Source organism: Mustela erminea, chromosome 7, assembly GCF_009829155.1.
Source record: "Mustela erminea isolate mMusErm1 chromosome 7, mMusErm1.Pri, whole genome shotgun sequence".
In the NCBI taxonomy this organism is placed as follows: Eukaryota; Metazoa; Chordata; class Mammalia; order Carnivora; family Mustelidae; genus Mustela; species Mustela erminea.
This window is the reverse complement of record NC_045620.1, coordinates 5,312,254-5,454,875: the sequence shown is the minus strand read 5'-3', so window position 1 is coordinate 5,454,875 and position 142,622 is coordinate 5,312,254. Positions and strand designations below refer to the sequence as shown.

Here is a 142,622-nt window from a genome sequence, read left to right as displayed (position 1 = left end):
TGGGGCACACTTATTCACTTGATGGCCGCAAGTTCTGGAGAATCCTTCTGATGTGTGCTATGGTCTCCAGGTGACGAGGGACGAGACAGAGGGAGGGCCATGAGAAAAATGCATCTCAAGTCACACCTATGGTGATGAAGAGCCAGGGCCAAAATGCCGGAATTTTTAATGGTTCCAAAGTCTTGTCACCTCCACCAAACTGAGAAGTCATCTGTCACCCTAAAATGTGATTTTTACAAACTCAGCCCAACACGGTGTTTCTCAACACTCTTCTAGAAGCAGAGGAAAAAATAAAAACCAATAAAGTGGGATGACTGTCGCTTTGTTCCCATTTTTCCTTCTGTAGCAGTATTTCTTAACCAGGGGTGATGCGGCTCCCAGGGAACATTTGGCAACATCCAAAGACATCTGTGGTTGTCACGAACGAGGGCAGGGTGAGGTGAGCCAGCTGCGGGTAGAGACCAGGGAGGCTGCATGACATCCTAACCACGCACAAGACAGTCCTCACATCAAAGGACTCAGCCCCAAAGGTCAATCGTGCCAAGGTTAAGAAGCCCTGGTCCCTAGAAATGGTGCCCCATCTCTCTGCACAAAATCAATTCTCAGACAAAAGGATTAGCAATCTGCTTCTCGGTCCCATTCCTGAAGTTTGCCCAGAAATTAACTTTTTTTTTTTTTTTTTTTGGCTAAAAATGAGAGAAAAATATTATACGAATGGCAATCATATGAAAATGTCCTTAATAAGAGCTAACATTTATAGAGCCTTCATGTTATGCCAGACGCTGGCCCGACGGCTTTGCCCGTCAGCCTCCCGCCCACCTCCTCAGGTAGGTGCAGAGTCTGAAGGAGGAGGCCCACAGACTCGGCCTCCGAGGCCGGATCTGAACCCGGGCAGTTGGCGCTCTCCACTCCACTGTTACCCAAAACAGCATGTAGCCTAAATGGTAATGTTATATATTTTCTATGGGACACACTTTAATGATTTTCATTATTAAACGGGGAAAAAATGCTGCACAAAGTCTTTTACGTTTCCCGAGTGGGTCTTCGTGAAGAAAGGGGACACAGTGCTGTTCCAGGTAATTCCCTTTATTGTGGTGACTTCCCCCGCAATTCCCCTGTTTGGCCTCCATTTCCTTTTAGTCCTCAAGTGCCACGTGAACTAGATCGGAGGGGTTCACGGACAGGGCTTCTGGTCAGCCCAGGACACACGGTCGGCTTCTCTGAGAGAGATTCTCAGTGGGAGGGTGTGAGGAACAGCTCGAAAACCATGCAAGTCATATCGTTCAGGGACTTAAATCCAGCAAGTCCTTAGGACAGGCCCTGCGTAATACAGACACCTCATGTCAGACCTAGCTCTTTGGGGTGCATATTGTTTGTTTTGGGGTTTATTGAGGTGAAATTCATATAATGAAATTCAATGCTTTAACCATTATGAAGTGTATGACTTGGTGACTTTTCACGCATTTATGGTTTTATGAGTCAGCACCATCTCATTCCAGAACATTCTCATCACTCCCCCAAAAGAAGCCTCATGCCCATTAAGCTGTCATTCTCCAGTTCCCCTTCCCCAACCCCTGGCAGTAGTGAATCTACTTATGGTCTCTAGGGATTTGTCAGTTCTAGATATCTCCTCTCGCTGGAATCATACAATCTGTGGCCTTTTGTGTCTTGATTCTATCACTTAGTGTCATGTTTTCAAGGTTTATCCATGTGGTAGAAGGTGTCAATCCTTCCCGCATTTTTATGGCTGAATAACATTCCACTGCCCGGAGAGACCACAGTTTGCTTATCCATTTGTCTATGGATGGGTGTTTCGGTTGTTTTCACTGTTCGGTTATTGTGAATAATGCTTCTATAAACCTTCATGTTCAAGTTTGTGTTTGAAGACTTGCTTTCAGTTCTCTTGGGTGTGTTGTCTAGGAGCAGAATTTCTGGGTCATCGATGACTCTGTTAGGTGTCATGGCCAGCCCGCCCCAGAGAGGACAAATCTGTTGTGGACTACACTTGCCAGAGGTCTCGGTAGTAAGTGTTAGGGCTGGAATTTGAACACAGGCCACGGGGCCCTAACCTTTGGCCTGCTCTGCCTGTCATAAATAAGGCTTGGGAGAAACTACGGACAGATCACGGGACACAAATCCTTATTTAGTTATTTTACCTTTTATATTTTTCAGTGTCGTTTTATTTCATCATGAAAGTCATGTGTGCGCACTTGCAGCATCCCAAGTGATTTTTAAAAGCAAGGACATGAAAAAACACACGTTGGATGGTCCGCAGGCTTTAAGCAGCTCTCACATTTGGGTTTCTATCATTAGTAAACGCTGTATGACCCGCAGTGTGCCAACAGAGTGACCCTCAGGAAAATGACTCTTTTCCCCTCCTATTTTTTAGATGAGGAGACAACCTCAGACAGGTGAGCCGCCTTGCTGAGTGGCCAGGTGGGGGCTGATCTGGGAGTCCGGTCCAGCCCTTCCTGACCTGGAAGACCGCGAGGCGTATTTCGTACATACTCTCTGCCTTTATCGACATTTGCATATTTGAGTCACAACAATCCCGAGGGTAGATATTTTCATTACCCCCATTTTGTAGATGGGGAAACTGAGGCTCAGAGACAAGGATTGACTTGACTGAGCTCATTTGGCTAAAGATAGAGCCGGGCTCGAACTCTGATGATGGATCTGAGTCTCTTTTTATTATGGGAAAGCGTTTCCTCGCAATTCATTTCCTCACAATTATGAAATGCCTCTTTGGCGTTCCCTCTCAGTGTAAAAGTTTCTAGGTTTCCACCTTGATCAGCTGGATGGGGTTTGGAGTCAGACAGGGCTTGGTTTCAAATGCTGGCTCTGGGCAAGTCGCTTAATGAGAAGTCAAACAAAAGGAATTAAGGCATGTCTATTCCACGGAGAAATGATAAAGAAATAACCAACATGTCCAAAGGGATTATCATGTGCCCCAAAATGGGCAAAGCCCTTTCTATGGGTTAATTCATTTTATTCTCACAATAACCCTTTGATCTACGTTCATTTTTATTCCTATTTCATGGCTATAGAAGCTGAGCACAGAGAGGTTAAGTGACTGACCTGAGGTCACCCAGCTCCCAACTGCCAAGGCTGGGATTTGCGATCCAAGCAGCTGGGCTCCGGAGCCTGTGCTCTCAGCCTCCATGGCTTAAAATCTTGCTGGGAAACTCCGTGCACCAGTATGGAAAACTCCATGAGTTCAGCTTAAAAAGTAGGCCACAAATCAGCACGGATGGGCTTGTTTATTTTAAATTTATATGTAACACTCCTTTTTTTGAGTGCTGCCTGTATGTTGGGCGCTGAGGCCAGGACTAGGAGGGTATTGTTTAGCTTAATCTCCAAGCAGCCCTTCAAGGAGGGCACTCCTCTGGATATATTCTGATGTAAACTTGAAGACTCAGAGGGGTTCAGTCACTCAGCAGTGGTCACACAGCCCTGGGAGTAGAAGCCAGGATTCAATCACAGATGCGTGGGGCTCCAGAATGCACCCACAGGGATGCACCCCCTGCCGGCTAGTCATACAGCCCACTGCCAGGGGCTCTGAGCTCCTTCCCCACCAGTCTGTGGCTGATGGCTATGATCTGGGGGAACTCCTTGTGGCCCTGCACTGTCCCTCACTCTGCAAGGTGTTTTTCAAAACATTTAACAGCACACAGTTGGAGGTTGGTACTCTCCGTCCTCGTGTGCAGATGCTGGTTCTTTAGACAACGAACTGGAGGGGGGGGGGCTTGGGGTCATGGGCGGGGCACTCGGGGGGCTCAAAGCAATGCTTTTTGCCAACTTGCAGCTTTTTGCTGTAGCCTTGTTGAACACTGGCTCGTTATTCTCCCCCGAGAGCTGGCTGGGTGCCAGGGCTTCCTGCCTCTTCCCAGGAGCTGCCTCCAAGCCCTGACTCCCCAGCCCCTCCGTAGGCAGAGCCCCAAGCCGGAATCCAGAAACTGGAAGGCGTTGGGCCCGTGAAGGGCTCTGGAGAAATGGCAGAGGGGACACAAAGCAGGGATAGGCCCAGATGCCTGCCCCTCCATGTGCAGGCCAGATGCAGGTCGGGAAGCAGAAACCACATCAAAGTGGCAGGCGCCCAGGCTGGAGTGGGAGGGGACCAAGGAAGTGTACAGCATGGTGATAAAAACCCGAGCCCTCACGGCCACCACCATCTGCAGGCACGGAGCCGGGACTGGTGGGAGAGGCCCGGGCCAGCCCTGATGCACGATGACACTGAGAATCAGGGCTCCTTATGTCTCGGAGCTGAGAACGTGGGGTGGGGCCAGTGAACGGGTGGGGTCCTGCCCTGCAGAATTTCAGACCCCGGGCTGTGGACCCAAAAGGTATGGGTGGGAATCCCAGTTTCACTGATCCCCGGGATTATAGCCTTACAACAGTAAGGCTATATAAGCTAAGGCTAAATAAGGCTAAATAAGCCTCTCTGGGCCTCAGTTTTCCCATCTATAAAATGGGCAGAATATCTTAACTATCTTATGGGGTTGTGGAGAGGACCTGATGCATTTTGCAAAACGCATGGCACGTAGGCAGGGCTCTGGGAGTCAGCGCCCACCCCGGGGGAGCAGCCCTCCGCTATGAAGGATTGAGTTGGTGGATAAATACCTCAGTTTCCTCGTGGCTTTGAAGTGCAACATCCACCCTGTCCCCTGGTGTCCCCAGCAAGACAGAGGCTCAGCGGCCTCCAGCCATAAGCTGTCCCTGTGTTGGCCGCCTCCCCTCCCCTCCTTCCGTGGTTCCACCGCCTCTGCTCTCCTCACGGGGTCACTGCCATCACCGGCTCAGGGTGGATGCTGGGAAGAACCAAGTCTACAACAAGGACCACAGCCAACGTCACTAACTCCCCATGCTGTGACTCAGACCTCAGTTCAAATCCTGGGCTGCCGCCTGCACCCCAAGACCTGGGACAAGCAGTGCAGGGTCTCTGAGCCGCCGCTGCCAATCTTTAAAATGCACAACATGACGGCAGCTGCCCTGTGGGTTAGTTCCAAGACTTGGTATGTTCTACAGGCCGTGTGTCTGGCCTGGACCCTGGCGTATCGTCCCTGCTCAGTGAATGATAAATAAATGACTATAAATATTATAGTCAGGTGACGTGGGGCAGCTTTCTGGGTGAGAGAGCTACGAAAGTCACAAGGTCCTCGTCGGGTTTAAGGCTCTGCTCTCGCCATCTTGAAATCCACAATGATTTTTGAACAAAGCATTCTGTTTTGTGCATTGGATCCTACAAATGAGGTAGCCAGCCATCCCAGGAAGACCTTGTAGGGCCTCGGTTTCCTCATCTGTAAGGTGGCGATGACAGTGTGAGTCTGACTATGCAAGCAGTGATGTGAGGCCAAAGCGTGGGTCTGCAGAAGTGCTTTGCTGATAGCAGACAAATATCCCAATTAGAACAGAGGCAAAGGATCTGAAAAGACATTTCTCCAAAGAAGACGTATAACCAGCCGAAAGCCCCTGAAAAGATGCTCCACATCCCTAGTCGTCAGCAAAATGCAAACCAAAACCACAGGCAGACGACTCACCCCACGGCAAAGGCTAGAATCAGAGACAGACGAAAGCAGGTGTGGACGAGGGTGTGGGGGAACGGGGACCCTTATGTGTGGCCAGTGGGGATGTCTAACGGCGTGGCGGCTCTGGAAACCAGTCCAGCAGCTGCTCAAGCGTTAAAGCAGAGTTATCAGGACCCAGGGATCCCATGCAGGGTACACCCGAGAGGAACGAAAACACGTCCACGTAAAAACTTAGACGTGGATATTTATGGCGGCGTTATTCACAGCAGCCCAGAATGGAAACAACCCAGTGACCCATCGACTGATGGGGGGATGGAGCTGCGGTCCATCCCGCGCTGGAACGTTATTCCCCCGTAAGTGAAGCAAGTGGTGGTACCTTTCTGCAGCGTGAATGAGCCCTGAAAACGTGACGTGTTGGGCGAGAAGCCAGACACAGACCGCATCCTGTGATGTGATTGCACTTGTGAGAAACGTCCAGAAGAGGGGACTCCATAGACCCTGAAACAGATCAGTCATTGCCAGGGGCCGGGCCTGGGGGGCAAGGGGACAGAACTGGGGGGTGGCTGCCGTTGAGTCTGAGGTGTCTCTCTCGGGGGGTGAGGGAAGCACTCTAAGAGCCGCTGTGATGGGCACGCAGCTGCAGATACACTAGAAACACTGCTCTGTGTGTGTCGAGGGGCTGAGCTGCCTGGAACATTGGGATATTTCTGCCAGTTCCAGAGTGCTGGACAAGGGCTGTTACGACGAGCACAGCCTGCACACACGGGCACACCCGCGCCCACGCACGCGCACACACGCCCGCCATCCTGGCTGTGTGTGTGCCAGACCTGCCCACTCCCCTGCTGTGTTCTCCGTGTTTGTTCTTCCTCTTTAGAAAAACACATCCACTGCCAGGTCCTCCGGGGAGAGGCCTCGAATAAATATACCAACCAGGAGAAATCCCTCCTTCCTGCTGCTTACCCCACTCCGCATTTTGAAGCAGAAACAGAGGTCGCAAAGAGTCACTGGTGGGACAACACGTCATGGGAGCCCTCCAGACCCTCCTAAGCCCTTTCTGACTTGGCCAGCAAGGTGAAGAGCCCCCCTCCTTGTTTCAGGCTGCAGATGACAGAAGGTTCGGGCCAGCGGGGCCCAAATGGAGGGCTCCCCAGAACAGTCAGCATTCAAGTGAAGTTGTGGTGACCCATGTGGGATGGTCTCCTCTCTTCCTCTCCCTCTCTCTCTCTTTCCCTCCTTTTGCCTTCTCTCTCATTACAGTGCTTGTGTGTGTGTCCCTCTCTGACCCTCTGATGCTCCTCTGTCTTCTCCATTTCTCCCTTCATCTTCATGTTTATCACCTCATAGCTGCAAGATGGCAGCTGAGCCTCCAGACATCACACCCATGTTCCAGGCAGGAAGAAAAGCAGAAGGAACATTCTTTGATGCCTCAAAATATTTTAACAAATAGTTGTGACAGATATTCAGATTGGTGAATGTTGGAATGCTCCTTCTTTTATCTAAGCACCCCAGAATCACTACCACTAAAAAGAATTTTGTGTTGTGCTTGCTCAATGTTCTCATCTGTTCCATGATCTGAACACAGCCCAGGTTGTTCCTGGACTTCTGTGAAATGGACGTGGAGGACTCACAGAATCAGGGGGACTAGGAGGCAGGAGGCACGGGAGGGAGAAGGAGGGACTTGCTTAGTTTAGGAAGTCTTAGCTGTTATGTGGCTTCTGGTGGCTCAGTCCTGTGGACTCCCAGAACACCCGCTCATACCCTAACCGTACCAAATCGTTTAGTTCATCGTTCATTCTTTCTCCCACCCCTTCATTTCCTTGAGAACTGTGGGCCTGACAGGCAATATCAGTCGCCCCCTGAGGCTGTAAGTTTGAAGTTCCTCTAGGACGGCGGCCAGGGTGGTGGGGAAGGGCGCTCTGTGCTGCATGTTTATCAGACAAAATTAGGGCACTTAGGGATGGTGCCATGGTGCATCCAGAGAAGGCCCCAGGCTGGAAAGAGCTCAAGTGATCAGAAATCTCTGAGCCAGAGGAGATGGAGAGAATGAACATATGTGATCATGTTTCTCCATGATACCTCGATGCTGGGGTCTTGCTGTGATGCTATGATGGTCGGTCTGGCTTTCCTCCGCGGCGACCCACACAGCTTGAGGTGGCCTCCCTTTAGTACCTGTGCCCTGTAGAGTATCACTTTCACGGACAGAGGCAGGTGGAGATGCTTCCAGGAGATTGGCCAGGTTCCACACTCTCCCAGAACCTGCCGGGCAGGTCCTTGCTTGTTCTGCACTGGTCATGGGGTATAGACACGTCAGTGTCGGGGAGAAGCAGGATCTGGCTAAATGGGCAGGCTGCTTCATTGAATTCCAAATAATCGTGGTCTCACTTAGCTGAGGCTGGCCTCAGTTCTGCTCTTTCCTGTGCCCTCTAACTCAGGTGATGGCAACCCACAGCAGGGTGGGAATCATTTCCACTGGCAGAATCAAGGGGTGTCCCTCGGAGAATGGCAAAGGAAGCCTGATCGTGATAATAACACCCATAGTAACACCGGTCATTGTGCGCCTATGATGTCCCATAGTACCAGAACATGCCAAGCACATGGTGGTGTTTTTCTTTTTAATCTTCACAACAGCCCTATGAAGTCCATGCTATAATTATACCCATTTTGCAGATAAGGAAACTGAGCCTCACGGAGGCCAAACAACTCAGCCAGCAAGGGGGTGGAGCTGGGGCTAAACTGCAGGGGTCCCACCATCAAGGCGCGCACCTTCCCCAGCTCCTCCTCCGCTGCCACCTCCCACTTGCCCTCCAGCAACTGCCTTGTCCTGGGCTTCACTTCCCTCTCTGGCAAACTAATTTCCTCTAAGGTGTGAGTGACTGCTAAGCTCAACTCAGCATAGCCGTATTTGCCTTTTTATTTTAAGTGCTTGTTCTTCCAAATGCATGCTTCGTCGGAATGTAGAGAAACCTCAACCAAATAAAAGGGCCCCTCCCATATGCCTATTCCCGTGGAGGGGGGACTGGGGTGCTGAGGGGCACCTGCTGCCCCCTTTCCATCTACAAACCCTATTGCAGCAGCAGCAGTGAAAACATCGCCTCCAGCCCTGCCCTTGGCGGTGAGCAAGTCTTTCCAGGCTCTTCCACGGCAGCCGTTAACCTCCAGCTCTCATGACCAGACTGTTCTCTGTACTTCCAGGTCTTGTTTGGACTGGAACAATTTAAAATGCTTTCTTCTAATTACAGAGGTAGAGCAGGCCGGGGGCTGCACTCCCGGGAGGCCCGTGGACCTGCACGTCTCGGCTGTAGCCAGCAATTTCAGTAATGATGGTCATGCGTGCTGGTTATCTTTGGGGTTTCCAGAAATACAGGGACTTTTCCAGACGCTCGTGAGTGTCTGTGATATGAGTGATTCGGTCTGCTTCATTCTCTGAGGCTGGGAGGCCTCCCTCCCTGGATGAGAAGGGACGCCGTTCACGGCCGTTCGGGGAACGCTGAACTCAGATGGGTGCAGACCGTCGATGGCGTGGAAGACACTCAGAAGCTACAGCTGGAGAAGGATAGTGTCGCGGGATGGAGGCATCTCCTGGGATGTAGGCTTTTGAGTTTTAAAACCAAGAAAGTCCTGGGCAAATCAAGTCAAGTTGGTCACCTCATTCCCAGGGAACTCAGGGAAGTGACCATGTGTGTTTTCCTTTGTTCCACCCAGAGCCCAGACTGAGAAGGTAACACGTTTTTAAATAAAGGTGTAAACCTGAAGAATAACAGAGACAGAAGGGGGAACAACAGAAGATGAAGGATACCCACAAAGGTCTTGGAAATGCAGACCAAATGAGTGAAGATGACCCACTGAGCCCAGCAGCAGAGCTGTCCCTTGAGATGTGCGGGGTGGGTGGCAGGCAATGACAAGAGACCCAGAAAAGGAGCCTCTTGGATCTAGCCCCTCTCTGAAAGGAGATGCGAGGACTACCCTGCAGACATGAAATGTGGCACTCTCCACAACCAGGGGTGCGGGAAGGGAAAAGATGGGGTGACCCTGTGGTGAAAAGAGGGCACGTAAGGGCACAGTGTGGGGAACAGGGAGGCGTCCCCCTTCACCTGCCTCCACGTCAGACTGAGAAACCAAAACACATGCAGAAAACAACCACACATGGAGGAAGCAAAGACAATGCAGAGAGAAGAAACACTCTTGAGAAGAAAACCAAAAAACACGATTGACCTCCTCACAGAGATAAAAGATCGAATTTGTATAAGACATGTGATTTTTTTTTTATTTTAAAAAAAGAACTTTTGGAGAAGCAAGAATGTCCTCTTGTAAAACTGCAACAAGAGAGTCAATACAATAATTGGAGATAAAAGTAAAATATTTACATGTATATTCCAAAACTTGGCATAAAAACCTAGAGATGGAAAAGTAGAAATCGGAGCCTCCGTGGTGGGACCGGGCTCACCACGCGCAAGAGCTCTAGAAAGAGGAGATGGGATGGAGGGAGAAATTATCATCACATTAACAATTCTTGGACAACTGGAGATTAAAAGGACGCTCCAAGTTTTCCCAGACAAAGAGAGGAAAGTTCATATACAAATAAACAGGAATCAGAATAGCCCCAAACTCTTAACAGCAATCCTGGAAATGTTGCAACTCTGAAGGGCTTGAGCCAAGCCTTACTATGCCTTCAAAAGTCTGGAAGAAAATTGTTCTCAAATGAGACATTTTATATCGAGCTACATTATCCACGTGTGAGACAGAATGTTGTTTTCAGATATTAGAAGTTTCAGAAAGTTGCCTCCTATATCTCTCATCCCAGCAACTCCTGAAGGAGGACTTGTTCCAACCATACAACAGCAGCATAAACCATGAACGATGAAGGCCTGGGACCCAGGAACCGGGAACCTACCATCGCGGGGAGCCAAAAGCTCATCCCCAGGTGGGATGAGGGCAAGTTCCAGCCACAAAGTAGGCCCAGAAGCCACAGAGAGGGAACCAGGAATGGCGGAAAGACTAAAACAGAAAGAAAGTCACCCAGTAAATTACCTGATGTGTTTGTGTTGAAAAAATTTTAGATTCTCTTGGAGAGTTGGAGAAAGACGTAGTTAAAGGTGCAAAAAAAACCGAGTCTGTTATTTTCTAGAGGCAATCATAAACTTCAGGAAAAACAAAAGGTTGTGTAGGAAAGGAAACAATGCCGTAATTTGCTACATGGCCTCAAGGTAAACAGTGTTTCCATGGCCGTAGTAACATAAACACTAAACATTCAGTTCACCAAAAATTGGGATCAATGGATCAACAGGATGTGGGAGAGGAGAAATCTATATATGGAGATAGTGTAAGGCATTCCATCCTCATGTTCCGTATGAGAGGTCAGTGAATAATGCTTAAAATAGGAAATCAAGAAAGAACAGCATGAGTCTGTTTCTTAGAAATACATAGGTGTATGAAAAGAAAGAGTCAAAAGAGTAAAAAAAAAAAAAAAGTGGTTCCTTCTAGAAGACACTAGTGCCCACATAGCAAGTGCTCGTCATGTGCCCAGTGCAATAAAGTTCAGAATGATGGCTACCCTTCCGTACCCCTGCTGAGAGCGGGGGCCGGTGCTGGAGTGAGGCTAGACCATAGCTGCTCTTTAGTATAAACTTGCGTTCAGTGTAACTTTTTATTTACCTCTGCATAAATAGAAATTAAATGTCAAAAGTAACAAAAGCGCAGTTCTCTATGGGAAGAACAAATAATTCAAGGAATTCATTGGCGCACACATCTGTGAGACCGGGGTGGTGGCCTGATTACAAGTACAGCTGGATTCAGCCGCTCACGTGATGTCACTGGGGGCTGGGGTGGCGGACTCAAGTCAGTCAGTTCGCCTGGGACTTTCTCGGTTGTAGCACCCAAATTCCCACCCTCGGAGGAAACTGGTCCGTCCCCGGCAAAACCAGGACCGGTCACTCTAGCAAGCGCCCAGTGTGTCTGTTTCTCTGGTCTGCCTTCCAGGGGACCAGCGTCACGCTCACCTCCCATGGGGCGGCCCCTCCAATATTCGTGTGGCCCCAGGCCATTGACTTCACCGCGCCTTTTCACCAACCGCTACTCCAATTTCATTTTTAATCTTCCTATTTTTTGGTATGTTTAAGCTTTTTGTTAAGCCTCCCACGAAACCTTTTTTTGGGAAGCAGTCCATCTATAAATCCTAAATAAATAAACACATCACTCTCCTTCCCACAGCTGTCCTGGCGAGAGCGGCGTTCCCAGCGGACATGCCAGGCTTCCCGTGGGTGGGGGCTACCGCAGCAAAGTGAATACTTTTGCCTGAATTATCAGGTTTGCTCATCGAGCGTGGTCAGTGAGCAGGAGCCCTGCCAAAACCCCTCTTCATGCTGTGCTTGGTAGATGACCAGTGAGGTCATTGTTTTCATTTTAATTCATCCACAGACAGGTTTGGGCAAGAAGCCGTTTCCCTGGATTGTGGTTCAAGTTCTTGGATGCGGGGTTCCCGCATTGGTGACCTTCAAGGCCGGAACAGGACCAGAGGTCAGAGCAGGATTTGAAGCACGACAGACCTGGGTTCAAACCCCGTTCCTGGCTGTGTGACTATAGCAAGTGACTTGCTCTTTCTGGGCCCACAAACTTTTTCCCTGGGGTCAATTCCAAGCCTGTCAAGCACCTCTGTGTGAGTAGGGATGGGGGGGCTCCTTGGTAGATATTGCCCTCCACACATTCTTGGGGGCCAGTCACAGCTTCTCACACGGGGTGGACTGGGACAGTGAGCGGAAAGGCCCAGACCAGCCCCTGGCCACAGCTCACAGGGCAACAATGAGTGGAGAGATGTCCCCCCTCCTGTCTCTGGTCCTACCCCTACCTCTAAAGAGTTTTGTGTCTCACCAGAAAACAGATTCAAAACAGAACATTCAGAACAGAACAGAATAACTCACAAGACTATGCAGACTAAAAATGACGGACAGGTCAACCACTGGCAAGGATGTTACGCCGGTGGGACTCTCGCCTGCTGCTGGGGATGTCTTAGTGTCCACCACCCCGCACAACAGCTGGGCAGAGTCAACTCCAGCAAACAATTCACAGGTCCTTGACCCAGCTCTGCCGGTCCCTTCCGAGCACCAGAGCTGATAGGCAGGGACACAGTTCACCAAAAGGCATAAATGCAAGGAAGTTCGTGGCGGCAGCTCCTCCTGCAGGAACTGTAAGCCGGCACGTGCCCACTAGCAGGGAAGAGTGGGTGAACGAACTTGCTGCATTCCCGTGTTGGGAACAGGGCACGGCAGTGAGAATAGTAGATGACGACCGCGTAATGTTTAGGGAAAGGGGCTGGAACGCAGGAACAGGTATCATTCTATTCTGTTTGTAGAACTTTCTTGGACATGCAAAACCAATATGGGGACAGGGGTTACAATCAGGGCAATGGCGACCCTGGGAGGCGGGGCTCTCTCAGAAGAGGTCTTTTGGGGCCATGATGCTATTTCTTGCTTTATGCCCAGTGCAGAGACCATTGCTTGCGGCTCACTTGGTGACTATTCACTTTTGCAATTTTGTGCCCTCTTCTGCGCGGATGTCGCCTTTCGGTAGGAAATTGAGAATAAGTGCCATGATAGGATCTTGCCGTGTTTCCCTTGTCCAGGGCATGGCAGGGGCCTAGGCTGATGGGAGATCCGCTTGGCATCTTGTCTCAGCTGGAATGTCACTGTCTCTGAAAGCCTGTTTTAACTCGGCCAGAGTACTGCCAATCCCCCTGTGATGGTCCCTTTGTCCCTAGCCGCTGTTTCTCTTGTGAGCCACTTTCCGTGGCTGCTAGGCTGTCCCTTGCCGGTTTGGGGCATCAGCGGAGGGTGTCTTCTGTCCACCTGCCAGCGTGTCTTCCTTTTGCACTGGAAGGTGCATTTTCTGGGACAGTGCTGGGTGCGGAGTCAGAGTGAGGTCCTTGCAGGTGTCCGGTGTGTTGAATGGATCAGACATTTATCAAGAGACCAGAGGAACGGAAATGTGCATAGCATTTTACGTGCAGTGAGAGGAGAAGTTTGGCTTTCTCTGCAACGTTTTACCTCTTCCTGGGAGCTGCTGGCTGTTTCCAGGTCTAAGAGGAGGAATAACTCGGTTTGCTCCAGGAGCGTTCTGATGATCAGCTAGATGCCGCCAGACAGAGGCTTCAGACTGCCGCTGACGGTGAGCACGTGCAGTGGACGGCCGGGACGGGAGGTCACCACGGGGCAGAGGCCAGAAGAAACACCGTCTGGGGCAAGGTCACTGAAGCCCTCCAGCGCCCAGCGGCCCCGCTCCGGCTGAGGACATGTGGTAGAAGCACTGTCAGGTCTCTGTGCAAGCATGACTCCATGGGTGTCAGAGGCCACGTGGTCCAGAGTCTGCCACCCATGTCACACCTGCACAATCAGGCCTCCAGCCCCCTGGGCTATTAATACCCCTGGAATGTCACCAGGCTGGCTGGGAAGCAAAGACCCTTGCTGGCATTTAGCCCACAACCGCTGCCCCATCTCAGGCCAGGACTTCCGAGGAGACCCGCTCTGCGTTATCAGCAGGCCCACTCCAAAGATAAGGAGCCTCCGCTTGGCCCCACTAATGGTATTATTTTAGGGACCACTCAGAAGGACAGGATGGGATGGGGCACAGGCAGCTGTCATCCTGTCCTTCATCAGCACGCTACGCAAGAGTAGAACAAAGACCAGCGCTTGTTGGGAGAAACCATCCTCCCCAAAGGCAGCCGGGGGAGAGCCGCGCTCAGAGCGGTTATTCCCAACCCCTTCCTAGCACCTCTGGGTAACCCACCCGCCCACAGGCAGGCGGGGTGGAAGGTCGAAGCCTCTGCTCTCCAGCTCCGGGCTAGAGGAATGTGTAAGAGGACTTGTGCTAAAGCCTCCTAAAATAGAAAGATCCCAGATCTGGATTCGGTTAGAGGGTCAGAGCTCAAATATGTAATTTTTCTGTTGGCTTTAACAATTGAAACCATTTTTATTCAGCGCATTTCTATAACTTAATTAAGTTGGATATGTACCATTGAGGGTCAAGCAGAAAGGTGCAGGCCTCTGAGCAAACTGTGGTCCCCGCCTCCGCCCTCCCCACCCCCACCCACTTCCACCTTGGTCCCCACCGCTCTCCCCACCCCCATCTGACACACGCACAAACCATTCTGGGAATTATGTCATCTTTTACTCAGAGGCATCATTTAATGCCGCAAGTTTGGGAGAACAAGTTCCGAGGCATTATTCCCAATTTCCCCAGCCACTCTCTGTCACAGAGCAGCAAGAACAGAGAAGACAGCCACGGGTCTCGGATGAAGTCAGCGAGGAGGTTCACCACTCCACTGGTGCGCCTGGGCACACCCGAGAAAACTTCTCGCTGGTGATCCCAACATGTGGCCGAAGCTGCCCATCAGGTGAGGCCGACTAAGAGACCCCAGGCCCTCGCCACTGGGGTCCTTTCCCTCTGAAAGGGAGGGACACAGAGGGTCATGGTTAAGGCCTCCCCAAGTTCATGCAGCTACAAGGGGCAGACCCTGTCTAATTCCAAGCCTGTCAAGGAAGCTCTGCTATGTGCCAAGGGAACAACACAGCCAACGAAACAGACAAAGGTCCTTGCCAGGAGTAGGACTCCTGCACAGGTGACCTAGGGCGAAGAACAGATGAAGCTTAGGGAACAGGCTGAAGCTGTCCTGAGGAACAGCATTCCTGGGAAGGGGCTGGAGCCAGTGCAAAGGTCCTGAGGCAGGGCATGCCTAGGGTGTTGAGAAGGGCAAGGAGGGTATGCAGCAGTAGCAGAGTACACGCAGGGAGAGGAGATGGGTGAGGTACAGGGGGCCGATGAATGTCTCCTTAAAGCTGTCCACATCCTAATCCCTGGAATCTCTGAAGATGGTACCTTGCAGAGATGACATATGCTACTTTGTGTCAACCGCTTTCACCTATAGAGCTTCTGACACCAAACATGGTAGTAAAGTTGGGGAGTCCCCCAGACCAACCAAGTCTTCAAATCTTCGGACACTACCTGGGTGTCCCATGTTGCACTGTATTTCTGGCGCTCATCACCTGGAGCTTGGGCCGACCCCCAGGCTCAGGGCTCACCTGTAGACCACCCCCACACCAGACACCAGGTGTAAACCCAGGAAGTCACCTGCACTTCCGACCACTGGCTATAAATCAGGGCTTTCCACAACCCCTCCTCAGTTTTGATCTTTGGGTAAAACAGCTCGCGGAACTCACAAGTTAATTTTCTTATGACGGTGTGTTCTAAAGGGTATGGGGCAGGAACAGCCGAATGGAGGTGATGCCGAGGGCCAAAGGGAGGCAAAGGGCGAAGCAGAGCTTCCAGTCCCTTTCCAGCACACCACCCTCCCTGCCCTCGCCTGTGATCCCCAGTCAGGAAGCTCCCCAAACCCGGGTTTTCAGGGGTTTTTATGGATGTCCCATCAAGTAGGCAGGATTGGGTAAACCATGGGCCAAAGGAGAGTAACTCAATCTCCAGCCCCTCTCGCCTCCCGGAGGTCAAGGGATTGGGCTGAAAGTTCCAACCCTGTAACCTCAGGGTCTGGCCCTCTGGCTCAGGCAAGAGTCAGCTCATCGGCATAAACTCAGATGTGGCTGGAGGGAGCTGTTTATGGGAATCAGACAACATCTCGAAAATGCCTTCTTCCCATCTCTCCAGACATTCCAAGGGTTTTAGCAGCTCTGTGCCAGGAATCGGGGACAAAGACCATATATATATATATATATTTGGAAGGGGCCGCAAACTCGGGGGTGAGGACTCTAGGGGCTGGAAAATGTGGGTGCGCCCCAGGCTCTGGAAGGAACCAGCCCTCTCCTGAGGGCTGAGAAGCCCCTGCCCCCCAGAACTGTCCGGAGCACGTCTGTGCTGCTGGAATGCAGCGCTGCTGGGCACTTGTTACAGCAGTCCCGGGAAACCGAGGGAGGGGCAGCTGCTGTGGGCCTTTCGGGTGACTTTAGTTGAAGCGGGGCTTGGGGAAGGTTCTGAGCAGAGGTCTCTCTTGCTTAGCAGCTGCGCTGGCTGCAGCTGTAAGCCAAGCCCCAAGGGAAGTGCTCGGCTGACATCCTCTCCTCTAACGTCCCCAGTGTCCCTAAGAGGTTATTATTACTGTGCCCATTTTACAGAAGAGGAAGCTGGGGGTTCGGGGAGCTATGTGGTCCCAATGTGGGGCTTTGAAGCGTGCCAGCTCTCCAGAGGCTCACGTCCTTCCTTTAACGGGGCGCACAGGGTCCTTCGTATAGTGGCCTCACCTGCTAGAGGAGCTCTCCTTCAACTGTCCCCTGGAACAAATGCCCAGCTGTCTACTGTCCCCCACCCTGCCCCCATCACCTCCCGCAGGTGCTCATGGCTCTCCTGATGGGGCAGGCAATGCCAGAAAGTGGACTCCGACACCAATCCAGCAGGCTGGGCATCACGGGGCTTCTCCGGAAGACAGGAGGGGGGTTCCCGTCCCTTAAACTGTCTCCCAAGTTACCAGGCTCCTGTCTCGTTGGGCTTGACTTCAGTTTCTCTCCATCGGTGCCTCTCACCCGGGATCACTGTGTTCCCAGGGGACATCTGGCAATATCTGAGGACATGAGTGGCTCTCACAACTTGGGGTTTGCTACCGGCATCCTGAGGATGGGGGCGAGGGATGCTGCAGAGCATCCTACAGGTTACAGGATGCCCCGCAACAGAGAATGACCCGCGCCAAGTGGCCGTGGTGTCAGGGCTGAGAATCACCCTCCGCCCGTCACAGGCCGGCCTCGCATCTCTCGGTTGGGGTCTGCAGGCAGCCCTGTAGGCAGGCGGCGTCACACGTGGGGTTGCCGTACACTCTGCCCACGCACCCATGTTGCACCCCCTTCCTGACGCCCTCCTCAAGCCACCCTGATGTGAGCGCCTTCTGTGCCCCTCTGGGCCCCATGTCCTACCCAACGCTTTCACTGTTGTCAGCCCCTTTCCTTGGTTGTTTGCTCTCCTGCTCCCACTGCCCGTGGATGTGCTGTCTAAGAGCACGGGCCCCCTGTCTCCCTGTGGGTCATGGTGTGTCCCTGGCGCCCAGAACCCTGACCACAGCGCCTCCAAGCTCAAAACGCACTCGCTGAACAGCAGAGGTGGCGGCGGACCGAACTGGGCGTCAAAGTCTTTCTACTCACCAGGCACAGGAGGGCCGGCGGGGGACCGGGGGGAGGGGGAGGGGCTTGCTTAAAAGGCAGGAAGAGTTGTGGGACAGTAACAACAGCACAACCAAGCCAACAAGGGACCATTTGGAGCACAGAGCCCCAGGCAGCTGCCTTGGGCGCACAGCCCGTGAGGCCTGCCCTGGAGGTCGGAGAGGGGGGAGAGTTCGTACCGTGTTGCAGTGACTGTCCCCAGTGTTTTTGACAAGATCTGTGGCCACGCTTGAGGGCACACAGCACTTCAAGGAGGGCCAGCTCTGGGCTTTGCCCTCCATGGAGTCGGGGTGGGGGGCCGGTGATACTGGAGCCCCTGCCCGCGGGGCAGCTCCTGGGCCTGCTAGCAGCGAGTCTGAGCCTGAGAGAGGGCCGCCCGCCGGGGCAGACGCCGACCCCCCCAGACCAGGTGCACTTTGCCTCCGTCCAACCAGCTGTCACAACCCCAAAGGCTTTGGAGAGCTCTGTGTTTTTCCTCTTCTATTTTTATTTTCTCAAATCTAAGACCAAGAGAGGCCAGGGCCAGAGTTCTGAGGCCGTCTGAGCCAGGGCGAATTGATCCGCAGGCGAAGGGAAACATGTCTGGAAGAGGTCTCAGCGAGAATGCTTGGAAGCGAGGGATGGACTTCAACCTGAGGGTAGGGCCGGGTCCCGGTAAGGAGCGGGTCCCCTGGGAGAGGGTCTGTCCCACTGGCAGAGGCCCCCTGAGTCAGGGCTGGGGCTGAGCTGCCTCTGCTCAGCCCCGCCGTGGTAGCACAGCTTTCACTGATCTCCCCTCTCGATAAAGAGCGCCCCCTGGAGGTGCTCAGAGCCCAGGCCACCAACATCCAGCAAACGTGTCCCACCTCCCTAAGGTTTCCACCTCCCTCAATGGGGGCGGGGCGCCGTCAGCATATGGCTGTCAGGCTTGTCCTGAGAGCTCAGTGAGCTCAAGTGTAAGGTGCTCCATATGCCTTGGGCGGGCCCCGGCCCAGAGGGAACACTCCAGAGTTCACACAGACAGGTCAGTCCTTCGTCCTTCCAGGCACAGATGAGAGCAGGTGAGGTGGTGAGGGGCTTTATAAAGACTTCGGGGATTTCGGCTAACGATTCTGGGTACAACTCAAACTGCACCACTCCTTTGGTGGGGCGGGGGGCTTCTCAGTGAGAAGACCCTACATTTAGCTCTGGTCATCACTCTCTCGTGTGCCTGCTACTTGGCAGAGAGTGTCTGTGTCCGTGGTGCCTCTAACCTCCTCTGTAACCCAAGGTGTGCAGTGGAACTTAGGTGAGATGCAAGGAAAAACACGGACATAACCCCCCAAGAGGTTTGCCCAACATATAATGATTGCTTCCAAAGAAGAAAGGATTTTGCAGGTGCATTTAGGGCCCCTAACCAACTGACTTTAAGGTTAATCAAAGGGTGATTATCCTGGGTGGGTATGACCTAATCAGGTGAATCTCGAAAAGAGAGAGATCCTCCCACTGGCTGTGAGGAATGAAGTGGCAACGTTGTGAGAAGCCCACTTGTAAAGGAGGTGAGAGTGGCCTCTAGGAGTTGAGAGTGACCCATGGCTGACGGCCAGCAAGAAAATGGGGCCCTTTGTCCTAAAAGTGCAAGGAATTGAATTTGGCCCACAACCTGAATGAACTAGGAAGAAGATTCAGCCTCAGGTAAGAATGTAGCCTCCGACACATTGACTGTAGCCTTGTGAGCTCCTGAGCAGAGAACCTAGCTACGCCTTGCCCACACTTCTGATCCACAGAAGGAGTAAGATAAGATGTGGGTGATGACTTAAGCAACAAATTTTGTAATTGGTCTGGAGCAATAGAAAACTAATACAAATAGCTAATTGCTATTTGGGATACTCCTGCATCCCTAAAGTTCTGATAGAGACAGGCCCCTGACTGCCACCTAGAATAAACGACTATCATCTCTAGTCTCCTCTACAGCTAGGTGTGGTCATGTGACTGTATTTTTGTTACTTGGAGGTGAATGGGTATTCTGTGTCTGCTCTTTAGGATAGCTGCTTTGAGGGAGCATTCAGCCTAGAATACAGACATGATGGCTGGTGCTCCAGCAACCATACTAGAACATGAGGTAGATTATGAAGATAGAAACCATGAATTGGGATGACAGAGCAGAAAGGTAGAATGGAAACCAAGGTCACCGAGAGGGTAGAGAGTTGCCCACAGTGAAGGTCCCACAGCTAAGTAACTGATCGCAGGCCCCTCTCCCCCACACCCACAGCGTCTGACTTGGTGGCATGAGAATTCTCCATTCCAGAAAGAGATTTGGAAAAAAGCAGCAGCGGTCTTTCTCTAGAGCAGGTGAGCAAGGGTCTTCTCGGCGGCCTCCAGCAATGAATTTGAGCAGGTGTCACTTGTCACCCCACACAGCGGGTAAGGGCCATCAGTGTTCACCCCAGCTCCAGCCTCTGCAGGTGAGGAGGGGAGAGGTTCAGCTGTGTGCTCTCTCCTTTCTTCAGGGTCTCAGCCTCTGGGGTTTTGTCTTGACTGCTCCATCTGAGGACTTTGGTTGCCAACCCCTCACTTCTTTCCCCCGCTCACTGTTTTCTTCCCAATACATCATTCCCTGCCACTAAATCGCTCACCGTCAGTGTCAGCTTGTCCGTCCAGCACCACCGACACAGCGCCCAGGGCTTGGGGTACCCCCTGGGGCCCACGAAATGGCTTAACGTCTTTTAGAATCGGGAGATAAAAAATAAACGTGACGCAGCCTGATTTATATTCATCTTTGTTCCAACATAGTCGTAAAACAGAATTTGCATGCTTTTGCATGAAGGACGGCTCCGGGCAGCCATGCTCTGGTGCCAGGTACCGTCTGTTTCCCGCGCTCCCCGGATGCAATCTTCCTGCTGCAGATACCTTGCCCTGTCCCCCATCTCCAGAGCGCTGGGATCCAGCGGGCACCGGGAATTAGCACATGAGCAGGGGAGTGAAGAAATGCTTCCAGCCAAAGAGGCAGGTCAGGCTTCCTCCAGGTGATCGCCGCTCCAATGAAGGGCACCGCGGTTCGGCTGCCCTCTACCGCGGTCATCCCCATGTGTGGTCTGCTGGCTCCCCCAGGGCTGACCCGGCCTGGATTCCTGTGCTGCAATGGCCCCACCGGAGTGAGAACAGCCACAAGCCGAGGAAGCCAGCAGCCCGAGAGGCCAGGAGAAACGTGGAAGGATTCTCCAGTGCGCATGGGGCACAGCCCTGCAGATACCTTGATGGGTGACTTTTGGCCTGACTTTTGGTGACAATACATTTCTGCTGTTTTAGGCCCCCACTCTGGAGGAACCAGTCACAGCCACTCCAGAAAACGAAGCCCCAGGAAATGGACACACTCACCTTCTCCAAAAGATCCAAACAAAGAGAAGGACTCAAAATGTACGTATGAGAATTCTCGGAGCAGATAGCCTCCATGACCACCGCTAACCGCCCCCCCCCACCCCGACCCCAGCCTCCCAGGACAGCCCACACAAGCTGTTGCTGGCAGGCAAGGGAGGACCCACAGGGACGGCCTCCAGCCCCAGCCTGGGGACGGAGCTTTGCCTTCAACAGTGTGCTGGCGAGGGAGAGCCTCGGGCAGCTAGGAATCAGGAGAGAGACCCAAGGCCTGCACTGGTGGTTCGGGAAGTCGACACTGGTTCAAGGACTGACACCTGGGATTGGGGGACATTGAGGGGGTTGGGGCTGGGGGCCAGGGATCCCCACAAGCAGCCCCAGATTTCAGGTCCAGCGAGCTCAGGGGAGACCGGGCTCTGGGGCTCAAATCCCAGATCCAGTACTTAGTCACTGGGGACTTTTGAGTAAACACTTTCACCTCTCTGTGCCCACTCAGCATGGCCGGCGGGGACATTAGGCCAAGCAGTGGGAGCAGGGGGACCCCACATAGGAGCTCAGAGAGCAGGGTCGAGAGAGCAGGCGACAAGAAACGGCTCCAAGGTGAAAACGAGCAAGAGAGCTGGAAAGCAGGAAGGGAAATGTGATGGCAAAAGATGAGGCCACGTGTGGTGCCGCAGCCACAGATACACCTGCCTCCAGGGGCCCAGGTAGGTGCCAGACCCGGGGGACGGTGAGCCAGGGATGCAGAATGTGTCCTTTCTGCTTCTTCCTGAAGGTGTGGCCTTCTCTGCCCAGCTTTTACCCTCCTCCTCCTAACAGACACATGGGAACAAATACACAGCTCTCTGCAAGTATTGAAACAGCAACTGACATTCACCGCTCCGTGGGGGAGGCACTTGGGAGTCGTGGTGACTGGGGCAACAACCACACTTCGGCTCCAGCCGAGAGTTTCCGTGCAGAAATGCGGCCCAGGTAGCCAGCTCTGCCATTTCTCCAGGGAAGCCAGAATTGGGGATTTTTTTTTCACCCCCAACCTTCTGGTTCTCAAAAACAGTTGGCCACAGATTCACTTTTTGAAGATGTATAAACACCACGTGGGGTGTGGGGAGAAGACACGTCTGCAGGCCACATCTGGCCCTCTGGGTTGTGGCTCTGGTCCTTGGCCTGGAAACAGAACAAAAGCTAACTCGCGCATCGGGACAGTGACAGGAGGGTTTGGAGATCACAGGGGCTGGAACTTGTTAGGAGCGGCTGCTTCATTGGAGGCAACGGGAGAAGAGCGAAAAGTCTGGCCAAGTAACAGCTGGGGTTCTAACATCCATCAGGTGACCTCAGTGTGCACTTCAAAGGCAGAAGGAACCGGAGCTGTTGTTCCATGCTGCATGGCTGAGTAAGCTCTGTGCATAGTGAGGCGGCAGGCCCGGCCCCCACCAGGCCCCCAGGGGTTCCTCCATGGCTTGAGCTCATAGCAGCCCCCAAACGACTGAAATAATTTGCACTGGACAATGTTGGCTCTGGGGCCTGTGCTGCCTTAGTTTTGGGTGTACACACCCCCCACCCTGCCTTTCTTTTTTTTTTCCTTTCTTTCTTGCGCCTCTATTTTATTGGGATGACTACATCTTTAAACTATGTTAGCAGTAAACACAGCTAATTTACCCCCTGCCTCTTTGAAACAGCTGTTGACAGCTGCACTGTAATTCAATCAAGGATCTTTGTAGTGGAGCCTACCAAATTCCCATTTATTGTTGGGTTCCATCTCTCCTGCCTGGAGCCCCACACAGCTGCAGCAAATGTTGACGAGCGCCCCTTTCTCCCCAGGGCCTGGATGATAAACAGCGTGTTAATGGCGGGGCCAAGGCAGAGAGTTCTGAGCAAACCAACAGAACTCCAAAGTCCAGGAGTTGAGAGAAAAGACAACACACGGACATACATGGCCCCAAGAATCAGAACCAAATGTCTTCTTTTATTGAAAAGTCAAAACCCTTTTTATTTTGTCTATTTATACAGAAAATTCGCTGAAGGCTGCTCTATACAAAAGCTGAAGGTACATTGGTCTGATCGTTAATAAATAGTCTTAAATAAGAAAACAAACAGGCTGGGGAAAGCGAGCTCATCATCCTGAACAAGGGACTGAAGGAGGGTGTAAAATGAGCTTCCAATGGACATAAATAATTTCTTTGTTTTGTAACAACTATTTACATGTTTCAATGTACAAAGGATGCTTGCCAGAAACCAGGTGGGGCGTGGATGGGGAGAAAACTTGCACCGAGAGGGAACCACACAGAAATCCCCAGATCTGCCAACAGATAAAACAAAGCATGGCAAAAAAAGTAACTCTTCCCCATTGACCAGGCAGATTGGAGGCTGCAGCCTAAGCTACTGAGGAAGAAAAATAAAAGAAAATAAAAACGGGACCCCAGTGTTTCTAGGAACCAACTTAATCAAGATGGAGAAATGATTCCCTGCTGGACTGGGTTCCAAGGGCAGAGGCCTCGCCGGGGGAACCCTGCTCTTTGTTTACAGACAGCCCAGAGCTCCACAAGGCCTGCATGGCAGCTGGAGGCTGGGTGCCCAGCATTTAGGGGACCCGCTGGCCAAGGTGAGGGAGGCTCACGCCAAGAGCCACATCAGAGATGGCACCTTTGAATTGGAAGCCTCAATTAGGACGTCACTCTCAAGGCAGTTTCTAGATCCTTCCATTTGAGATTCACGTCCACCGTATCCTGCCCCTAGCAGATCTCCACCGTGCCATCGGCTCCTTACCTCAAGGAGCTGATAGTTTGCAGAGTGCTCAGGAGGGGTCTGCAAATGAGAACAGTGGCTACAGCGGCCCTGGCTGGCACCTGGACTCCAGAATGCTGCTAATCATGACCAACAGGGGAACCCACCCGGGGGAGGGACAGCATGCCTGCCCACCCCACCCCCATCTAGAGTGAGGGTTCATTGACACTTCTTAAAATAGGTCATGTTAACTAGAGTTCAGAGTCAAGGTGTGGGCTCTCCCGCTGGCTGTCCTCTCATTCCATGTTGATTTTCTACCACTAGGAGAGCTAGAAAACCAATTCCAAACATCTGTCGGCGCTTCTCACGCCTATTTTAATTTCCGCCACCATGTACTCAACCGAAGGACGGGACATATTTTTCCTTCAAGGTTAACACACCGCCTCCTCCCAGCAGAAATTTGCCCTCTCCCTTCCCAGCCAAATCTTGGGTTTGGGCAAGTCTATGTAAACAGCAGGCCTCTGCAAGCCTCAGAATGAAACCAGAACGGAACGGAGAGGGGGCCTCCCCTGCCTCCGCCGGCCACGGCTTCTGTTTATGAAATCAGAGTAAACCAAGAAATGGGGATAAATTGTTTAGGAAAATATATCTGTAACATCCTAACCATTTTCATTCATTTGTTTTATTGTGACATTTATTACAGGAACTTCCGTGTCAATTTCCCTTGAGCACAGACACAGACGTGCCCACCCCTGGCCATGCCCCCTTCCTCCTGCTGCTGGGTGGCCTGGCTGAAGGGTGCTCCTAATTACCCCTGGGAACGAGTCAGTGCATGGCTGAGACTTCACAGCCCATGATCAGGGCCGGGCAATTTTTCTTTATATATTTTCTTTCCTTTAGGTTTTGCCTGCAGCAGCGTGTAGGATCTTGTCCATGGGAGGTTGATGAGAACCTGATCAAAAGGCATTTGCCTCTCCAATTCCTTAATCCTCCTACGCCCTTAAGGTTGGGGACGGGGGCAGGGCAGGTCTCGCGAAAGGCGGTTGCGGTGCTGGGTGGTGGGAGGCACTGGCTGGTGGGAGACCAAGGACCCCGGAACAGCGTAGTGCCAGCGGGTCTGACCTCTGTGAGGTGCTAGTGGCAGCCACAGGCTCGGACGACCATGTTTCTGTATTTCTTCAGGATGACATTGGAGCTGTCGTCGAAGTAGAGGACAGAGATGGCGTTGAGCTGAGTGGGGGCACAGCACGGCTTGGGCACCGTTTCGGGGTTGATGAAATGGACCTGGAACACACAAAGAATGGCGGCATCGGTGAGCAGCACTGGGTCCCTACTCCCGTTCTATAAGGAACGCCAGCTGCTTGGACAAAATGACGCACGTGGCACGCCCCCTTGAGAGTGACCACATGTCACACTTCCAGTTCTGGCCCGTGATGCATAACCTCTGGTGCACAGACCAGGGGACCAGAGCACAGAGGTGTCCACAGCTGGGGAGTTAGCGGCCAGGTGGCTCTCCACCACCCCGCGGTCCTACGCACCACACCGCGTTCACCGCGTCTTTCTGCTCCACCACCAGGAGCCAGAGACCCTCAGCCCCCAACCACGACGGCCCAAAACGTCTCCAGACATTGCCAAATGTCTCCTGGGAGGCAGATCTGTCCCTAGTGGAGAACACCTGGGTTAGACAGTAAGGGCCAGCAGGTCAAATCCCGTCCCGAGGCCCGGTTTGGGGAATAAAGTTTTATTAGCACCCGGCCAAGCCCATCGGTTCCAGAGTAGCCAGGGCTGCGTCTGCCCTGTGAAGGCCTGAGCTTAGGAGCTGCAACAGAGGCCTTCTGACTCACGAGGCTAAAAATATTTACCATCTGGCCTTTTTCAGAGAAAGGCGGCTGACCTCTGGGCTAGACCTGTCCTGTCCAAGAAAAATACAATGAAAGTCACACGTGTAATTTAAAACATTCTAGCGGCCACGTTTGGAAAGATGAAAAAGAAATAGGTAAAATTAAATACAGTACTTCATTTAACCTGGTATCTCAAACATATTATCATTTCAACACGCACTTATCACAAAGAATCTTTTTTTTTTTCTGTCTTTAAAACCTAGCATGTTAATTTTACACTGACAAAGCACCTTGATTCAGATGGGCCATATTTCCAGGGCTCAAGAGCCACGTGTAAAAGTGGTTACCGGATCGGATGGTGCAGGTCTAAATTGTCCTAGACGCTTCTGCCTCTTGAGCAGTAAAACTTGGAGGACCAAACTGGGCAAACACTTGGTTGGACGTCCGCGAGAAAGAAGGGCGTCTAGAAGGGAGGGATGAGGGATGAAGCCAGATGCCGCCGGGCTTCCTGCTCCTTCCTGCTCTGGGATTCTGTGCACCTCACAGCAGACAAAGGCGGGGGCGCGGGTGGCAAACAAACTCAAAGGCCCGAAGGGGACACGCAGGCACCACCCGACGAGTGAAGGAGACAAGGAGTAAGACAAGAGGGCATAGTGAGGGTTGGGGCAAACCCAAGGCAGATGCTGCCCGCGGACCTCGGCCAATCAAGGCCAATGCAGCTGCGTGTGCCCAGTGTCCAGGACAGGCCAGCGATTTAGTTCTGCTTTGTTTGCATGTGAAACTTCCAGGTTTCCAACACACTGCGCGTGCCAAGTGAAAGCATTCTGGAAGCCTCCAGCCTGTGACCTCTGACATAAGACAGCACACTTAGAAGCTTTTTTATTATGGACGATTTCAAACTTTACAGATCTACACCTTCCCCCCAGCTCCTCCATCCTTGAATAATTTGAAAGCAAATCCCAGACATCAGCTCATTTCCTGTGTTTTTCACCAGGACCCCCAAAGGCAAGGATCCCCCCCCTTTTTTTTATTTGCTTCAGAGGTAGAATTTCGTGACTCCTCAGTTGCAAATGAGACCCAGTGCTCATTCGGCCAATGCCTCCTTCATGTCCATCCCCCAGCGACCCTCTTGTCCCGCCCACCTCCCCTCAGCAGCCCTCAGTTTCCTAGAGCTCAGCGTCTCTTATGGCTTGCCTCCCTCTCGATTTTCATCTTTCTTTATTTTTCCTTCCCTTCCCCCTTCTTAAGCAGGAGCACAGAACCTCTTTTTAGAATAATCAGCTCGTTCTGATCCCAGAGCTCCTTTGCGACACGTGGACTGAGTGGGTGATCAGGGGAACACCAGGCTCCCCCTGTGTGGGCCATGAAGCAGGTCGGAGGGTAGAGGTGTGCCCTTGGCAGGCGGGAGACCCCCCCCCCGGCACCTCCCAGGGGCATCAGGGCTGGACCCTAGGGCGCACGCGGGCATGGGAGAACGGGCCCAGGCCAAGAGACAGGTTGGGAGCACGATTTGTTTCCAGCTCAAGGCCTTTCAATCCCAAGCAGGACTTCAGAGTTTACCTTTGGGGAAGGAAGGGCCTTGGAAAAGCACAACTAAAAGAGAAGCCAGAGAAGCCTTCCCTCGAAGGGCAGAGAGAGGTCCAAATGAAAGGAATAGGTTTTTTTTTTTTTCCCAAGACATAACATGTGAGGCAGGAACAAGTTTGCCACTGAACAAAAGAAGCCAAAAGCTTCAGAACAAACAGAACTGTAGGACGGAAAGGATGGCCCCGGGCCATGAGCTCTCCATCACCAGGAGCATTCAAGCCAGGGAAAGGACCCCATGATGTTCATGGCAAGGAGTAGATAACCAAGACCCCTGAGCCTCAGATTCTAGGCCAAAGAACCAAGGTCTGAATTTTTATCACTGTTGCTGTTTTCCATAGAGTCGTCAATCACTTCTCCCAAGAGTCAGCAGGGCTGGGTACCCTGTTCAGAGCTTATCTTCTTATCACAGGGAATCCTCCAAGGATCGCAGGAAGTTCAGCCGGAACCGGCCCCCGCCCCGCCCCGTCTCTCTGGCCCGTGGTCCTGTCTACCAGCTTCCTCGTCCTTCCTCCTCTGCTCATCTGTCTACTTCTCCCTGGAAACTGAGCCCCAAGGGCAGGGAACAGGTCTGTGCTGCTCCCTGCGGTGTCCTCAGCTCCCAGTGCGGTGTCTACCTGCAGGAGATGCCCTTGGATGGCTGAACCCCAAAGATCAAGGCTAGGAGGCAAAGACCTGAGCTCAGGGGCGAGACTGTTTATGAGCTGTTTCTAAACAGCCGGCCTGAACCCAGGGAAGCCCGGACTTTGGGAGCCGGGGGGTGGGGACACTCGTGGATGACGAGCAGACGTGCAGCAACCGAGAACAGTCACCCAGAGAGAGGCAGGGCCAGGGCTAACATCACCCTGAGGCACAGGGACATTATCCAAGATACCTTTAGGAGCTCCTGAAACTGCTCTTCTTTCTTTCCGAATCGGGAGAAATCTGTGAACTTTAGGGTCAGAGACTACACACATCTTTACACCAATGCTGTTATAAAGTATGATTTTAATCTTTTTTTTTTTTTTTTTTTAGTGGAGGAAGGGGCCTACGCCAGGAGGAGAGCCCAAGGCCCGTGAAAAGTTAGGGCCCCAGTCGGGAGGAGTGCTAGGCAGGGTCCCGCACGCCCCTGCCCTGGCTGAGCCCGCCCAGAGGCCGTGCAGCCCACACTCACCAGCGTCTGCACGATGGCGTGGTTGGTGGCGTTCATGTAGGAGTTCAGAGGAAAGGCGCACTCGCCCTCACAGTAGTAAGCAGCATAGCCTTCAGGCGCGATGATCCAGTCCTGCGGGAGGGACGGCATGAGCCCCACAGGACCTCTCACGCCCCAGCCCCCTCCTGCAGGCCAGGCTCCGTGCTTCCACGGGACAAAGACACAGCCCACACCGTCCTGAGCAGCTGGGGGTCCCACAGGAGCGGGAGAGGCGGAGGCTGGACAATCACAGTCCCCGCAGAAGACAAGATGAGGCAAAGACCACCCAGGGGCTGGGCTGAGCCCAGAACGGACGCCGGCACGGCCTTGCTGGGAGGTGGCCCAGAGATGTGTGACCGGGGGCTGGGGGAAAGGGGGGGGCGTCAACTCCAGCGCTGTGAGAGGTGGTTACAAGTTGGCAGTTTGCTTTGAGCAACGTGGGAGAGTGACGCCTCGCCTACAACACTGAGAATGAAGTGACTGTGTAGACAAACCGGCCCGCGCCTGGTGCACATGCGTGGCTTGGTCGAGGGTGCTCACAGCCAGGCCTGCCTTTAGGGCTGGGTCAGCCCGGGGATGCCGTTCAGATAGCATGCACACCCCTCACGGACTCAAGTCCGTGGACTCTGTCTGCAGAGGAGCTGGAGCCTGGGTTCGGGCTCCAGCACCAGGACGCAGGCACGGCCAGGCGCCCTGTGGGGCACAGACCCACAGGAGGGCTCCACACCGGCTGTGGGCTGCTGTCCCGCTAGTGCACGGTCCCCAGGGAGGGATCTGGACTCCCCCACCAAACCACAAGCCCGCTGAGGAGTGGACAACAAAACCACTGGTCTCGGGGATCTCAAAGCCCTGTTCCGGATATTTGAGCTCCATGAGGGCAGGCAGAGGGTCACACTCCCTGCTGCGTCTCCTGAGCCTGGAAGAGTGCCCAGAATGTCAGAGACGCTCATAAACAGTCATTAGAGTGTGTGACCCTCATGCCTGTCCTAGGATTCATCCCCTGCCCTTCGTCCCATTCTGTCCGAATCATTCCAGAAGGAGCCGTCACGGTCCTATGACACAAGCTCATCCCCAAACAGGTGACAGGTGCCGGACCAAGCACCCAACCCGAGCTGGGCCAATCCACCCCTGCCCCGGGGAATATGAGTCATGGAAGGGGCAGCGGGGGATGGGAGGACCCTGCAGGTGACGGGCTCTGCCCCATCAGAGAGGAGCAGCCAGCCGCAGGATGGAGTTCAAGTTCCCACAGCAAATGAGGCTCGGAGTCCAGAGTATGGGGGCTCCTGGTTCTCTCCTGAATCCCCCCCAAGTTTCTGCTCTTGCATGCCACGAGGCGACCCTATACCCTCAACCTGACGTCTCCACCTGCTTAGGACTCTTGATTCTGGTGAGAAACGTGACTCACTGCACACACAGGACGCAGGCCCGCTGCTGTGGGGAATAGCGCAGGGACACCCACGCTGGAGCTCTAGCCATCGGGGCCCGTGCGGCCACCCGTCCTTACCTGCCAGCCCAGGTCGCGGAAGCTGACGTATAGCTCGTGCTTCTTGCATGCCTGCCTCTGGTCGCTGCTGCTGTTTTCTGCATTGGCGGGAGACAGGGGTGCGGGTGGGGTAGAGGAAACACACACACATATTAAGGCTCCCTCAGTCTAAGGCAGTGGTGTGAACACGGACAGACTCAGCTAGAAGGAGACCTTTCTAACACAACAGCCGTTTGAGGACCCGCAGCCTTAGAACTCATTTTCACCCCCAGCAAGCAGCCTGGGTGGGCGGTGCCGTCACCCTCATCCCTCTTGCGCCATCTTAGCCCCTAGCACTCTCCGGATCCGTCCGTGGACCTTGGTCTTTCGGTGCACAGGTATTGTCCGGATGCTGACCGCTGCCGGGAGTCCATATAGGAACCCACGTGCCACCACGCTGGCTGCAGGGGCCTGCTCAGAGGGGTCTGCCTCTGGCCAAGCTCACCTGCCGAGGCCAGCCTGCCTTGTGAGGCTCACCCTCTTCAAGGGCAGCAGGGAGGGGCACAGACCGGGCCTGGGACAAAGTCCCCACCACCAGGAAGAAATGAGAGGGTGGAAAGGCCAATCCCACTGACTTCCCAGAGAGACATACCACTACTGAGGTTTCTTTGAGGAGCGAAAACTATGCACTGGGGTTTTCCAGAAGTATGTAATGTTTGCAGGCATCTGGGCTAGGGTTTGAGCACTTGGAAACAGGTAGGAAGCTCTGCCCCCGCCCCCTCTCTCTCACACACGCACACAGACACACACACACATTCTGGTGTTCCTGCACAATTTTTCATTTGCAGCTATGAATATGTTTTCCCCCTATCTATGCCTTGTCTTTCCTCCAGCTAGAACTTTCTAGGAGCTTTCTTTCATGCTCAGAGCAATGTCTCAACACCTGCCCTTGGCCTGTAGGGCCTAATATGGCCCTGATTCCTAAGCCACAGTCTTCTTTCTGTGCTGTGGTTGTACTGCCAAGCCTGTTCCTACCTCAGGACCTTTGCACTTGCTGTCTCATCCACCCGAAATGCTTCTTCTTGTAATCTTTCTAAGTCTGGCTCTACTTGATATTCACATCTCTCCTCGAATGTTGCCTCTTCGACACTGTGAGGTCACCACTGGGTCCCCAGAGCCCAGTGTCAATCAATATTTGTGTCATTAACACACATATAAAGAAGTCAATGCCTCTGTCTATGGCTGTGATCCTTCCAGGCCTCAGTGTCCCAGAAGGTAATACACACCAGTGGGTGAGGGACACAAGGAGAACGGCTCACAGGGTGGAGAGGAAAGTCCAGGAGACGACCCAGGGTTGTCTGCTTGCCTGACCTGCACTTGGGAACCATCCAAACGCACCTATTTCTACCTGCCCTGTCAGTTCTCTCAGATGGCTAGGTGAATGGCCCTTCTGGTGGCCTCAGGGGCTTGTGGCAACCCCAGCCCTTGTCACTGACTGGTTCAGAAGCCAGGACTGAGCTCACCAGCTCTTATCTCATCCTCGGAGTGAGGATTGGTTCAGATAAGAGCAAATGATCCCATTCAAGCCAAAAGGACATGCTGGCAGCATGCTGGAGGCTTCTGGAAAAAGTTTCCTAATTCTTAAGGAAGACCATGAGAAAAGATGCTCATCTGTTGCTCCTGTTGCCTGGGAACAGCAAAGGAGGAGCGCTGATGGTTACCTACAGCCACAGCCTTGAGGAAAAGCCAACACTGAACATGGGGGACAAGGACAGTAAGCCAGGGCTTTCACTCTTGTTGACTTTCTGGATCAACCAACCCTCATGCCCACCCAACCATGCACTGGGAGTCAGTGGCTTTCCTAGTGTTGAAGCCACCTGATCTGTGTTTCTGAGACTTGCAGCCAAACCACCCAAGGGCTCCTGCCTGGAAAGGTGCATCTGGTGTGGGGGTGGTTGCCAGCTAGAGCCCAGGTAAGACCCTGGTGGTGTAGATAGACCCCAGAGCACACCAGCTCCCGAGTGGAGTCTGACCAGTGGGTCAGGACCAGGCAAGGGGGTGTGGCTCCAGCTCTGGAGTCAGACCCTGGCTCTCCTAGACCTTGGGCTCCTCATCTGCAGAGCAACGAGGAGGTGCCCACTGGGGCAGCACAACACTCAGCTCATAGCCACCAGAGGCTGATTATTATCCTTCCAGCCCACCTGCGAGGAAAGGTTAAAACTCTATACACACTTCATTCCCCCCACACACTCTAACCATTTGGAGTTAATGATTGCTTCCTCCAAACCCAACACCAAGCCACATTTGGAAGAAGTGAAATACCCATCAGTTTCCTGCGATCCCCAGGAAGTCTAACTGTATGGCTTCTAGGTCAATGAGAAACAATAAGATAAAAAGGATATCACTGAATTCCCTTCCCTGGACCTCAACTTCCCCATCTGTGAAATGGGTGTGAGACTTGAAATGGGTGTGAGCCACATGTGGCGACCATACACTGTAAGTCAGGAAGATCTCCTTAGACACCTGCTGGGCGTTATGTTGTCCTAGAAGTAATGAATGTACAGGCACCCGGGCTACGCCGAGGCTAGGAACAAATCTGAAATGAAGTGATGGGGGAGGGGGTGAGGGTGGGAAGGAGAACGAAAAGGAAGAACAAGGTCAAGGAGAAGAAGACAGGGCGGGAGGCAGCAGAGGGCACAGCGATCAGAAAATGGTCTCCAAGAAGCCTTCCAGAAATGCGTAGGTCTGAGATGAGCACATATGCACGGCTGGGTGGTTCAATCCCGTGCAATTCCCACCGCCACCAGCCTCTGTGAATATTCCTGATTTTGTACATATCTTTGTATCTATAGTTCAGCAAAGCGATTTTTAAAGATTTGCAAACCAGTGAGAGAAATCACATTGAATTCATTATGACAGAATTGCATGTGTCTTTACAGGAGGGATCCTGGCCCTCAGGGACATTCAGAGCTTCTGAGATGACCTCAGTGAGGGTGGGGTGGGCACAGTCTCACCACCTCAGTACCTAGTGCTCCATCCATGCGTCCATCCATCCATACATCCGTGCATCCATCCATCCATCCATGCTTCTGTCCATATATCCATGCATCCATTCATACAAACCATTACTGAGTGTCTAGTGGTTTATAGATGCTGCTTTAGGCATCAGAGCTACAGCTATGAACAAAACAAAGCCCTGCCCTGGGGGCACTTGTCTTCCAGTGACAGAGGCAGACAGTAAGCCAGTGAGTAAACAGAAACTGCATCCTGTCGAGGTGGAGAACAAGACAGAAGAGGAGAGTGGGCTGCCAGGGAGGCTGTGGGACGGAGGGTCCTCACAGAAGGTTCTTCCGAAGAAGTGATGTTTGTGTAAGAACCAGAAGGAAACGAGCCAGCCAGAGAAGCATCCAAAGGAGGAAAATTCTATGACGAGGATGTAGGGGAATGGAGAGGAGGGTGCCCTCCGTGACCGAGAAGGTCAGCAAGAACCCTAACCGCAGCAGCTGCTGACCAAGGACAGAGACGCAGGCGCTAGAGCCTTCCAGGGAGGAGGAGGCATGAGCAGAGCTCAGCAGCAGGCAGTGCGGGAGGGGCGGACGGTCTTCTTTGCTGGACTGACTTCTGAGGCTGGGCGCCAGGGGAGGACAAAGAAGGAATGGGGGCCTGGGGTTCTAGCTGCAGGCGTAGGAGGGCCTCTGGAGGGCTGGGTGGTAAGTAAGATATGAAGGTCAAGGTCAAGGGAGCCATCAGAGAAGAGCCTCAAGAGATCTATTGGATCATCTGCAATACTGTCTAGAATGCACTGAGTGGAAGTCCAAAGACGGCCTCCGTCGCTGTGGCCACGCCCGCGGCCGCAGGTAGCACCGTCAGCGCGCAGCCTCCTCCTCCCTCTTCACTGGAGGGAGGTGGCAGGTAGAGGGCAAGGAGGGAGAGCGTCCCTCAGCCGGTGACGTGGAACGACCGAACATGTTAGCTCGGGACGGGGCCGTGGCAAAGAAGTTTCACGTCAAGTGCCAACGCTGCTGGCTGCTTGATGTCATGAGTGAACAAGGTCTGGAAGCTTTGGGAGGCTCAGTGAAAAGGTGGTGCGACCATTGATTAGGAATGCCTGCCATGAGCAGAGGCAGGGCAGGTGTAGGCCTGAGAGTCACTTTTCCCAACTCTATCTTCAAGCAAAGCCATGATATTTGGCTGAATGTTGAAACCCAAGACATTGAAATCCAACAGGATTTGGATTTTGTGAGCAGCCTGTGAGCCCAGCTGTGGGTGTCAGTGGGGGATGGGCACTGGTCCTGCCACCAAAGACCCAGCCACCTGCACTACCTCTCTAGGCCTCCTCGGATTGTGGGAGAAAGCGGTCGGAAGTCCTGTTTCCTGACGACCTCATGTTAGCAGAAAGACTAGGACAGGGAAGATGACATGCCCGCACAGGAGACTCCCAGCTCCCCTATCCCTCTGGTCTGGCCCCCCTGAACCCACACAGGTTCCTCATCTGCCTCGACCAGTCCCTGCCCGAGCAGCTCACAAGTTACAACCTCCAGATCATTTGGGGAAGATGCTTAGTTCCTAGGGGGTTGGGTGCAAACGTGGGAGAGGAGAAAAAAGTGGGACCCAGTCTCTCAACCCCAAACCACACCCCCTAAGAGCAGGGGAAGGCTCTGGGGCAGGGTGGGAGGTGATCAGCCTACAGGGACCTCGCAGCGGACCACAGGCAGGGGCACCCACACTTGAAGGGCCAGCCCGTGAGAGGGTTCAGCAGGATACCAGCCATCACGTGAGGTAAAGCCCTTCAAAAGGATGTGTATGTATGCGCGTACACACACATTCAGACATTCGGGTTTACCAAGCCTTGGGGTGGGGGGGAGGGGCAGGCATTGGTATTTTTTAAAAAATTACATTTCCGGGAAGGATTGAGATGAACTGCCAAAAGGACTAGGAAGTAGAAAGTCCCAGGATGCCACCGTACACCAGCTAGAACGGCCAAAATTAGCAAGACAGGAAACAACATGTGTTGGAGAGGATGTGGAGAAAGGGGAACCCTCTTCCACTGCTGGTGGGAATGCAAGTTGGTGCAGCCTCTTTGGAAAACAGTGTGGGCATTCCTCAAGAAATTAAATAGAGCTTCCCTATGACCCTGCCATTGCACTCCTGGGTATTTACCCCAAAGATACAGATGTCGTGAAAAGAAGGGCCATCTGTACCCCAATGTTTATAGCAGCAATGGCCACGGTCGCCAAACTGTGGAAAGAACCAAGATGCCCTTCAACGGACGAATGGATAAGGAAATGTGGTCCATATACACTATGGAGTATTATGTCTCCGTCAGAAAGGACGAATACCCAACTTTTGTAGCAACATGGATGGGACAGGAAGAGATTATGCTGAGTGAAATAAGTCAGGCAGAGAGAGTCAATTATCATATGGTTTCACTTATTTGTGGATCATAACAAATAGCATGGAGGACAAGGGGAGATGGAGAGGAGAAGGGAGTTGGGGGAAATTGGAAGGGGAGGTGAACCATGAGAGACTATGGACTCTGAAAAACAATCTGAGGGTTTTGAAGGGACGGGGGGTGGGAGGTTGGGGGAACCAGGTGGTGGGCATTAAGGAGGGTACGGATTGCATGGAGCACTGGGTGTGGTGCAAAAACAATGAATACTGTTACACTGAAAAGAAATTTAAAGAGAAAGAAAGAAAGAAAGGAAGGAAGGAAGGAAGGAAGGAAGAAAGAAAGAAAGAAGAAAGTCAGTCAGTCCCAGGATGGAGGCAGATTCCAGGCAAGCTAGATAGGTTGCCATGTGAGGGAGTGAGAGCACATCCTGGGGATTATGTAAAGGAGTGTTTGGTGTGGATGCAGGAAGAAGTCAGGTGTTGAATTCAGCGTGAGGCCTGGTCCCTCTGCCTTCATTACACCCAGCAGGCCTGCAAGATGCTGGAGTCCGCAGGATGGATTGTGCCGTCACACGCTGCCTGACTGATATGGAAAGAAATCTGGCAAGTTCCCCTGTCTGACCCTTCCTGAGCACCCCACCCTGCTCCCCGCCATTCTCAGCACAGCCAGGAGGATCATCTGATCATCCCTGCCCCCACACCACAGCTTAAAGCTCTGCAAAGGCTTCCAAATTTGTTTTGGATGAAATTCAAACTCAAGATGTGACTCTTAAAAAAACTCCTGATCTCGCTCACCTTGCCAGCCCCACCCTCCTCCTATTCCATGGCCTCCCTCTCCCCTCAAAGGAGCCCCACTGCTTCCCAGCCTAGGCCTCTCTGCCCGTGGGTCCCACTCCCTGGATTACTCTGGTCCAGCGGACCCATCCCGGCCTCGGGGTACCTGCTGGTCCCCGAGCTCTTGGTGGGGCATCCTTCTCTGCAGCTCCCTCCTCCAGGACGTGTCCATCCCCTAGTCATCATCCCTTGCCTCTCAGGCCTGTTCATAAGGGACAGCCACCTCCAGCCCGGCCCAGACCCCGAGGGTGGTCCATAGCTGGGCTTTCCCCAAGGGACTCCAATGGCTAGAGCCAACACGGAAGAGGTTTCTACTGTAAATTAAGGGATTCGGCAGGATTTTCGACAGGAGGCCTTACAGACCCTTCCGAGAAGCCTAAAAGCAGAGTGGATGCACCGGCCCGTGAAGAAGCCTTCCAGAGTCCCTGCACACCAGCTTCAGAGACACTGAAGCCATCCGGGGCCCGGGGGGTCAGGAAACCCTGCTCTAAAAACTCCACCAAGCATAAGCGACCAGTCCTTTCTTTGCCTTCAAAAAGGAAAATAAAGAGAAATGTAAAAACTGGCTACGTGAACCCAAATTAGCTGATGCTAATATAAGGTTAGTCTGGGAGTGGGGGCTTCTTGGCGACCATGAGCCCCCTAACATGCCCCTCTGGGCCAGCCTCAGGGCCCAGGAGCGGGCAGAGCTGAGAAGCTCGGCTCCGAGTTCCCCACGCGGCCGGCAGCCTGGTTCCCGCTGTGGACCCTGCCTGGCTTTGGAGCCCACGCGGAGCCCGGATACGGCACAGGGACACGCGGCGTAAACCACCCTGTAAAACGTGGTGGCTCCGCTTCCTACGGCTGAGTTAACGAACGACCCCAGACGCGGCGGCTGAAAACAACGCCCGTTCATCACCTTCCGGCTCTGTGGTTCGGAAGTCCAACGCGGGCTCGAGTCTAGGTGTCGGGGGCCGTGTTCCTTCTGGAGGCTCAGGGAGACATGCACGTCCCTGTCTCTCCTTGCCTTCTCGTATGCCACACCCTGTCCCCACCTCCAAAGCAGGTGACGTCACACCTCTCCGCTCTCCTCTGGCCTCACAGCTCCCTGACCACGTGAGGCTGGATTCTCCCTCCGGAAGGACCCCCGTGATTACAGTGGGTGCCGGGCCCGCCTGGACCATCCCAGCTTATCTCCCTATTCCAGAGTCTGCTGATGGGTAACCTGCATCCTAGGGCAGCCTCGGCCCCCTGTGCCTTGTAAGGTAAGACATTCACCCGTCCCAGGGATTAAGACACGGACATCTGGGGAGCGGAGGGAGCACCCCTCAGACAGCCACACAGCTGGCCCCAGTGAGGGGACGGGGCAGGAGTTTTCTTTCAGCCACAAGCTGGGCTCTTGGGATCTGGGTGGTCATTTCCGCAGTCCGTGGGGAAGATGGTTTGGTGGTGAAGTTATCGGCATCGAGGTGCATCTTTTCAGAGGCGGCGCTCAACGTGTTGGAGATTGTGGGGCAGGTCAGGACGTGGGCCTGCAGGCCACAAGCACCCCCAGTGCTGAAGAGGCCAGTCCAGGCCCACCCGGCTCCCAAACTCATCCCAGCAACCCCAGGCCACAGGATGCCAGCAACATCCTCGGGCCTGGTCAGCCTGGAGGAAAGGGACCACGTGGCAGCCAAGCCCCGAGGCTGGCAAAGGCAGGCCCACGTGAGGCTCAGCAAATGCCTGCTAAATCATCAGAAGACACTTAACAGGATCACTGGGGCCACCAGAGCGCATCCTGGCGAAGCCAAGCAGGCTCAAATCCCAGGGCTGCCTCTCACTTGCTTTGTACACGTGGACGAGTTACTTAACCTCTCCGAGCCCCACGTCTGCCCCCGCTATCAGATGGGAGGCCATCCTCCTCAGAGCCTCAAGAGCCACAGAACACCACGCACACCCTACAGCAAGTACCTAAATGTCTCCGGCCCCGAAGTCACGCACTAGCCAGTACTTCCTCCTAATCTTTGAATTGCTAGCTATGAAAATGCTACCTTTATTTTTAATTTGTTTTTACTTACCATAATGCATCGTGGCAATGAACCGAAAAGTACCCCCTAAAATACACTGTAAGATCTAGTGCTCTTTTTTTTTTTTACTTATAAAAACAAAATATTTCCAACAAACCTAAAAATATCCCGAATAATACACAAAAAACTCACTACCACCCATTAGTCAAAGGAGCCATGAGTTTCAAGTATCTTTCGCTTTAAGAACTAAAATCGAAAATACAGCAAACTCCCCCATTTTTCTTCCTTTTCACTCTCAAGCAGCGCCTCCCTGGGAAGGTGGAGTGGGGTCTTCCCGCTTCATGTTTCTAGAGCTTTCTTTCATTTACTTGTAGCTGTCATTTTGACTACTTGGACATTTACACGACTGGCTTCGTTCTACTAATGCTTGGCTACGTGCCTTTCGAAATGAACTTACTACTTATACACAGTTAAGGCGGTGAGCTCCGCGCAGGATGGGATTTTGAGTCACAAGCCTACCGGGGTCCTACTGTGGGTTCCTGGGGTCCGTGCCTTAACCCTCCCAGGCATACCTGCCACGTTGGCCACCCGTAGGGCTTCCTGGTTCTTGGGCGTCTTGGAGCGGTTCTGGCTGCGCTGCTTGCCCCCTGTGGAGCGGGTGCTGCGAAGGTGGACCTCCGTGGCCTTGAAGAAGGCCACCATGAAGGGCTGCTTGTTCTGCGGCCCGTGCCGCCCAATCAGGCCCGCCAGCTTGGGGTTGATGCTCTGCCCTAGATAGGAAGCAGGCAAATGCACAGAAGATTGATTTCAGAGGAGAAGCAGTGCGCAGGGAGGGGCTGCACGCCTCACGGTCCACTCCTGCACCTGCTATTGGTCCATCCACATCCAGCAAGTGCTTATTCAGCATTTACTCTATGCCAGGTTGCTCAGGGGCTTGGAACACAGCAGGGAAGCACACAGAGGGGTCCTCTGGGTGTGCACACAGTGGGGCAGTGGGTCAGGCAGGCAGCACAGACCACGGCAGCCCCTGCTGATACGTGTGCACGCAATGTAGGAACCGGGCTGAGGTCTGCGGGCTCTGGCTAATGGAAGTGCTCCTTACATTTCATTGGCCAAAGCAGGTCATGTGATCCACCCAATTTCAAGAGGTGGGAGAACCCTGTTTGCCCAAGGAGGGTGGGAGCAGTTGCAAACAGGCCCAGTGACCACCACCTTAGGCATGGAGGGGCTGTTTGCGCAGAGGACTGGGTAACAGCGAGGGAGGGGGCCATGTGGGTCCTGGGGACAGGCCTTCTGGGCAGAGTGTACTGCAAAGGTAAATGCTTGGACGTGGGAGGGAGGTGGGGTGTTCAAGCAACAGGGAAGAGACTGCTGCTGGGTTAAAGCGCAGACTGGGGGTGTGGAGCGACGAAGGAGGGATCCGTGGGGTAAATCAGGGGGATAAATCAGGGGGAGGGACGGGGTGGGCCCCAGGCGGCGCGGAGCAGAGCTGGCCAGAGACAGTCAGATCCTCGGTGATTCATTTTTCAAATCGGTCTTTGGAATTTATGTTGAAGGTTTTGTTTTGAAATGATTACAGATTCACAGGAAGTTGCAGAAGAAAATGTACAGGGACGTGCCCTGCACCCTGCCCAGTTCCAGCCCACAGTCCCATAACTAGAGCATATCCAAAGCCGAGAACCACAGAGCCCGGGTCTACTTGGAGAGAAACAACCGACAGCATTTGCCGAGGGACTGGACAGAGAGTGTGAGAAGGTGCAGAGTCATCCCTGACTTCCACGCTCTGGGCCCGAGCACCTGGAAGAAGGGAGGGGCCGTTTACAGAGGTGGGGAAACCGAGGCAGGGCTGGGGTGAGGTGGAGAGAATCGGCCCCGGAAGGGAGGGTGGAAGACAGAATGCAGTGTGGTTCGGCGGCTGCTGTGTGCAATGTCCACCTGTCCCCGGAGGGAAACTGGCGGGTGGGCAGGACAATCCCAGCAGGAGTGTGGCCCCTGATCCAGGGGGGAGAGATGGACCCCGAACCAAACATGCTCTGGCCTGGTGCCAGACTTCCCAGGTTCACGTGTTGCCTCTGCCATTCAACACAGATGCTTCTCAAAACAGAGCTTTGCACGTCGGACACGCTTGAGAAATGCTGGCCCGGGGCGTGGGTCGGGGTGACACAGAGAAGTTCCTCCGGGGACAGGGTGTAGCTGGGCAGCGAAGTGACAGCTGAGCCCAGGCATCCAGTCTCCCCCATCGAGAGGGCAGGGTTCACACCGGGTGCCCAGACAGGGAGGATCTGGAAGGAACTTGGGGAAGAAGAAAGACACCCAGAGGATACAGGACCCGAGAGACAGAGAGGAGAAAGCAGATGGAAAAAGGACCGTGTCCTGTGTGCTGCTGCTGGGCGGGCTGGGGCTGGGAGCGGAGAACAGGCCAGCAGCAAAGGCCACCGCCCAATATGTACCGGATGTCATGCCGCAGGGTGATAAATATGCCAAAGGAAGATAAAGCAAGAGAGAGGGTAAGGAAAGCTGATGTCACTCATGAGAGAACAGCCCGGAGGCCGAACAGCCTGCCCATGGACACCCAGCTTGGAAGGGACCGAGCAGAGTCTGGACCCAGGCTGTGTAAGAGGGACAGAAATACATAAGATCCAGCTAGGTTGGAGGGGTCAGAGGCCAATGAACGCGGATTCTGGGGGGCGCTGGGCCCGTCCACATCTGGAATTAACTTCACCTGGAGTCCCCCGGACGGCCCCACGTCAGGAAACCCAGCCTCCCGGGGCCCAGATCGGCACCAGAGGTTCGCTTTGGTGTTCTCACAGCTCGTGTTTAGAAGAGCAAGCGTCCCCCATACCCCACGGTTGTACCTTCACCCCCTGGAACGTTCGGCTCTCCTGCATTCTTTAGCAAGGGTTTCCTCGAGTTCATGCATTTATAATACGAATGATTCTATAAAAGAAACCATTAAAGTGGAGCCCCTAGGAATTGTATTTTGCCCTACCCCCACCTGGAAGGCTTTTAGGGCAAAATAAAAATGCCTCGCCTGAAAACCTGATGCTGTTCCAGGCACAGTAAATCCGAGGGCTGCAAGCGGGCTGCGCAGCACCGAGGGAGGGTGTCCGGCCGGCTTTCGTGGCGGTCAAGCACAGCCAGGCCCGGGGACCTGCAGCCTCGGGGAAGCAATCGGTAGACACGGGGGAAAGAAGGGACACTTCCGGGGGGTCCGAACTCGCATCTGCCGCTGACTGCCCGGTGTGGGCCAAGAGAGGTAAAGTTGGATGCGGGGGCCTCAGTGGCCTCATCTGTAAAGTGGGGACGAGGCCATTTGTCTCACCCATGCCCCCTCTCCATGGTACCCAACCCAATTTTCATTTCAGCCTTTGTGTCTTAGCGGCCCTGCCCTGGTCATAGGGGTGAGCCTGTGGTCTAACGGACAACTAATCTTCCAGCCACGGTGATTGACTCAAGGATGGGCCTAGGACCCAGTGCAGCCAATGAATGGAAGTTTCTGGAGAAGAAACTTCCCACTTAGCATCCAAAAGCAACCCTCTCTCTCCCCAAGAAAAACAGGGAGGAGGAATGGACGGAGCCCCAGAAATGGCCACCAACTGGAGACCACGAGAGGATCACATTTTCAAATGGGGCTGATCTGGTGGAAGGAAGAGCAGAGAGACAGACACAGGATCTCTGGTGACGTTGCTGAACCACTGGATCAAACCAGTCCTGAAGTTCCCTTCTTGCCCCAACCACCAAGATGACTAAAACCCTGTGATTGTTTAGTCTAAGCCGCATACACGTGTGTCTACAAAAACAGGTGTGTGCAGTTCCTCATAATTGGGATGGTACGGTTACCACTGTTTCCTATAAACCTGGGTTTTATGCAATACACCGTGGACATCTTTCTCCATCAGCAAAACACCCCAACCTCGTCCCCTATGGCCACAGAGGAGCTTCGCATCTGAAAATGCCTTTACCTCATCCTCTCCTACTGACAGACAATGAGGTTAACGTCCCAGGCTTAAAACAACCACCCCATTGTTGGCCCATTGTTCATTCAGCAACTACTAGTGAACACCTACTGTGTGCCCCGCTCTGTGCGAGGTGCAGGCACAGCAGTGAGCCAGAGGAACCCCCAAAGATCCCCCCGCCCCCCCCCCAGGGAGGAAGATAAGCCCAGGGATGTGGAGTATGGTGGCCACAAAGAAACTAGGACTGGGTCGGGGGCAGGGACAAGGGGGGACTGGTCAGGGAGAGAAGGCCTCTTAGCCACGGGGATTCTGGGGGAGGAACGTTCCCCATGGAAAGAACGGCCAATGCCAAGTCCAGGAGGCAGGAACACACGATGTGTGTTTGAAGAACAGGGAGGAGGGCTAGGGTCAGAATGGGGGTGGGGTGATAAGGTTGGGTCCCTGGGGGCCTTTGTGGGGGCTCTGGATCACAGTCTAGGTATTGTAGCAGCCACAGAGGGTCCGGAGAGGGGATGTGGCCAGACTTCGGTGGCGAGAGGCCCAAAGAGGCTGGTGTGGGGGGAAGAGGATGGCCCGGAAATGAGCCCCTCCCTCCAGGCTCTCCTCTAGACTCCCCGCTTTGGCAGCCTCTCTGGGTCCTGCCCACGTGCCCTGCAAGCCAGGGCAGGGTGGTCCCCTCCACCCACTGCCCCAGCACAGGTCAAGGGCTCCAAGACGGGCCACAGCATGTTCACCAAACAGACGGCGGCAACACAGTGGCTGGTCCTGGGCCCCCAGCACTCAGGCCGTTGGGGGGCACTAGAGGAGGTGCACAGGTGTCCTAGGAGCATCCCTCCCCCAGAGTCCTGACAAGCAAAATTGTCTGCACACATCCACAAGTGTCCCCTGGGAGGCCACAGGTCCCGGGTGGCGAGCCACAGCTTGGCACACATCCTCCCTACAAGCTCCACTCTTGGACAGACACACAAAGTTACATCCTTGCCGTCAAGTTTTTAACTGCAGAACTCCAGAGACAATGTGGCGTTTACCCACACAGTTAATGGACCAGGAACCTAAATAATTCATTCATCTTTTTTACACATATTCATGGTGCACAGGCAGGGGCCAGGCACTGCCCTGTACCCTGGAGGTTACACCCACAGTCTGGGGAAGGAAGCGCGGAATCAGATAAGCTGTGACCACATCTGGGAGAGAAGAAATTTAAAGCATACATCAACATACGTAAGTATGTACGTGCATAGGGGTTTTGTTTTCATACCCCCCCCAAAAAGGGCCGAGAAGGGTTTTACTGGAGGAAAGGACATGCGGGTTGTCTGGCAGAAGAATTCTGTTTCACTTTATGATATCACAGGGCATTGGCTTTCCGTAGCATAAGCCAGGGCAAGCATCTGTTTTGATGGTGTGTTTCTGAATGTCCAGGGTGAGTGTCACAACTAGGGAGCCAGGCCACATGCACTGGGCTGATGGCTGCAGGGAGAAGTAACTGATGGAGACAGGGAGGCACGAGAAACCAAATACTTGAACCATAAAGTCTGTGTCTTCAGGGAAGTTGGAAAAGACGTATAGTCCAGCTAAGAATTAATAAGTTAAAAAAAAAAAAAAACCCACCTGAAGATTTGCCCAAGAGCAGGTTTGCCAAATTTTGCAAATTAAAGTACAGGAAGCCTGGCTGAATCTGAATTTCAGAGAAATGAATAATGCTGGCAGTATATGGGACATACTTATGCTACGTAATAACTTATTGTTTATCTGAAATTCAAATGTAATGGGATGTCCTGTATTTTAATCTGCCCAGAGGCCCTCCTCAAGTGAGGAGAAGACGGTCTTCCCAAAGTAGCAGTAGATCTGATCTCCTGTGCTGGCTGCACACGTACACCATGGGCGAGACATCTGGTCTACCCCATAGGCAGGTACGTGGGCTCAGAGCAAAGGCTCACTGCTTTCTTCTTCTTTGGTGGAACGCATTGCTTGACTCTTTGTGGGCTGCTTTACTTCTGTTTTTGTTTTGGGTTTCCTTTTTTTTTTTAATGTTAGTGTTTAAACGAACATCTTGTATACAGATGAGTGAGTCTTCCCAAACATACAGACTGAGGTGGTCACCACTCTGATCAGGATGCACTCTGGCAGGTCACCACTCTGATCATGTGCTGCCTTTTATCTCGTGCGTCGAAGCTGGAGATACTGCTGCTTCCTGGGGACACGGGTCAAGGTCTGGGGACATTTTGGAGCTTTATGACTTGAGGGAGGTGCTTCTCCATCTTGTGGGTAGAGGTCAGGGATGGTACTAAACACCGTACGGTGCTCAGGAGGGCGCCCCCCCATGCCAATATGCTGATGGAGAGGAACTCCACTTTCTAGACCTGCTCTTGCTCCAAGACCCTTCCCCGGCTCCCACACAGCTCCTCCTAGGATGGGCACTGCAGGCTGCTCAGAGATGGTCTCCTCCCTAAAAAGGCAGGCAGAAGGAAAGAAGATCCTCTAGCCTGCCTACTTCCTTCTTCCGTGCTTGGGAATGTGGAGGCTGCCGTCTCGCCAAATGTGATGTGGTGAGTCTTAGGACACAGCATGGAGCCAGGAAGGAGAAGATCTTGACTACTATTGATTCTGTAGCCCAGGGCTTGGCCAACAGCAGCCCGCGGGCCAAATCCAGCCTGCCGCCTGTTTTGCAAATAAAGTTTTATTGGAACACCTCTTTGCACATTAGTGCACATATTTACCGCCTGCGTTCATGCTCTGATGCCACAGTTGAGGAGCTGTGACAGAGTCTATCTGGCCCACAAAGCCTAAAAGTTAATTCAATATGTGGTACTTTATGGGAAAAGTTTGCCGACCTCTGCTCTAACCAACCCTAGATCCGCATCCTTCCGGACTTGTAAAGGAAACCATAACTGCCCAAGATAAGGCACTTTTGTTGTCTATCATTTGCCTGATAGAGTTGCCCGGCAGAGTTGGTTCTCTCTGTTGCTGGCTCACAATATAGACGAGGAACAAGCCTTACCAAGTGTTTGCTCTGCACCAGGCACTGTGCTGGGGCCATTCCACGTGCTGCTGCTCAGGCAGGCCCCCGATCCCACATTTACAGAGGGAGAAGCTGTGTGGAAGCTGTGAACTTGACCACCACACCATCGCTGAGTCCAGGTCGATAGACACACAGGAAGGAAAAGATTGCTTGGGCATGAACGTGGACAACCTACAGAGGCTCAGACGGCAGGAAGGATTCCCCAAGGCATGAGGAGGAAGGTCTTCCAAGGGGGGAGCCAGGTGGGTGGTGGTGTGGGGGCAGGACTCTGGGCTTGGAGGACAGGGACAAACCAGTGTGCATCAGGCTACTGCTGGCAGGTCCTGGAGAGGCAGGAGCAGAATCAGCACGCCCAGCACCGGGGAAGCTGCCCAAGGAAGGGGCATGGAGCCCGAATGGGTTCTCTTGGGAGAAGAGAGAGCACAGCCCCATCACAGAGAAAGCGACATCTTGGTTTTGTAATTTCTTTGTTTTCCAGGCCCAGAGCCCCCGTGGAGGCCCCCTGGTGGAGGCCCGCAGCAGCAGAATGCCCCTTGTGGATCGGGATCCTGCAAAACGTGTTAACTCCAGCCGCTGGTCTCCATGGACCAAGGCCCAGGTGACGGGTGAGAATGTCTGTATGGCTTGTGACATCCGCCGGGCCCCACTAACCCCATGTTGTCCCAGCCACAGCCGCACACCCAACCCGGGAAGGACCCATCCCAGCCTCTGGGTCATCAAGGCCTCCTCCTGTCTCTCACTCGGCTTCTGCACAAACAGGATGTGAAGCAATCGCAGGGCGAAGGCACCTCCGAGCCAGCTGCACGGCGGGCGGGAGCGCTCGCCAACCTCAGCTTTACGCGGCTTAGCCTCCGCGGCTGTCGTGGGCACGTGGCTCACCTCCCGCTCCCGGCGCGGCGGCCGTGGCCGAACGCTGGGACAGCAGACACCCTCAATCCTTTAAATGCCTTGCAATCCCATTCAATCCCCTCGGGGAAAATGGAGAAGAGAGGCACGTGCTCTCGCGCCCGAGGAGAGAAGCCCGAGGCACCCTTTGCGCACAGACGTCCAGAACACAAAGAAGGAGACACGGGGCGGGTGGCAGGAGAAGGGGCCTTCCGTGTCCGAGAGCAGCCGCTGGAGGCAAGGTGGGCAGGAGGGACCGCCAGATTGTCTTCTCAGATTGGAGAGTTGGGCTTTTCAGCACTGCCCTCCTGAGCCTCCAAGTGATTTCTTCTCTGGGCAAGAGAGAGGAAGAACACTATAACCTAGAACAAGAGGCTGAGTCCTTGTCTTGGGTCCAAGTCCAAGTCCAAGTCCTTGTCTTGGGAGCAAATGTCCAGGTGTTTCCACATCTGCAAGGGCAGAGGTGCCTCCGGTTCAAAGCCATGTCTTCCTCTCCCTGTGGCTTGGGACAGAAGATGGTAGTGGAAAAACCCCGGATAAGCCCTCCTGAGGATCCTAGAACTTGTCTTCACGCCTCCTCCCTGACCTTTAGCATACTGTCTCGTCACTCTCCACTCCAACGAGATAGCGGGCGACGTGATGGCAAAGTCCCTCAGGCCGTAGCCCAGGGCCTGCAACAATCCCGGGCTCATCAGATGCTTGTTGAGTGAAGAAATGTGTTTCCAGTGCGGGCGGACAGGCTCTGGACTACAGGAAGCAGGTTCTAACACCCAGGTGCCGGGGCAGGGAGAGGCCGGCATCGCTCCCCAGTCTGGGACGCCGGACCCAGGGCTGTCCCGTCCGCAGGCACAGTGCCCAGGCCTGGGTACTTTCAGGAGCCCGTGAAAATGTTTTAATGTCTCTTAAAGTCAGAAGACACATGAACTTTTGAGGGTTACAGAAATTGTTTTCATTTTTAATCCAACCAGGATTCTATTCATCTTTATACTGTCGTGGTCATGAAACATCATTTTTACTAGTTTTCTTTTTAACAGAGGGAGGAGCCCACAAAAGTTACATGCAGCGCTGGCCACTTCTGTTGGTCCCAGGAGCAGGAAGCCCACTGTCCTCTGGGTTCTTTCTCGAGCCCTTTCCTCCCCCAGCAGGAAGCAGGACACTGTAGGGTCCTGGGCTATCTGTCCCCAGGGCTCAGCCATGTACCCGGCGGACACTCCTGGGGTACGCTCTCCCCAAGCCTGGTTCCCGCGGACCACATCTCCTGGAAGGCGTCCCAGCAAAGAGCGAGTCAGGCTGGGGGGGCTGGAGTCAGAACCGGCGCCAAGCCCAGGTCTGCCCGAGGAACTGGGCGACTTCAGGCAAGCGGACCCCCCCTTCTCGGCCTCGGTCTCCTCGTCCACTAACGTGTCGATGCTCACAGCCACACCCCCTGGGTGGGTCACCGTGATCACGAAGCTAGTCAACAGCAACCATGACGCTGACAGGAGCACGCGGGAGGGAGTGTGGTCAGGGTGCCCGGCCCAGGGCTCAGCATCTCACAGGAATTCACTCTTCTGCCTGATCATTATTGCGTCCGTGGAACAGAAGAAGGGACGAGCCATGGAGAGGCTGCGCCAGCTGCCCAACAGGACACGAGGCTGTCCGAGGAGCAGGGCTGGGCTGCCGGCTCCAGGGTCCACGTGGGAGCCGCTGGCCATTCCCTGGTCTGCACAGGAGCCCCGAGCCAGCAGCCTGGCCCGCAGCGAGGGGTCAGCCTTCACCGGCACCACGGGGACAGCCCCCTTGTCAGCTGGCTAGCTCTCTCTAGCTCTGGGGGAGCTGGAAGGCATCAGCACCCCTCCGTCCTTGCCTCCTCTTCGCTCCCACTCACTCGCCCCTGAGCAGGGGGCACCCCCTGTGTGGCTCGGGGGCGGCTGCCTTTCCTCCTATCTTCTGTGCAAAGGGAAAGACAAGTAGATGCCAGCCCTCCTTCCCCCAGCGTCCTGTCCCCGGATGAGACACTGCTCCCACGTTGGCTCCCAATGAGCCACAGGTGCCTGGAGAGTTTATGGTCTTCTCCCCTGCACAGGCACGCTCTTTGCTGCTCCCCGGGGGCACTAACAGGAAGGCACAGCTGTTGGGAGAGGGAACAGACACACACATCCTGAGTGGTCTCAGGAGGGACTTGGAGACCCGGTGGGCAGGAGGCTCACATCACACCAAACATAAAGCTTCTCAGAGAAGATCTGTGACATCTGTGCCTCACGAGGCTGGAAGCAAGCTCACCAGTATAACTATCATCAACAGGCCCATTGTTTGGGTGGGAAAACTGAGGCCTCTGAGATGGGACAGGCTCCATATTCCGGCAGCCACCTAGCGGCTACAAGGAGCTGCTAGGGTCTGGACCAGCATTACACTGTCCCTGTCGGACCTGTCTCGGTGCCCCTTCTCCTTTCCTCCCAAAGGGGGCACTGGGGGCTGGGCCCGGGTGCCACTGCCCTGGAACTCGGTTTGCCCAGGTACCACAGGAGGCAGCCATGTTCACTGAGTTTGGGTTAATGCCAGCAGTTGCCCCCGAGGCGGGGACCCCATGGCTCCCACAGGCGGCACAGCCGTGGTGCACCAGCATACGGAGCCCCGAATCCATGGACTCCCCAGCAGGCTCTGCTGGTCTTTCACGGGGGTAGGGATTTAACCTGACAGGGTGCTCAGCCCGAGCATGGTCTTATTGGCAGGTACCCCAAAACACGGGGCATGACTGTGTCAGCAGGTCAGCACTGGGCCAGGCCCCAAGTGACTCAGGGAGCTCATGAGAAAAGGCAGCTTCCTGGCCCAGCCCTCAGGGACTCAGCACCCACGGGTCTGGGGTGGGGGCAGGAATCACTAGCCTCAACGTGCCCCCCAGGGGATCAGGGACACTGGGGTTAGAGGGAAAGCAGCTGCATAGCCAGGAGCCCGTGGTTTCAGAAACACTGGGCTCACTGGCTATATCTCATTCCCACGAAGATCCCCAAATTCATAGTCCCAGTTAGCCATCGTTCACTCTATCCCTCTCTGATGGTCTGCGTGGGTGGTCCTTTCCCGACCCAGGCCGCCAGGCCAAACCTGTCGGCTGGGTATGCACAGTGCCTGGACAGAGCAGCCCAATTCCTGAGTGGAGGCATCCATGCCCAGCTCCGGGCGCCCCATCTAGGAGGGGGCGGGAGGGGAGGAGACAGGCCCTGAGTCATGAGTACAGTTTCCGATCCTTGCTCAGACCCTGGGTAGCATCTTACAAGCACTAGGCTAGCCTCCCCTTAGATGAAGAGAGATCCCCAGGGATCTGCCAGAATATGGAGTCGCACACCTGCCAGGGGCCTACTGTCCCATGAGGATCTTACGGGCAGCACCTGCCTAGTGGCCCCATGGTGGGAAGGACAAGAGGCTATGGCATTCCGCACTGACTCTGGGCTCAGCTGCTGTCCCGAGTTGAACAATTAAGCTCTTCACTTGCATGAGCTCATCTGATCCTTCACCACCCACCCTGGAAGGTGGAAACTATTATTAACCCCACTTTCCAGATGAGGGACATTAAGTGACTCACCCCGGATCATGTGGGTAGAAACAGTAGAGGTGGGGTTTGAACCCGGTGAGTCTGGCCTTCTGAGTCCAAGCTTTAACCATCAGGCAGTGCCATCTCACTGCGTGCTAAGCTTCACCTGCATTCTGGGGGGAAGCAGAAGCTGGAGGAAATAAGAGCACAAGCCCCAGATTTTTGGGAGAGAAAGATAATGGCAAGCCTGACACTCGGGAAACTGGGTTGGGTGTCAGTTAAGAGAAAAACCAAACTTGGGCCACCCCAAGCCAGCAGGGCAGACAGGGCAGAGAAGCACAGGACCCATCAAGGTCAAGATGGAAGATCTAGACAATATCCACGAGTCCAGGGAAATGGCCACTCTGAAGAGAGGAGTCAAATCTACTCTAGCTCCATTTTTACTTCATCTCCAACATGTTCCTCGGGAGTGTTTAAGTAAAAAGAAGAGCTGAATGAGTCTGTTGTCAAATAAGTTTAGAATTCCTCTATGCTCTGTGCCCCATCAGGAAATTCACAATGGATATTTGCAAAATAAAGATTCTGATAAGTCCTGCAGAGAAATCTGCTTAGTTTATCCAACATCGCCTTTTCACTCTTAACTGATCACGAATCCTTCCCTTTACCCTGGGACACCCACTGACACTTCATGGGACACAGTTTGAGAAGTTCTGGCATACAGCAGGGATTGCATTCTTTGTCTATAAATAATCATCTGAAAATAATACATCTTTTCAACTTTGTGGACTACAATCTCTGTCACGACTACTTAACTCTGTTGTGATAGCATAAAAGCAGGCCTAGATAATACATAAATGAGTGAGTGTGGCTGTGTACTAATAAAACTTTATGGACACCAAAATGTGAATTTCATATAATTTTACATATCATGAGATAGTCTTCTTCTTTTGATATTCCTCCTCCATTTAAAAATGTGAAAACTAGTTTCAGCTCAAAAGCCACAGAGAAACAGGGTGCAGGCTGAATCTGGACCACCGGGCATATAGTTTGCCAATCCAATATAGAGCCATGGAAAACTCTAGCAGTTCCAGGACCTCCCCTCTTTATGTGTCATGGAGAGGGGAAAGAAGAGGAGAGGGAGGCTGAAGGCTCCACCAGTAGAAAGACCAGCCTGGAAGCGAGACAAGCACAGTCTTAAACTCTACTGCACCTCCCACAGGGTGCATGGCCTCAGGCCAGTCTCAGACTGAGGGGGCAGCTCCAGACCAAAGCGGTGGCCTCTGATAGGAAAGAAGAGAGGCACAGCCCAGCAGCAATAAAACAAAAGGTGAGACAATTTGGCTACATCACCCCAATCCATTTGGCACCTGGCATTAACCACAGTAAAAGAGAAAAATGAAAAACTGACAAATTATTTGCAGCTCAAATCACAAAGAGCCAGGTGTCCTTAGAATCTAAGGAAGAAAAAGACCAACGCTCTGTTAGAGCAATGGGCAGAGGGGATAAACACATGGCAGGCAGGGAGTTGACTGCAAGCAGTGCACTGGAGAAGGGGATCAGCCTCACAGAGCAGAGAAGAAAACAAAGCAAAGCTACAAGAGCCCATTTGTCATCTCCCTGATGAACACGTTTGGGAACGTGTACTGTCAAAGAAGGGGAAGCAGGTGCCCTCATGTGCTCTGTTGGGGGCGTGAATAGATGGAGCCCCAAGGAGGGCAGACTGACAACACCTGTCCAAACTACGCACAGATAACGTCCCCTTTGGGAATTTATCCCAGGGCTACACTCAGTGGACAACAACATGTGCACTGAGGTTTTCCACTGCAGCCCTGTTCGTAAGAGCAAAGGACCAGAAAACGCCTACACGTTCTTCCCAAGGGGGCCCTGGATAAGTCAGCGCGGGTAGTAGGAGCAGTGTAACAATACCAACACCATGAATAACAAGAGAAACAGCCCTGGAGTGGGGCATGTCCGAGGCATCAGGTCTAGACTCAGCTCTGCCTCCCAACAGGTGGCCCAGGACCAGCAGCCTCTGCGGCAGCCTCTCCTCCACTCCAGGCTTGCTGGATCCGAATCTGCATTTTACCAGGATGCCCCCGGGAAGATTCCTATGCGCACTGGGTCACTATCTTAAAACTCTTTTGCATTAACACCCCCTGTGGCCCTGTGTGTTGGAGAGGAGGAGGTTCTGGAAGGTGAGGGAAGTTGTCCAAAGTCACAAGGCGAGTGAGTGGCAGAGCTACACTCAACTGCACACATACAGGACGGCACAACAGCCCCCAAACAAACAGGGCAGCTCGTCCAGGGCTGCGAAGGGCCAGCCGTCAAGGTTAGTGATAAAAAGCAAGGCGGAGAACACCGTATGTGCCACGTCACTACTTGCGGGAGGGAAAAAATAAAAGCCAAACAGAATCTATATGTAGTTGTTTAAACACCCAGAGGGCATCTCTGAAAACACAGCCCGGAACAGGGAAAGGGCAGGTGCCCCCGGAGTGGAAATGAGCCACTCAGGCGGGCCCAGGAGAGGCGCATGGTTGCGCGTATCTGTAACTTGCATTTTGAGCCACTGGCAAATATTACCTACTCTAAAATAAATGTGTTTCTAGTTTAGGTTTTTTTTTTCCCCCTGAAAGCTGGTATAAGGAAGAAGCTACCCACCCAAAGCCATCCCACACTTAATAAGAAACACGCTTTGGGGGAAGACGTGGGCGCGAGCAGTCCTACCCGACTTCCCACTCGCCTTCTGGTCACCCTTGTCCGAGCAGGCGGGTGCCTGCAGAGTGACCGCGAGGCGCAGGGCGACACAGACCAACCGTGGATTCTCCAAGCATCTGGGACTCAGAACCACATTCAGGGTCTCTTGGAAGGGGCTTCATGCCTTCCTTGCACCGGTGCTGTGGTCCTTCACTGGGACAGTTTTGTTCAGCAGGAACACTTGGTAACACCTGGAGACATTTTTGGGAGATTCTACCGGCCTCTAGTGGGTAGAGGTCAGGGATATTGTTAGACATCTGCCATGCATGGGGCATGCAGACTGTCCTCCGTCTCCGGGGGTGGGATGCCCGGGTCAGTGCGTCTCAGATGCGTAATGTGTTCCGCGAGCACCTGGGGCCCCAGGCACAGCACTGGTTCTAGCAGGCTTGGGATGGACCAGAGTCTGCGTTCCCAAGACGATGCTGACCCTGCTGGTGCGGGACCTCACTCTGTAAGGGGCCCCACCCGACCCGGCTGTGGTCAACCGTGTAACCATCTCTTACAAAGGGGGTGGGTGTTATTTTTGCTTGGGATCGACAGGCTGAACGGTGAGTACTGGCTGGTCGGGGCTGGGGGGCCCTGTTTTGACGGAAGCAGGCATGAGCTTGCCGGGCTCCTGCGTGATTCCAGGAGCACGGGCTGCGTTAGAAGCAGGGAGGTGGTGGCCGGACACCTACCGTCCAAGGTCTCCACGCAGAGCTGCAGGCCCAGATTGTGCCGTGGGTTGACCACCCAGTGGTTGCTGGTGGCGGTAATGTCGAACACCAGCCAGCCTTCCTCCGAGGCCCAGAGCGTGCGGCTGTCCAGCAGGAATAGGTCTGACTCCCTGCAAAAGAGGAAAAACCCAGGCTCCAGGTCAGCAGGCCATGGCTCTGTCACCCTGTCACCGGCCAGCCGCTGTTGGAGAGAAGGACCATGTGGCGTACGGGAGGCAGGAGGAGGGCCACCGGGCTCCCAAAAGTGGGTGCATCAGAGCAAGATCCAGGCCTAGAGACACCCTCGTAGCTGTGATGGGGAAAGGGAGTGTGGAAGAGGCATAAAGAGATACACACAGCGGACAAGGAGCTGCTCCGAGGCCAACTCACCCTTCCCACATGTAGGGCGGCACACCGATGGGACAGGGGGCAGGATGGCAGGGATTTATAGCCTCTGTGCTGCTGGGAGTCTCGGGGAGGAAGCCCCACTTGTTAGATTACTCACCATGTGCCAGGTACTGCCCCGAGAATTCAATACACATTATCTCATTCAACTCTCACGACCCTACGGGGTAGTGAGACTGTCATCTCCACGGACTACGGGGAGGCCATGATTTGCCACAGGTCATTTAGCCAGGACGCTACTGAGTTAGGGTGTGAGCTCAGGTAACTGAGCACCAGTGAACAGGCTCTTCATTTCCACTCCATGCAACTTCTTCATAAGCCCTCCAAGCATTAGGTGCTGAGCTCCTAGACTGACATTATTTACAGAGATAGCCCTTTAATCCTCTTTTTTCCTCACATTTTGCAGTAGCAAAAAAACTACAAATGACATTGTAGTGTCTGGAAGATGGATGGATGGTTGGAGGAATGGGTAGCTGGAGGGGTGGATGGTCGGGTACGTGAATGGGTGGTTGGGTGGATGGGTGGTTGGGTGGGTGGGTTGGTGAATTTTTACCTTTGTGATAGCAGAATTCTCGTATACAAGGTCTCGTAACATCTCACACAGTTTTACTTAGAAACATTGGAAGTTTCAATATTTTGAGTCTTTAATCATCAGGTACAGTATTTGAGCCCATCCCCCCCCCATTGGGCCAGACGCCGGGGTACAACAGTGAACAACATCTAAACCCCCTGTCCCGGGACATCGACCATCTCCATCCCGTCAGACCTGGAGTGATCTAATTTTCCGGGGAATTACGGTGAATTTTCTCTGACTCCTGAGCACTTACCACGCACCAGGCTCCAGGCTCAAATGCCTGACCAGCATCATGTCAGCACTGCGTCCTTATGACAAGTCTGTGAGGAGGATATTAGGGTGCAGACCCCAAAACTGAGGCCTCTGAAAGGCCCAGTTGTTTGCCTTGGGTGACTAGGGTTCCCTGTGGGCTGAGACGGAGCCAAGGTAGGGCTGACATCCAGGGAGATGGCCTGCGAGTCCACGCCTGCCACCACCCAGCGACACAGTTCTTCTGGACACTACCTCTGCTCAGCTGTGACGACCGGCATTTCAGAGCCTCTGGCAAATCGAACTCACTATGCTGTAAGGCACTGAACCGTGGGCTGGACGCCAAGGAGGAGGTGCCCCCCAGGACAAGGCACACATTTCCTATCGGCCCCGGTCCCCGATTCTCCTATTACCCATCACCCCATCATTCATCTCTACCACGTGCCCTGGAGGCTCCACATTCGTGAGGTTGCCGGACTGTAATTCTGCTGCCTGCCGTAACACACGGACGTCTACCAGTCACCTTCGTGTGTGCAGGTGTCGTGAGAAGGCACGCAGAAAATAAAACAGTAATTTGAGCCAGCGTTCAAATGTACTTGAACGCAGAGCCCACTGGAAATGTACGGGGAGAGTCCCGTGTCTCAGCGAGGCGGACACAGGGATGGAGAACCAGCCTCAGCGAGAGAAGGAGCCCAGCCAGGGGAGAGGACATCGGGCTGCCTCGTGCAGCCCAGCTGTGGACGACAGGAGCCCGAGCTCTACCGCTCTCTGGGCATCGCTCCAGACCCAAGTCTGAGAGCAGAGAGCCTAGCTGGCCTAGTCAAGGAGGTGCCCAGCCCTTGGCCATGGGAGGGCACGGCACTCCATGGGGATGGGGCGGCCTCACCGGGACCGCAAGACAACAAGAGGGGTTATTGGCATCGTCTCGGCGAAAATCTCTCTGTAGGTGATACTCAACAATGGCAGAACCTGACTGAGAAAATACCGAGTTATATTACACAACGTGTGGGAATGAACCATGACTGGGGATCTCCTAGCCAACACTGGAGGATGTGTACTGTCCCCTCGCCGGTCCCTCTGAGCCCACTCCCCGCTCCAACACACAGAGAGGCTAGAAGATGCTAGAAGGAGCGATAGCTTTTTGGAGCCACAGAGGGTATCGGAGACGCTAACTTGGCCCCGCCCTGCCCCAGTGGAAGACAGTCTTGCACGACCACATCACTTCCACTTCTTCCCTGGCCCCTGGACGGGCAGTTCCAGAACCGATTTGGGGGACACCTGTGTGGGTTTCCTGCCTCCAAGCAAAAGCTCCCTGCTGTCCTCATCTCCAGTGTGCCTCGACGACGCCCTCCGGCTACCGGGCACCTCTGGCACTGTCAAGGAACCATCAGCTGTTCTCAACAAATAACAGCGAGCAGAAACTCTAGCCCAAACCAGAACAGCTCCCCCGCTCAGACCGGCTCCCCGGGCCCCGTAGGAAGTGTCCACACCACGGCCCAGAAGTCGCAAGTCTGGGTGGTGACTTTGCTGGAAAATGTTACTTGCCGGAAAATGTGACCAGATATCTGGGTAAGCCCTCATGGGCAGTAAAGCAACGAAGAGTAAGTTGGGGCTCTCGAACAGCGAACGTCTTGCCAAACGATACTAAACCTTCTTATTACAGGCCATGACACTGAGCACCAGATGGTACCGGCCCGCATTGACTCATCCTATGAATCAGCGGGAACGCATGGGCTCCCCTCCCCGGGGCCTCAGCCTGCGGTCTATTCCAGGCCTGCTTGGAAGACGCAGAGCCGTATTCAAAGGCACTGGGGCAGGACACCCTCGGCGAGGCTGTGCTTCTGCACCCAAGGTCCAGGCACAAGGCTGGCCCACAGGAAAAGACAATGGAGGAATGACTCTGCGACCGAGTCTGCAGGGACAGGTGGAGAGTGGGCTCGTCTAGCTGTTGCCTTGAGCACCTCATTAGAGCACAGTGGTTCTCACACTGGGGAGGACCTCTGTGATGTGTTATTTACTTTGAACACGTTGGCCCCCCGACCCAGGCCAGGTGCAAGCAGAGGAGGGGAAGCCTTGGGGTGACGGTCCCCCAAGGAGCCCGACGGCACTCCCCCACCCTCAACCCTGCTGGAAATCCAGGTGCTTCCTTCCTGTCAATGCTCTGGACACCCAACCTTAAGACGGTTGTTCTCATTTTACAGATGAGGACAGTGGGCCCTAGAGAAGTAAAGCACCACCCACGCTCAGTGACCTTGAAAGGACAGAACCAGGCACAGCATTGGAAGTCTGACCCGTGAGCATGTGAGCCCTGCCCCTTCCTTAACTCACCTCTCACCAAAGGAAAAGAGACACGGGGGGTGGGGGGGCGGGGCTGGGTTCTGTGTGACGCCTCTTACTCTCACAACATTGTGTGGAGCAGAGAAAATGCTAGAAAGTATGAGATCTGGACGGTGGTGAAGGGAGGAGTGTAGGTGAGCCAGCACATTGCTGGGCCTCAGTCTCCTCCTCTGTAAAGTGGGGTTGATGCCGCCTTCTTGAGCACGTGGGGAGACCCAAGTGAAGACCAGCTTGGCAGCAAATTCTCATGGCTTGTCGGGGCACCCTGCAGTTACAGCAGGCACGTAGGACCAGGAGCACGTTCCCTGCTCCATATGGAGTCCCCAAATCCACAAGTCAGTAGACTGCATATCCATTCAAAGAATGTGCACTTCGACTCCAGGTTCATCTGACAGGATGGTCAGGGTCATAGACTTTCTGCAAGTGAGGCCACTCATCTCGGTACCCACGGGCAGCTCTCTCATAAATCAGTGGGGGCTGCTCCCGGCCTCTGAAGTCTGGGCTGACCTTGCAACTTGCTGTGACCAGTAGGACCCAGTGGAAGAGAGGCCCTGCTCTGTCCGAGGGTTAGCAGTTCTGTTTTTGCTCTCTGGGAAGCTAGCCGTGGATCCCGAAATCGGACTTCTGTGCTAGGAGAGAGACTGCCTGGAAGGGGGCAGAGGCCACGGGGGAAGGGGTGTAGAAAAGAGAGAGAAAGAAACCCAGCCAGCCCCCAGCTGAGCTGCCAGCTTCAACACTGACCACAGCAGATGCTGTAGAAAGTACAAGAACCTCAATTAGTGTCCTAATTGAGCCCTGCCCAAATTCCTGAGCAACAAAATGACTGTTGAGTTACACGGTGTTGTGGGTAGTCTGTCCCTCACAGAGACAGAACCCAAACTATGGTTACGCCGTTTATCACCGAAAACCTGAGAACCACCGACTAAGAAACACTGGTAAGAAATGGTGGTACGTACAAGCTTCCATACAGATCAACGCTTCCTGATGAGGGGGATTCCTGATGAAAGGGTGTTAAGCGAAAAGGCTTTATGAAACAGAATGTGTGGCATGTACGTTTCTGGAGAAATACAAATGCTAAAAAATGGTGAAAAGAAGAAATAGAAAATTGGAGACGCACAACATAACAGAAATGAAAAGTCTTTCTCACCCCCGGTCCCCAAATGGTTTTGCACTGTGTTTTTACCCAAATCGCCAGATTATCAACTGACAATTCCTGCTTGTACAAATCGGTCAAGAAAACGGGAGAGGACGAGGTGGGGAAATCTAGTCCGTCATGGCCTCCAACAACGGACACGGCCAATGGGAACAGACGTCTCTATAAAGATACACGAATGGCCAGGGAGCCCATGAAAGGAAGATCAGCATCGTCAGTCACCAGGGAAATGCAACTCAGAACCACGGTAAGATAACACTTTCTCCCACCGGATGGCTAAAACCAAAATAGACAGTAACAAGTGCTGACGAGGATACCCAGTAACTGGATCGCTCGTACACTTCTCATGGGACTGGGAAATGCTGCCACTGCTTCAGACAACAGTCTGGCAGTTTCCCAAAAGGTGAAACACAGAGCTACAATTTGGGGTAATTTTACCACCCAACAGAAATAAAAAATAGATCCATGCAAAATCTTACACACAGATGTTCATAGCAGCATTATCCGTAATAGTCCTGAAAAGCAGAAACAACTCAAATATCCATGCTCCGATGAACAGATAGACAAAGTATGGTAAATCCACACAATGGGAAATTATCGGGCAGTAAGAAGGAATCTTCAAGTGACACCCGGTACTACACGGATAAACTCGGAAATCATTATGCCGAGTTCAAGAAAGCAGACACGAGACCGCGTCTGGTGCGAGTCCATGTCTATGAAATGTCCGGAGAAGCAAATTTACAGAGACAGAAAGCTCAGTAGCTGCCAGTGGCTGGGAGGGGCCGCACGGGGGGAGGCTGAGTGCTGACGGGCACGGAGTCTCCTTCTGGGCTCATGAAAATGTGGAATAGGGGTGATGGTCCCATAGCTTGGAACAGACTAATAAGACCACTGAGCCTCTTTACAAGGGCAAACTATATCATCTGTGAATTCTATATCAATAAAGCTTTATTTTTGAAAGGGATATAGCCAACTGAAGCCTGAAATACAGAACACAGAGCCATTATGCCATAACACGTTGTCTCCTCGGCCCGTGTTCATCAATAGCGTCTAATTCAGTGGGCACCTGCTGTTTCTGAAAGAAGCAAGATTGACACGGGACAACCTATTCCCACGCTCCACCGGAGCGGCAGATGACCCCGAGGGGAGGGAGGTGGCCTGGCTCACAGCCCCCTTCCGTGGGTACGGACCACGTGCCTGCCCCTCCAGGCTCTCGGAGGGGCCCGGAGCTGGGACGCATATGCGGCCTGCCTTGCCTCACCTTCTCCAGCTGCTCCCGATGAAAGCAGCAGCCTCGAGACCCCGAAGGTCAACGGCTCCCTCCTGAAACCGAGCTTGCCCCGAAACCCTGCTCTCTGTGAGGCGTGAACCACCGGTGACCCCAACATCGCGGCACGGGGGGGTGTTAATATTTAACCACCAGCCTGGGAACAGGGAGTTGCTGGGGCTGGTGGCCTCCTGCTCCCGGGGATAACCCTGAGAAAGCTGAAAGCTAACCTACAGGGAGAAGCAGGAGGGCGGCCCGCCACCACGAGAGCTGGTTTCCAGCCCACCTCCCCCGGAAAGTTCCACGACACTGGAAAAGTGGGTATTTTTAAGTCTCCAGCGTGGGAAGGTGGAAAGTCCTTTTTTTTTTTTTTTTTCCTTTTTTTTTCCCCTCTGGCTCCTTAGAAATGATTCGGAGACAGATCTCAAGGGCCTTCACCATGACCCCCTCCCAGACCGGAGCCTCCGGGAGATGAGTGCGCCATTCAAACCAGCCCCAATCGGGACAGCCCCAGAACCTGCAAACCGGGCAGCTTGGAAGTCTAAGGGTTTCTCCTGGCCGGTGCACCCCAGACCGGAGCCCCAGGGAACAGAAAACCCAGCCGGGCCCCACCCCGTCCCCAGTGCCCATGGCCTCATCACTGGAGCCACGTGGGGACGAAGCCTCCTTCCCCTCCTGCCTGAGGGTCCCAGCGGTCTGGGGTCTTAAGAGCTGAACAGAGCCTGGGATGTCTGCTCCCACTGGTTCAGTTTTCAGCTGGGGAGGCCAGACCTGGTGCGCAGGCCACCAGTGGCCACACGTGAATAGCCAATTCTGGGCCTCCGTCTCCGGGGGTATGTCCGAAAACAGTCTCTCACCATTCTAGCCTGAGACCCGGCTTGACAGTCATCACCCCCACCCCCACCCCGCGTCCCTCAGACACAGCCCATCACCTTTGGGGAGCACCCATGGCTGAGGCTTGGAAGGGCCACACCTGGAGGTACCCAGGGTTTCTGCAGGAGGCCGGGCTGGCAGCGAGGGGCCCAGCACCCGACACTGAGGCCTGGGAGCGCTCCCGCCGCCCTGCTTGAATGAGTGACATTCTCTTACCTAACCCTCCTTCCTCCAACGGGGCACATAGGGTCAGGACCCCGCTTTATAGGGGAGACAGTGAAGGGGTCGAGAAGTTAAGAAACTGTCCTCAGCCAGGGAGTGGCAGGCCCCAGATAAGAAGCGACACGGAGCCACCCTTCCTTCCCACCCGGGCCACACACACACACACACACACACACACACCCTGCACCAGGAATCCTCCCAGGAGTTAGAGGGCGCGGAGAGAATCCAAGAGAACGTGGCTGGCCCCAGGCCAAGTGAACCCATCCAAGAAAGAGAAATGAATTTCTGACTAGGTGCTGGGCAGAATCTCACACACACCCCTGGAAGCCCACATCCTACGCCCAGAACCTGTGACTTGTCGAGTCAAGGGGGCTCTGCTGATGTGATTTAGGGGGCCCCCTATCGTCACCAGGGTCCCTATAAGGCAAAGAGGGTGACGCGCCAACCAGAAACAGAGGTGTGAGAGAAGTAGTGTCTCTAGACACTACTAGACACTTCCGTCTCTAGTGTCTAGAGACAGCAGTAGTATCACAGGGACGTGACTGCTAGTCAGAGGCCGTGAGCCAAGGGATGAGGGTGGCTTCTGGAAGCTGGACAAGACAAGGCAACAGATTGTCCCCCCTGGAGCGTCCAGAAGGGGCTCAGCCCCGACACACTTTTAGAGTAATTCAGTGAGATCCATCTAGAACTTCCGACCCCCACAGACATAACATGACAAACAAACAGGTATTGTCTCAAGCCACTCACTTTGTGATTTGTCACAAGAGCCGTAGAACGAATGGAGTTTCATTCCTGAAACCAACCCCCAGGTCTCAGGTGCTCTGTGAGGAGCCAGACACGGGCTCGGACTCCCGATGAGCTGAGCACATCACCCAGTGAGGGCCGTTAGACCCCGATCAGGGGGCAGGAGGAGAGGAAGGAGTCCTCCAGGGCAGCAGAGGAAGAAAAGCAGTCCAGGGTCTCCTGAGGCAGGTCAGAGGGATGGGCAGAGCTAATGCAGCCAGGAGGGCAGGAAGGGCATTCCAGCTGAGGGAACAGAGGATGCAAAGCAAGGTGAGAGAGGGGAGGGGAGCCTGCAGCCAAGGGAAGGTTCTGGTCCAAAGAGAACGGGGAAGCTGGGGGAAGAGTCTCCAGCAGGGGTTACCAGCAGACTCCCCTCCCTCACCCCTGCGCTGACCCTCACCCCCATCCCCCGGCCCTCTGGAACACTGCAGGGCTGGACACTTTAAATCTCCGCACACTGCACTACTGTGGGGCCTCGAGAATATGCCCCAGAAGACAGAGCAGGAGCGAGCGCGGTGGGGAACCCCCAGCTTTCCCGGGCTGACATGATGTCACGGAGGGGGAGAGGGCATGCTGCTGCTCGGCCCAGGATGAGTCAGGCTGGGAAGCCAGCAGCCCCCGTGCACCTGGAGTCGGACCAGCACGCAAACACCAGGCCCGCAGGGGCGCTGGGAAGGAGATCAAAGGGCCCAGGGGGAAGTCGGGCGTGGCGCCGCGGGGAGTGCCCCTCCAGGGGCCCCGGCTGGGGCGGACCCAGCCCAGGTCCCCAGCACCCCACCTGCGGCTCCGGGGAATGCCCTGCCCTTCTACCAAGTCACCCAAACAGTCCCTGGCATCCCTGGGACAGGAAGATGAAGTCGGGGAGGTCCGAGGCTTTTTTTAAACACGCTTTAAGACTACGCATATCCAGGAAGGCTAAAATTAAGTCATTTGGGAGGAAGGTGGAAAAATACACAAAGAAGCATGGTACCCTCCGCCCAGGGCCGGAGCATGAGTCGCCAGCCCACGGTCTCCCCACCCCAGAACCATCTGTCTGTCTTTCTGACTGTCTCTCCCTCCTCCCTTCCCGCCCCTGCCCCTTCGTCTGGGCATTCACGGGACAGTCAACAACACTCCTGTCTGCAGTCCAGGAGGCCCATGTTGTCAGAAGTCAGGAAGCAGATCAGCAGCCATTAAGGTCGGGGCCTCAGTTTCCCCACCTTCAAGAGGAAGGGTCTGAAATTTACCAAGGTCTTAAAAACTGCCCCCATTAATTGAATACCCAAGAGAGGAAAATGAGATGGTCAAGAATGAAAAGGCTCTATATTCGAATAAGGGTGGAATGCACCACAACACCCCTCCTTGAGAAATTTCAGAATGTGCATTAGCTCTTTAAAGGCTCTGAGAAGTCCTGCTGCAAAGAACGTCTACTCTGGCTTTGGCATGTGATAAAGAGGCTCTCAAACATGTGTGTGCCCATGGGTCATGGAGGCAGGAAGTGGACAAGGAGGAGCAGAGCTAAAAATAGAAGGTTCTCCCCTATCGGGGATGCAGCAACCGACAGAAGAAAACAATCAAGAGGTCTGAGTGAAGTCCAGAATCCTCTTTGTGAAGAAGCCCCCTGGTTGGTCCTTGGGTCACACTTTGGGTGGGCAGGGACATAGGTATTGTAACACAAGGCTTTGGGTCTTAAGAAAGTTAAAGTAAAATCCCAGGGGAGCCTACTCCTGTCCCTCAGCTTCTTTTATTTATAAAATGGGTTAACTATAAGGACTGTTCTCAAATGGATTAAATGGGATGACAGAGTCAGGAGGGCCCAGCCAGTGTCCAAGGCCCGTGGCTCTGGGCTGGAGCAGACCTCAAAGGCAGAGTGAAACGACCCCCGCCCCCGATTTGAGCTGCCTCAGCCCCAAAGCAGGGAGCTCACAGCCCAGGTGGGACCCTCACTCAGGATGCAACGATCTTGGAACAGGCCTGGCTCCTGATCCTGAGAGGGGCTGCTGATTCCCACGACAGCTGCGAGGCAGGGGCTGTGGCCCTTCCCACAGGTGGGAGGCGAAGGTTCAGGGAAGCCAGCAGCGGTTCTGGTGGTGGCTGGAGAGCTGCCACCAGGAGGATCCCCGGGGGCCCTACTCCCTGCCTTCCTGACCCGACCTCCTCGGCCCCCAGCAACCCTCGAGGCCTTCGGAGCCTTGTTATCCGAGTAGGTGACTGCTCTGCCTTCAACCCTTGATTAGCTCTTAGAACAAAAAGCCCAGAGTCCCTAACGTGTTCCCCCTGCCTCCCGACACCCCCTGCCCGGCCCCACGGCTCCAGCCTCCCCTGCCTCCCTTCAGGCCCGTCTGGGCAGGGCCTCCGCCTACACAGGCCCCCGCAACACGGTCCCCCGCCCTTTGATCTCCGGCACACCTGCGCCTCCTTCGGCCCCCCGGGGAAGCTTCCACCGACACCCGAGAGGCACGTTGTCAGGAGACACGCTCCGAGCCTCTCCTTTCCAGCACTCGGGCTGGTGTTTAAATTAGTCTGCAGAGGTCTTCGAAGCGTCCTCTTTCCCGACCAGGATTTTGAGCTCCGAGGCCACAAGAACATGGCCTGCTTTGCCGGCCACTGGCGTAACCCGGGCACCTAACACCGCGTGGCACGCAGTAGGTCTCAATTTGCTGTTGAGCGAACGTGCTGTGCCATCGGTGCGCTCCTACCAGCCCAGGGGGCGGTCTCTGGGCTCACGTCCTGTCGTCTGTGTTAGTAAAAGAGGAAAAGCAAAGGTTTCTTTTTCAAGTGACTCTAGTGTTTTCAGCAACGGATTCACCCCCAGTTCCTAGGGCCTCAGGCCACGGCTTCCCCCTACCCCACTGCCCATGGGGGGTGCCCGGTCCCGGCCACCGGTCAGCCCCAGGCCCTGCACAGCCCACCCTCCAGGCCTGCCTGTGCCCTCGGGGGGCTGCCGGATGACCCAAGCAGAGCCCCAGCGGGAAGCTGCCGGGGGTGTAGGCTTCATCCCTCCGTGCCTGTGCCCTCGTCACCGCCGGCACCCGCTCCTTCATCGGGATGTGTCCGGGGGAGCCAGGAGGACACGGATGGACAGGAAGCCACAGCTAGGAAGAAAGCCAAAGGCCAATTGACTTTTGGCCCCAACTCTTTTTTCCCTTTGCTTCCGGTCCAGGGTTTGGGCCCCCGAGTTGCCAGACACTGGAGGCCCTGTCACACAGGGCCACCAAACAAGCCACACAGACACCAAAGGACAAGAGGTGAGCCGTGCGGGTGACGTCAGTCACCGAGGCCTCGGGGCGGGGGCGGGGGGGCGCAGAGACCCGGGGCCTGCTGGGGAGCCCGAGAGGCTTCGGAGGCAGCTCTGGAAACCTGCGGCTGGGCGGCTGCGTCCACCTGGCACCGCGGAGGCGGGCGGAGGAGACTCCCCGGCCAGCAGACTCATCTCCCCAGCCCTTCCCCGGTTGCCCCATTTCCTCCAGCTCCAGCGCCAGACCAAAATAGACCGAGGTCAAGGCTGCCTCTTCCACGCACACTCAGGGAATAAACAAACCGACACAAACACAGCTTTCACGCTGGTCGTCCTCCCTACCTTTCTTTCTTTTTCTTTTTTTTTAAGAACCACAGGCTGTTTTAAGATTCCAAACCCAGAGGCAGGGAAGTCAAGAGAAGCGGGCAGATGACGGGCAGGGGAAGTGAGCCTTGCAGCAGGGTCTGCGGGCAGACACAGGGATCACAATCGCCAGGTTTGAGGCTTCCAGAAACAAAGGCCAGATGGGAGCGCCTCCGTGCAGAGTGGGTCGGGGTGTCTCAGACTTAACTCTGGCCACAGATCCTGAAACGGAAGATCGGTGGCCAGAGGGGAGGCTGAGGAGACAGCTCACCGAGGGCCCCATAGGCCGGACACCCCATCGTATCTTCTGTCATATTTCGGGGGCCCTCCGCAAAGACAGATCCCGAGTCAAGGACTTAAATGCAAGTAGCCCGAGAGGCGCCCCCCAGGAACCACCTGGACACGAGCAAGAGCGTGAGGAAGGAATGGAAGAAAGCCCCAACAGGACGCCGTGTGCAGCTGGGGCTCACACCTCTGGGCCCCCAGGACGAGGGCGAACACCACTCCGCGTGGTGCTCCTCAAGGTGACAGGAGAGTGCGGGACTGATCCCTGACCGCGGGCAACGGAGGGCTGCCCCCGGGGGCCTCGGCCCCTCCGTGGGCTGCAGACGGTCCCAGGGTCTGAGAAGACTCTCGGGCAGGAAAGGCCAGTGCTGAGTGGAAGCACCCGGGTCTGTGGCCACCGCACTGAGGAGGGACAGGGGCTCTGTCCGAGGCCCCAGCTGGCAAGGCCGACACGACAGGAGTCACACACACCCCCCCGAGGTGGCCAGTAGGGGCTGGAGGAGGAAGACAGCGGGCAGGACATCCACCCAAGACACCCGTGGCCGTGGTGCCAGCGAGCGGAGAAGGTGATGGAGAGGATGGCGGCAACACCCAGGAAGCAAGACTGGGAGGTCACAGGTTCACCTGGAAATTCAGGGTCCGGACACGCACCCCGGGCCCTCTGACGGGAAAGGGATCCGAAGCAGGACTCTGTTAGCAAAAGCTTTCCAAGAAGAATCCCCATGTCCTTTCCTTTGACAATAGGTTTCTCTGGAGGCTTTTGGTTCTGGCTCTTCGTCCTAGCTGACTCCCGAACCACCCCGACCCCCTCCTCCACGGCCTCCACCTGCGGGCCCAGTCCCTGAGCGAAAGGTCGAGTGCAAATCCCCAACCCCACAACATCCAGGGGAAAAACGACGTCTGCTTTTGGACCTAGGTATCATCTTCAAAGAGTCCTTAATTTAGCCCTAAAGAAGAGTCAGTGGCCAAAGAAGTCCTATTCCTTAAAAGGCTCTTACAATCCAGTCTTCGTTCAAAAAGCAAAACCGTCCGCTCGAAGCCGGGCCCTAGAGGGACGGCGGTTGAAAGCCCCAAAGGTTACGGGTGTTCCGGGCTGAGGACCTAGTGATCTTGACTCCCAGCTGCCCGGGTTCAAGACAGCGAGACCGCACCGCGACGGGGGAGTAGAGCTTCGTTTTAAAGCAGGCAGTGCCGTGGGGGCAGCCGGCTGGCCCACTCAGGAGGAGCGCAAGGCTCTCGACCTCGGTGTCATGAGTGTGAGCCCCGCTCCCGGTGTAGCGATGACTGAAATAAGGAAATGCGCTTAAAAAATAAAATACAAAGAAAACAGAAAAACTACAAAAACGGTCAGATTAAAAAGACGATAGGTAGGGTTGAGACAGACCAGCAGGAGAGGGAAAGGGTTATGCACACTCTGCGAAAAGCCGGTCATCAGAAAAGGGCAAAGTCCAAGGAACTCGTAGGAGGAGATGCCTAAGGAGACAGGACGAGGACAAGTCAGCTGGTGTCCCGGGTGGGATCCTGCAAGAGAAGGCAGGCCGTGAGGATGAAAACAAAAGGAATCTGGATAAATGACCGGCCTCAGTTAATGGTAACAATGCATCCGCATCGGTTCTTTTTTTTTTTTTTTTTTTTTGACAGAGAGAAACACAGCAAGAGAGGGAACGCAAGATTGGAGTGGGAGAGGGAGAAGCAGGCTTCCCGCTGAGCAGGGAGCCCCATGCGGGGCTCAATCCCAGGACCCTGGGATCATGACCCAAGCCAAAGGCAGACACTTAACCGACTGAGCCACCCGGCACCCCAACATGGGTTTATTTTTCACAGCAAGTGCACCATACTAATGTCATCGGCTAATGGGGGAAGCCAGGCACAGTGCATACTGGAATTCTCTGTACCCAATTTTTCTATGTCTAAAAGTTCTAAAAAAAAATAGTCTAATAAGAAAAAGTAAATTATATTTTTTCAAAAAGCTGGTTTGGCAGTATAGGTGTGGGAATTAAACTAGAATAGACCAGACGGACAGGGAGATGGGGTGAGAAAAGCAGGGGCCGGAAAACAAGAAGTGTCCAGAGCAAAGGGGGTAGGCAAATGCCAGCCTGGCCATACCGGAGGGCGTGTGTGCGTGCGCTTATGTGTGTGCAGCCGCCAGTGTGTACCTGTGTATATGTCTGTGTGTTTTGTGTGTCCCTGTGCATGCGTATATGCCTTTGTGGATGGGCATGCCTCTGTGTGTGTGTGTGTGTGTGTGTGCACGTGTCTGTGTGTGTGTGTCAATGTGTCTGTGTACGGGAGGCAGCTGGAAATGAGGCGGGAGCTGGGCTGTGGAAGGCACGCCCCGGACTGAAGCATTTCAAGGTAAAGCTGCAGGGTGTGCAGGTGAATACGGCTATCCGCACACATCTGCAGACATCCATGCCCAGAGAGTAGCAGGGCCCATTCCGCGGGCAGGGGACCTGTGCCATCACTCAGGGGCCCACCCACAGAAAGACTCCCTGCATGGTTTAATGCTCTGCCACCACCAGCTTGAAATCCAAGGTACATTCTTAGCAAGTGGACCCACATTTTCACTTTGTTCTGGGTCTCACAAATGATGCGGCCAGTCCTAGGTGCTTGTTTTGAACCATCAAATAATAATAGCCACTTCCAGTACAATTTCAACTATGGACACTCTGGAAAAGGCAAAATTATAAAGACAATTCAAAGAAAAACAGGAGCCATCAGGGTCTGGGGGAGGGGAGGGATGAACAGGCAGAGCTCAGAGGACTGTTGGGGCTGTGAAAATACTCAGGATGACATCATAATGGTGGACACAAGTCCAGAGAATGGACAAAGCCCAGAGAATGGAGACCACCAAGAGGGAACCCTAGTGTGGACTACAAGCTTGGGGAGATGATGACGTGTCCATGTGGGTTCACCCATGGTAACAGTGGTCCCACTCTGGCTGAGGATGTTGACATGTGTAGGGCGAGGGGGTTTAAGAGGAAACCTCTGTACCTAAAATGTCTCTAAAATAAGATTTAAAAGGGTGCCTGGGTGGCTCAGTGGGTTAAAGCCTCTGCCTTCAGCTCAGGCCATGATCCCAGGGTCCTGGGATCGAGCCCCGCATCGGGCTCTCTGCTTGGCGGGGAGCCTGCTTCCTCCCTCTCTCTCTGCCTGCCTCTCTGCCTATTGTGATCTTTCTCTCTCTCTCTCTGTCAAATAAATAAATAAATAAAATTTTAAAAATAAAATAGGATTAAAAAAATAAAAAGAATACACATGAAGACTTCTAGTCTCAACACCCGTCCTGTTGGGGTTAGAAATGAGAATTTCTGGGGTTTTTTTCCCTCTCTGTTTTTTAAAGATTTATTTATTTATTTGAGAGCTAGAGAGCAAGACTGAGTGGCCGGAGGGGCAGAGGGAGAGAAAGAGAGAGAGAATCCTGGAGCAGGGAGCAGGGAGCCCGATGTGGGCTCCATCCCAGGACTGTGAGATCATGACCCGAGCTGAAGGCAGACACTTGACCAACTGAGCCTCTGCCAGGCGCCCCTCTACGTTTCTCTTTAAACCTGCTCCCATGTGGTTCCAAGGACAACTCAATTTGGGCCTTACAATCCCAGACCCTGGGACCCATAGAAGCCTGTGAGCAGGTGCGTGACAGGTGCGAAGCAGTGTTTCGGGAGCGGAGAGCGGTCAAGGTGAACAGGAAGGTCAGAGGAAGGCAGGGATGGGGTAGAACTTCCTATGCCGAGCATGCGTCAGAGCCAGCAGCACCCCTGCGGCCTGTCCAGAACCCCAGCGTCTCAGACCCTCCTAAGTGGCTCCACGGCCCCCAGCGAGCTTCCCTCCCAGATGCCAGCACACTCTCCGCGCCCATCAGCATCCAGACTGGAAGTGCCTGGGGACTGCCTATCCGCCTCCACGCCAGTGCTTCTTAATCAGGGGGCGTCCTGCTCTCGGGGGACATGTGACAATACCTGGAGATCATTTATGTTGCTGCCGCTTGGGGGTGACATCTCACGGGTACAAGCCAGGGACGCTGCTGACCTCCCCGCAATGCCCAGGATGGCCCAGCTCATGCAGGGGTCTGCAGGGACACCACAGCATGTCAGCGCAGCCAAGCCTGAGAGACCCAGCCTCCCGCCCTACTGACAGAGGTGGCGGCATGGACTCTGCAGCCCCTTGAGCCCTGACGGGGTGGTAAGGGGTGCGACTCTGACTCCCAAAGCCCCTATAGGAGGAGGGAGCCAAAGTCACCCTCCTGAGACTCTAGGTGGCCTGGCTGCGTGCCTTTGCCCACCACTTCCCGGTGCTCCTCCTTTGCTGGAAACATTTTCTAATTACTCACTTGCACACACAATCCTCGTCTTGGGGCAAGCTTCCAGGAAAGCTGACCTGAGACCAGTGGTCAGTGGGCTTCACTCCACGGCAACTCACTCAGCCAGCAGCGGCTGCCTCTCCTCTCTGCCTGGGGGTCCCGCTGAGGATCAGGCAGGAGGGAGCTCCGTGATCCATTAGCAATGCCCGCCTTGGATCCCGGAGGGAGCGTGTAGGCCGGGTTGGCTTTCCTTCCTCCATTCTGGGAGTGGGAAAACGGAATGCCTTGGGCATTGTGAGGGGCTGGGGGGTTGGGAGAAGAAAATGGTGCTGACAGGCTGGCAGGAAGACAAAGGAAGGAAGAACCAGTGTTTGCAAGAACCTTGGGCATTTGCCCAGACGCCTATTTCCACCATGAACTTGAAACAACCAAGGACTTCCATGAGCATGGCTGATTCCTTCAAAACATCATCTTTTGGGTAAGCCTGCCTTTCCCATTCTCACTGAGTTCATATTTGAGCAGGCCCTTTTCTTCCCAGCTACAGATGACCGCTCATGACCAAATTGAAAAATATTAATTCTCTTTGTCTCCTGCCAAAAAGGCTAAAGCAATTACAGGCCCTGATATGAAACACAGATGTTAATACATTTGGAAAAACAGGCTCCTATAGGCAAGCAGAGGTCCAAGTATGAAGTGCTTTTGGAATTAAAGTGCCGGATCAAGTTATACAGACAGCCCCCGATGCGAAAGCCATTCTCCCGAAATTCATTCCAGTGTGGGAAACCCAGGGCCACGGCACACATGCTGACATTTCCCCTATGTGCAGACGAGAACCAATCCACCCTTGGGTACCCCCTGGCACACAGCTCTAAATAATATAATTATAATCATCACAGGGAAACCTCCCTAAGATCGAAAAGTATTATAATTACAGGCAATTTTCACTTTTTTGGAAATTGGGCTCAAATGCTGAAGAAAGACTGCAAACAAGGCCTTCTCGAGTTTCAGCCCTGGAAGAGAGAACTCGCTGGAAGGTTTACCGGGACGGACCAGACCAGTCGCAGGCTGGAGGAGCTGGGAGGAGCCGGGAGAGCACGAGGCTGCCCTGGGGCTCCTCGGCCAGCACTCAGACAACTGGGCTGTCCCTGGCATCTTCATGCCAGGCCCTGGCTTGGAGCTAGGGACACCTGCAGGCAGGAGGCGGCCATGGTCCCCCAGTTCAGGAAGTCCACAGCCTGGGAGAAGGCTACACACGTTTTCCTCCAGTCACACACACACTCACAGGGTTTACAGAGCACCTGCTGTGTCCCAGGCTCCTGGTACAAAGAACAGAACAATGGGGAAAATACAGCCAACTCCCACCGTCACAAGACACCTGTCCTTGCTTAGCCCCTGGGCAACTGTCAGGCTCAGATCTTGGGGGAGGCTCCCCCAGGGTCCCTGACCCACCCAGCTTCCAAGGGGTGAAATGGGGTTGGATCCAGGTGTCTCCAAAGCCCCCAGTCTTTCCCTCTTCATCAGGCAGGATCGTGGAACACGCGGGCCAGGTCTTTTGTCTTCCCTGCCTCAGTTTCCTTTCCCCCGTCATTTCCTGATTCCTAGGACTGCCGTAAGGGCAAAGGAAGAAAAACAGATCAGACAGGAGAGAGATGCAAGCTTCCTTTCCTTAATCCCTAACCTGGGACTGTGCCTCAGTTTCCCTGTCCGTGAAGTGAGATGGGTAGTGGTACCTCCCTGGGGAGGGGGGTTGTGACGGGAAGGACTACAGAGGGCTGCACGGCAGTTACTCCAGGCAATTAGCTCTGTCATCACTGCCGTTCCAGAAGGCCGGCCTCTCCTCTGCGTTCAGAGAGGTGTCCCCAAGGAGGGCGGGGCCGGGGTCGCGCATGCGTAATGGAAGGCATCAGCCAAATGGATGCCGATGGACAAGCAGCAGCCCTTACCCGCAGGCAGGTCTGCAAGGGGACCACTTCATGGGGGGACATTTGTTCACCTTGACCTTAGCCGTCAGGCGTGAAACCCGTCTGGAGTGACCAGAGTGGGGCAGCGGCGGAGGCATGCCCCGTGGTGGAATCGTTTGTGTCCTCTTGGAGAAAGACGGCTGGGCCCGGCCACTCCCCTCGGGAACGCTACCTGCCACTCAGCTGCGCGGCGCACAGTCCTCGAGGCCCGGGAGGGGAGCGGGACAGAAATCCGCGCCCCCACGGGATGGATGAGGGACTCATCCAAGGTCCCGCAGATCCTCAAAGGAACAGCCAGGGCAGGGAGCAAGTCCACTCCGGGCAGCCTCAAAAACTATCAGTGTCAAGGTGACACCAGGACCAGCTACATCAGAATTGTCCAGGCGGGACCCCAGCACCCCAGCTGGCACGTATTACCTGGTTTTGAATTCCACCTTCGTGTGTGACCTCGGGAGGGTCACCTAACACTCTGTGCCCCAACGGTCTCATCCACAAAATGGGAGAACATGGACTTCCCGAGGTCATCAGGAGGGGGGAGGGAGGACGCGGGCCCTGGCTTGGGAAGCGCTGACCGGGTCAGTCACAGGCACAGGACCTGTCGTCACTAATTCCCCACCAACCCGACTCTCCCCACAAAGACAGGCTTGGGATGAATGATGGAAGGAAACAAAATCACAAAGATCAGGAAAACCACCAAGGCCCACCAGTCAGCCACAGCCTGCAGGACCGGAAGCCAGAGGCGCTAACTGGACACAGTCTCTGCCCAGCAGGTTGTCCCTACATGCAGGCTTCTTCCAGAGTGATCCCTCCGGACATGGGAGGGGACCCCAAGGGGACCCCAAGAGGCATCAGGGGCCTCTGTTCCTGTCCAAGCAGCTCCGAACTGGGATTTGACAAAGGTACTAAGAAACGTGCCAAAGTGTCCTTGACCAGACTGCCCCAGGCCCTGCTCTCCCCTGACCTTCCAGCGTGTCTGGCGGTGCCTACTTTCCTGCCTTTTGAAAAGACTATAGAGAGCTGAGTCGGCCGCTCTTGAGAAAGCAGCACAAAACCAGAGCTCCCGCCCTGGGGCTGAGGTGTAGTGGCGAGACGTGCAAGCCAGGAGACGGGGAACCAGGCACGTAGGCCTTCGGGAGCAGCAGAAAACTGCTTCTGGAAGCTTCCGGAAGCCTCTGGAGCCAGAGCCTGAGGGTATCCCCACCCTCAGCCAGCTCCTTCCCTGTGCCACTGAGACTGTCAGTCAGGGTCAGGACCGCACTTCAGGCTCGGTCCTACAGAGGAAAACAGTCATCTTTGAGAAACCAGGCTAAAGGGAACACAGGAGTCTGTCTGTCCCCTTCTGTCTGTCAGGCAAAGAAGAAGGCTCACAGAGGGGAGCGAAGAGAGCTCTTGGTCGCCTCCTGTCCACAGCCCGCAAGCTAGACAAAAATGCCCAGCCCCACCCCCAAGACTGACTTATCTGGAGTTAAAAAAAAAACTGCTTTCCCCCTCCCCCCCAGTGATTCTAGCCCACAGCCAAGGGTGAGAACCTAAGTTGGGGAATCACAATCACCATTTGAGGCCCAGGTGAGGAAATCAGGACATGTGAGGAGCACCCCGGTGCTGTCGTAGCCAAAGACGCGAGCCCCGGAACCCCAGAGACCCGAGTTCAAGTCCCAACTCTGTCACCTTCTAGCTGTGTGAGCCCAGGTAAGCTACTCCCTCTTCCTGAGCCAGTCTCTGGCTGGGGACTTTCTCTGGAAAATGGGGATACCAAGTTTTCCAAGGATCCTTTCCAAGGTACGTAAGGAAGCAGAAGTGGCTGGCACAGTCACTTCCAGAAAGCACCAAATGATGGCAAGCCTAGAGCAGGGGGTGGGGAGGTGCTCTGGTGCGTGACCGTGTCCCTCTGCCCAGACATGCTCATGGTGATGAAAGTCAGGAAGAGAGTCAGTCCCGCTACCAAGTCCTTAACCTTTACGTAGCACGAGGAAGACTGGCGAAGGGTCCAGAGAGCTGTGCCCGGGAGCTCTCAGTGCTCTCCCACTAAGACCAGCTCTGCACCCAGCACCCATGCACCTTCTGCCCCCACCCCCGTTTCCCTGAATGGAAATCACAAGGGCATCCCCTGCGCACTTGCCAGAATGCAGAAGCTCATCCCCACACACACCCCAGCCCCACCCCATAGAAGTGAACTTGACTGCATTTTCACCAGATCTCCAGGAGCCCTGTCACCAAACTGATTAAGGACAAGGAAACTGCTGGGCTTCCTTCTCGAGAGGGAGGGGTCAGAGCTGTGGCAGGTGTGAGGGTTCTGGGGGTGCTGAGGACACTGCCAAGGAGCCCCAGGACGCTCCCTCCATGAGAGGAGCCGGGAGCGCTGGGGGAACCCGGGGAGGGCCACTGGGTGTGACAGAGCCCTCCCCCGGCCCCAACAACAAAGGGACACATGCTTGCCTCCTCTCTCTCCTGGCAAACGGCCCCTCGGCCCCCACTCCAGCCCGTCACGGGGACAGCTCCTTCTTCCTCAGTGACTCAGGCTGCGGCTGAGCCAACCTTGGCCCCGGAGACCACTCTGAGGTCACCCTCCTGGCAACCAAAGTCCCTGAGACTGACCGAGGGACACTTTTCATCCAGCTGCCAATATCATCTCGACCTTGGCAGTGACTGACACCCTTTGATGAGGTTCTGCAGTCTTAGCAGGCCTGTGTGCCCCCTCCGGGGGTTTCTCATTGAGCACCTGCATCCCCCACAGATGGGGCAGCCCTGGGGGAAGCAAGCTTGGACCCAAGGTGGGGGGGGCGGGTAAGGATGGAAATGCCGAGTCCAGCCCAGAATGAAACCGATTAACTAATGCGACCCCCTGTAAGCCAGGCCCAAGTCCTGGGGTTCAGAAGAGGAGGAAAGGCTCTGACCCCTTGCTCCCCCAAGCACTACTCCCCCAGCAAGGCCACTGGAGCCAAGGCCCCGTCCCTAGACCTGCCTCACAGCCCCACTCGTCCCACAGCCCGTCGAGGGCGGCTCCAGTGGCCTCCCCAGCTGTCCGGGGCAACGCTGCGAGCAGGGCCCGAGGGCTGTGCAAGGCCTCCAGCTCGGCTCATTATCGGAATTTAATCTGGATTCCGAGAGATCAAGAGGACTTGGTGGGAAGTGGCTGCCACGAGGGGAGAGGTGCTGAGGCTAAACCAAAGCCGGCTAATCCCCAGCACCGCAGAGCTTTCCTGGAGCTCAGGCAGAGAATCGCCAGTGAGCCAGATGTCCCGGCCCCACACAGCTGGGCGGCTGACGGCAGCAAGACCCCAGACCCTTCGGCAGAGGGAGCAGGCTGGCCACGAAGTGGGGTGGCAGCCACAGGATCTGGGCTTCTCGGGGGATCAGATCAGCCACAGGCCTTCAGCCTGAAAAAGATGCGTGTCCCTTCCCCGGCCCCAGAGCTGGGAAACGCAAACGAGGCCCCCGCCGCCACACAAGCTTCGGCCTGCGTCCCACCGGAGACTGCAAAATGAGGCATTCGGCAGAGACGGCTGCGGGGGGCGGGGGGGAGCACCGTGGCAGCCAAATCTTGGATCCCCCCACCCCCATTTTCCTTTGAAGATCCCTGATTCCCCGAGATGATGGGGATCATGGTGAAGCAGACGGCGGGGATGTAGGCGATGGTGGTGATGGCGTTAATGGTGGTGGTGGTGGTCGTGGTGGTGGTGAGGATGACGGAGATGGTGGTGATACTGATAACACTGAACCTTTAGTGAGCACCCGCTGAGTTCTAAGGAAGCCCTGGGAGGTAGATGACGTTATCATCCCCATCGTACAGAGGAGGAGCCTGAGGCTCCAAGGTCATTGCTTCCAGAGGCCATGCTGGTAGGTGGTGTCGGGATCTGAATCCACAGCCTCAAGAGCTGGGTGACGCACCCGGGGAATTACACAATACAATCATACGGCTTCTGGATTAAAAAAAAACAAAACAACCCACCCAGAAAACACATATAAATAATTCAAAAAAATTTTTTAACCTTTTAACTTCTGGAGAATAAAGGCCTTACGGCCTTCTTTCAGGGACCGAAAGGAAACTTAGACACCTGAAGACGGCAGCCCCGTCCCCGCCCTCCGCTCCCTGCCTCTTTTCTACTTTGCACTTGCCAGGTCATCTCCTCGGCCCGAGACGCTCCCGGAGGGCAGGGGCGTGAGTGTGCGGCCGGTGCCCTGCACACAACAGGTGATCAGACATTCGCTAAGGAGGAACCTGGTCTCCCAGCAAACCAAATGCCCCCTGAGTCAGGAACGCAAAGCGAGGCTCGCAGCCCCCATAGGGAGGCCTGTGGCTAAGCTGCTCACAAGGGGCAGCCCGTTGCCCCCCGCCACCTGCCGGAGAGCCGCAGACAGCTGTCCCGCCCGTCCCTCTTCCAACCACGGTGACTCAGGCCTTCTCCCCTCCCCGAGGGCCTCTGGATCCACCCCACGGAACTAAGACAGGGCCGAGGAGGCAGCAGCCTCAAACCGTGACGGGACACGTGCCCACGATGCCAACAGGCTGACACAGGCAGAAAGACAAGCAGCTGCTGGCAGCCTGGTGGGGAAGAAGCCAAGGCTCGTGTTTCATTAAGCAAGGACCAAGTGGCTCGCCCCATCTGGGTATTATCACGTCCCTCTGTCCTCCCCAGAGCCCGTGCTTGTCCCCACCTTAGGACCACGGCCTTTGCCGTTCCAGCCCATGCCCCATGGCCAGAGCCTTCTTGTCATTCCTACACCCCAGCTCAGCACGCACGGCCACCCATGACCGCTTGATCGCTTCAGGAGGCCAGCTTGTCTGCGTCCTTGCCTCCCGGTTTGCTGCCCATCTCCTCCAGCCCGCGCTGTGGGGTGGAGTGCACCCCCTAAAAAGATATGCTCAAGTCCCACCCCAGGTACCTGTGAATGTGACCGTATTTGGAAAGAGGGTCTCTGCAGATTAATTCTGGTTAAGTAAGGTGAGGTCGCATGGGAGCAGGGAGGGCCCCGAGGTCGAGATGGCCGGTTTCCTTCCAAGAGGAGAGAGGCACACAGAAGAAGGTCCCTCGAGGGTGCAAAGCCACGTGGAAAGAGAGCAGAGAGAGGACAGACAGCGGTAGCTAGAAGCCAAGAGCACTGACAATGGACAGACACCCCTGGAAGCTGGAAGAGGCAGGAAGGAAGCCCACCCCTGCCCTTCAAAGCTTTCAGAGGCAGCCGACACCTCGCCTTCCAACTCCGAGCCCCCAGAACCCTGCGAGAGCCCATTTCCATGGTTTTAAGCCACACACCTCATGGAACTTTGTGAGCACAGCCCCGGAAAACCAGTCCTCTCCTCAGCCACCAATGTCCCCAGAGACCAGCTCCAAAGCCAGCGCCTGGCCTGTGGGTGCTCAGCAGCGGGGTGGGGAAACACATCTCTGGGCTCACACGTCTCTCTCCAAGTGCAGCGGCCTCGGACCTCCACAAAGGAGGTCCTGTGCCTGTCACACCAGGCTTGTCCGTCTCAGGGACCGATGGGTGGCGACGCCCCTCATGGGAAGCGGCCGCATCCCAGCCAACCCTGGGGACACTGCAGTGGCCAGGGAGGGCAAAGACCTTCCTGCCCGGCATCTCTGGAAACTCGGAGAAGAGCGGCCCAGGTGACACCAGCCAACCCTTGCATTCTCTTCAGCCAAACCCACTCGGAGCAGCCATTCCTGAGGTGAAGCCTCTTGGGGGACGCTCCTAAGGCAGGTGTGGGGAGCCTGCCGGGAGGGGCGGGGAGGGAGTGCGGCTCGGTGTTGGCACAAGCGGCCGATCGGGCGCTGGTGACAAATGGCCGGTGGTACCTGCGTGCTCGCCGGCCTTCAGGAGAAAAGTCAAACATGTTTTTGTTCAGGAGTCCTGGGGGGTCTGTCAGAGTCCAGAGCAAACAAACGGGTGTCACGCCCCAAAACGAACTCCATCCTTCTTCCTATATTCGGTCTGAGGGGCAGGGCACCGATGTCGGGGCTCACTGGGGGGCCGGAGTGCCTATCGTAGGATTCGGAGGTGCCTCCCAAGACCGCTTGCCGCCTCCCCCGCAGCACACCCTCCTTCTAGGAGCGTCTGCTGGCCTCCCTGTAGGGCGAGTGGGGCCGTGCACACAAGCGGGGGCCCTCAGTGTAGACTTGGTCCCGCCCATCAGGCTGACAAAGACCAAAACAGCTCGATCAGAGATGATGTTGTGAGCACACAGGAGATCGGCCTCCCCCTAGCTTGTTGCTATAAACTGACACAACCTCCGAGGACAGCCGTCCAGCAAAATCGAACCGTTACCGACGTGTGCACCCTCGGACCCCACGGTTCTATCTCCGGGGCTATAGCTGACGGACACGCACCGGTGTGAAATAATGTTGTCCACAAAAATAACGCGCCTCCCGCCTGTCACACGGGTGGAGAACCTCAAGGAACGGGGAGCAGAGGCGGCCTGGGGGGTGGGCCCCGGGGCCCAGAGCCAGGATGGAGTCTTCCTGACCACTGTAGCTGCTGTTCTCTTGTCCATGTGACAACGTGACGGTCTTACCTACGCAAAAGTGTCTTTTCAAAAGAACTACTTTTTGTACACCCAGGTACAAGTCCTAATTTGGCCACTGTCTCCCTGGGTGGCAGCAGGCAGATGATTCACCCTCGGCTTTCAGCTCCTAACGCTCCTAACGCTCCCCAAGTCCAGGAGCGGCGCCCCACAGGGCTGCGGGAATACAAACCAGGTAACAAATGCAAAACAATGGAAACCCTTAGAAAGAGAGGCTTGGTTGTCTTAGTCTTTAAGATGGCCTGTGAAGGAGGTGGTGACCTCTCCTCTGTCCCCAGGGTGGTAAGGGGTCCCCATTCCCGCTGCAAATGCTGGGACTGTCCATCAGGAGGCGCCCACAGCAACTTCCCGCCATGCCTTACTGGGGAATGGCATCCGGCCATGACAGGAGTCCACTAGCCTGAGCCCCACTGAGGCAGGGCGGGGGAGGGGTGTCACAGTCACCTCCGGAAGGACCGATATGCTCACTCCATGCTCTGGCCCATCTCTGAGCCTCCTGACCTCTCAGGAGACCTCAAAACCAAAGGGTCTCCAGACAGTCAAGTCTTCCAACCCAAGATCTGGGTTCCCGACCTCGTGATTCTTAGAAGGCCGAGTTCTCTCTCTGCCTGTTTATTTCTGGGTTGGGGTTTTGATCCCATTTTCATACGGATCGCCGCCTTCACTGATTGTCTGAGGTCATGTGCTGGGCTTCACGGTGCAGTGTAGGGCCTGGCACATGGTTGGCAGCCCGGGACATACATGGCCCAACCGCCCCGGCCCCAGCCCAGCCACCACTCCCTCCCTCCTCTGCCGCTGAGGGCAGCTCAGCACCCCTCCCCGGCACCGGTCCCAGCACCCACCTGCCCAAGTGCTCCTGCAGCACCTGGTAAACGCTGATCCGGAACGTCTCGTTGTCAAAGCGCTCCCGAATGTAGTCCTTGTAGATCCGGAATTCGGCTGCGGTCACAGCCTCCCCTTCCGGGATCTTGGAAAGATCAAACCGGAACTCCCGATGGTGGTAGCGTGGGTAGAAGAACTCCTTGTCGTGCTCCACTGGAGGGAGGAAGCACACGCCACACCAAGGGCTCATTAGTTCCCGGCTCTCACTCTCCCGCCGCAGAGTCCAAGCCCACCCACAGCTGGACCCCCCTGGTGCTCACCGCCCCTTCTACGCTGCCCCGTGGAAGCCTGGAGACACACAGCCTTGGCCCTGTGGTCCCCTTGAACGAGAGCAGTGACTCGGCATCAACCCTCTGGGAAGAGTGGGGCACCGACCGAGCCATCCCAGAGGCCCTGGACACACTCTGGTTCGTGGGCCTGGGTTCAAATCCAGGGTCAGCCACTAACTGGCAGGCCTGCACAAGACCTGCTAATCTCTCTAGACCTCCATTTCCTTATCCAAAAATGAGGATCATTATCCTGCATGGGTTGTTGGGAGAGCTAAGAAACCTAACACCGGCAGCTTAGCCTCTGGGAGGGCTTGACAACGGTGAGCTATGACGCGTGTAGACAGACCTCACTCTGCTTGTCATGGGGTCCCTGAGGCCCAATGGTGTTCAGCCCCAGCAGCAGGTGGGAATCACCATGGGGCTGTGGGAAAACGCTGACGCCCTGTCTCAGTGGTGCGCTGGTCAATGTTGAGGAATTGGGTCTCTGGGACCTTATCGGTCGTGTCTGTCAGTTTCCATTTTGGCCGATTTCAAGCTCCCGAAGCGAAATCACTGAAGATGGGGGGTGGGAGGCTGACATGGGGGGCTCTGGCCCCCCACTGTGCTCACCCCCCTCTGAGCCAACTGACTCAGTATCTTTGGGGAGGGGGCCCAAAAACCCGTACTTCTTAAAGCACCCCACATGTTTCTAACAACCGCCAGAGTTTCCAACCACGGCCTTAGACTAAAAGCAGAAAAAGCAGCGAACAGCAAGGTCGGGGGTGTGGCTTTTTAAAATGACTTCAGGAGGGGCGCCTGGGTGACGCAGTGGGTTAAGCCACTGCCTTTGGCTCAGGTCATGATCTCAGAGTCCTGGGATCGAGCCCCGCATCGGGCTCTCTGCTCAGCAGGGAGCCCGCTTCCTCCTCTCTCTCTGCCTCTCTGCCTGCTTGTGATCTCTCTCTGTCAAATAAATGAGTACAATCTTTAAAAAATAAAAAATAAAAATAAAATAAAATAAAATGACTTCAGGATAAAATAAGGCAAAGGCCTCAACTCTTCTCCTTCATACTGACAGTGAGACTGGATTGAGAGATTATGCCCATTTCATCGATAATAAATGTTAAATGGATGTAAGCCCCAAAAGAGTGTTTCTGGAAGGGGCCTGTGATTCCCGAGGTTCGTGTATCCTTTGGTCCAAAACGGAGCAAGGATGAAGCTGGGAATCAAGGGCTGGAAAGATGCAGAAGGGCCAAGTTCAAGCAAGTGTGTGACATCTGCAGATGCCTTTCCTCTCCCGGGAGACACAGCCCCATCTCTGCTTCCTGCCTATGGTGGGGGGACGACCAGGGATACAAGAAATAGAGGAGAAATGTGCCCAGCTCCACCTCTGGCTTCAGCTTCCTAATCCCTAGAGGCTCCCAGGCAGGGTCAGGGCTGCCCAGCTGCAGGCAGGACATGAACACCTTGGAGGAAAACTGTTCCCAACACCGGCAGCCCAACGGCCTTTCCTACAGACCTGCATTTAAAAACAACAACAACAGAACTGTTTTAAACCTTAATAATAGTTCTAAAAGATACTGGGATGAGGGCTGGGCTTGAGACGGATTATCCTCATCAGGCTGTTTCCTGTTGGGCAGACGGGGCAGGTGAAGTCTTCAAGGCCAGGGAACTCTGGCTAGGCACAGCAGTGACTCTGCCTCTGGGGAGATCTTGGGAAGTGACCTCCCGTCTTCAGCTGCTGGAATCTTGGGCCATACGTGGAGAGCTGGCCACAGGAATGACCTCTCCAGAAAACATCCCGTGGTCACTGAAGACTGCACTTGTCCTCCTCACTTGCTCTGTCCTTGACCCCCCCCACTCGGAGCACGTGCCTCCTGACCCAGTCTCAGGGAAAGGCTAAGTTGGGGGACAAAGAATGCTGACGGGGGCGTCCCCAGCTTTGATTTATGCAGAAAGCAGGTAGGGTAAGGGTCTTTGTGGCAGCCTCTAGGAAGTGCAGCCCATGGTGGGGGTCAGGTGAGCCCAGGAGGGGACCTCTGAATGAGGGAGCAGAGCAAAGCGCCCTGCGTCGGTCACTGTGTTAATGCCCGGGGCCAGGCCTCTGTCATCCTTCTCACACCATCTTCAGGTCACCCTAAGAGGCGAGCGCAATGCCACGTTGGTAGGGGACGTACCTAAGAGCCAAGAGGGACTGACTGCCCTGCCCGGGGCCAGAGCGGGACCTCAAACCCAGACCCCGCCAAATCTTAGCCACGCCTCTCAGTGGCCACGCCTCCGGCTCTGCTAGGGCAGCTCTTAAGCCTGTGGTCAGAACTTTCTCGTTGCTACTCAGCGTACATATGAAGTGCACGCAAAATGCGTGTGTGTGCTTCTGTGTGTGTTGCCGCGAGCGTCCCCATGGGGCCTCCTCCCAGACCCAGAAACAGAATGTCGCCAGGTCCCCTTTCCTCTCCCACAACTTCTCAAATCTCAGGTTGGTTTTGCTCGTTTCAGAATATCACAAACGGGAAATAACATCGGACATATTCTTTTGTCCGTGGCCTCTTTGATTCAACAGTGTTTGTGTGGTCCATCTGTGTGCCTGGGGACAGCCACCCAGCCCTGATGCCATGCAATAGTCCCCGCGTGGATTTCACCACGATACACATGTCCATTCTGCAGTCTGTGAGCATTCGGGTCGTTTCCAATTCGGGGCTCTCAGAGGAGGGCATTCTGGTACCCATGCGCCCCGTATCTGGTGAATGTGGGGAGGCATGGGCGAAAGTGGAATTGTGTGTGCTCCCCATCAGTCGTATTGCCGAGCTGTTCACCCCAACTATCGCCCTGGGAGCTTTTTCAGAGGGTATCAGGAGGAATAGTGGAGAAACACAAGTTCATCCTGTTAGGGAGATGGGCCCAGTCTGGGGGCCGTCAAGGGCTTTTTTGCAAGGGCCTGGCTAAAGGCAGTAAGGCAGTCACCCCTGGAGAGCAGCTCCCCGCCAGCGAGCAGTCCGTGCACGAGCCTATGCAGTCCCCCAGCCGGGCCCCCTCACTGAGTGAGCAGCCATGACCACGCCTGAGCTGCCCCCCAGCCCCGCAGCACCCGACCTGAGGTCACCGAGGACCATCTCCTAACAAAATGGAAAGGCTGTCTTATGGCCATGATCTTGCCAGTCTTCCAGGTACCAGCATGCAGCACCTGGTTCTTCCTGCCTTCGAAAACCTCATCCTCCTGTGGTTCCTTCCCCTGTGAACAGCTAGCTTTTCCCCCCGACTCTCTGGCCACTCCTCGAACATCCTCTTAGTCCCATTAAAGTCCCCAGGAGCTGTGGAAGAACAGGGGAGCATCCCATGGGCCACCTCCCTCCCTGCAAGCTGACAGGCCACGTAAAGTCTCCATCTGCCTCAGTCCTGGATCCCCAGAGATGGGGGTGCAGAACCCCCCACTTACAATGAAGAAGGGGAACAACGCAGAAGGACAAAAAGGCATATTCAGGGAGCACTTGCTCTGAATCGGCTCCTGCTCTGAACACTCCCAGCCCGGCGGGGTGGGATTCATCCCCACTTCACGGATGAGGACTCTGAGGTGCGGAGAAGCAGGTGACTTGCTCAAGGTCACCAGTTTGGTCCGTGGCTGGGCTCCAAAGTTCACACTCTTGACCTTGACCTTTCTAAAGCCAAGTGCGCTCAGCTCGAATCTGTGTCCCTACCAGCTGTGTGGTCTCAGCCGAGTGATTAACCTCTGTATGCCTCCCCTCGTCCCAGGATGATAGTGGCCCTTTCTCTGTACAGAGTCGGCACTTACGGCAATATAAGTTCATGTCTGCCATTGTCATGGGGCCTCTCAAACAGGGAGGCGAGAGAATGCCATCCACGCAGAAGAAGCCTTATTCGAAGGTGGGGATTTGCATAGTTCGGCTATGACAACTGTATTTGAAAAGTATCACAGTCAGACCTAACACTAAAGAAATGTTTGAAGGAGCAGACCATTAACACAGGTGCAACCATTCAAGTCACACCCAGGGAAGAAAGAAAACACTGACACATAATCACAAAAATAAATCTGTAGCAGCAGGTGTATATGTAACTTCTTAAATGTAGAAGATAAAACGTATCTTAACTGTTAAGACAGTTAAGATACCAAGGTTGTAAGGTTTCTTTTGTTAACAAGATATATGCATAGCGTCAGGGTAAATTTCTTGCAAACATCTGCAGGCTCTCCCGGACAGCTTCCTGCAGGCATCGCCTTCATTAATTATTTTAAGACAATGAGCAGTAGGAACCACGTTCACCTCCTGCTCTTCCTGAAACCACATCACCATGGGTTCTAAAAATAATTTTGTAATCTATCAAAGACAGTCACTTTTTTTTTTAAAAGAGCAGTTCATAATTCAAAGTCCAAACCAAATTCCAAATCTCATCCCTCCAAGGCTTCCATTTTTACAGAAGCCACTCCACGGCAGGGAATCCACACCGTTTCGAGCTCAGGGGTCAAGGCAGTTCAACTGTCACCCTTGAAGTAGGTAGAAGAATGTACTTTTAGGGAGAAAATACAGCTTTCCACGTCTTACATTACCATACCTGATTACCCAGGACTTGGGTTTTTCAATAATTGTCTAGAGTTGGTATCTCCCTTTGTCCATAAAGAGAAGCTTTCCAAAAACAACCCAGACCCTGGGAAACCAGCTTTCTCTGCACCGCCCTGAACATTCCAGCACCCCACCGGCTAAGAGAGCTCACAGGCATTAACGAAGACTTTCATCTTCAAAAGATTAAAAGGGCCCAAATCCCCGAGACCAAAAGATAAGTCCAAAGAAAATGGATTCCGGAAAACACCATCCTGACAGCAACCAGCCCCAAGACTGTCCCCAGAGCCAATTCTAGTGTCATTTTACAAAAGCCTGGGATAATGACCCCAAAGCTGGTTCTGGGAGGGGTCTTTCTGGGCTGGAGGGTGTCCATAAAGGGCAGAGGCAGTTGGGAACCGGAAGCCACCCACTCGGGCGTCCCCTCCCATGACCCCTGGGCATGCGAGAGGAGACCTCTGCCTCACGTACAGCCCCAGAGTTCTGCCTCCTCTCAGCATCTGAGCGCCTCCTCCCACTGACATGACACAGAAGGTACAGGCATAGCTCTCACTAAGTTAGTGTCCTCTGAACAAAGGGGTATGATAACCAAATGGATCTTGCCCTGTAGACCTGCCGGGGCAGCACGGATTTAACCAGCACCGAAGCGTAGGTATTGAGAACCGTGCTTTGTAGAACTATATTTAACCCTGTAAAATGAGGGCGTATGGGTGCCCCAATGTATTTATACTATATTTATATATATTTATACTCCATACATAGTCATACACGCCAGAATACAATAAATTCTTACAAGTGCGAGAAAACAGGCATAGAAGGTATCGTATTTCTTTTGCTCCTGCTGGGCGGGCAAAGAAGCTGCAGGACTGACCACTCGCTGTCATGTCACAAGTAGGTGATGTGACTGTACCACCTCTTTCTCTTAGAAAGCCTCACTGGGGCTCTCTCTGTCACACCACATGGTCCCAAGGGAGCTACCATCTTGTCCCATGACCCTTTTATACAGAGCTGAGGGATGGGAGGGAACAAGCCCCAAGCTGGGCCAAATGCGGGATGTCTTTTATTTTCCTCACACCTGCTGCTAAACAGCCCCTGTTTGTCGTCTCTGCCTTGAACTCTAAGGGTGTAAGTTAGGACTGTGGGCTGCCACGTGCCCCTGCTGTGCAGAGGAAGCTGGCCCGTGAGAAGGAAGATGCCAGGCAGGGGGGCACGGACACCAGCCTTGAGGAGGGAAGCCTCTCAGGCTTGATCCTCTGGTGGGGGGATCCCCATCCTTCCTGAAATTTGGGGTTTCAGTTCTTTCAATCTGTGGGTTACGTGGAACCCCTCAAACAAGTCCCCTTTAAGCTGACTTGGAGTGAGGGTTTGCAACTTGACAGACCGCAACCTACCATTTGCAACCAAAGCTGTTCTGCACAAAATAATCACGAGCCCAGTAATATTCCACACCTGGAAATGGATGGGCGGGGAAACACATCCAAGCGACTGTGGTTACCTCCAAGTGACCATTTGCCAGGAAAGCTGCATTCTTTAGACTTGGATAATTTCCAAACAAAAGATGACTCCCCTTTATATATATATATATATATATATATATATATATATATATAATTTATTTGACAGAGAGAGACACAGCAAGAGAGAGAACACAAGCAGGGGGAGTGGGAAAGGGAGAAGCAGGCTCCCCGCTGAGCAGGGAGCCCGATGCGGGGTTTGATCCCAGGAAGCTGGGACCATGACCTGAGCCGAAGGCAAACACTTAACACCTGAGCCACCCAGGTCATCCCCAAGATGACCCCTTGACCGAGCAGAAAGCAATGACTGACCCCATCATGAACCCCCAGTGCCCGGCACAGCCTGACATACATAGGGCTCCATAAGGCGACTGGATTGAATATATTACTCTCCATGAAAATTCCTTCTAGCCTTTAAATAACATGCATACAGTAAAGCTACAAACCAAAGCTCAATTAACTATCTCAACACAAACGTACCCAGCACGGGAAACGGTACATTCATTCCTCTGACCGTAGATACCTCTGGGGCCCCTCCTGGACACAAGCCGCTCCTTCCCAAAGGTGACCGCCAGCCCAACACCTGATGCCACAGACTCAGTTCGCCCGCCGAGCGCTTACCCTTCTGTGTCTGCGTCCGGCTGGTTGTCTGTAGTGGTGATCATTCATTTCCGCTGCTGTGTAGAACCCCGTGGCGTGAGTGGGCCACAGTCTATTCTCTGATGGGCCTTTGGATAGTTTCACGTTTGGGACTGTTATAAACTGGGCTATGAGGAACATCCTTGCGTGTGCCTCTCGGTGACCACATTTCTATTGGGTAAATACTTTGAAGCAGGAGGTCAGAGGGCAGGAGAGCATGGTCATCTTTAGTATATGCATCTGACCATTTCCACGTCAAGAGTTTAGGGGTAACAGGCAATGGGGCCAAAGGAGACACAGTCCCTAAAGGAACAGTTCATTTTAGTTTATTCTAGCAAACCCCAGTGTATTTGTTTAGGTACGAGGGAGTTCACGGGGAAAGTGTTGAGTGCAGTCTTGAAGAAGGTTGGAGGTTGACCAGCCCCAGAGAAAAGGCAGAGGAAATAGACTGGTCCCCAAAAGCTCCAGTTATGAACCCCTTTCATGACGATGAGGCTCTGGGAACCAAGAGAACCAACCAAAGACCATAATATAACCAGAAGCTAGAACTGAGCTTTCAAGGACCCTTGACTGCTTAAGATTCCATGTCCCAGATCCTCCCGCCAATCCTGATTTAACTCCAAAATTTCCAATTCAGGCTTCCTTCTTTCTTACATGGATGCAATTCATCCAGAAGGTTCTGGCACATGCCAGAATTCACTGGAGCTGACTGTGACCAAGGCAGCTGTCGGAAGGCAATTTATGGTCCCACAGCTTCAAGGATGTGAACCTTGATGATGACTTTTCATTCATTCAAAGATTTACATGGCAAGATGAAGGAGCTTGAAAAAGTTGGCAGGGGCATGACATAAACTGGGAGCTCTGGAAAATGGACCAGACATACCCAAGTACTCTAACAGGAAAATGTTCTTTCGGGAACACGAGTGCTGACACAGGTCTGCTACAGAAGAGAGGACATCTTCCTAAAGGCATAGGAAAGGACTATCACGTAAGAGTCTAAAATAACAAATGCTCCCAAGAAAATATCTCCGTGTCTCCTCACACCCTCAAGCCCTTCTTGACCACCCCAGAGAGGTGTGAGAGCCCTCTGTCATCATGCAGTGGGACAAAGACAGATAAAAGCCCAGTCAGATTGCAGCTTTGGGGACATCTGGATGGCTCAGTCTGGTAAGCATCTGCCTTCAGCTCAGGTCATGATCCTAGGGTCCTGGGATCGAGTCCCATATCAGGCTCTTTGCTCAGCGGGGAGCCTGCTTCTCCTTCTGCCTGCTGCTCCCCCTACTTGTGTGTACTCTTTCTCTCTGGCAAATAAATAAAATCTTTAAAAAAAAAAAAAAAAAGAAAGGATTGCAATTCTGTCAGCTGCCTGACCCCTGAGCTGGCTAATGGCTAATGTTTTCTCCATTTGATTCTTAACTGAGGTACCATATACATAAGACTTACCATCTTCACCATTTTTGTAGTTCAGTCATGTTAAATACATTCACAGCGCCGTGCAACCAATATCCAGAACTCTCTTAATCTTGCAAGACTGAAAGATGCATTAAACGAGCCCCCATTCTCCACCCCCAGCCCCTGGCACCCACAGTTCGATTTTCTGTCTCTGAATTCAACTCCTCTAAGGACCTCCCACCAGAGGAATCCTATAGCACTGATCTTTTTGTGTCTGGCTTATTTCCCTGAGCATCCTGTCCTCCAGATTCATCTACACAGGAGCATCTGACATCTGTCAGGATTCCCTCGCTGTTCAAGGCTGAACGGTATTCTGTTGTGTGTACAGACCATGTTTGGTTTATCTGTTAATCTGTCGATGGACACTCAGGTTGCTTCGACCTTTTGGTTACTATAAATAATGCCCCTATGAACACGGGGAGGAAAACATTTCCTTGAAGCCCTGCCTTCAATTCTTTCGGGTCTGTATCTAGAAGTAATTGTCGGTCCATAGGGTAATTCTGTTTTTAATTTGTTGAGGAACTGTCATACTGTTTTCCACAGAGCTGCACCATTTCACAGTCCTCCCCAACGCTACACAAGGGCTCCAATTTCTCCACATCCTCATCAACACGTGCTGACTTGTTATTTTCTGAGGTTGGGTTTTGTTTGGAGAGTAGCCACCCAAATGGGGGTGAGTCACAACTATAAAGGCCCTCTCACTGTCCTGAACATCACATCACATGTGTCACACACCACATCTCACTGATCCTTGTAAAAATCCTACTCAGAGGTAGGCACATGAATCGTGCCCCTTTTGCAGATGGAAACACTGAGGCTCAGAGCCGTAAAATGACTTTCCCACAGCCACACAGCTGGTCTGAATACCCACATGGTCTTCACCACTCCGCCATGCCGACTTGCTCCCTGACACTGGACGCCACCGCAGACGTCATAGCCACGGAGATAATCAGGTAAGGACAACTCTAGAGTATCGGAAGCTCTTGGCACACATGCGAACTCAAGAGTAACCTTAAAAGTTGCACTCGGGGGGCACCTGGGTGGCTCAGTGGGTTAAGCTGCTGCCTTCAGTTCAGGTCATGATCTCAGGGTCCTGGGATCGAGTCCCGCATCGGGCTCTCTGCTCAGCGGGGAGCCTGCTTCCTCCTCTCTCTCTGCCTGCCTCTCCATCTACTTGTGATTTCTCTCTGTCAAATAAATAAATAAAATCTTTAAAAAAAAAAAAAAAGTTGCACTCGGAGAGTAAAGACTGCATTCGACTCAGGTGCCTCTTTGCTTTGCAAGTTTTGCTCCTGCCCAAGGTCAAAGTCGCCCTGGAGACAGGGTGACAGCTTGAAGACGGCATAGCATTCATCCGTCTCCCCATCCTCTGCCCTCCCTAGCCCCCCACATCGGGGTGGGGGGCAGGGCCCTGCCTGGCGGAGGGCACACAAGCAGCATTGTCTCCCTGCCCCTGGACTGCTGCTTCAACTCTCGAACTTTCCACCAAATACTTGGGCTGCCAACAAGACCACCTGGAGTCCCAGCGCCGGGCGCTCCGAGAGGGTCTTCGCAGACACTGCCTCCTTGTTAGATGGCCAGAGACGCAGGCGCGGAGGCGAGGGCGCTGGCAGGCCCCGCATTTGTCATCGGTGCCGCAGCACAGATGTGGGGTGGGGGTGGGGCAGGGGAATTACTGTACCACAAGATTAAACACTTCATGTCAACATGTGCACAGTATTGCTCGAACAATGTTATCATTGTGAATTGAATGGACCAAAGGGTTTAGGGCATGGGGTGGAGAGAGGGGAAAAAAGATGGGTTTAATTATCTCTAGGGCTGAAGCCAGTTGTTTGCCTAAAAAGACCCAGACGCTGGTAGAGCTCAAAAGAAAAATGAGCTGTAAGCAAATGTCGATCTCTCTGCCATCGACCAAGGGCAGCCATTCCTCATTCACAGGCAGCCCATCTCCGCGGACGGAGGAAACCAGCCCCCAGGGATCCCTGGGTCCCAACCCCATCCCCAACTACAAAGGAGGGAAAAGAATGGAAACTAGCTACTATTTTCAGCTCAACTAGTAATTCTCAACTAGGGGTGATTTTCTCCTCCCCAACCCCCAAAACCCCACTGAGGGCTATTGGGCAATGCTTGGATTCATGTCTGTTTGCCGGGACTCAGGGGGTGTGTGCTACTGGCTTCTAGTGGGTGGAGGCCGGGGACATTGCTAAACATCCTACAAAGCCCAGGACAGCCCCCCTCCTGCAGAGAATGGTCCAGCCCCAGTAACAGTCATGCCCAGCTGAGAATCCCCGAGCAGACGGACAGACCTCTAGAGAGTCTGGGAACCTGGGTTTGGGCCGCATCTGGGCTCTCAGTGAGGTGGGTGGGGTCCCAGTTCTTCCCTCTGTAACAAAGGGATGGATTTCCCTGGTCTTGCCTGAGCTTCCATTACATCATACCATAGAAAGTCGCCCACATTCTACCGATTTTGACCTATCGACGGTTCAGCCTAATACCTCCAAACCGGGATTATACATCCGTGCCTCTGGTGTGACAGCCCCAAGCCACATATGTTTACTGGGCACTTGAGAGGCAGCTGGTGTGGCTGGGAGGTGGTTTACGTGTGCTCTGGTGTTCGATCTAAATCTAAACGGCCACATGGGGCTCATGGCTCCCACCTTGCACAGCACAGATGCAGAACCTGTCCGTCACGGTAGAAAGTTCTTGGGGAACTTAAAGCAATGCTCTGTGGCATCCCTGTGCTGGCTTCTTAGAGCAACAAGATATAGGGAGAGCTTGTCGCAAGCCAGGGTCCGAATACACGTTCTCAGAGGCACAAGGGGAGGGTCACCTCCCCCCACACCGCCCACCAAAGTCATCTCCGTTGTGAGAAATGCCACAGAAGCAGCGAGAATTTAATCCTGGAGCTGTGTGTGAGGCCTGGGCTGGAAGCTGGTGGTTCCAAGGCTCTCAGTTCTGTCTGTAAACAGGCATGATGACTGCCCCCTGCTCTGGGGGTAGGACCACCAGGAACCTGTCCGTTGGTGAGTGACATCACACGGAATAACAGCAGATACATCAAGTTCAAGAACACGGGGCAGGAGCTCTGCGGCAGGTCCAGTCCGGCACCCCAGCCCCTTCCCTCTCACTGAGCTGGGCTCAACTGGATGGCCACAGCCCCACAGGGCCACCGTCCCTTCGCAGCCCCTCCCCACCGCCCATTCCATGTCCCTCCTGAACTTAACTGCTCTGATTATTGTACTGGTTGGCCCGCTAACCTGTCTACGACCTGTCTTCTCGTCTACGTCCTCACCAAGAGTACACAAACTGAGCGAGGGCACAGAACAAAGGCTTCGACTGTGGAGCGGGGCTGGGCTGGGAGACCCGGCTCCAACGCCCGCCGGGGCTTAGCAACTCACTTCTTTCTCACCTGTAAGACGGGAGGATGGGAATACCTCCTCCGCGGGGTTGCTGGTGGGTCAAAACAGACCAGGGATTTGCAGACCAGTGTGCGCCAGAACCGTCTGGGAGCTCGTTCACACAGAGACCACAGGGCTGATGCCCAGCATTTTTCATTCAGGGGTAGAGCCTAAGAACCGGCATTTCTAACACACTCTCAGGAGATGCTGACGGTCTGGGGACCCCACTTCGAGAAGCCCTGGCACGGGGGCTGTCTGGCTCACTGGCACAGAGGGAGGTCCTGAAAGACAGTAGCTGTCACTGTTTTGTTGTGTTCGCCACTGTTTCATCTGCTGTACCCACTTGCGTGGCCCGTGGCAGAGTCCCAAGTATCTTAGCAAAGAGTGTCCAGAAACTTCCCCCACGGGAGCCCTTGCCTCACTCAGCTCAAGAGGCCGTAGAAAGCTGGGGCTCAGGTGGGCCAGGGGGCTTGACAGCTTGGGTTGGAACATGGGCTCTGCCGATCGCCAGCAGGACTCAGGACAAGTTAATCCATCTCTGGGACGCTCAGCGTTCCCCTTCTATTAAATGGAGACATGAAGGAGCCTTCGGTTATGAGGCTCCCTGAGAATTCGAGGACACAGAAGGCAGCAATCACGGGGCATGGCGGGGGCAGGGGGGGACCCTGCCCAGAGAAGACCCCAGGAGTGGCTGGCGGCGGCGAGAGGAGCTGCTGCGGGACAGGAGGGTGCTTCTCCAGACCTTCCCCCAGAGCAGTCACAGACGCCTGGGTCAGCTGGGCAGGCACAGCTGGTTTAAGGTATTTTAGAAGCAAATCAAATCAAATGAGAATTTATAATCCTTCCTGAGGTCTGGGTTCCATCAACCCAAACTCATTAGGCCCTGGCTGTGCAGGTGCAGCTAAGGAAGACATTGTTCTGCGTTTCCTTCACGCTGGGCTCCCGTCTCCCTTTCAAAATAAGAGTTTCTCCAAAGCCCTGTACCTGAACCGAAACACCACAGAGCCATGTGCACTCATTCTGCACACAGGGTGATGTGGGGGGTGTGCAAAGCCTGTCCTGGGGACTGGCAGGGGAGGTTTGCTGGAAAACTCACAATCCTCAAGAGCTGACCCACTTGATATCACATTTTCAAGTTTTGGGGGGTTTTTTGGTTTTTCCTTTTTTTTTTTTTTTTTTAAAGATTTTATTTATTTATTTGACAGAGAGCGATCACAAGTAGGCAGAGAGGCAGGCAGAGAGAGAGAGGAGGAAGCAGGCTCCCTGCTGAGCAGAGAGCCCGATGCGGGACTCGATCCCAGGACCCTGAGATCATGACCTGAACTGAAGGCAGCAGCTTAACCCACTGAGCCACCCAGGAGCCCCCCTGCTTTTTTTTGGTTTATTTTTAAGTAATCGCTATACTCAACGAGGGCCTCAAACTCATGACTCCGAGATCAAGAGTCACAGGCTCCACGGACCAAGCCAGTCAGATGCCCCGATCTTCGAATTTTCAACAAGCTGAGCTGGGATTCCCAAGCTGAACTACCAAAACATCCTCAAAACCACACTGTTGTCCCCTGAACCCATTACCGGTAACGGAAGGAGAATCCATCATCAAAAACCGAAGAATGGCTTGGAAATCTGTGACACGTGGTCAGTAGAGATGCTGATGACTTACAGAGTGAGTCTCCAGCTCACACAAACAGTTCGAAGTGGGGTCATCTTACAAATCACTGGAAACGACCAGTAGTGACTTAAGAGAATTCCTGCACAATTCAATGTATATGGAATTTAAAAACAGACAAGACTAAATCTAGGCCATTAGAAGTTAGGACAGCGGTCACCCTCCGGGAAGACGCCAGGGGTCCTAGTTGCCAATTGTGCTCTGCTTTTGGCTTCGAGCGCCGTTCTGTGCCCGTCCCGTTTCCATGTCAATAAACCATGTTCACAGTAAACGTGGGCTGGCTCTGTTCCCCTTCCGTTCAACACAAGAAGTATTTGTCACCATATGTCCTCTATTGTAAGAGCCGTGATTAATGTCACGGCAGCTCTTGGGGGCAAAGCATCTCTATCAATTTTAAGACATTTGGGTTTCAGAAACACTGATCATCAAAGAAATGGGGGATGATGGGGTGCCTGGGTGGCTCAGTGGGTTAAGCCTCCGCCTTCGGCTCAGATCATGATCTCAGGGTCCCGGGATCGAGTCCCGCATCGGGCTCTCTGCTCAGCAGGGAGTCTGCTCTCCCTCTCTGACTATTTGTGTGCTCTCTCTCAGTCAAAATAATTAATTAATTAATTTTGTTTTTAAACAAAGGAAAGAAATGGGGGATGATCCCTAGAGCAGAGTTCTGTGGCCTCCTCCTGCCCTCACAAATGACCTGCTGTTTACTGACCTGCTCCACACCCATCTTTTGAGCCCGAGGAGCACTTCAGGATCAAGTTTAAGAGGCAGGGCTCAGAAAGCGGACCTCCAAATTTAAATTCACTTCCTGGTTGTGTATCCTGGACCAGCTACTTCTCTGTGCTCAGTTTCTCTATAAAACAGGAAGGATAAGAACGGTCCCCACCTGAAATGGTTTTCATGAAAATGCACTACGTTAATTTAGGTAAAGAGAATGAGGATGCTTGGCCCACAGTAAGCCCCTGACACATGTCACCGACTTAGATTATTATCACGACGGTTAACAAAGCTCTAATTGAATAGTTGATACCTCCCCAACCCCTCTCCGACCCAGCCACAAGGGAGCAGAAGCTGACTCCCAGCTATCTTAGTTATGTAGTGTGACCCGCCTTCTAGACCCAACTGATACATGCATGAACATGTGATTCAAGGTGTCGAAGAGTCTCTCCCAGAAATTTTAATTGGGTGAAGTAGGTCAGTCGTGTCATCAAAAACCCAAGTTTCTTCTGTCTCTGGCTCTGCCATTGTCTACATGTTGATATTTACATGTTGCCTCATGATCACAAGACAGCTGCCATGACTCCAAACATCACACCTTCACAGAACCACATTCAAGGCAGAAAAAAAAGAAGACGAAGAGCACAGAGAGTTCTGTTTGCTCAGCTGTCACTCATCTGGAAGCAAAATATTTTTCAGATGAACCACCTCCTACCCCATTCCTCCCCTAGCAAATTTCCTCTTATGTCTCACTGGTTAGGACAGCATCCTTGTGGCCATTCCAACCTGCTAGGAAAGCTGGGAAAGCAACTGTGTGGCTAGCCAGATAGCTGTAATTACAAGGTGCCGTGGGTGGCCTTCTTTCTGCCAATCAGCAGGGGAGCAGAGGAACCCAGTGGGGCAGAGAGGCAGGAGGGGCTGTGCAGGGACAGATGAGGGACACAGAGAGAATAAAACACTTGAACTCTCTACAGACTAGCAAGTTGCCGGCGCATCTTGCCCACAGGTTTGGGGATACATTGATTTCCTTTTTTTTTCATTTAAGCTAGTTTGAATAGACTTGTTTTACCCCCAACCAAAGAATTCTGTTACCCTCGCTGCCCAAAAGTAATCCCTAAAAATATCTTCTTCCTCCTTTTCCGCCGATCCTCAATTCTGTACCTAAGGATGTATTCAGATCCTCACACCTTAGTCTCTTGCAAACTAGCAGAAACAACCCAGGCGCCCAGAGCCCACCTCCTGGAAATAAGTTGTTTCGGGCTCTCAGCGTACACACAGGGTTCCACTAGGACAGGCAGGCCTCCCCATCCCCAGCAGCTCCCCACCCTCGCCTAGCAAACAATGTGACACAGATTCTTCCGATGCCTTGAGTATCTTGATCTATTCGTTCTCTACCCAGAGGGAAACAGGAGCCACCTGTCCCCCAAGCCAAGCTCAGACCAAGCCCAGCCCAGCCTCTGCTTCCTCCCAGGGCACAGTGACTCCTGACCTTCTTAGGTCTTTTCAAATACTTTGGCCCCTTGTCTAAGGAGATCAGAAGGGATGAGCTGATAAAGTTTGTTTTCTGCAAACAATTGGCTGCGGGGTAGAGTCCTCTGAGGACTGAAGCTGTACTGACTTACAGGTTTGAGTTTAAAGAGAAGCTCAAGTGTCTTGGTGAGCTGCAGAGGGTCTGAACTCACGTCAGCACACCGCACTATTATTTGGAGACCAGAACCCAGCTTAGGGCCCCTCCCTTTCTGTCACATAGAGGAGCAAAATCACATGTGCAAATAACTTCTGTAAATCAAACTATGTAGCACATGGGCAAGGACAACAAAGAGAAACAATTCAAATAATCTGAAAGTGGCTACCCCACAACCACTTCCAACCCACTTTTCCCTCTCCCGCCTCCCATTGTATTGGCCAGAGGCCAGTTTCATATGTTCCCACCCTCCTTTGCAGCAAAAGCTGGCCTTAGGAACTAGCTGGGTTCATGGGACTTAAAGAGAAGTTTTTTAGAGGCTTGTAGGAAATGAAGAGCTAGGCAATCCAGGAGAGCTCTTTGAACCTATCCCCTTTCTCCTGCCTTGAACATGAAATTGTGTGAGGATGTGATGTCTGGGGCTATAGCATCCATTTTGTAACCATGAAGTAATGGGCATGAGGACTTTTAAGGATGGTTGTAGGTAAGGCATACATTTCACATATACCTGAGTGATTATCACTGAGCTACTACCCCACACTTGGCATCACCTCCCTCATTTCTTACTGTTCTGGGAGATAATGACATGTTTTTAACACTGAACCCACTGATAGGCAGGTGATCTGTGACTTAGAACAAGTTCTAAATGAGACATCATTCCTTTCCACTGAAGCAGGGAGCCGGCTTTGGGAAGCATAGACCTCGCAGCATCCACTGTCCTTGAGGGCGGTGCCAGTGGTTAAAGATAAGTATTTGAGTCCACGATGGGCCCTGAACCTTAACCAAGCACTTCCCCTCATGTGCAATGGAAGCAGGAAAACTGGCCCCGGGTCTTCGCCCAAAGACATAGTGTGTGTATTTCTGGTGTGGCTTCTTAAGGGATTTCAAGGATAATTTTCACTCTGCTCAACTTCTGTGCACTGCCTTCAGCCTAGCTCCCTTGGAAGAGGTGACAGCAACATCACACTTTTTTTCAAACGCCCATGCCTCTTGTCAAAACCTGTGAAGTGGAAGGGGGGGGGAGGGTGGGCACCTGGGGGGCTCCGTGGTTGAGCGTCTGGCTCTTGGTTTTGGCTGAGGTCATGATCTCAGGGTGGTGGGATCCGGCTCCATGTCCCACTCCCTGCTCAGCGGGGAGTCTGCTTCTCCCTCTCTCTGCCCCTCCCCCAACTTGCATATTCGCTTGCTCTCACTCACTCTCCCTCTCGAATAAATAACATCTTAATAAATAAATAAATGCACCTTTTAAAAAATCTGTAACGGGAGTTGAGTAAAAAAAGTACAATTTTTAAAATGCGAAGTCACCTACAAATATGCAGTCTCACACAGGAGGGCCCCGAGCAGGGTTGGGAGAGGGATTCACAGGCATCCCGGACAGCTGCTGCCTGCAGACCCGTCAGCACATCAGGGGCTCGCCCATCACCTTGCTCAGGCTCACGGAAGGGCCTAGAAGAGTGCTCCAAAGGCAGCCCCCGGGAGGGGCCCCCATTTGCTGAGAGCTCCCTGCTACTATCTGGGCTGGTCCCACAGGCCCCAAGGTCTGAGCCACCCCACCTTACAGGGACACTGCTAGGGACTGAACTGGGCCCCCAAATTCACCTGCTGGAGCCCTAAGCCCAAAATGATGGGACTAAGAGATGAGTCTTCAGGAGATACGAGGTTTAGATGAGGTCATGAGGGTCGAGGTCCCCTGCGGAAGCCAGTGTCCCCACGGGAAGAGGAAGAGGTGGGAGCTCCAGCTCCCCACCTTGCGAGGAATGCTCGCAGCGGGTGCACAAGCCAGGGAAAGAGACAACCCCAACTCAGACCTCCAGCCTCCTGCACTGTGGGGAAATACATGTCTGGGCTTTAAGCCCCCCAGGGTAAGATACTCTATTCTGGTCCAAGCTGACTGAGGCAGAAACTGAGGCCCTGAGCGCTGCGGTGCTTCCAGTGACCCGCCTGAGGTCACACACTGTCCCCAAAGCTGGGCGAGTGGCTGGTCTTCCCTGACCTCCCCTCTCCTCATGCGTAGTAACAAATGTGGGAATCGTGCTAACGGCTGCTGTGGAGAGGCCCTCACTTAAAAAGGAGAAATGTCAGGTGTTCAGATCAAAAAATGAGGGGACAGAGGAAATGCCACCCCATGGAATTCTATATCAATGGAGTTCCAAAAATAAAAATCAAAAACCAAATACAGGTCCAATTTTACTGTGAATTTTTCATTAATTCATGAAGAGTGGGCCTGCCCACAGTAAGTGCGTGCATCTGAGGGGTTGCTGGTGCCCTGAGCTGGTGCCAGGTCTGATGATGGTTTGGTGTTTCCTTCAAACCTGCATCGATAAATACAGATTGGAACCAGCCAGAGGCAACTTGCTTGGATAGCAGGACTTGTCCTAAGGGAACCAGCTTCCCAGTTTGATCGTTTCCTGTGAGCACCGTCAAGTTTCCCGCCTCTCTGTGGGCTACACAGATAGCAGCAGACCCCAGCCCTGCAGAGCTCAGCGTGGGGGACACCCGCACACCCCGCTGTCACCCCCAGAATGAGCCGGTGGCATCCCCTGCCCAGAATGAGCCAGTGGTGTCCCCTGCCCAGAATGCCCAGAGGAGCTGCCCCCACTAGGAGTGACCACATCACTGTCGGCAGTAAGGGTCCTGGGCACCTCGGGCCCCTCGGACACCGTGCTTGGCTCTCCTCCTGCCTCCACACAGGGGACCCCCCACAGCTGCCCAGGAGCCAGGCCCCGCTACTGACCCAGAAGAGGAAACGGTCATGCACAGTATTATCACCCGCCCAAGCTCACGAAGCTACAAGGGGCAGAAGTGGGATTTAGACTCATAGGTTCTGACCCAGAGCTGGTCCTAACTACCACCTGAGATGTCTGAGGAGAACTGGGGAGGTGGGGTGTGGAGAGCAGGCTACAAGGACCAAGCAAATTTAGGAGGAGCCTAAAAGCGCCCTCATAGGGATTCACGGTGTACACCTCCCAGTCCAGAGGCCGAGAAGCCATCAGAGGAGCAATCTGCGTAAATCAGAGTTTCCTCAAGCGAGGAGGAGCCCCTCTGCATGGCCAGCAGGACAGACGGTGCATTGTGTCGCTGATCATCTGCAGAGCGACAAAGAGTGGGTGGGTAACACTCGGGATTTTTTCATTTTTATCCCTTCCCAGGTAGAGGGTACGGACAGTCGAAAGGTCAGCAAACATTTTTTTTTTTAAGATTTTATTTTATCTTTGTGAGAGAGAGAGAGATCGAGCAGAGGGAGGGTCAAACGGAGAGGGAGGAGTAGACTCCCTGCCTAGCAGGGGGCCTGACATGGGGCTGGATCCCAGGACCCCCAGATCATGACCTGAGCCGAAGGTAGACACTGAACCGACTGAGCTCCCCAGGCACCGCGGGCAGACCTCCATAACCCACCAGATAGGAAGTATTCCAAGGCTCTGGAGAGCACAGACTCTGTGGCAGTGACCCCACTCGCGCCACAGGGGGAAAGCAGACGCCAGCAATACATCAGTGCTCATGTCCCCAGTCAAGCCTTACAGACGCTGGAATTTGAATTTCATCTAACTTTCAAATGTCGTGAACTAGTATTCTTCTTTTGATCATTTATCATCCTTTAAAAAATTACATAAAAACCATTCTGCTCCCAGGCTGTGCAAACACAGACGGAGGTTCAAATTTGGCCTGTGGACCGTGGTCTAAAGCCATCAGCTTTCCCTGCTGGAAGCAGGTCTGGAGAGAGCTACGGTGGCCATGGCCATGGCAACACATGGCTTCTGTGCTCCCCACCACCCCCGGTAAATTACCTGCAGACAGAGGAGGCCAGGTAAGAGAGGTTTTTGCCCTAATTCCTCCCAAGGGACAAAAAAAGAGAAACCACTTTGGTGGGTGTGTTTCATAACCTTTTAGTACCATGGGGCAAAAGGCACTGGAAGACTGTTCTGGTTCCCAGGAGGTGCTGCTGCTCTGTAGAGATGTGACCTCCATCTCTGTCCCCAGAATGTTGCAAACCCAGGCCGCGCTGTGTCCCAGCAGAAGGCTCACATTCTGATTGCAATCTGTGTTCCTTTCAACCGGAAAATAATCCACCCGTCTAGAAAAGCCGGCTTCCCCCAGTTATTGCCATGTACCAATGGTTTGAACCAAAGGCTCTCAAATCAATTTCCAACTTGGAGGAAAGCTACAAAGCAGTTCACCACTGGGGGCAATTTTGCTCCCTGCCCCCCCCCTTCACCCCAGGGCAGGGGGACATTGGCAATGTTGGGAAACGTTCTTTGCTCTCACGGCGTTGGCTTGGGGTGCCTCTGGCATCTGGCGGGTAGGAGCCTGGGATACTGCCCAACATCTTGTAACACACAGGACAGCTCTCACACCGGAGAACTGGTCTGGCTAAAAACGGAGAAAAGGCATTTCCCAGTTCTTGGGCTGAGCCACAAGAGAACCAGAGACTTCTGGACCCCCTTTCCCATCCCCCCCCCCAACCACCACCAAGCATATTAAGACGACAAGGAGCTCAGGGTTCAAGTTGGTATAAGGCAAGTCGCTTCATTTATTGTTTCCTCCTAAAGGAAATGACCAACTGGTGCCTCTACCCTATAAACGTTTACTAGCCCTGGAAGGTTTGGGGGCCCCACTGCCATTTTTAAGGGCTTCTCTTTCAACAAATGTTAGGTCAAGTCAGTCAGACAGTGGAACCTGAGAGAGGGGAAGATGGTGGGGGGCATTTTACAAAGTTCAGGACCGGGAGGAAAACCGAAAGACCTGACACGACCTCCCTGCCCTGTCTCTCGTGCTCATAAATGAATGTCTGCCTCACACGGGGCATCTTATGAACGGGGCAGAAAGAGTTTTAAAGGTCTCGAGGCACGGCTGCTTGGGGTTTTCACTCGCCAGCTGAGTCCCCGTCGCTCTTGTGGGGCTGGAGATTGATGAGTTATTGGTCCTTGGGGCATGAGACCCTGAACACACTCCCAGACTGGGTCTCTGGGAGGCTTTCCGGGTACCTTGGACTTGGGAAAAAATGTAATCACAAATAAGAACACGGAGGAAAATGCAACAAATATTCAGGTACCGCAGCTGAAAATTAACAAGCGTTAATAACCTGGTTGCTTCCTTTGTGATAAACTTTTTCTTTTAGAATCATTTCAGATTTACAGAAACGTTGCAAAGACAGTGCAGAGTCCCAGAGCACCCTCAGCAGGTTGCCCCAGCGACAACACCTCCCCCAAGGCCATAGGACACTTGTCAAAGCGGAGAAATGACCATCAGTGTTTGTTTCTTCTTACTAGTAACTAAACTCCACATTGTTTTTCAGATTGCACCAGTTTTTCCACGGCTGTCCATGTTCTGTTCCAAGAACTGATCCAGGATACCACAGTGTACTTCCTAATGGTTTCTTATTAAGGGAAGGAAAACCTGAAGGGAACAGTCAGTTTACTTAAAATTTCTCCCCAATCGCATTCTCGCCCCTCCTCCGTCCCCCTCCCCAGAGGCAGCTGGTGTGAGTCCGGCAGCCCCTGGTATGTTTCCCGCATGAAACTAACTGTGTACGGAACCACTAAGGACATAGAATATTATCAGGTGCCGTCCTGAGTGTGTGTTTTGACACAGTGAAAAATAGTTACACCTTAAACATCCTTCTGCGACTTGCTTCTTCCTTCTTGGCATTGTTTTGAATCGATATTGATACATAAGAAAGAAGACTTTTGATTCCCTTCTGGTTTATTATAAACTCATAAATAAGTTTACTACAAATCTATTTCTCCAAACCCCTGCTCATGGACATTTAGACTGTGGGTGATTTCATACTATTACAAACTATGCAATATTTATTCTGGTACCTTCATGGTCTGTTCTCCAGTGCCTTGAGGTATTGCTATTACACGACCAATCTCTAGTCTCTGGTTCCTCTTGAGATCACATAAACTACCAATCTCTAGCTACCTCTGGGATTTCCCGCATCGGAGGAGCATGTGAGGCATAGAGGAGCCCCAGTACGTGGTACTCAGGACCCTGGGCCCTGACAATTGTTTGAAGTCATAGAGATGGAGAAGGAGGGGTTATCGTAAGCAGGATGGATAGCGGAAGAAAGGTCCACACTGCTCATCTCTATATCCACCTTCAGTGCTCCAAGTCACAATGTCAAGGGCTCGGTGTGTGCTTAGGTGGCCTCAACACCTCTCTCCTGTGTGTCCCCCGCCCCATGCACATACCTCCATGGGGCCAGGAGGAAAGACTGTATGGCTTTACATTCAGCAAGAGCTGAATTCAAATGTCAACCCACCCCTTCCTAGCTAAGCAAGTTTTGGAGCCCCTTCTGTCTCCTCCCTAAAATGGGAATGAAACCACTTGCGTTGCAGACAGCTGAGAGAATTCAATGAGAAGCCCAATAAGGAGGGTATCGTAAATCCCCTGCTGCTACAAAAAGATCTCAACCCTCCACTTTATCACTATGATTTATTCCAGCAATGCCTTTAGGTGATGAAGGACTCTGTGAATTCAGTCTCTAGAGTCAACCATGCGACATTCCACCCCACTACAAATTGCCTCTGAGGCTCAGGAAGAAAAGGGAGCAGTCCCATTCAGGGCAAGACTTCACGCCACAGCAGTCACCTGCAGGACCCACAGAAACCCGGCCAGGACAAGCACCTCCCCAGCCAGGACCCCAGAGGCATCCCCCTTAATTCTCAGGGTCGTGAACCAGACTAAGGCTGAAGCACGCTTTTGCTGAAAGACAAGTTCCAAAGAAGCGAGTCATTTACAAGTGGGGATAGAGAGGCGTGGTTATCCTTGTTGAACCGTGTGAACACCTCAGTGATGCAGAAACTTCTAGAAACACTGGTCTCCAAAATGGGGTGCGAGCATTTGAGGGAGGCTAGAGGGGTCCACTGGGAGATGGGGAAAATATTACAAGCACAATTAAGGAAATGTCAAGGACCGATGGCCAACGGGGAAGGTGCAAATGAGCAGCCGAGCTGCGTAACTGTGAATGAAACTGAAAACAGAGGATCTTGTTGAAGCCAACAAGTTCCATGTTCTTCCTGGAGACGGCAGGCCCTGGGGCCATCTCCCGGGCTCCTTCTGGTGCTTAGGGTTGTAGTTTCCCCGCCAACCTTCCTTCCAGTGTGACCCCGTGACTACCTCTGACCAATGAAATGGGAGCACAAGTGGGGCATTCCCCTCCAGGTGGAAATTTTAAAAGCCCATGCACAATTCAGAGACTTTCCCTCTGACACAGTAACTGGTGACACTGGAGACAGGGTCATCCCCATCAGCCAGGGGACCTGAGCACCTCCCACCTGACCAAAGTGCAGAGCCCCTACCAACCAGGGATGGAGCCATAACTTCATACGAGAGAACCAACCTCTGTGGGTTTACCCCCTCCCCCGCCAAGATTGTGGGGGTTTTCTGTTAACCACGTGAGGACTTCACTTAGTCCAAATAGACACATGAAGGATGAAAATAATCAAAATGCAGGACCAGGGACGCCTGGGTGGCTCAGTTGGTTGGACGACTGCCTTCGGCTCAGGTCATGATTCTGGAGTCCCGGGATCGAGTCCCGCATCAGGCTCCCAGCTCCACGGGGAGTCTGCTTCGCTCTCTGACCTTCTCCTCGCTCATGCTCTCTCTCACTGTCTCTCTCTCAAATAAATAAATAAAATCTTTAAAAAAAAAAAAATGCAGGACCAGACCTTTAGCTCGCTGATCCCCCATGGCTGAACCATGATTCTGAAAGGCATTAAAGTCTATCGCATAACATTAATGAATTTGTGAGAGCAAAATGAAACGTGTCTTGTTCATTAAAAGCGTCATGTCATACTAATTAATAATGATCAATTAGTTGAAATGTGTATTAACGATTGTCAGAATTTTATATTGTTTTTATCTCCTTACATGTATATTTTAGTCTATGATTTTAACGTAAAAAATATATATATATACATATATATGTATGTACTAAAACAGTAGGACTTATTTCTATTTAGGGTGTGGACCCAGAGATTTACTGGCGGGGACATGAAATCAAAAAGTATTTAGAAGACACTGCATTAGAACACCTTCAACTCACTCATGCACATGAGCAGCCCACATCCGAGCACTGTGTCATGAGCATTTGGCAACAACGGGATAACAAGAGTGTCTGAAAAAGTAGTCAAGAAAGGAGTCCTTTATCAAAGGCCAAACACAAGTCAGTGAGACCACACAGTCCCTCGCTGGCCTCGGTGGGCAAGGTTAAATCCCCGGGCAGATGGGCACTGGGACCACGATAGAACCAGTCAAAGCCGACCGTCATGCTAAGTGTTTACCATTTTTTTCTTTTTTCCAACTACATGAAAGCAAGAGAGAGGCCGGCCTTACAAGACAGTACAGGCCGAACTCGGAGGCTTAAAAACATGCAAGTCCTCAATTTTGGAAACACTGCAAGTTTTTATTCACGGCCAAATTTAATTAAGCCAGACAACAAAGGATTGGAACTTGAAAGCTACTCTGGGGAGATAAAGATGTGAAAGAATAACACGTGACCTCAAAGATGCAGGGAAACCTAATACTCACCGAGTCAGGTTTTTCAAACAGTACAGAAAGAGCTGAAGGGAATTTACGGGAAGCCTTGAGTGATTAAGCCCACCCCTCGTCTTGGGGCCCTGGAGACATTCTCTTTCGTGCCTGGGTCTCCAGAGGCTTCTCAACGTAGGGCATGGACACAGGGCTTTGTCGTGGCCCCATCCCAGCTGGGGGAGTGGGGAGCAGTCTTGCACCTGCTCCAATAAAGAGCGGCAAAGGCTGTGCTGTTCTGTTAATGAATGCTTTGAGCTTGTCACTCCCTTGAAGGAAAAGACAATTTGTACTTTGACCATCTTCCAGAAGGGGTGGGAAGAAATACTTCAATCATGTGCTTTTTTAAAAATTAAAACTTTTTATTTTGGAATAATTTTTGACTTAGAGAAAAGTTGCAAGGATAGTACAGAGTTCCCGGATACCCCTCACCGAGTCTCAGCTTGCCTCGGAATAAAATTTTTAGATAGCCATAGATGCTAAAAGCAAGAGAAAGAGTCCGCTTTATACTCTATTACTCTATCCTCAAATAAGTTGAGTCTTCTCAGTCAAACTTCAAGGACCTCTGAAAGAAGGAAATGTGTGTGTGCAAACATACACACACACACACGCGCGCGCCTTTGGGGGGCCGTTTTCTAGACATCTTTAAAATAACATGGGTGGCTTCATCTCAATACTTTATGGTTAGGTATTTAAAAACTGATATTTGGTGCACCCAGGTGACTCAGTAGGTTGAGTCAGACTCCGGGTTTTGAATCAGGCTGTGATCTCAAGGTCCTGGGATGCGGGGCTGAGCCCAGCATCGGCTCTCTGCTCGGCGGGGAGCCTGCTTCCTCCTCTGTCTCCTCCTGCCTCTCCTCCTACTTGTGATCTCTCTCTCTGTCAAATTAGTAAATAAAATCTTTTTTTAAAAAACCCTAATATCTGGACTGATACAGCAAAGCAATTAGTGCTGCGGTCACCACCATAAAACAGGAGCCACTGTCTATTGTGCCCCTACTGTGTGCGAGCAAGCATGATACAATTTTTTTGTCTTCATGAGGCTCCACGAAGGAGGGAATTATTATCCACCTTTATAAAAAGAGGAGACCCACTCAGAGATGTTAAGAAACTGGTTCAAGGTCACACAGCTAATAGGCACCCATAGTGGAAACAGACACATGGGTTTAAGCTGTGTCAAAAGAGAATCGCTGTGGATGCTGGTCCATTTTCCCTTGCCAAGTCACACCCTCAGCTGTCACCGAGAACTTCCGTTACACGGCGGTGAAGCCCCCAACCCCCCACTCCATATATCACCCAGAATTAGCTGCAAAGTGTCAGGAAACTTGGCCAGGCAGCCCCAAGCATCAGCGAGGGCTGGAAGCCTTCACTGTGAAGCCCTTTATAGAAAGCCGCAGTTGGCAGCCCCCTCTCCTGCATGGGAACAAATTAACATTGGCATTCCAAACACAGGAAAGGAAGGAAATTGGAAACACAGTTTATACTTGGCCAGCCCTTTGAAATACTGTACCATGCTACCGACATCAATTAATGGAAAGCAGGGTTGTGCTGAGAGGCTCTGGTTTGGAAATGCATTAACACACGTTAAACATGTTTGTACAGGAACCGGATTATAAGCACCCTGGCTCCAAAACAATAAAGCAATTACCCTAAAACTGGGGCTCTCCGAGTTGTCATTAATTCAATCCACTCCACGCGGATCAGCAAAGGCTTTGCGCAGCTCCCAACAATGCCTTCTGCCACAAATGTTGAAAGGACACATCGCACATGCTTCTCAGAGCTGCTCACAAGTATCAAACTTCATGCGCCCCTCATATCCCCCCAAATCATAAACACTCCCCTGGGGGTGGAGGGGCAGAATGCACAGCGGCAGCACCGTTGCTGGTCTCAACTGCCATTGCACGCTGGGTTCGCACAGTCTCTCGACAGTCTCTCGTCCGGGAAGGTTAACTGCAAAATATCTGTTCCATATTAAGAAATACCAAGTCACATTTTGGTCAAATAGTATTTGTCAAATGCCGGTCCCTGCAAAACGCGGATCTCAACTGCAGCTGAACACATAGCTAATACCAAACGGTTCACATAATGGCCCTCGTCAGACACGGGATGGTTTGCAGCGCAAAGAAACCCCCCCCTTCCTCTATAAACTGTTTCAGGAATTGGAAAGAAAACATCTGAAGCTCTGGAATAAAGCACTATGCCTTGAGCTGCCCGGTACAAAAGACCCAGCATGCTGGGCGCGAGGACTGGAAACGACCAAAAAGGCAAGCGCCCGCCTAACGATTTTGTAAGAATGCTTCGGAGGGAAGCTTGGAGAAGATGTGGATGAAACCCAACGTTTCTGGCTCGCAATGCAAGAATCGGCTCGTTGCTTAGAAGCCCAGCCCCGCTAAGGCACCTCGCCCACGGATGTGCCCACCTGCGCGCACGCGCGCGGCCCCCGGGGTCCCAGGGACCCGCATTCCTGGAGCGCCCGCCCCTGCTCCCGCGCCCCGGGGACATCACCCCGCAACGCCACGCTGCTCTGGGATCCATCCAGTCCGAGCAGTTCCGGCGTGTGGAGCTAAATGTGTTATCATTTTCACCACAAATTAACAGTTTCTATGTAAATATTGGTATTTCCTCACCCCATGAAGGCGAGAGGAGGCAAAATGGCACCGGCGCATTTGATTCAAACTAATTAAAAGCAGAGGGTCGTGCAACTCAATATATTGATTTTACCAGTGGGACTTAAGTCTTTTATAATAAGTGTACACAGCTGCGGCGCTCTCCCACCACCCCGTTTTAAAGGCTAATCCTCGCATTCCTTCTGACAATGACATGACAGGTCCCACACATCCCCGCCTGCGCCCTAACCCCAGAGACACTGCCAGCGCGCATTACGGCGAAGCGTCGCAGCAGCCTGCCAGAAACACTGTGTCGACAGCCCCCAGCTAGGTCTTAAGAGTGATGGCCAAAAAATTAACACGGCCAGCCCTTCGGGCTCTCCAGGCTACATGTTCATCCCGCAAAACGGACGGGCAGGCCGCGGAGGGTGGGGACTGGGGAAGGGTTAGGACACGCCGATTCTTGCAAGGGGCCAAAGATGACCTTACCCAACAGGGAAAAAAAGATATTAAAGCGATAGGGGTGATCAATCAAGTTAGATGGGACTCTCCCCGGAATGAAGTCATCACTCGCCTCTGAGTGCAGCAGGCATGTGACATTCGCTCATATCGCAGGCATCCCGGCGGTCAGGGGATCGGACACCAGCTGTGTTTATCTCGCAGAGGTTTGATAGCCCTACTAGGCGATGAAAGGGCCCCGACCGCGGCTCGCTTCTCTCTGGGCATTCACAGAATTGTCCCTTTACTGCCCAGAAATCGAGCTTTACCTGGGTCACCTCCCTTACACCACGGGTGGACCGCTCCACAACCGAATGAGAGCCCTTGGAATAAAAACCAAAAATAGCCCCATAGGCTGGCATCCAGGGCTCGGCCTCAACCTGCTTCGATTCCAGAAGGGAAGTACAAAGAAGATCAACAAAGTTCAAATCTGGGTCAGATATATCCTTGGGAAAAGGCGGGGTCCAAGGGGAGGGGGTGTGTGGAGAAGATCTTTGATTTAAGAACCAGGAAAATGAGGTTTGAAAGAAGTGATTTTGAAAGGGTTGCTAAAAACACAGCTGTTGGGGCTCTCTCCGCTGGAGCGTAGGCACTCTGCAGCAAGCAAGCAAGCAGGGGAAGCCTGTGTGACATCTGTATTAACCTCTGGCTGCTTACCAGTGAGGGCCGTTGCTCCAAGTGCTGGAATGTGGAACAGCCCCTTCCAAATTTTAACACAAGCCAGGTTACAGCTGCAAATGCCTGTGGCCCCGCACTCCTTTCACGAAGCACTCCCTGAAGGAAATTTTTAAACTGTAACAGAATCTTTTTCTAATACTCTACAGTGGTAGGGCCTGTTCTTAAGGGGCAAGAGGAGAGATCTTCATGCCAAACACTTGTCAACAAAACGGACAGCCAGACGGTCTAAAGCAAAAACTACACAGCCTTCTCCCTGCTCCCCAGCTACGTTAACAAAAGCCACTTTTATACACGGAGTCTGATAATGACCGGTTTCCAACTTTTTTTTTTTAATTGAACTTCGAAGATTAAAACAAATTTGGTTCTTTCATAACCTGGGCCAGAGAGGAACACGCGTCAACACACCCCTAATGCCCGCCGGCTGCTTTTTGAAGATTCCAAAAAAGAGCTGCTGGATTTCTCCAGAGGGGGGAAAAGTGGTAGGGGGCTCTGGCGGATTCGGTCTGCAGAACTCACATTGCCTGGGGACAATTTCAGAGGGGGTAGCCTGTTTCGAATTCCAAAATTAAGTCCACACAGAAGAGTCGGGGGCTTGTTAATCCAAAGCAGTTTGCAAATCTCGCCATTGAACCGAAGGGGCCCCGGCTCAGATGATGTGGGTCCCCCTCCGTAACTCAGCTAGCGTCACACGGGGCTTCATCGGACAGGCTGGTCTTTGTCAGAAGCTGGGGCATCTGGTTTTGTCCTCCTCTAGCTCCCTCTCTAGTTTAGATCCCACTCAGCCTGGCAGAAAGCTTGAATTCCAAGGAGAACGACTTAGAGGAACAAAAACCAGTTTGGCTGCAGACAGAAGAAAGAATCAACGCACCAGGTCTGCAAAAGCCTTCAGGATCTGGTCAGAGGTCCCCCAAGCATGGCAGGACAGCATCCGTATGCAATGGAGGGAGGAGGGGGGGCAGTGGAGAGAGCCAGCAGCCCCCCACTAAATCGCCCCAGGGCCCCTGCGAGGGTTACCAAGTGATGATCTGATAGGGACGAATGACATTTTCTTATAATTGGATAAAGTGTGAGACTAAATGCACTTTTAGAAAACTTTGTATGTTACAGATCAATTACGATTTGCAACCCAAGGAAAAACAGTGTGCTTCATCAGCAAACTTCGCTTCCTTGGTCTTCCTTGGTCTCCTACACACTCCCCTCCACCCCCACTGCCACCCCCATCCCAGGCCCCTCCTTGAAGAAACTCCCCAGCCCTGGACAGAATGGAGGGGACAGGCAGTTTACTCCTCCCGCGCTGGTGCTGAGCAGAAATGAAAGGCCCCCCCTTAAAGGATCTGCAGGCAGAGTCTTGCCAAACGGCAGGCCAGGTCTTCCCCCCAACTAATTACCTCGAGTTTTAGGGACGGCGAGGGAAAGAAAACAAGGTCAGCGCACTCTGTTAAAAGCCACTGCGCCATCTAATTTGGAGTGATGTTCCAGAAAGCAAGACCTGAGAAAGTCAGGACTGTCCCACAAAGCCCAAAGCCAGCCGAACTGATTAAGAGGCTCAGACAAGCTGGTCTTTGTCCTTTCAAGATGAAAGAAACGGGGGTAACGGGTTGAAAGGTGTGTGCACAGCCGAAGGAGGAGAACCACCCAGCTGTGGCCTTCCCAAACAAGTCCCGGCTTGCTCCCACCACCAAGGGGGAGCAAACAGCGCTGCCCCAAGGTTCCCAGAGGTATCCAGTGAGCAACCTTCCTTCTCCTGCTCTGGGCTGGGGGTGGGGCGCGGGCAGGGGGAGGAAGTCCTGACCACATTGCTGGTCCATAGAAGCAGGGTGCTTTTCTGCCCTGGGTTAGCAGAAGCCAGGCCTTACCAATGCCTTTTTAATGACCCCAGCCTGTCTCTGAAGGCCACCACTGGGACCTGCTGCATTCACTAGGAGTCACGGGTACCCAAAAGAACAGAAGATACCATAAATCCCTCAGCAGAGAAAGGGCCTGGGGTGGGCGGCTGGTGGGGGGGGGGGGGGGGAACCATGGGCTTCAGGACAGCTACAGAGCCCTGCTTTAATTTACACACACACATACACATAGATACACAGATACAGATTTGGAATTTTTTCTTCAGTTTCTGGTATAAGTCATAAATACACATTGTGGAAAAAAAAAAATCACAGACAAAAGTGCAAACCATGAAAAATCAGAAATCAGACCCCAGCTCCCACTCCCAAGCCCCAGCCCCAGTCCTGCCCCGCCCCAGTCAAATCTATTTCCAGTTCAGGGTGCCTTCTTCCAGTGGGAACAGATCATCTGCAAGCACATACGTAACCTCCCGGATCTGCACCTTGCTTTTTTCCACCTCATACATCTTAGAGATTGTTCTAAATCGGGACATACGGCGCTGCCTCCTTCTAGCTGGCTGCTTAGTATAATTTAAACTTTCTTGAAGTTATTTTGGCATCTAAACCTCCCACCCCCTGCTCTCTGAAACCCGTTGCACTATTTGATTCTTGGCTGTTATTAAGGGCAGACAATGGCGACCCGGGCACCAGCGGGCCTTATCTGGGGCTGGAAGCCTTGGGGTTGATCCCCGGCTTACCAGCGCCCCCACCCACGCCCTAAGCCCCCCAGCTGGGGGCTTCAATATCCTGGCGCTGTTAACGCGGCGCCCATGGGCGTGAGTTTGCTGTCTCGACTCCGTTCGGATTCTCGCAGCAAGTTACACACGTAGAATGAAATGGGCTCAGGAAACAGCGCTATCGGGGCGTGTTATCTCGGAAACCAAATATTTGACCATCAGTCCTACAGCGCGCTGCCGGGGGTTAGTTAGAGCAAGTCTGGTGAATGTGCGTGCGCGGAGGGAGGAGGAGCCACCGCGCCCCCGCTGTAGCGCCAGCCCCAGGTCCCCGGGACCCTTGTGGCTCGGGGAGTGAGCCAGGTTCCCCCCCATCCGCCCCCGGCAGAGTCTGCTCAGGGATCCCGCGCCACTCCATTGCCGAAAACCGTGGTTTGCGCGCCACACGTGATAAACGCTGAAAATGGATTCTGCCCGCCTGGGACCTATCATTAAATATTTAAAATAGAAAGCTCCCAATGGCACCGTTTCTTCCCCAGCCCCAGCCAGGAGAGCTGAGAGCCGGAGGTTGGGGGGTGGGGGCAGGAGGGCGCCCGGTCGCAAGGAGAGGGGCCCGGAGACACTGACGGCGCGCGGCACGCTAAGGCGGGCGCACCGCGAGGGGACAGGTAGGGCTGGCCCGGGCGGGGAAGGGGGCGCGACGCCTGCGAAGCCAGGTCCAGACAGGGCTGAGAGGGGCCCCGAAAGGGCGGGAAGGCAGCTTCGCCCAGCAGGGCCCTTTCAATCCAGGTAGCAGGGGCCGCGCGGGCCCGGCACAGCTCACATGACCCAGCCCCGCGCTTTGAACTGAGCCGCGGCCGGCCCGGCGCCTCCAGCCGACTTAACCCGGAGGGGGCTTCGGATCAGCCCTTTCCTCCGTGGAATTCCCACAGGCCAAACGAGCCCGGCTCGCCCTACCTGGGGCGCGCTCAGGTTGGGGTCCCCTGGGGCTTGGGAGTAGGACACCCTCGACCAGGCACTGCGGTTTTGCAAACGGCCCCGGAGTGTAAAGATGGGCGGGCTGGATGTAAGAAGCGGCCCCCTCCCGGTCCCGAAGCGCCTCCTGACCGAGGCGCTCCCCTCCTCCTGCCCTCACTCACCGAGGTTGACGAAGCTCATGACCATGTCGGCGTCGGTGAGGAAGTGGCTATCTTGCAGGCTGGCCAGAGGGGGGCCCTGGGTACTGAAGACGGCCTTGTACGGGTAGGAGAAGCCCTGGCCGTCGGGCCCGCCGCCCTCCTCCACCGCCATGGCATTGTACAGGTCCAGCATGAACATGGGCGCCGAGTTGTGCTTGCCCTGGAGGTGGGGGCGCGGGCGATGGGGCAAGCCCAAGATAGAGAGGATCTCGCGCTGCATCTCCCGCCGCTCCTGGCTGCGGAGGCGCCGGTGGATGAAGCTCGAGTGCACCTCGTTGTCCAGGCTGAAGTCGGCCAAGGCGGAGCGCAGCAGGAACAGGGGCGCCCAGAGCGCCACGAAGCTGTGGGGCGCCGCGGCGCGCAGCGAGCGCACGTGCATCGCGCCGGCTCTACGCGCGACCCGGGCTCCGGGCACCCGGCACCGGGGCCCGCGCCGCCCCAGGTGGCGGAGGCGGGCAGGCGGCCGTCCACGCCGCTCGGTCACTTGCTGCAGACGGGCCCCGCTGCGCCCGCGCCAGACATGGCCCCTCCCCGGCCGGCTGCGCTCTGCCCGGACCCCCGCCCCCTGCTCGGCGATAGCCCCGGGGCCCCTCGCCCGGCAGTGGCCCGGGCGCACCGCGGGGCTTAGAAACCGGCTGGAGCGAGCGAGCGAGTGAGCGAGCAAGGAGGCGGGCGCGGGTGGGAGGAGCAGCCAGCAAACCTAGGAGCCGGGAGAGCGAGCGCCGGGGAGGCAGCGAGGCGGTAGGCTAGCGAGCGCTCCTTCCTCCAGCTCCGCTCGCGCTCTCGCCCTCGGGCGGCGACGACCCACTCTCTTCCGAACTCCCGCGCGGAAAGCAGGGGCCCCGAGTCGCTCTCCCAGCCGCGCGCGCCCTTGATCGCACGACAGGCCGCCTCGGAAGCACCAGGCTGGTACGCGCTGGGGCCTGGGAGGAGGAGGAGGAGGACGGGCTTCCAGGGGCCCCTCCCGAGCCCGCGGCCTCCCACCTGCCCTCGGCCCCGCCCTCCCCCCGGCTGCGCCCAATGGGTTCATTCATTCCTTCTAGTGCGCTCCACAAATATTTACCGAGTGCCCACAGGGTGCCCAGCGCCGGGCTGAACGCCGCGGGGATGCGGAGGGAGGAATCCGAGCCCGCCCGACCCTCTCGGGACTCATAGTCGGGACGGGGAGGAGGCCTGAGTGGTACCCGTGGGATTCGTTTCTGGCCGAGGGAAAGAAGCTGAAGGAGTGCGGAGGCAGCGCAGCAATCGGAGAAGGCTTCCCGGAGGAGGTGACCCCAAGTCCTTCTCCTTCCTTTGCACCACTACCGCTCCATTTACTGCAAACACGCGGACCCCTCCGCGCCTCCCAGAACTTACCGCTAGCTTGTCTTTGCACTTGCCATTCGTTCTGCCTGGAATTCTATCCCTTCCATTTAATCCCTCCCGCCTCCATCTGCGCCTAGCTCCGACGACCAGCCCTCCACCTCCACGTGCCCCTTCCTCCCAGACCAGGAGAGAGAAGGTCGCCTCCCCTCCTCACCCCTACACACATTTGTTTTATTGGCTTTAACTTCCCTCACCGTCTGGAATTACTCTTTGAGTTATTCGTGCCTTCCTTACCGTCCTGTGTCCCACTGGAAACGGAGGAACCCCCAGCGGCAGGGGCTGGGGCGCCGGCCGAGTTTTTGTCAGTCTCCTGTGCAACCGCAGCGCCTTGAACCCAAGTCCCCGTGGCATCTGGGACTGCAAAATTAGTAGAAATGACTGAAATTGTGTGGACTGCTGGATTCGCCCCCCTCCCCCACACACACACCTTGTGGGCCCTGCTTATTTCCAAGCACTCCTCAGCCGGAGCCTACATACCCTGTCCCCAGCCCACCCCTGGGTCTGCCCGTCCCCATCAGCCCCTGGCGGGCAGTGTCGCAGGAGCCCCCAGCCCCCCTTGCATCCCTCCAGGCCACCTCTGAGGGGCTGGGCCTGGCACCTCCCCAGCCGGCCTCTCTGTCTCCCTCCCAGCACTCATTCATCCTGCGGCCCTGCCCAGCCCCTTGGAGCCCCCCCCCCCCCCCCCCCCCCCCCCCCCCGCACACTGGGCGTGGGCACTGGCGGTGGGAACGTAGGGGAATGTCTCTGAGACCTCAGGTGAGTCACTGTTCTTCAGGAGCCCCATTCCTTCTTCTGTAAAAATGGGAGCAAAATAGCTCTTCCCCCAGAACACACATGAGGCCTTGGGTACAGGTTCAGCCTTGCCGCCTTCCCTTCCTGGCGCTGACCTGAAGAGGCAAACCCACAAGCTCAGGCTTCCCAGATGACGGGCTAGATGCAGGGGCCCCACGGGCAGTTTGGGATGAAAGAGAAAGAGCTGAGCTGGGGAGACAAGTGTTGGCGGGGGCAGTGTGGCTAAGGGGATGGGGGAAAGCTCCAGGATTGGTAAAGATAAACCTGGTCTTCTAGGGTTTTCTGGAGCGGCGGTGGTTCTGCCATGCGGCCCTCTGGGGCCTTTGGGACAAGGTGGCAGCTTGAGGGCCCACGTGGCTGGAGAGGCGAGCCCAGAAGCCAGGCGAGAAGAGCCATGTGAGCTTGCGGGTCATAGCCATTCCTATCACGTCTTCCCGCCCTGTTACTGAGACCCCAGACTTCCAGATAAAACAGGTCCCGAGCCCCCTGGCCACCTGTCAGCTGAGGCTGTCTGAAAGCCCCCACCACCCGCCCTTTCTCAGTGAGCTCCTTGGCAGAACTTGGCACGGTCCTTTCTGGGTGGCAGGCAGAGTGGGCTTCACGGGCTAACACCCACCTCGACGCCCCGGTCTCCACGCCCCGAAGGGTGTCGCGCTCAGCTTTCGATGCTCCTGCTTCAGTATCGCCGCTCTTCCTCCTCTGTGAACAGAGGGCCCCCGTTTTCCTTTCGCACGGGGCCCTGCAAATTCTGGGGCCCATTCCGGTGCCCAGCACCGTGCGTGGTGAGGGAGCCCTCGCTGCTGCCTCCGGCCGGAAGAAGCTGCCATTCACTCCAGGGGAGACAAAGCAGGAAGCTTCATCGGGAGGGGTGGCAGTGCTGTCCCTCGATTCCCTTGATTCTCTCGGGGAAGGAGGCGGTCCGCTCAGCCGTCCGCTCAGCCGCTGGAGCCCGGCAGCATGGGGGTCACGGGAGGGGCAGGGAAGAAAGACTCAGGCCCGCGTCATGGGGCATGGGAAGCTAACACAGGGACCTGCGGGGGCAGCCCGAGGGGTGCCGGCCGGCCTCCCATGTCTGCTGCTGAGGGTGCAACCCAGATCCTCTAGGCCTGTGATGAAGACGGGAAATCAGCAGGGTGAGGGGGGGAGGTGGGAAGTGGGAAGGGGTTCTCCTGAGGAGACGCCAAGGACCTGAGTCCTGGAAGGCTGAGGGGAGACAGCTTTCCCAGGGACAGGTATCCTAGGCAGAGCGAGCAGCGGGCCCTGCAGGTCAGGGATGGGACCCCAGACTGGCCCCAGGGCTGGCCTTGCAGGGGCAAAGTCGCTGGGACTGCTCTGCGCACTTCCAGCACCAGCTGGGATGAAGCGGGGTTGCTCTCTTCCAGAAAGCAGCAACCTTCTCTGCTTTGCAATCCACTCTCAAGTCTGGGCAAAGGGGGGAGGTGCGGGGGTGGGAGAGTGGGGGGTTGACAGGCATTGGAGGTAGGGGGGAAGGGGCAGCAGGTACTGGTGCTGCTAATTTACATATGAAAACAACTGGTTGGCCAGCATCTACCCTGTCTCCCCTCAACCACAGGTACGCCCTGAAGCAAGGATTATCCGCCCCCTCACCTTGCATCCTGAGCCCAAGGGAGCCTGGCACACAGCAGGTGCTCAGTAAGTACCCATTGAGTGAACCACAGAAGCAGAGCCAATACCTACAGAGCACTGTTGGCTGAGCACCTCCTAGGTAGGCACCGGCTGAGGTGTCTCCCAGACCCCTCACCCCTAGACCTTCTCTCTGGGATGCCATCTTTTCTCATGCAAGATGGAGAGAAAACATTTCTCCATATCCAAGGCCTGGGCAAGATAAGGTTCCCTCTGAATTCTCACAACCTCATTTAGGCTTATCTTTCCTGCAATCCATGCTGTGGGGGGGAGGGGGTGTCCTATTTTCTCTTCTCATCCCTGCCCCCCACCCCTACCAAGAGTGCCCAGCACTGCCGCAGGCCCTCAGGGAAGGCTTGCTTGACCACTGAACGGATGGATGGATGCAAACAAACAGGCAAGAACTGTCTGGCTGGGAATACATCAGATGCTGCTTCAAGACACGTGTGATGACACCGGCAAACTCTTTGAGTTTGTTTAGAGAAAGTCGGATGGGAGTTAGCAGCCTGGTGCTGGAAGCCTGTCCGTCTGGTTTCACACCCAGGCCTGCCACCTGGACTCGTGTCTCAGACAGTGAAACTCTCTCAGCTCAGTTCCCCCATCTGTATAATGGGAGCCTATTAGCACCCATCTCCTAGGGTCCCTTTTCTCCCAGGGCTGCCAGGAGGATTTGGAAGTGAAATCAATTCACATCAAGGGCTTTACAAAGTGCCTGGGGCACAGAGAAAGCATTTGATCAATGTGTGTTACCATCTGGATGAAAAGGAAAATATGTTAACAGGAAAGCCTTCTAAGTTAAAAATAACACAATTCTTCATAATGGTCTGCTTTTGGGCCAAGCAGAGAAGGGTACATTTATCCCGACTATGAGACCCAGAGCAGGGGTGAGGGGTGTGAGCAGGAGAGCAGAGCGGGAGCCCATACTGGAGATGAAAGCGCAGGGCTTGCATTCTGACCCCCTCATTGTCCCCCAACAGCCCTCCCCTGCCATCCAGGGCCCAGGAGCCTCCCTCCCTGGGGCCTCTCTCATTTCCCAGCAGCCAGCGCCCCAGCCCCCACCCCAGTTGTGGTTCCCGGAGGTGGGCACCCAGCGCTGGACTCCCCGGCCCGCCGTAACCCGATCTGCCCTAGTCTGCTCCACACCTGGGGCCGGCTTCGCCTGGCTGAAAGACAGCCTGGAAATGTGAGGGGTCTCATTGTATCTGGCCAGCCCAGCCGAGTGTCCACACCCCACGCTCGCTGGCCTCCCAGCACTGGGCAAGGAGTTTTCATTTCATACATCACCAGTCACATCTTGCCTAAGTGATTTTGCCCGAGTCAGCATACATCCAGAAGGCAATAAAAAAGAAGGGAATCCTGCCGCCCTCACATTCATGTTCAGCGAGAGGTAGGGAGCTCATCTTCACCGTGGTACATGGTACCGTCTGGCCTGGAAGAAGTTCAGCAGGCCAAGGGGCTCCCTGGGGGCCCCCTCCCTAGCCAAGGCAGTCTGGGATCTGGTCCCCCTTTTCACCCCTCTGGCCAAGACCTGATGACCTGGGCCTCGGACACCAGCATGGAGTAAGAGCCCAAGAGCTTCCTCATGCACAGGCTTTAAAATCCTCCCGTGTGGGGCACCTGGGTGGCTCAGTGGGTTAAGCCTCTGCCTTCGGCTCAGGTCATGATCTCAGGATCCTGGGATCGAGCCCTGCATCGGGCTCTCTGCTCAGCAGGCTGCCTGCTTCCTCCTCTCTCTCTGCCTACTTGTGATCTCTCTCTGTCAAATAAATAAATAAAATCTTTTTTAAAATAATAAAATAAAATCTTCCCATGCAAATCCTTGTGTGTGTCCACTTACCCTGGAGAGGAAATTATTTTGGCACACCTGTAACGAAATTTTGATTTCCATTGCCCTGGGGATTCAGACTCAAACTCGTTTACTCCGGGGCTTTCTTTGCATAATTTTTTAAACAGAGGGGTAAAATGCTGGACGGCTCCCGTCGGGCTTAAGTACATGCGTCAGTAGCCACAGCTACAAATGGAAAACACAGACACACACACACACACGCACGCACGCACGCGCGCGCGCCAGAGAAAGCTGATCTCCGGATCTCCCAAACAGCTAAGAGGAAACTTCGGTTTTGTTTATTACTCGCACGGCTGTTATTTCTTCTTCAATTGGAGGAGCCGCTTTGGAACCTTTACTGTTCCCGGTTCAGCTTTGGAAGGAGCCCCTTCCTCCTTCCCAGATGCGAATAAGAGCAGCTGACCAGTTGGAAGCCAGGCACCCGGTGCGCCCGACACTGCCCAAGCCCATGTCACCCTCCAACGTGCAGGGGGCTGCTTGACTTCTCAGACCACAGCGTACACCAAGGTTCTGACAGTGACGTGCCCAGTGCAATGGAGACATTATCTGAAGCTACATCTGTCTACGCAGTCCAGGCTCTTAAACACCTAGTTTAAGGTGATTTGGGAGCAGATGGTTTCTCCCCCTTGCCTAAGCCGAAAGCGACACTTCTCCATCCTGGCTGCGCACATGAATTCCTGGGGAGCTGTCAAACGCAGATGCCCACACAGCTGGTCCAGGTGCGTCTTGAGATTCTGGGCTTCCACACAGTTCCTGGGGTGGGCGGGCAGGGAGGGGGGAATGTGCTGATATTTCTGGTCTATGGACTACATGCTGAGCAAAGCTCTACATTTCTGAAGTTACAACTAAATTTTCTCCTCTTCCCACTAAAGGAGACCCCGCAGGAGACAGACGTGACAGCAGAAGGCAGAGGACACCAGCCCAGATATAACAGGGAGGGCTGGGGAGAAAGTGACCTGAAAACCACATTCCCATGGGAATGGGGGGATGCCATCCAGGAATTGGATTCTAGGGGCGCCTGAGTGGCTCAGTTGGTCAGTTAAGCGTCCAGCCCTCATATGGACTCTCGATTTCAGCTCAGGTCATGATGTCAGGATTGTGAGATGGAGCCCTATGTGGGGTTCTGTGCTGGGCATGGAGCCTGCTTGATCCTCTCTCCCTCTGCCTCTGCCCCCACCCCCCACTCCCTCACTCTCTGTCTAAAGAAAACACACAAATAAACACATCTTACCAAAAGAAAAAAAAAGGAATTGTAGTCTAAGGTGACGACCTAGCTCTAATTTTCAAGAAAAGTGGAAAACCTGTTTGTGTGCGACAGCTCTCCGCGTTTATTGACAACTAAGTTGGATTTGTTTCACAGCTACCGGCCAGAGTCTAGACTCCAGTGTGCCTCTGGTCTTATAAAGAGCTCTGCTGGGTGTGGAGGGTTATCGGGTCCCCCCAAAACCAAAGGACACCAAAGTTTGTGCATTTCAGAGCAACTCCATTTAATATACTCCATTTAACTATTTGTGGAACATTCGGTGAGTGAGAGGTGGGAAAGTGCTCCCACCCTCCCCACCAGACCCTAACCCTCTCCAGAGTCCCTGTCCCACTGACACGCCTGCTATTTGGCCCTGGTAACTGATCTTTCATAAACTCACCCTCCCCCCAGCTCAGACAATTCACCCACAAACATCAACATCCAGAATTCTTTCTTGAGGAGGTGGGGTCTTCACAGCCGTTGCTTCTAAGTGTCTCCCTCCACACTGCCCCTGGAAGCCCTTCTTTGTGTCCAGGGAATCTCCCATCTTGGGAAGCAGAGCCTGCCCCCCAAAACAGGAGCTGCACCGCCCAGAGATGCCGTGTCCCAGCCTGCTTTGCAACCAGAGCATGTGACCAAGTCCCAGCCCGTCAGATGCTGCTTTTCTGCACCTGAACCACTCTGCAGAGCCATTTAGGGCCATTTTCCCAACTGCAGAGCCCCCCAACCTGATTCTCAGGCCTTCCTGGAGGTTCTGTGAGCCCCCCAAGATCCTCTGGTAAACTCCTTTCCTGTAGCAGTCAGCCTCAGATGGTTTCTGTTGCTGTAGCCACGAACCCTGCGGAATACAGTATCAGGGAGTTTGGAAGGGGCCGTGGAAATCATGTCAATCTGAAGTGTACACTCCTTCCCTTCTAACAGCAGCTGAAACTTTGGATTAAGGAAGCTCTTCACAGATGCTCAACGCAGAAAGCAGAGCTTCTGCGGTGAAAGAGAGCAAGAAAGGGGGCTAAATTGTTACCTTTAACAAATCAAAATGTGGGATGCCCAGTTAGATTTGAATTTCAGATAAACAATGAATAAATTTTGGTCTAAGTATGTCCCGTACTTTACTTGAGACATGCTTAGACTAAAAATGTATTTCTTTGCTCGCTGAAAAGCATGTTTGACAGTTTAAGCCACAGGATACGGAGTTTCAGTCAGTTACAGCCAAAATCCTACAAATGTGTGGTTCATATCCTTCAGCTTGAAGATAGAGAGATTTAGACCCCGAGAAACACGGCGGGACCCAACATCTCCCGGCTGTCTTTCAAAGTCGGGTTCCTGGCTCGCAGGGTCCTGGGAGCTCTTCCCTCCTCCACATCATGCCTCTCCTCATCTCTGCTCCTTCTTCCTTCTCTTATTCTTCCTTCTTACTCTCTTGCGGCTTTACTCTTCCCTCATCACTGTGTTTTTGCCCATTAAAAAAAAAAAATCTTCTACTTTGAATTTTATCTCTATTGCCTCCCCGCCTTGGTAAACCTTCACTCTAAAATAGGTTAGTCCAGAATCATGTAAAAAGATAATGAGAAAGATAAACAGATTTGACCCCCTCCTACATATGATGCAAGGAATAATGAGGGTCAGCCCTGACAACACAGCTGTCTGGTGCTGGGCACGTTGCAGATTATCTCGAATCTTCTACAGCCCTGAAATTAGATGCTCTGTCTCCCATTTCACAGATGAAGATGTCAAGGCACAGAAGTCAAGGAGCTTGGCCAGGACAAAGGGCAATGCCAGCATTCACACCCTGGGCAACCTGCTTCTGACTCCCTTGTTTCTTCCAGCCACACCTCTCCATAAAGCCGGCCACGACTTTTATTTCCATGGTTCACACGATGACTGACCACTGAGTAAGGCTGCCGGATTTAGCCAATGAAAATATAGGACACCCAGTTAAATTTGAATTTCCGATAAACAATGACTAATTTTCAAATATAAGTACGCCCCAAATTGTGTGGGACAAGCTTATACCTACTCACCACCACTGGAAATAAATAGTTACGTGTCTATTGGTTTATTGTCTCTCCCCTACAGGAAAGTGGGTATGAATTTCGGCTTGATTTGTTCACTACCCTAAACAGAGTCCAGAAAGTGTCTTGCACATGGTAGACACTCAACAAATACTTGCTGAGAGAATGAATGCCCTCCTGGAGAGCACTTCTTGGTTTCTGTCTGGAACACTGCCTGCCTCAGAATCAGCTGGGATTGTCCCCGATACCCTGTCCCTGAGGCACTGAGTCACAGTGGGCATGTGCCTGAGGGCTTCATCCTAGAGCCCAGTGTCACCAGGGAGATCAGGTGACAAAATGGCCTTGAGAGTTGCATCTAGACAAGAATGGCCCTGTGTTCAGGCATTCCGGTGTCACCAGGGAGAGGCTGAGATCAACAGGTGGGAAGGCTTCTCTGAAAAGGTGTTATCTGGGAGGGAGGCATGAGATGCATAGGGAAAGGGCACTCTTGGTAGGGGTGACTGCAAGTTCAAAGACTCTGAATTGAACCCCAAGAGCATCTGGGCCACCTGACTCCAGGAACACCTCCTAGTTCCAGCTTTCCCCAGGGCCCAGTGGATGATTCCCTGTGCCAGGATCCCCGGCCACCGGCGTCTTACCACATTCCAGGGGTGGCTGGTGTGGGTGCTTAATTTTTATGAGCAAAAGAAGTCAGCCCAAACCCCCAGCCTGGGCCCCTGTCCTGCAGCAGAGTCCACACACGGGCACTGCTGCGTGCTTGTCCACGGCTGGGCTGAAGCTCGGCATCCTCATGGGCCAGACCCATGCCCGGCGGCCGCCTCCGAGGAGCGTGCTCCCGGGAAGCTGTCTGCAGTTGCAAAACCAGGAAGCGTGATGTTCCCAGACATCAAAGAGGTTGCAAAGATCGCGGTCACCTCAGACCCAGACCTCTTCCGGCAGCCGCTGTTTAGATACCAAGTCAAGTCCGAGGACTTTTCTTCGGGGCTCCCATGAACGGGAGAAGCCGCCACCCCCCACCCCCACCTCCAGGCTGTAATCCGCCCCACGTTCCTCTGTGTCTCTGGCACGATGGCCCTGATTTTGTTTTTATGGGGTAATATTCTTTGATTCCCAAATGCCTTGTGGGAAGTTGCTGGAGGTTGGGGGTAGGAAGCGGAGAAACAAAAGGATGATTTACAGGGCTTCAAAAGCTTCATTATAACCAGGAAATTTAATTACAGACATTGGGTTGTTTCGTTTCCATTTTTGAAGGAGGAGGGAAAAAGATCAATTGAGTGTGGCCACACTGAGTCCCTCTTAGAGGTTAGGTCAAGGCATCTGTGACTTCTGCAATCCTTGTTGGCATTCAGCAATAAACAGGCTGGGAAGATAAAGCCGTCCTGGGTTTAAAAAGGGGGTCTGTCTCTGAGGCAGAATTTTTATAGATAAAACAACGGAACGTGACTCAGAGGTCATCTTGTGAAAATGGCCCCGTGTGGACACAGATCTCTTCACTTGGGAGCTGAACCCGAAGACAGACGGGAAGCTTGGGGAGGGCAGGGGGAACTAGATCATTCTCTACATCAGGCTTTTGAGGAGCCTCTACTGTCTCGCCGCTCAGACCGCCTTTCCTCTTTCTGTCCATTCATCAAACGTGCGCACGCGGGGCACGGAAAGGGACTTGCTGGTTGGGTCAGTTTAAGAATAGATGAGCTGGAGAAAGACAAACAGGTTTCTTCGGTTTAGAGCTTCTCAGTCTTTAATTAGAGTACAGTGTTTCCCTGAGCTCTAACATTAAGTCAGGAGTGTATCCAGTGCTGGGGACGGGAGCCTAGACCCAGGTGGTGCCTCTCAGAGGGAGGTCCTGTCCGGACAGCGCTGGCTCCAGGCGCACACAGGGCGACCTCTTTTTCGTGGCTCTATTCTCTCCACCTCTCTAGCTCTGGGTTTTGATTCGGCGTCCGCCTGAATGTTGGCTTCATTATTTCCTGCCACAGACTGGCATCCTCTGCACGGCACGGGGACCCAGCCCCCCGACTGTTCCAGACGGACGGTGCTGGCTGGTGACCGGGTTGAGAAGGAAAACTTCTTGCTTCCAAAAAAAGGATGTCTAGGTCTTGGGCCAAGGAATGGAGCACCTGAATTTCCTCCACATTCTCACAGGATTCAGACCCTCGGAGGACGTGCCGGCCGGAGGACGTGCCGGCGCCCTCCCACATGGATGAGCACGGTCTTCTTTGCTCGGTCTACCAATTCAAATGCTAATCCCTTCCAGAAACACCCTTAGAGACACACCCAGAAATAATGCTCTACCAGCCATCTGGGCATCCCTTAGCCCCGTCAAAGTGACACTTAAAATTAACCATCACAGGGGGTAAGAAGGCTCCACCCCAAACTTCTACAAGCACGGGATGGGTGAGTTTCGGAACCACTACCCAGGGGCAGGAGGCTGAGTCAGAGGTCACGCGTGTCCTGGGGGGAAGGAGGGCCACAGCCCGGACCGTCGGAACACAACCGCAGCAGAACACCAAGGCACAGCTCTCCCTACTCCTCGACAGCTTCCCAGATGTTCCCTGGACTGGAGGGGTAAAGAGTCCCTCCCATCGCTTTCCTGCCAGACCTTGTCACCCGACACCCCCACCCCCAGCCCACCACTCAGGATGCCTAGGAGGGCCAGCGACGGCGCGTCTGACTTTACCAACCCTGAATAACGATCACTTCATAAGACTTCATGATGTGCCCAGCCCTGGACTCGGTGTTCGAGATGATAGGATGGCGTTCGGCTGCTTGTAACCGAAACCTGCCCACATGGCTTGGCCAAAAAGGACATGCGGGTTTCGAACATAAGAAGTGTATAGGCAGGAAGCCCTATAGGTTGAAGCAGCTTCCATGCAAGGACCTTCCTCCTCTCAAGTGCCCTGCGGTCCTTGGCTTGTGGTTTCCGCCCTTGGGGTCACACATTTGCTCGGCTCCGGGCATCCCAGGAGTCTTCCAGCGCGATGACCCGAAGGAAGAGAAAGGACGAGGGAACGACTCGTCTCGTCGGCCAACACGGGGTCACACAGGCACGCTTCGCTGCGACAGAGGCTGACCTGTGAATATTTTTGGCGGGTGCCATGTCGGTTCTGGTAGAAAGAAAGGGGGAGAGAACGGATGCTGGGTCAGCAGGCAGGATCTGCCCCCCACGCCACAAGCCTGACTCAGTTCACCCTCCTGACAACCTCTCGAGGTAGCGACAGTTTGCATCCAGGGGAGAAACTGGATCGGGGGTCTGCAAACCGCGGCCCGGGCACCGCACCTGATAATAAAGTTTTATTAACACGGCTACGTCCAGACGTTGGCCTCTTCTCTAAGCCTGCTTTCATGTTTGACGGCAGAATTAAGTAGCTGTGATGGAAACTGTACATTCTGCGAGTCAGAAATACTTACAATCTGACTCTTTACAGAGAATGTTGACAGACCCCTGCGAGAAAGCCTGGTTGCTCAAGTGTGGGTGGGGGACCAGCAGCATCGGATCCCCAGGAAGAGAATCTCGGGCCAGCGGAGACCAGAACCTGTGCCGACTCGCTGCGTGAGCCTGCATTTTCTCACCTGTAAAATGGGCACAACCATTCTGGTCATCTCTCTCCCTCACGTTGCCTGGAAGAATCAGAGGGGCAGAGTGCGGAAGTGCCTGGCAGGTGATAACTGCTTGAGAAACGGTAGGAAGTGGCTGGTGTTGGTCTTCATCTCTCTCTCTCTCTCTCTTTTTTTTCCATGTCATTCTCATAATCCACACTCCGGAATTCCTTGGGGCATAAAGAAAGACAGGTTTCTGCACGTTCCTGGCTGCTGGACACTGGCAGAGAAACAGCCATGACACCAGTCTAGTACCGAATTCTCTCTGGGGCTTTTACTCAACATCACACAGCAATGTTTTGGTCCAGCTGTTGTCCTGCTGCTTTCTGGCTAGTTCTTGGGTGTTTGCACAGAGGGTCCCCCTCAGGCCTTAGCGGTCCCATTTTTCCCCCGGGTTGAGTCCCAGACAGGAGGGTTGGTTCCTTTGACTCCTTTTGTTTAGATGTGCTTGTGAGCCTGTGTGAAAATGGCTGTGCTGTATCAGCCCCCACACAGCAAGAAAAGCCTACAGCCAGATGGGCTCACCCTTCTGGAAATGTGGAGGAAGAGTCTATAGGTCAAACGAGACGAGCTCCCAAACTAGTCATCCGTAGAAATTTCATCTTTGCCAATACATAAAATAATAGAATTAAAAACTAATTTAAAGACCCCAAAAGTTAAAAGAAAAAAATTTTAAAGTCTTTTTAGGTGGTCCTTTCCAAAGAATAGGAGGCATCGAACGTCTCTGACGTCCCAGAAAGCCGGCCACAAACGTTCCCATCCCCCCCACGACACACAAGAAGCTCCACTACTTTTTGCTCCAATTCTCCCTGCTTCCGGAAGGTTCTGGAGGTTTACCACAAAGGCCCCTGCCTGTTTGGAGCTTCTCAGCAGCAGAAAATTACTAACCACAAAAGCTTTCAGGACAGGCATTTAAAATCAACCCAGAGACACTCCTCTTTCACGGGCTTCCGCCTCCAGATAATTTTTCACAGTCCGGTCCCACACCGTTCCTCGCGGACAGAATCAGCATCCAAACCAAGCACTCTAAAGAATTCTCGATGCATTAATACGACGATCACCTTGAACTTGCGCAGGACGAAGAGCTCCTCTGAGCAGGGGGCTTTCGAAGGCTTTTAATAGGAAACATTTGTGCCAAACAAAAAGGCTTCTCCTTGTGTTTGGCGTTAGCTGTAAATTATCTCCTCCAAGGATCCATCCAGAAATCTCTGCAGAGGGTGCCCTCCGCAGCATGGCTGATCCAGGGTCGGTGCTCAGTGCAGATAGATTTTTAGCTGCTGCATCCAAACCGCAACCAGGGCGGGGGTTGGGGGGACAATAAGAACAGAACTCCTTTTGTTCTGATTAAACTGTTTTTAATGGTCCCTTCTAGTCTGGGCCTTCGTGGACGTCTCAACAAGGCCACTCATTGAGACGCCCTTGAAAGAAGCAAGTGGAGCAGAGCACAGGGGAACCCTCGGGAGGGGCTGGCGGCCCTTTGCTCAGCCTTGGTGGTCCTGCCACAAAGGAAAACAGGGCTATTTTATGTTGTCTAAGATGGAAAAGGGGAGGGGGGATGGTAAGAGCAGGACGGTCCCACAAATTTCCATAATTAGTGCTTGCAATGTGTTATGGTGTGCACACACACATGCACACACACACACACACATACACACTCAATGACATCAAAAGTCACCCTGGAGGGACAGAGGTTCCCAAAAGCTGCAAACCCAGAAGCTGGTGGAGCATGTGTTCCCCTGGCTTGAGAACTCAGGCTGACCACTTGGCTTTTCATCTAGAGGCCTGGGGAGTCCCTTGGCTTCATGCAGGATCCAGAATACAGAGGAGAAGAAATACACCAACCACTCCCAAGACACAAGCTGTGTCCCGTGCAGCACCTCTGTTAAAGGTCAAGGGAGACCGCGTCCGTCCTCCCAGGGCCTCTCAGGCAGCACCTGCAAGATATGGTCTTGGTAAGAACAAGGACCCAAGAGAGGAGGCAAAGGAAGCTGTGATTTATCCCTTGGAGAAAGTTTCCCCACTTTGAACCGTACACGTGCAAGTGAGATTTTAAATGTGTTTACGTGCTCTTTTCTGAAGAACACACTTTGGTTCCCCACATTCGTGAAGTCTAGATCAGTGGTTCTCAGCCTGGTAGAGTCCTGCTCACCCCACCTCCAGGGGACATATGTCAACGTCCAGGGACGTTTTTAGTTTTCACGACTTGGAGAGAGTATTACCAGCATCTGGTGGGTGGAGGCCCCGGGGGGTTCATCAATATCCTACCTTGTCTGGGAGAGTTTCCCATGTTGGAGACGGATCCCAACTAAGTGTCTGTGATGCTGAAGCTGAGAAACCCGGGGCTAGAAGAAAGGGACCCAGACCCCAGCCAAGACCCCACCCCTCTCACCAAGGTTGGAAGGATCCAGATCTTCATTTAGTTGAAGGTTAGGAAAGATCGAATTGCTTTCTGACCAATGGAGGCACAAGTTCTCCCAAATGCGTCAGAACAACAAGGGGGGACTGCAGCTCTTTGAAGCAAGGACTTGGGGGTTAGTCTTTATTTGGCACTAAATCATCTTAAGTTGCATGGGGAGATGGACTACAATTCACGTTATATTACTAATCAATCTTTCGGTGGAATAAATCATGTGGAATGATATTCTATTAAATCTGTAAGTAATTAAAGGTCATGCGGACTTCATGGGGAAAATTCTGGACTTTCATCAAGTTTCTCTCATGCTCACCACCCCCCTCGAAAAAAAAACACACCTGCTTCTATCGCAGGGGACTGTCTGGAGGTAGAACATGCTTATTATTTGACATAGTGATTTATTAATCATGTCTATTTTTTTTCTAGGAAGTAATGGGAAGGGGGTGATACTAGAGAATTTTGAACAGAGAACTAGATACATCTTAGGGTCCACATTGCACAGTTTGCATCTTGACTCTGCCAGCTGTGACCTTGGGCAGCCTACCCCCTCCCACCGAACCTTGGGTTGTCTCATCTGTGAAAGGGAAAAAGAATCCTTCTTCCCTTGTAGAGTTTCACCACGATGGAATGAGGTCATGGATTATAAATTGTTCAACAACCTCCTTGGACCCCAAGAGTCCTGAACGCTTGACCCAGGAGGTGTTAGCTATCCTTATGGTCCAGCTTTGTCTCTCTGCAAGAAGCCTGGAGTAGCGAGGTTCCCTGCCATGTGTTCTCAGGGCACCCTGCTTCTCTGCACCCACGGCATTATATGGGCTGTCAGGACATTTGCAATTGGAATCTGCCCTTCCCTCAAGAATGGAAGCTCCCCGAGCACACAGCAGGTCGCAGCACCTGGGACAAGCACACAGTAAGAGTTCAATAAATGCTTGTGAGATGAATGAATGATGAAGAGAGTATTTAACCAATGCCAAGAGCCTGGATTTCTAGTCCTTTCTCCCCAACGCAGTAGCGGTGGACTTGGAGTAATGAAAACAACAGCCTCCTCTTTTCTTCACGTCTGAGCCATCAGCAGGTCCTTCTGCTTCCACTGTCAAGGTTCTACCCACATCTCCCACCTGCAGCTGGATCCAGGCCACCACCATCTCTGCTTGGACCATGGCTGTGGCCTCCCACGTGACCTCCCCGAAAGCCACGCCATCTACAACTACCCCCGCCTTCAAGCTACCTTTAGCATGCTCGCCCTATTCTAGGTGTTCCAGCCACTCAGGCTCCTCCTCAAATGCCACCACCCAGACCACCCTATCAGAAGAGCTGCTTCGGCTCTGTGGCACTACATGTTATGCTCACTGTCCCCAAGTTAGGTACTCTCATAATCCATTTTAGTAAAGTTCGTCAGGAAGCTGACAATACTGATCTACAAAAGGAGACTCCTTTACACTATACCCCCTTGTTTCAGTACTTGCTTTGCTTTTCCCTCTTCTCACATGGACTGCCTTCTTGATGACCTGAGGCTTACGGCTATGCTGTTATTCCCCGACTTCTTTTCCCTATATGGCTGCCTTGGAAGCTAGTGGCCAACCTCTGACTGCCTGAAATCTGAGCTTTGTCTAATATCAAGATACAACCCACATTCTCTTTTAACTTCATTTTACCTATTACAGATACCAATAACCAAAGAATGACATATTTTGCTTTATTTATTAGTTTGCCTTTCCTTATGTATCCTATGATCCAACTCTCCAAAAGTTGGATCCAACACTGAATTCTGTTGCTAACTTGTATTTTTAGTAACTGATTACAGTACAGCTGCTGATCCCTATGATGGGTGACCATACAGCCATCACCCCCTGCCTTCCACCGTTCTCTTTTCAAATCACGTGTTCCCATGAAACAGGGTGAGGCTAACAAACCCCACTTCTGACACCAACTGTGATCTGTTTCTTCTCCAAATGTGTGCTTCTTCCTACCCCAACCACTACTCTAATTCTTTGGACACAAGTTGAATGTGTTGCAGCTCAATTCAATTCTGACATTACCTAGAGGTAGCATAGACCCCAGAGGTGAAGGGCTCCGTCTCAAAAGACTGTGCCAACATCAGGTGCCAATTGTAAGTCTTGGGACTCCCACACTTCTGACTGACCAGTTATAAACTCGAAGTGGGGGTAGGGTCCTGACACTCTTCCTCAGGCTTGGTAATTTGCTATAACTACTTAAATAACTCAAGGAAATATGACTTATATTTACCAGTATATTATACAGGATATTATAAAGAATACAAATGATTAGCCAGATGAGGACATATATAGCACTGGAAGCATCCCAAACCCAGGAGCTTCTTGTTCTTGTGGAACTGGGGTGCATAGCACATGCAACACATGGATGTGTTCACCAACCCAGGAAGCTCCCTGAACTTCATCATTTAGGGTTTTGTATGGGGGTTTCATCGCATAGGTATGACTAATTTTAATTATTAACTCAGTTTCCTGTCTCTCTCCCCAACACTCAGATTGGGGAATGGCACTGAAAGTTCCAAGTTTCTATCAAGATTTGGTCTTTCTGGGGTCCAGCCCCCAACATGAAGCTATTTAGGGATCTGCCAAGAGTCACCTCATTAGAACAAAAGACGTTCCCCTCACTCATTAGATTCCAAAGGATTTAAGAGCTCTGTATCAGGAAGCAGAGCCAAAGACCAAATATTATAACAAAAATTCTCCTATCACCCTTATCACTCAAGAAATCCCAAAGGATTTAGGATCTCTATATCAATAACTGGGGATGAAGACCAAATATATATTTTCCATTATATCATAGCCTCTCCTCATTCATCTCTTATCTTCATGTTACTACCATTATCTATAATATTTTTTATTTCTCTGCTGTTTTGTCTTTCTCTCTTCATAGGACTGGCAACTTTGTCTTCCTTATCATTGTATTCCTAATGCCTAGAAAATTGCCTGGTCTATTTTTTTAAAATCTCAATATTTCTTGAGTGAATGAACATATTGATTTAAAATAGTCAATGATTGATAAATGGTGAAGAGCTTGGGTTCTAAAGTCAGACTGCCTAGGTTAGAATCCTGGCCACTATTCATCCTAGGCAAATGTCCTGGGGCATGTGATTTGGGCTATCTGAGCCTCAGTTTCCTTATCCATGCAATGAAGAACAGCTGTATCCATTCTTGGGGCTGTTGCAAGGAGGAAGTGATGTCCACATGATATGCCACCTTAGCCCAGTGCTGCACCTCACAGACGTTCAGTGACTACCTGTAGGATGAGCTCACCCCTTGTGTTAGTACAATATGTGCCCATTCAAAACACCCTCACACTCTTCCATTTTCACTGATTGAGGTCCAGCCATAAGGAATTACTGATGTTGCGCCATTTTGACCTACAAAAACTGCAGTTTCATAGGATTCGTGGTAGGCAGGACCACTCTATTACTGATCCTGTTCTGCACATCAGTAAAATCACGGTCAGGCAAAAGCCAAGGACCTTTCCCCAGGCCACACAACTAGGAAACACGGGAACCAGTCCGAGTCCAGAACTTCTGCTCAGTGTGCTAGCTGGGACCCTTGCAGCCTTCAGGAGCTGGTACATGTTGCCAAGAGAACTTCAGGATCCCTCTGTTCTCCCCTAGTTGCAGGAAGGAGGTGCCATTTAAGGGTGGGGGCAACAGGCGGAGGGCCATGGCAGGAACTGCTTTCCAGCTGAGCAGGAAATGAGCTCATTCTGTGATAAGAAGAGTTGTTCCTACCCAGCCCCCAGAGGAGCCCTGTCCCCTAGGAGTTTCAGCTGCTCTCCTTCCTCCCCTCCCCCTTCCTCCCCTCCCCCTTCCTCCCCTCCCCCTTCCTCCTTTCTCCCTTCCTCTTTCCTTCCTCCCTTCCTTCCTTTCTTCCTTCCTTCTCTCTTCTTTCTTCATTTTTTTACTTAAACAACGACAGGATTCCTTTCTAATGGTTTCACAGGCGTGAAATCACTTAGCAACCTTAATTATTTTCAACTTAATAACTTCCTGGGGCTGGGGGGGGGGGGTAGCAGCTGAGCCCCCCGTGGGTGAAATGCCTTGCTGGTTAAGCTGCTCTGAAGCAGGTTCTGGAGCAAATGAAGCGTTTGACCAAATACCTCTCATATTTTCCCTCTCCCTGGTAAGCACTTTTGTTTGGAGTGAACCTTTTTTTCTTCCCCTGATAAACATGAGTGACTACAGTTGACTGCAATTTTTTCAGCTGGCTGTAGCTTCAAAGGTTTGAGGGGTTTGAATTCCAGTCTTTTAAATTACTTTTTTTTTTTCTTTCTCAGACACACCTACAACAGATAGTAGAAATATGAACTTGATCTTCAAATAAAAGAGAGAAAGGGTGGTGTGCTGTTGGCAGTAGTCTTCACTGTGGTCAGATTGGTGTGGACAGTTTCCAGTGGCGGAAACCCCATAGATCATTGCAACTCCAAGCAATGACAGGGGGACCAGCACTGTCAGACCCCCGCCCACTGGGGCGCCTAAGCACAGGAAACAAGTGCCGAGCCCTGACCGTGAGCCCTGGATGGAGATATAAAGTCACTGAGCCTCAAACCGCTCTGGGAGGTGGGTACCAGGATTACCCAGGGAGAAGCTGAGGCACAGAGAGGTTAGGCAACTGATCCTGGGTCACACAGCTCCATAACGAAGCTGAACCCAAACGTGGTTTGCCTCCAAAGCCGCCTGCCTCCCCAAAGTTACTCCTTGTACCAAAGGACAAACACTCGATGAGCAAGCACCTATAAATCAAGACTAATAAAATACCTACTTTGAAGTGCTACCATGGTGATTCCATGAGATAAAGGGCATGAGAGATTCTGGTACGTGATTCCTTAAGAAACATTCACCCATTTCCTGCCTCTCCCAGCTGGCAAGACACATTTGTAAATACCAAAGACAAAGATTCAGACAGATTAGGGTTCAATTTGGGCACTCATCACTTAGTGTCCACGTGATCTGGGGTGAGTCACTTAACCCTTGCTGGGCCTCAATCTTCCTCACCTGGGAAATGGAGCTAAAGGGAGTGCCTGCCGCATGGGCTGGCTGCGGTGAGGGTACAGGGAGAAAGACGCGGGAGGGTGACACGAACGTCATCCGTGGTTTCAGAAGACAATAACAAGCTGGCGACCCACAGAGCATGGCTTGTCCCGGAGAACCCAGGTGTCTCTGGGGAAGTGGGAATTCTGAGATGCAGACTGAGGGAGCTCCAAAGTGACTTTGCCCAGCCTTTGCTTTGTGCCTGGGGCTGTGCTAAGCTCTGCCCAGGAACCAACCCTGGCATTTCGCTCTAGTTCTCATTTAGGCCTCCCAAAACCCCCAGGGAACTATGCCCAGGTGTGAGCAGACAGGGAAACGGAGGCTCGGAGAGAAGTCATTTTCTCAAGGTCGTATACGCAGAGGCGTGGCAGGATGAGACTCTCAAGCCAGCTCCTTCCCAGCCCTCACTCCCCATCTCTCGGCTGCATTTCCACTCATCAAATGTTCAGTGTCCATGAGAAACCTAAGACCCTCCTCAGACAGCACCATTGCAATATCCTTACCCTTAATCCTCAGCTGGTTAGAAACGATTCAAGAAGAAGACTTTGGGGAAACTGCTGGGATACGTTCACGGTTAGTCCCTCGCTGGGCAGCTGGCAGCCTCGCTGTCAGACGTGAGCGAGGGTCAGAACCCAAATCCCACCAAGCAGCCAGGCTGTAGCCTGCGCAGAAATGTACCCCCCCCCAAGCAGGAAGAAGTAAATCCCCGAATTCTTGCAGCTCCCCGCGCCAGCACTGGTCTGTGGGATCTTCCCACCTCCTCTGTGGTGTCCGGAAACCCGGCAATTCTTTGCCATGTGAATGAATCATTTTAATAGGGTGTTTTAACAGAAACATTCATCACCTTCTGTGCAACCAGACTTTTCTTTTTTGTTTGATTTAAATGGTTAAGTAGATAATGAATGCCTATCAGCTTCCCCACTATAGCTGGTAATCCTTCCAAACCGTCAATCACCCCGAAGATTATTATGGTCCTGATAAATTAACACATGGAGGAAATTGATGAACCAAGGGTTTGGGGCTGTCTGTCCCACAGGAACAAGGAAGAAAAGGCTGGGTTTTCTCTGAGACATTAGTCTGCGGACCAGTGAGGGTCAGGGGAGAGGAGGCCCCCACTCCTGCCCGTCGACGCTGCAGTGTCAGCCCGGAATGGTCGCTTCTCTCACCCTGAAAGCCCCCACCCCCTTCTGTCAGGTACAAAACGCCCTACTGTGTGCCAGGCACTTTGCTAGGTCTGGGACAACTAAAGAGAAAGATGAGATGACATGCTTGTCCTCGCAGAGCAAAATGGCAGCTAGGAGCGGGGCATGGATGCTCAGTGACCCGACGCCCTTCCTAGCCCTGCTGAGGTTTCACCAGATTGAACCGGGCTGGGCTTGGCTTAGCTATGCTCCCCGGGGAGGTGACATTCATCTGAGAGTCTGGGCTTGCTCTGAGCCATGGAACCCCCTTCTCTGTGGGGTGGGGGAGAAGGTCGCATTCGTTTCCTCGGGCTATTGAAGCAAAGTACCAGAAGCTTAGATGGCTTCACAGGAGAGGAATTTATTCTCTCACAGCGCTGGGGCTTAAAGTCTAAACTCAAGGGGAGGGCAGGGCTGTGCTCCCCCTAGAAGCCTTTAGGGAAGGATCGTTCTTACCCCCTTCCCACTTCCGGTGGCCCCCGGCGTTCCCTGGCTTGTAGCTAGCTGCCTCCCCCAGTCTCTGCCTCCACCTTGACGCCTTCTGTCCACACATCCGTGTCTGAATGTCTCCTCTCCTTTTAAGGTCGCCGAGCTAGAATCGGACACCCCGCTCTGACATGACTGCATCTTATGAGCTCAACTAACCACATCCGCATCGACCCTCTTTCTAAATGAGGTCATGTGCAGACATCCAGGCGGTAGGACTTCAACATCTCTTCTGGGGCAGAGGGGCACAACTGAAGCCGTAACAGGGGGCTGTAGAGAGATCCCTGTGTGAGACACAGAGGGTGCGGTGGGGCTCAGCCCTTTCGCGGCTCACACACTCTCTCTCTCGCCTACTGCCTCACCTTCATGGCGTGAGGCCTGCCGTTGACCCTCCTCCTCCCTTGGTTCCTCCTTCAGCTTCTTTGACCCCTGGGTCAGGCTGTGTGTTCAGCCCTGTGACATTCTGGCTGCTACGGGACACCCTTGCCTCCTCTCCCTCTCGGTCAGAGGGAACAAGAACCAGACGACCAGGGAACTGGAGGGAACCAGCTCCAGTCCATCGTCCGGGTCTCCAGCTCATGCTTGCGGTTCCAGCATGGGCCAGATGTCCCCCACTGCCCATCCACCTTCACTCCCTGTCTGTCCACCAGCATCCATCCTGGGGGCTGCCTAGGGTCCCGCTCCGGCGCTGTGCTCTCCTCTCCAACTGCCCAAGGGCCCTGCACCTGCTCTCGCTCGCGGTCGCTGATCTGTTGCAGGTACATGGAGCAGGACACACCTGGTTGTCGTCAAGACCAAGGCCCGGAGCCAGCAAGCCCAGCCCCTGCGTTTAGCCAGGCCAGGCTTTGAGTGTCCTTCACACTCCAGAAACTTCCGTGGGATCGGGCCCCGCCGGGCACTGTGCCCGGAAACCAGCCCCAAGTTTGGCTCCTTCCCTCCCCTGTCTGGCTGCCCCTGGACACATGTCCTCAGGAAATCAGCACCTCAGGGGCTATTTCGGGGGGACCCACCTAATGCCAGGACTTTCAGCAACATGGTTTCAAGCAGCGGCTTAGGGGCCAAGCTGACTGTGTGTGAGCTCTGGGAAGCCAAGAGCGGGGGTACCAGGGGGTCTATACGCGTGTATTTTGAGTGACTTTCCCCTCAGTCCATGCTTGGGGGCACGGGGCCGGAGAAGAAACCAAGAACAGACTTTGACCCACCGGGATAAGGAGGTCCCGCTGTGTGAGACCTGTGGGGCCTGAAATCAAGTCTGTGAGCCCTGTCAGGATGAACGGGTCCCTCTTCTTGTGAACTTCTTGCTTTGGAAGTAATTTTAGACTTGCAGCAAAACTGTGGAAACCGAACAGAGGGCTTCAGTACCCGCCTCGCCCCGCTATCCTTAAAGTTAGCGTCTCACATCATCCTGCTACAGGGACGTGTTTTACTGACACATACTAGGGACCCGGGGCTAGCAGCTGTCTCCCCCTGGCTGAGAGGGGGAGGCAGGAAAGTGATGCTGCAGGAGGGGGGACCTGGCCTCATCCTCAGGGCAAAGGCATTCCAGGAAGAAGGAACAGCTTGGGCTGAGAGCCGAAAGCACCAGGCTCGTGGGTACTGTCAGTAGGACGTGTGGGAACACCAGTGGGGCAAGAGGCCAAGAGAGCTGCCTGCCTCTGCGGATGTGAAGACAGGGGATCCCTGGCCACTTCTTAGGACCTCCTCACACCCCCAGAGTTTGCTGCTTTCGCACCAAGAGAGTGCAAAGGGAGTGGGTAAGGAATGGATGAGGTCAGAGCCAAAGGCGAGACACATGAAGCCACAGAGAAGCCACCGATGTTCAGGACCCGTGCCCTGGAGTGGGGTCACGTTCCGGCTGCAGCATTCTTAGGCCTTCCTGATGCAGTGAAGGTAGTGACCTTGTCATCTGATGGCTTTTCGGGCCACTCAGGGTCTCACATCACCCCCCTCTCCTCCAAGCCATCCCCAGGTCTGGCACTTTCCTCCAATCCACTCACCCCAACTCCTTCAAAGCGACCAGAAAGCTGCCCGTCTCCGCCCTCATGCTGGCCCCACTCTCTTCCTCCGGGGTTCCTGAAGGGAGCTTGGTCTGCACATTCTTGCCGGCAGCCCCCACTCAGCCTCAGACTATCTTCCCTCAGAAATAGGTCTGTCTCCTTCCTGATAAGCCTTAGGGGAAGTGTGGGCGTCCAGGAGGCAAGTGCTGATCTAATTAGCTGAGGAAAGCAATTGACACAACGGTGTGAGTGACAGATAGGCCTCACCAGGACGTGGAGGTTTGCAGGGCCACAAAGGAGAATGGGTGAGTCCTGACAGCGAATGGGGAGGGGCACCACAGGCGGGTGCCCCAGGAGTGCTAGAAACCCCCAGAGGGGCTCACCTGCTTCTTACCTGGAGGTGTAAATGCCTTCCTGGCTTCCGTCCTCACCTTTGCAGGGATTCTCGGCCCCCACCTCCTCCCCACTAAGGGCTATCGCGACCTTGCCCGGGAAGAGTCCTGCCCTTCCATGGACAGAACCCTGCCCAGCTCTATGCCCAAATCATCCCCTACTGTCCCTATAGACCTCAAAAGGCACTGTCACTGCCAGCCACCAATGATACCAAACCCCCTACTGACACAGGCAAGAAATGACTGGCGGGGCTGGGCGGGGGGGGGGGGGGGGGAATCACCCAAGGGACCAGGAACCCCTTGGGTGGCCATGGACTTCTGAAGACCATCTTCAGGTAAATTTTCTTTCGTTTCAAAATGAAATAGATGCCATCATCCCAAAGCCCCTTGTACAAGCTGGGTGATCTTTTTTTTTTTTTTTTAAAGATTTTATTTATTTATTTGACCGACAGAGATCACAAGTAAACACAGAGGCAGGCAGAGAGAGGAAGGAAATCAGGCTCCCTGCTGAGCAGAAAGGCCGATGTGGGGCTCGATCCTAGGATCCTGGGATCATGACCTGAGCTGAAGGCGTCGGTTTAACCACTGAGCCACCCAGGTGCCCCAAGCTGGGTGATCTTAAGCAACACCTCTGTGCCTTGGTTTCCCCAGCCGTGAAGCAGGGAGGTTGTGAAGATTACCATGCGGGACGCATAAAGCGTTTGGGAAGTGCTCCATACCTGTGGGCTACAGTCTCCCATGACCTGCCTTTGCTGGAGAGTAGGGGAAAATGGTCAGTTGGCAGGAGACTACTTGGATATGATCTTCCTGGGGGTCGTTGATGGAATATGGACTGAAATTCAAAACACACTTCTTACCAGCTGCAATTGCAATTGCTTCGCTTGTTTGTGCCTCAGTTTCCAGACCTGTGAACAGCGCTAAGAGTGACTGTTGTACTGATCTCTGTGAGGATTAAACTAATACACAGAAAGCATTAAATAATGTCTCTGTCCTAGAAAGGGCTTGATTCATAATACGATATTCATTGACCCACTGATTCTGCTTTTCCAGTCTAAATTCCAATTTTCAATTTTATGGTTCCTCCAGGGCCTTCCAAAACGGACATAAGGCGGTTCATTGCAGCGGTGTTTGCAATAGCAAAGAATGAGAATCCACTCAGTATCTACCGGGGTTGGAGGGAAAAATACACTATTGGTCATCCCTACAACGGATTCTCCTAGCTGTTAAAAAAGAAGAACTTGATCTGGAACGATGTCTAAGAGCACCTGGGGGCTCAGTCGGGTAAGTGTTTGCCTCACATCATGATCCCGGTGTCCTGGGATCGAGCCCCACGCTGGGCTCCCTGTTCTGCAGCGTATCTGCTTCTCCAGCTCCCTTTGCCCCTCCCCCACTCTCTTTCTCTCTCAAATAAACAAATAAAAAATCTTTTAAGAAAATAAGATGTGCCTAAAGGTTTAAAAAAATGTGACAAAAATAATAATGCTAGTGTTACCTGTGTTTATTTATCAGGATACACAAAAAATCCTGAAGAATTTTTCACAAACTGCTCATTTCTGGGGAAAGGAATTTACTTTGACAATCGTGTTTCAATATTTAAAAAGTGAGAGTATATGGCTTGTGTAATCTAAAAATAACAATGTAATAATAAAGATACATTGAAATGAAAACGGCTGTAATTTGCACTCCTCAGGGGAGGTGGAGACTGAGCTCTGCGAGGCGGCTGGGAACAACCATGGAATAGTCTGACTCTGAAAAGGGGCAGAGTGGGGGCTCCGGGGCTCCGGGGGTCAAATTCCATTGCAGTGACCTGGAAAGGGCTGTCCCGTACTTTGCAAAAGGAACCTCAGTGCACCAAGTGTGACTTTGACGTAGGTGAGCCGGGAGCGTGGCTGGGAGATGTTTTGCCTTTCAGAGGTAGGTGCAAGCAAGCAAGAAATGGGACCTGCGGTGCCCTACGTCAGCCCTACGTCAGTCCACCGGCCACCCAGAGAGAACTACCGCCACTTAGACCACGGAGACGTGCTGGAAGCTGGCAGACGAGCCCCCACCCCCACCCCTGATCTTGGAATGTGGCCACTTGAAGGTGGGAGAGGAAAGATCAGAAGAGGGTACTGAGAACCAAAGTGGTCAAATCCTCCTTTCCTTTCCATTTCCCTGGGACATACCTGCTCTCTCAGCATCCCTGAGATGGCACACAGCTGTCTTGGGCGTGAGCATAATTTGAACCAGTGTAATTGAGGGCTTTCTACAAGTAGGCAATGGACCCTCAGCATTACACTCATTTTATTTCATCTCTGAACAACCTAGGGTTAGGCTATTATCTCCCTTTAAGCGGTCAAGATCCTGAAGTTCAGAGCTTGAAAATAATTTATGCCAAATCACGCAAATCACAAACGGGGGAATTGACACCTTTGTAATGTGTACGCCTTTTTATACAAGTTACTATTTTTCCAAAACGTAAAAGCTGAAATTTCAGTTCATAAGCATTGGAACCGTCCCAACACACAACAATAAATAAACCACCAATGTCCAAGAACCTCATGGCCAGCAACCTCTTGAGAGATTCATCTTGCTATCCAATAGATGTTTGCTGAGCCTTTTCCACATACAGCACACTGCTCGACCGCTCTAGTGCTGAAACCGCCTGCCCAGATTTCAACAGTGCTGAACACCTGCAGGGACCTCGACCAGTATTTCGAATGAATGAGTGAGTGAATACGGGAATACACTTTGAACATGGCAAATGCACTCAAATTCCTGGATCAAAAATCCCGCGGATGAGCAGTTCAAGTCAGTGGGGAAAGAGATAGGCTTTGCCCTAGAAGACAGTGACCACACATTTTTTTAAAATATAAATGAGGGGCGCCTGCATGGCTCAGTGGTTTAAGCCTCTGCCTTCGGCTCAGGTCATGATCCTGGGGTCCTGGGATCGAGCCCTGCATCGGGCTTTCTGCTCCATAGGGAGCCGGCTTCCTCCTTTCTCTCTCTGCCTGCCTCTCTGCCTACTTGTGATCTCTGTCTGTCAAATAAATAAAACTTAAAAAAAAATGTAAATGAGTGAATAATAGGACCTTCCACCCTCATCCTATAAAACCTCAATCCATTGAATTTCAGCATTTGTAGGAAACTTTCTAGAACACCTTTTAAATTGGACTTCCTTATACTAATATCTGCAACTTGCTTTGAAAGTATCGCCAAAAAGCAGATGGAATGCTGGGTGCAAAGAGGGATGGAGAGATGGGCAGATAGGAGAAAAAGCAAGTTGAGTAAAATGTTAATTACAGAACCGAGGCCATGGGGAAATGGATGTTCATGATATCATTTTTTTCACTTTTCTATATCTGAAATTTTTCAAAATAAGAAGGGAACAATTTGGACTTCCTTTTAAAGCAGCATGTTAAGTGGTGTTCCTGTAATTATTCCAACCGAAGTCTATCCGTGACCTGACCATAAAATCTCGTTTTTATCTTGTGACTCCAAAGAGCATGTGAAACAAGAAAGAAGAAAATCCGTCTGACAGAGTAAAGCCAGACTGAAACTTTCATGTGAAGAAAATCATTGTTCTTCTGATGGAGACATGGTGGATTCTTTGCATTTAGCTGGGAACTGGGAGGAAGGGTCCTTTCATAATGGGCACTTTGGCAGAGGTCCCCTTGCTTGTGCCAGAGCTGAATCATCCAGGGGATGTTCTCTTGGGGTTGCAGGACTGGGGAAGCGTCGAGGAGCCCTCTCAGTCTGCTGCCTTGGGGACAGCCACTGGGAGGCACAGGACACATGATAACCTTGTCTGTGTTAAGACACCCTCCTTTGAACCTCTCCTTTCCCAACATTAGATGGGAAATACTTAGCCAAAGAACTCATCCTTCTGCCTGCCTTGGTGCTGGGGTGTAGACGGCAGACTCTGAGATGCCCCATGAACCCCTCCTTCTGGTATTCATGTCTTTGTAGAAGTCCTTCCCCTTGAGTAGGGACTGGCCTGTGATGTGGGCTGTCACTTCCTGAGTAAGCTACAAAAGATTGGCCACTATGATACTGTGACTGATACAGGACAATACACTGTGATATTCTCTTGATATGTGATTCTATGATACTCCACTGCAACACATACTACTTTATTGATATACTGTGATACTCCACTGATACACATTATGTGATACACTACGATACTTCACTGATACTATGTAATTCTGATCATTCCAATCCCTACCTCACTCCTGCTCTTAGAACAAGGACCAATATTCTCACCAGGCCCCCAGGGTGCTGCATGCCTTTGCCCATCGTCCTTTCTGGCCTCCTTCCCTACTCTCCATCTTCCCCTATACCCCTTCTCTAGCTCTCCAGCCTCACCCTCCTTCTGAGGTCATCACACTTTCCCCAGGGCATTTGCACCTGCTCCCTTTGCCTAGAGCGCTCTTCTCCACTTCTTGGACCAGGTAACTGCTCCTCAGACTTCAGCGCAGGTGTCACCTCCTCCATGAAATCTTCCCTGTTTCCCCAGAGGAAATCAAGTTACCTCCCCCATTAAACATGCCTTAAGGGCCAGAACACTTTTCCCTTTCCCATTATTATTTCATGTGATTTAGAATGTCTGTCCACCAGTCTAGACCATAAACTTCGCAAGGGCAGGACCATGTCAGTTTGTTGTTCACAGTGTCCTCCCCCTATTCACCACCCTCCATAGATGCTCATTAAGTAAACAGTACATAAGTTCCAGCCTTGAGGGGGAAGTGGGGCACATGGTCCAGATAACCCTAATTCAAGGCAAGACAAAGCCACACAAGACATTGCAGTAAGAGGGCAGAGGAAGGTAAACTTGCCCCCAGCCAGAAAACGCAGAAGCAAGCCCCTGATGCTGGATGGCACAGGGACCTGGCCTCAGAGAAGGACAGGAATCAAGGCAGCAGGGGCAGTCGGGTTGAAGTCTGGAAGTAGGAATGAGAGAATGAGCCCTAAGTCCCTGTGATGAGGGATGTTTCTCTGAGTTGTTGTCCTGGCATTTTACAGTATGACAAGTTAGCTCACACCAAGTCTGGACAGTTAGATAAGGACCTGCGTTGAGGATTCTGCCATAAGTTCCAACTGCATTGCTTCCCCTGGGGCCCCTTTTAATATAGCTATTAGAGTTAAGTTCGTGAAAAGTAGAGCTCACTGCGGATCCTCTGTTCCTGGGGTCTGTAAGTCATAAATCTAGTGACTTGGCTTCCTTCATGTGTGTCTACTGAAACCGCACCTCCTATCAAGATGACCCTGTAGTTTTCACTTCGCCAAAGCGGGAGCCCAAATGCTAGGGGTGCTCTCTGCCCACCCCGTCTGGGTGGCGTGCGCCACCCCATTCCGCAGGTCACAATTCAGCATCGCCTTAATTCCTTAATTCAGTGCGGCACTCAGCTTCGCCGCCGAGCATCAACATCTATTCTTCCATCTTTGTGAAGCAGAGCCCCTCTTATCAGCAGGGAAATGGTTACACTACTAATGCAAAGGCATGGACCCCCTCACTTAAATACATAAAATGATCTCGGTTATGGAGAAAGTATCTATAGTACATCGGGAAACCCCCGGGGTGGAATGTGGATGGCTTCCTCTCAGTGTGAGATTAGGGGTAATTTTTTTTTTCTCTCTCGTTGTGCTTTCCAACATGGTCATGTGATCATTTCTAAAAGGAGGAGGAAATATTGTTGAAGGAGTGTGCAGGTGGGTGGGGCGGATGACCCCAGAGAAGCTCCTTATTTTTCTACAATAGGAAAAAGCTTGGGGCTCCTGGTTGGCTCGGGCAATAGAGCATGTGACTCTCCATCTTAGGGTTGTGGGTTCCAGCCGCATGTTGGGTGTACCTAAGAATAAAGATTACCTAAAATTTTTATTAAAAAAATTCTTTGTAGAAGATATGTGAATGTTTTTGTCTTCACACTTCAGTATGCTTAACACTTCTTTTCTGGAAATTTCTCTTGAAGGCACACCCTCCTTTGAGTCCCGGGAGTTCTGGTGGGGCTGGCTCTGTCTCTATATGGGTAAGCCAATCAGAGCACTGGCCAACAGTGACTGGTTCAGGAACAGACACATGACTCAGGCAAGGTTAGTCAGAAGCAGCGGCACTCAGTGCCAGCGTTTCTGTTGGAACTCTTGTGAAAGGGCACTTCTTTCCACTGGAGTGGCAGAGAGCACTGGACACAAGCCTAGAGCTGCTGACCACCCTCTTCCTGGGACAGCGCCTGCCTGAAGAAGGAGACCACATGGAGAGAAGCATTGTTGGATCATTTGGACTCGGCCCTACCTGAAGTCATCTACTCTGGGCTTTTAAGTGAGGGAGCCAATATTTATCTTTCAGTTTTTCTGTTAAGCCAGTTTGATTAGGTTTTCTGTCACTTGCGACCTGAAGTATCCTGCTGACACCAGAGGCAGAACACAAAGAGTTGCTTTTGAAGTGGCTTCTGTGGCCACACCCCCTTGATTTCTTCTGGGAGTTCTGCAGCTGGCTGCAGGCTGACACCCCTGCCCAACAGGCTTGGGCTTTCCCTGGGAAGCCTGTGCAAATCATGAGGGCCACCCAACCACCCTCCTTAACACCTACACCCCTTTCTTCCCCTGATTCTCCTGTCCCCTCACAGTCTTCTCCTTCCTCTCCTGAGGCTGTCTTCTTTCCTGTTTTCCTAAGATGGAAAAATCATGAGCCCATTATGGCTGAGAGTATGGAATTTGGAATCAGATGTCCCAGACTTCAGATACCCAGCATCCCCACTGTGTGACCTAGACAGATTATTTAACCTCTCTGAGACTCAATTTGCTCTTCTGTGAAGCGGGGATAATAATTCCTATTCAAGAGGAATCTTAGACATCAGTTGGCTGCAATGCATCGCGCACAGGAAGTATTCATCAACATGGATGGCTGCGGCTAGCCTTTTCTTCCTCTTCCCAGCACGTGGCCCTTGGATGCCCATAGCCTTCGGTGACCTTGAGCCACCTCTCCGGCAGTCTCCGTGGAGTCAGAGACACTGTTGACTTAACTCTTCAAACAAGGCCCACTCCCAAGGAAATGCCTGTCTGCTCAGCCACATTTTAAGAATATAAATACCACCATCGGCAAGATTCAAAGACCAGGACTAGGTAATGACTACCCCTCCTAGGCCCGTGGTCTAAGGCAGGTTTCAGCTTGCTGTGCAGGGCATGGAGCTACTCTTCAGGCAGCCTTGTCTTGACAGGAGTGTTAGTGTTGCAGCTCAGCTTAAGGAATAAGAAGCACGTGGGAACTGTGCTGTGTGTCTTCTTGGCCCGCAGGTTCAGTGCCCTTACAGCAGGAATGGAACACAGTCAATGAAAAGATATCTGCTGGAGGACACTAAGGAACTGCATCACCAAAGTTAGCCTGTGAATGAACTGGAACAGCGCACTTACCGTAAGCCATCACCATCCCTGGAGATGCTGCTGGGTTGGGAGATCTAGTACAAAGCCTCTTCCATTCATGGAGCACTCTTCAAACATCCTGCTATTTGTGTAGAATACTTACGGCCACTCGATACAGAAGGTCACACCCTGGCCCATGTCCTTACGTAACTGGGGATTCTCTTGGAACGGCATGGAAGTCAGTGCAAGGTGTCCCAGAAGCCACAGAGCACAGGATCGTGCCAGGCTTTGGAGCCAATCCTTCCGTAAGGAACGTAAGGACTTTTCTTAAGAGTAATACAGGGCAGAGCGGAGTTTTGTTTTTTGTTGTTGCTATTGTTGTTTTGTTTGTTTGTTGCGTGGTTGTCTCCTCCCTCCACCAGACTGGGAACTCACTGAGGGCAGGGTGCGTCTTGTTTGGCTCCGCCTGCTTACGGCTTGCTTAGTTTCCCAACCTGCTAAATGGGAAGCACAGCGGTTCCTGCTTAGTGAGGCTGCTGTAAGGATTATCACAGCTGCCTTTGCTGAGCCTAGACCCGGCAGAGAGCATCTTTCTAAGTGTGCTACATGTATTACCTTTTTAAATCCGGACAGTGTCCCAGGAAGGTGGGTACTAACATTACTCCCAGATGAGGAAATTGATACCAAGGGGCCGGAGCAACTTGCCCAACTACACAGATGTAGCAAGTGCTGGGGGCAGACTTGAACCCAGACAGTTGGAGGCTAGAGCCCAGCTCACAGACCACATGCCTCATGGTTCTCCATATCAACACAGTAATAGGTGTGCAACACCCACAAGGCACAACGTCTCATCCAGTCATCCATGACTTGTAGCATTTGACCTTGGTATCCAACACACACCACAAGAATTTCAACAGTTCGTATATAGTGAATGGATCGGTGCCATTGATCATCAAGGCCCGGTTGCACTCCTGCAGTCCCAAGGGTCCTGTTCTAGACAGGACCAGGAATGGAGCACCCAAAAGACTTGCAAGGCCTCCGTCCTGGCACTTCTTCCACTGCAGTGGGAGGAAACCAGCTGAAACGGAGAGGCAGATACCGAACCAGATGTGATCCGATGTCAGACGGTG

The 142,622-nt window shown here is 53.2% G+C and overlaps 1 protein-coding gene across 1 annotated transcript; it reads right to left on the bottom strand.

Moving 5' to 3' along the window:
- Positions 1-22,928: 22,928 nt before the first annotated feature.
- BMP7 (bone morphogenetic protein 7) lies at positions 22,929-111,081 on the bottom strand. Its single transcript, XM_032350267.1, has 7 exons — positions 110,092-111,081; positions 78,159-78,351; positions 52,793-52,941; positions 38,566-38,763; positions 29,823-29,899; positions 28,301-28,411; positions 22,929-25,006 (listed from the first exon to the last, which is right to left on the bottom strand). The coding sequence occupies exons 1-7, from the start codon at positions 110,507-110,509 to the stop codon at positions 24,857-24,859; spliced, it is 1,296 nt and encodes a 431-aa protein (XP_032206158.1). The 5' UTR covers positions 110,510-111,081; the 3' UTR covers positions 22,929-24,856.
- Between the last annotated feature and the right edge of the window lie 31,541 nt (positions 111,082-142,622).

Coding starts and splice junctions, on each gene's coding strand:
- BMP7 (XM_032350267.1), bottom strand. CDS start 110,509: ATGCACGTGCGCTCGCTGCGCGCCGCGGCGCCCCACAGCTTCGTGGCG. Junction 52,942..78,158: donor CTGCAGGAGCACTTGGGCAG/GTGGGTGCTGGG, acceptor CCTCTTTTGCAG/GGAGTCAGACCTATTCCTGC. Junction 29,900..38,565: donor ACGGGTGGCCAACGTGGCAG/GTATGCCTGGGA, acceptor CCGCCAATGCAG/AAAACAGCAGCAGCGACCAG.